Source organism: Rhinolophus sinicus, linkage group LG05, assembly GCF_036562045.2.
Source record: "Rhinolophus sinicus isolate RSC01 linkage group LG05, ASM3656204v1, whole genome shotgun sequence".
NCBI lineage: Eukaryota > Metazoa > Chordata > Mammalia > Chiroptera > Rhinolophidae > Rhinolophus > Rhinolophus sinicus.
In genome coordinates, this window is record NC_133755.1 from 148824314 (window position 1) to 148968492 (window position 144179).

Sequence of the window (144179 nt, forward strand, 5' to 3'; positions counted from 1 at the left end):
TTACATTTTATAGCCATCAAAGTAATATGCACTTTTATAAAATTCGCAATGATATAAATATATAATTTGGAAGGCAACTATGCTATATAATCCATTCCACAAAACAACTTTTGGTAAAATTTACTGCATATTCCTCTAAATTTTCCTAGTCTCTGCATATTTATATTGCTACAGATAATTCTTTTTTTGTTTAAGGATTTTGTTACTTTTGTGCAACTTATTTTTTCCAGATGTCTGCAACTGATTTACTTTATATTTTAAAATAGCTATCTCGTATTCTGTTGTGTAGATTGAATAAGCAGTCCGAGTAATGCTGCATTGAGTAACTTTTACAGTGAAGAAAATTAGGCTTATAGGTAAAAATAGGCTGAGAGTAAAATTTTCAAGGGCAAATGGCTAATAAGTGCTGGAAACAGGACTCAAAATAGAGAAAGGAAATAAATATCAGATCATGGAAGCCTAAAGATGACTGGATAACATGACAAGAAAGATGGGCATGTTAGTAGTAAAATGCTACAGAGATTAAGTAATATTTAGCAAGAATGTGTTAGTGACAACCACTAATGCGTGATGAGTATAACTTTAATGGAGCAAGCCAGAGCGCATGGTCGAGGGTGAATGGAGAGTGACTAAGAGGAGATGGTGATTCTATGTATTTACTTATTTTTACAGTTTTTATTTTTTAAATTAAAAAATAATTTATTTTCCACTTACAGTTGACATACAATATTATATTAGTCTCAGGTATACAACATAGTGATAAGACATTTATATAACTTAGGAAGTGATCGCCTGGATAAATCTCGTACCCATCTAGCACCATACATAGTTATTACAATATTATTGACTATATTCCGTATGCTATACATCCCCATGACTATTTTGTAGCAACCAATTTGTAGCTAAGTTAATTTTCATGTAAACCAGACAGTCTGAGCATTATAGTAAAAGATAAAGCTTATGCGAAAAGCTGAAGCTTTTGCTTTGACTGATGCTCCTAATTTCATGACATTTCCTATTCTCATGGTATCTAACATAATATTTTATGCTCAAAGTTATTTTTTTTTCTGGGTTAAGCACTAGTCTTTCTTGTGAATTAATGCAGTTCATTTAGTGGAAAGTATGTGCTGTTTATAAAAGTGAGTCTCGCAGAAGTCTAAGTGAAGGCACTGGGCTAGTGATATGAGATGAGAGGAGGATAAGATGGGACATTACTCTGGAGGTACATGACCAGATGCTAATCAAGTCATTGTTCCTCCACATGGTACTCCTCATCGATCCCATAATATAATCATGGTCACGTTAAAATCACTCTATCACTGGAGTATAGCTAGCCATGTCCTGTAGACAGGAGCGTTTGGTCTTTCACAGAGATCATTTTTAGTGTTTCAACAAAGTGAAATATTTCAACTTTATATTAATAAGGAGATGCAATTATTTTTACCAGATTACTTTTTCCCTCTTTTTAAAATATCTCACGTACATTTTGATTTATTGATCATTTCTGAAACAATGTATAGTTCTTGATGTTCTGAAAGGCCCATTTTTTTTTTTTTGGAGAAAAATAATTTTTAGTCTCATAATCACAAAACATCAAATCAGCATAAACCTCCACAGCAGCTCCTTTGAGACAGGCTTGCATCTGGTATTGGGAAGTCAATATAAATCAGATTTAGTCCTTTTCTTTGAGAAGCCCAAGGATGTCTTTGTGGATGCAAGCAGTCAGTCATGCCTCCTGTTTCTGGGTCCTTTAAACCACAGCACACGTCAAATGCTGGGGTTATACTCAAAGACAACTTTACTTCAAACATCCACTGTGTTTCTGAATTGTCAACTCTTGAACCTTTTGGTTCCCTCGCACGAGACAGAGGAATATCCTGGAGCCTCTGCCCTACCTCTGAATGTCAAGGCAATCATGTAAGAGAGACCATATAATCAGATGACCCAGGCTTCCCAGGCTGCAGACACACTTGGTGAGTCCCTAGAAAGTCCTTCCCAAATCCAGTGCTCATATTCCTCAATCATGGCCACCTCATAATCCTGCAGTGCACTCTCCTGCAGACATTTGATCACCTGACCTGACAGGTGTAGTGCCATCACCATGGTCTTACTCCCCAGTTCCTCCCCTTATTTCCTCCCTGCTTCCATTTCTGCTATTGATAAAATAGGTTCTCTCTCTCTCTCTTTTTTTACCATTTCCTTCTGTAGGGAAAGACTTTTCAAGTAGGCATTCCAGATGAAATATAGGATGTCCAGTTAGATTTGAATTTAATTAAAACAAAATTGTAGTGTGTCCTAAGTATTTCATGGGACATATTCATGCTACAAAATTTTTATTTGTTGTTTATTTGAAATTCAAATTTATCGGAGCATCTTTTTTTTTTTTTTTCCTTCCTAAATCAGGAAACCCTACTTTCAACTTGCATTAGGTAATCCAGACCCCAAGTGACCAGGGCAGTTTTGGCACTTGAATGTTAAAGCTCTAGCAAGTTTGTAGCGCCCTCTGTTGGGAAGTCTGTCCACACCTTTGACGAGCTCCACTCTGAGTCTCCAAGCCCTGAATAATGGGTGGCACTGGAAGAAAATGTATGATTATAGGCGACAGCGAGTAAATCCATTTGCATGAAGCAGGGTGTATTTTGAAGATTTGGGCTGGAAATTGTTTTTTGTCCCCGTTATTGTATATTTTAGAAATTCGTACAGCCTTACAAAGTCTCTTATTCTTTGATTTGAAATCATAATACCAGTATTTTATTTCTTCTGCTCTGTACTGAATATATATCAAACTCTTTTCATATTTTTTTGTAACTTGGTTCCCAGAAAACCTGCAGCTATTTTTTAGAGTCCTGTTTTGTAGCTTCTAGAGAATTACAGGATCAGAAGATGGAAGTAGGATATTATTTTCAGTGATTAGTGTTCTAGTAATAGACAATTTGAAAACTCTAGTGGGAGAAAATTGCTACTAATGTTTTTTCTTATTATGATATTATATTCTTATGTTTTCCCTCATAGTGAAAGTTGTTCTACTATTTTTCCATAGTAACTTAGGCGTATGCTACAAAGTTGCTGAGGTGTGGGAAAGTATTTATAGTAAATATGTCTCTTAGGCTTTGAAACCAAGTAGTGTGAAAATGGACAGCTAACAGTTTGGCCAAGTCAAAAGCCATGTCTGCAGGGCAGAGTATCCTGGTCTATATATTCTGGATGGCTTTCCATCTGGTGGTCAATACCAAGTTCTGTATCATTCTTAAAATATGAGGAGAAACTTAATCCAGTGAGTGGCAACCTGAAGGCCTGTTCTGGCTTCTTCAAGGTATATTTTCCCTTAAATTGTAATTTTGATGGACTCAGAAACATTGTTTGTTGAATAAAGGAAGAAAGAGACAGAAAATCTACTCTCTGAGATGTTGCTGGGTTCTGGGCACTGGGGGTGGCTTATGTCTTTTTCCACACAGTATCAGAGGAGAGACGTGCTCTTGACCATGATTCTGGAAGCAGTAGGTAGGTTCTGAGGCCTGGATGCATGTTCAGGTAGTTAAGGTACAGCCCCTAGTCCTTAAACTGGCGAGAGAACATTCAGAAGTTAGAGAATTCATGGTCAACTTCTGGAAAAATTGTCCATTGAGGACTCGTGCCTGGTTTGAAATACAAAGTGGTGTTCTAGCCACAAGGAGAATACCCCAAATCAGCAAAGCAGAATTCCAGATGGCTGGTAAGTATCTAAGGTCTTGGACAGGCTCCGTAGGTCAGTCCCGTGCACTGGGTCCAGTTGAGGGCCAGATATAAGGGAGTTCTGAGATACTGACCTGGGGAGTGCACAAGGCTGCCTAAGGCCAGCTGCCGGGGCACCATGTCCCAGCGAGGATGGCAGCCTAAGTGACTGAGGTTGTGGGCAGCACAGCTTGAGCACCGAGAAGCTGCAGTGATCCACAGAATCTCAGGTTTGCACATGAGAGAGGGATAGCTTAGCAGAACGTAGTGGTTAACGTCAAGGGTTCCACCCTGCTAGCCCAGCAGGTATTTTGGTGGCTTGCACAGTACGTAAAGAAGTCAGTATGTCTGGAAGCTGAGTATGGTTTCAAGTGTGCCACAGTTATCATCACTCCCTGTGGGTTACACAAGCTCCTTCGCATTGTAAGATACCATGCTGCTGGATTCCTAATGACATTTGAATAGGGAACCTCTGGTTGGCACCTTAATTTTGTTGTGATTCATCCAGGAAGCTGAGAAGGGCCAGAATGTTCAGAAGCAGGCAGCACTGGACTCAGCTGTGAGGAGCTGGGTCAGTCAGAGGCAGAGAAGGTAAGGTAGCTGCTGGCATTGCTAAAGAGAAATCTGTCACCAAAAGTACTGTTATCAAAGACATCTAATTATTCAGACACAGAAACTAGCTAAGCTTCACTTCAGTTGATGATGCCCACGCTGGGAGCTCTTAATTACAGGGAGCTAGCAGACACCAGACACACTTTGTAATAATCAGGTGTGAGCTGTATTACATCACATTGCTACCACTAGGACTTCAAGTACTGACATTTGGATATTGTTTACCTTCACACATATAACTGAAAGTAGGATTCCAGGTTGCATTCTTATAACTCATTCTTCCTTTCTGATAGTCTTTGTTAAATGGAAGAATATTGGATAAAGTAAGTTTTCCAGGGATTGCACAAAACCCAAAGGTCTATGTTACCTGTGGGTTCGTGGGATGGTATCTAAAACAGATTGACAAACCTATTTGAAGTGGCTCAGCAGCTCAAAACTGAGCTGCTCCTAAAAGTATGCTAAAAGAATACATTTTTGGTTATAGCATCAATGTGAAAAGCCACAGTATCACTAGTGTCTGTTATTATTCTGATGAATTCTTTTTGAATTTATAGCTCTGTTTCCATCTTACAGAAAACATGACCTTGGTAATATAACTCTAAAAATGAGGCTTTTGCAAAATAAGTGTAATAGTTCAGATCATTTATCTGTAGCATATTCCGCAGTCGTGAGCTGAAAACGAAGCAGAGAGGAGAGTTGGCTAGCACAGGGCCTATATCAAATTGGTTTTGAATAAATATTTGGTGATAGAACAAATGGCTTAGTAAAGGACTGATACTCCATTTGCATCTTTAAACAGCATTTGCTTCAAACTCACATGAATATCAATCTATGACTTACTGGAATGGTTTTTGTAAAGCACTTTCTGTGTCACTAAGAACGCCATCTTATTAATCCATCAACACATATCCAGCTGGACAGTTTCAAGGCTTTCTTTAGTAAGTCAGAAGATAAACAGTGTGGGAAAGGCACAAGCACGTCTAACTGTAGCCTGAGAGGAAGTGAACCATTTAAAATCTAAAGGAAACACATTCAAAGGATAATTTAGCAGAATTGGGCAAGAAATCATGGAAAATCAATTTATAATATATTGAGTCAAATGCCAAAGATAACTGCTTTCAAGAATCTAAAATATTTTACTTGTATATTATGTGGATTATTTCCACTTAAAAATATTGGGCCTATAGATGGAACACGTCAGGTTTTGTTTTTTTTTAACTCCACAAGTTATACTCTTCTTCCACTTGTTTTCACTAGTGGCCTTTTTTAGTGTTTAATATGTGCTGAGCCTGGGAACTATAAGGCAGGGCAAACATTCATATGGTTTTCATGTGCTTGCTGTAGAAAATTTACTTCTAACTATTGTGAAGTTTATCTAATTATATTACATTAAAACAAACCCAGGTCTTATTAGATGATTATTAATAGACACGATGCAATAACAAGACTGTGAATATTTTTGAGAACAAAGTCATTCTTTAGAAAATGAAAGATTCAAGTTTGAGCGGTTGGTATGAAAATGTGTTAACAACTGAAATAACATGCCTCACAACAAGAGCAATGAGGCAGAACTGAATTTGTTCTGATCTACTGACGAGACATCACCAACAGGGTGACATTTAGTCACAGGCATGTTTACAGCCATCGACAAGCCTGGATACAACTGTATTTATTTAAGAAATGACAATTCTGGGGAATTCAGGAATATAGTAATTTTTCAAATATTTATATATTGAAGTATCTTCAACCTGATAGACTCTTTACTATAAGAAATTGGGGGATTTATTCCAGGGGAGGTTAGTGTTGTTTATACCAAACTGCTGCCCAAGGACTATATAGTTGCTGATTGTGTCACACATAATTGAGGCTCATATCCATCCATCCAGACCTTCATAATTCCTTTTACCTACCACACACACACATACACACACACACACACACACACACACACACACACACACGCACACACACGCACGCCTCAAACCTTTTATGTAGTGTTTTTCCTTATGGTGGCTGTTGATGATTATTTTAATCCTTTCACCTGTACAACTATACCTCAACTACTGATATAGCTAGGTAAGTTATGTCCTTTTAGGAAATAATTTTAGCCTTTATTAAAAGTATAGTGTAACTTTGAAAAATAAAGTAAAATAAAGCAAATAAACTTAATATAGATCTGTGACATCAAATAATATTAAAACAGTCATATATAATATGTATTATAATTTTAAATAAAACTTGTCAGACTAATAAGATTTAATATAATCACCTCCTTGATTGAATTTGCTTTTCAGAAAGAAAGGAGAACAATGCAGTCACCTCCACTACATCTAATAGGGTCTCTGGGAAGCATTTGTATCATCAGGGGAATAGCTGAATCAATTTTCTATTACTGGTTTCTGTGAAGGTGTGATATCATTGGTAACACAACACTAAGATGAAATGAGAATTTGTCAACCACAGCTGCAACACCTAGTGTATGCAATGCTTTTAAAGGTAATACCCTAGTTTTAATTTTTAACTTATCTGTAATACTACCTAGATATGCAAATTAAAAAAGGAGAATAAAAACAAAATAAACCTCTGGAAGAAAGAATTTTGCCTATTAGCTACCACAATGGAAATTGTGAGCTATTATTGTGACAACGGAGATTGTCAAGATATTATTTCAATGTTCTCTTAATGCTGGCATGTGTTGAGACTACTGGTTATCCATCACCTAATTGCAGAAGAAAGAAAACACTACAGTCTTCAGTGATTTTAGATATAGTAAGGGTACTGTTTTTTGTCTTTGTTTGAGGGTTATGTAGAACTTATAGAAATGGGTGTGGCTAAAAAAAGGGAAACATAAAGGATTCTTGTGGTGTTTGAAATGTTCTCTTGACTGTATCACTGTCAATATTCTGATTGTGATGTTACCAGTGGAAGAAACTGAGCTAAGTGTGTATTAGATATCTCTGTATTATTTTATAAAACTTCATATGAATCTCAAATTATCTCAAAATTTAAAAGATTAAATAAAAATTCCCAATTTTAAATTTTAACTTAATTAATTTAAACCTATAAATGTTTTCCTATACTTTGGGATCAGCTGTTGTTTGTCAGTGAAACTTAAAGATGATGAAATACATAAACACTTGAGAAATAAATACTACGTAGGGAAATTTAGAAATATATTCTAATTCTTAGGTAAATTTTTGCTTTTTTGTGACCGTGTACTCTTAGTAGTGATTTAATAATGTAGACACAGTTCCTGCTGATAAAATAGTTTCATATATATTTTAATTATATATTATAGATATAGATATAAAATTATGATCTTCATCATTAAAATTTGTCTATTAGTAATAAGAATATTTAGAAATTGGTTTGAATTATTTTGCAGTCTCTTTAGAAAAAAAGACTCAGTTTAGGAGATAAATACACCTACTGAGGACATCCAGGAGTAACAATAAACAAAAGCAAATGCTACCTAAGTATACCAGAGAGCCAATAATATAGAATTAAAGGAAAGTAAGAGGATGTAAGCCCAGTATTTGGGGCCGTGTTTTCTCTTAGAAGTATTTTATAATTGAGAGGAACGTAGAGTCAGAGAGGCTGACCAGTATTTTTGACTACTTTGGAAGTCTATAGGAGAGGTATTAAAATCCAGGACCCACCAAAATAGTTAGACACTCAAGCACATAATACAATATAAATGAAAACCAGCATAAACAATAGATAAAATAGTAGATAATAGAGCAGATCAACCAGGAACCCAGACATTGGAGTTATCAAATACTTTGAAATTGCTTTGTTTATTATGTTCAAGAAGATAAAAAACTGATATTGATAATCATAGCATAACTGATGGGTGTGTGTGTATTAAGTAGAAATTCTAGAAATAGACAATACAAATGTAATAATTCAATGAAGAGACAGTCGAGAGACAGAACAGCAGATTACTCTTAGTTGAACAGTGATTTAATGAATTGCAACAGGTGAGACAGAAAATATTCAAAATAAAAGATGGAGAGAAAAACAGTGATGAAAAATTTAAAACATACATTAAGAGATATAGAGAAAACAGTAAGGAGATATAACTCCTATATAAGTGGAATTCCAGAATCAGACGAAAAAGAAAAGGGAGCAGAAGCAATATTTGGAGATACTGTACTGTGACTTGGATCATTCCAAAACAAATGAGAGCCATCACAATAAAGTCAAGAATCCCACAACAGGATTTTAAAATATGTATAAAGTAATACAAAGAAAAAAGAGTGGTAAGATAAAAAAGTGATATGATAAAAAGAGTAAAGTAATATTGCTGAAAATGAAAGACAGGGAGAAAAAAAAGTCAGCTAGAAAAAAATAGAGAATACTGTCTAAGGAATAATAAAAAGATTGGTAGCTAACTTTATAACAGAAATAATGTAAGTCAGAAAATAATGGATTAAAATATTCAAAGTTCTGAGAGAAATTAGCTGCTAAATAGAATCTAACCCCTCCTTAATGATATGCCACAACTAGACACATCAACATGACTAATTACCATCATCTCCATGATCCTCACCCTATTTATCATAATCCAGTTAAAAATCTCAATCTTATACCTAGCAAAAATATTTTTTTCTTTATAAGTTTGTTTCTGTTTTGTTTGTTTATTTTGTTCTTTAGATTGCACGTGTAAGCAAAATCACGCTGAGTATGTCTTTGTCTGATACTCCACTCAGCACAATACCCTCCAGTTCCACCCATGCCACTGCAGAGGCAAGAACCTATTCCCTTCCCTGGCCAGGCAATATTCCATTGTATATATGTAATACCTACCCTTATGTATTTATCCATCAGTGGACACCCAGGCTACCTTCACATCTTGTAAACGATGCTACAATGAACATGTGGATGCACACATCCCCTTGAAGTACCATTTTGGGTTTCTTTGGATAAATACCCTGAAGTGGGATTACTGGATCCTTCTTTGTCTCTTGTTATAACTTTGTTTTAAAGTCTCTTTGTCTGGTATTAGTATTGCTACTCCAGATTTTTGGTTTGTTTCCATTTTCATGAAATATCTTTTCCCCATCTCTACTTTTCCATCTGTATGAGTCTTTCAATCGGAAGTGAGTTACTTGTAGGTAGCATATGTAAGGGTCTTGCTTTCTTATCCATTTAGCCCATCCCTATCTTTTGATTGGAGCATTTAATCAATTTATATTTAAAATAATTGTTGATGGATATGTATTTTTTGCCATTATGCCTAGGAAGCGCTATATCTGTCCTTTGATTGTAAGTGATAGCTTTGCTTGGTAGAATAATCTTGGTTGTAGGTCATTTCTTTTTCATCACTTTGAATATTTCCTGCCAGTCCCTTCTGGCCTGTAAAGTTTCTGTTGAGAAATCAGCTCATGGTCTTATGGGAGCTCCTTTGTACATAATTAACTGCTTTTCTCCTGCTGCTTTTAAGATTCTTTGTCTTTCATCTTTGGCATTTTAAGTATGATATGTTTTGGTATGGGTATCTTTGGGTTCATCTTGTCTGGGACTCTCTGCACTTCCTGGGCTTCTATATTTATTTCCTTTCCCATGTTAGGGGAGTTTTCTGTCATTATTTCTTCAAATAGGTTTTCAATTCCTTGCTCTTTTTCTTTTCTCCTTCTGGTACCCTTGTGATGCAAATGTTGGTACACTTCATGTTGTCCCAGTGGCCTTTTAAGCTAGCCTCATTTATTTTGGATTCTATTATTTTCTTTTTGTTGTTCTGTTTGGGTGTTTTATACTACCTTATCTTCTAAATCATAGGTTTGATCCTCTGCTTCATCTAATCTACTGTTGACTACCTCTAATGTATTCTTCATTTCAGTTATTGTATTCTTTATTTCTGACTGGTTCTTTATTATGTTTTCAATCTCCATTTTTATGTTTCTTATTTCTTTGCTGAAGTTTTCCCTGAGATCATTGAACATCATAATAACCAATATTTTGAACTCTGTGTCTGATAGATTGCTTGTCTCCATTTTGTTTAGTTCTTTTTCTCAAGCTTAGTTCTGATCTTTCATTTGGGACATGTTTCTTTGTTTCCCCATTTTGGCTGTCTCCCTGTGTTTGTTTCTATGTTAGGTAGAGCCACTATGTCTCCTGGGCTTAGTAGCATGGCTTTATTTAGTAGGTGCGTTGTGCAGCTCAGTGGCACAATTTTCCTTGTCACCTGAGCCACGTACTCCAGGTTTGTCCTTAGTGTGGGTTGTGTGTGCCCTCCTGTTGTAGTTGATCCTTGGTTACTGTTTGCACATCAATGGGAGGGATTGATCCTTGGGCTGGTTAGTTGTGAGGACTAGCTATAACTACAGTGGAGGAGCTGTTGTGCTGGGGCTCAGCCTAAGGAACAAGATTCACTTTAGTAGGGCTCTGGTGCCTTCCCACTGTACACTTGGAGTGTGTCATCCTCAGAAGCAACTGAGTGATTTCCCAGCCAGGTCCAAAGCAGGCCAATGGGCATGCCAGACCTGGGGCCTCTTGAGAGTGGACCTGCTGCAGGCCAAGTGCAGCCACAGCCTGTGTCCTTCCAGGGAGCCACCAAGCAATCTACAAATGGCCACCACTCATGCTGTGTTTGGAGGTGCCTCAAGAGGCCAAGCCACAAACCAAGGCTGGCTGTTTCTAGTGCTGGGCTTAGGGCTGCTCAGCCAGAGGTGCAGGACATGCTGAAGGCAGACACTACTTGTTTGTGTTTGGTGAAACTTCGGAAGATTTTAGGAAAATCTACAGCTAAGGCAGGCAATTTATATAGAAAAGCCACTGGAAGTGGCTTGGGTGGTCTCAATTATTTACGTGGGGCAGGGTTTCAGGGAATCAGGGTAAATAAATGGTGTTAGCCATGTTGATGAAGACTCAGATATTGAGACTGCCTGCATCTACACACCAGGATGTGGGGAGTGCTCAAGAAAGAAACAATGGCTTCTACCAGCACTCTGTCTGGGAGAAAGCTGCCCCTCCAGCTCTTGCCCTGAAGTCAGACAATTCAGTTTCCCTCCCCCCCCCCATATGTCTCTGGTGCCTTTTGAGCTACTTCCCCAGTGCTGGAGCTCAGAGTGAGTGAGTCTGTTAGCAAGTAAGGCCATGCATGGGCCCTTTAAGAGGGTGACCTGGGACTGCAGTCACCCTCTGGCTCACTTAGTCACAATCTCCTCTGGTTTTCACAGCCAAAAGTTATGGGGACTTTTCTTCCCAGCACTGAAACTCTGGGCTGGGAAGCCTGATGTGGGGCTGGGACACCTCACTCCTCCGGGTGTCACCCTTGCAACTAAGACATCTCTCTAGATTTTTAATGGCCACATGTAGCTGTGGGACCACCCCATTCTGTGTTTGTACCGCTCCTACCAGTCTGGAGTTGGCTACTTCTGTATATCCTTAGTTTTAGGAGTTCTGTACAGCTAGACTTCAGGTAATTGTCAATGATGGTTGTTCTGTAGTTCAGTTGTAATTTTGATGTGGTCATAAGAGGAAGTAAGCACAGCATTTACTTACTCCACCATCTTTGCTGGATTCTAGCAAAAATACTATTCTTGAAGATTAAAAGTAACGTAAAGTGACTTTCAGGCAAACAAACAAAAAGTTATTTATAATCCTTAGATCTGTACTGAAGGACAGATTAAAGGGGTTTTCTTTAGGTTAAAGGAAAATTATTCTATATGGAAACACAGAGATACAATAAGGGATGAAGAACAATGAAAAGGATAAATATGTGCAATGATTCTCAAACATTAGTGTAAATTAGAATTGCCTGAAATGCTGACCAGAAAACATTGTGAAGTAGGTCTCCCCTAAGATTTCTGATTCAGTATGTCAGTGGTGGGAATTCATATTTCTAACAAGTTCCCAGATGATGCCAAGGCTGGGAACCACACTCTGAGAACCGCTGAAGAATATTAGTTGTATACAACAAAGATGTCTTGTGGGATTTAAAATTCTTATTGAATTAAATCCATGGATTTATGGACAATTATTTTGTGGCAATGGTAGATCTTCTGTTTAGCAGGAAAAAAGACAGTCTTTTTAATAACTAGTCTCTACAAATGGTGCTGAGTCAACTGGATATTCATATAGAAAAACAAAACAAAACAAAACGATTCTTGATCCCTTTCTCACATCGTGCATTAAACTCAGTCACAGGTGGATTGCAGGTCTAAACATGAAAGATAAAAACAATAAAAGTTCTAGATGGTAATATCAGAGTGACCCATTTAAACAGATTCAAAAAGCAATATTCAAAGGGAAAAAAATGTACTACATTAAAATTTAAAATTATATTAATCAAGAGACACTTTTGAGAGAGTGAAAAGGCAAGCCACAGAAAATATTTGCAATACTTGGAACTGACAAAGAGTTTATATTAAAAATCTATTAAGGACTTTTAGAAATCATAATTAAACAATAAACAACCCACTATTAATATGGGCAGAACTCTTGAAATGACACTTCACACAAAAAGTTATACAAATGCCTAAAAAATATGAGATCTTGCTCAATCTCATTAGTAATCATGGCAGGGAATACGAAAACTACTTTTCAATATCCCTGTTCAAAATCGGAACTGATAAAGTTATAATGAAAGACAATAATAAGAACTTGTGAGACTATGGCACAGTAAGACATCTCATACACTGCAGTGGGGATGGTGAAATCGCACAATCATTTGGAAAATACTTTGGCATTATTTACTAAATTTTGAGATACACATCCCATACAACCTAGCAATTTCATTCCTAGGTATGTCCATGTGCACTAAAAGATATGTCCCCGAATGCTCATATATCATGATTTATAATAGCCCCAAATAGAAAAACAACTCAAATTTTCATCAGCAGTAGAATGGATCAGTATATTGTTTATAAAAGAAAATTCTATGCATCATCATTGAATATGGATGAACTATGTGCAATGACATCAATGAATCTCACAAAATTAGTATTGAATGAGAGTAGCAACAATCACAAAATTACATATGAATGATTACATTCAAGTTTAAAAAAACAAGAACATCTAAGTTGTAGTGCATAGTGATGTAGTTTGTAAATTTTAAAAGAAAAACGTTGTTTTATTATCTTAAAAATGAAGTTAGAGTGGCTTCCTTTGTTGGGAAGGAGAGGCCCGTAGTTAGGAGAGGAAGAGAGTAGGACTTTTTGGGCTGGTGTTCTATTCCTTAACCTGGGTAAGTGTTCACACAGGTGTTTGCTTTGTAATATATATTGAACTATATATCATTACTTTTGACTCTCTCTCTCTCTCTCTGTGTATATATATATATGTGTATATGTATATATACACATATATATATATACACACACATATATATAACCCCCGTATAACACGGTTATTAGGTTCATAAAATGCCATGTTATGTGAATCTGTGTTATACAAAACAAAGAACTAGTACAAAAAAGGGGGCTAGTTTCCAAAAATTAAAAAAACCCCACATACTATTATATTTTTATACGTAAAAGAAAAATCTTTATTAAAGCAATTTGCACCAAAAGATAACATTGATATGTATTAAATAATGTTTTATTCATTATCAATTCTAAGCTCTTATTATGTTCCGTGTTGTTCAGGGATTTTACTAATTTCGAATGAGATATCTTTTGCTCTTAAAAGCTCTTATTACGCTCTGTGTTGTTTGGGGATTTCTCTAACTCACAAACCATGTTAGAGCGAAACTGTGTTATAGAAGTGCCATGTTATATGGGGGCTACCTATATACATAATTTAATAAATGGGATACAACGTTTTAAAACATAAATTACTTACTCTACTCATTTTAAATACAGCAGTAAACCAAACTATTATTTAGGTTGCTTAAAAACACCTGAAGTCCTTGATTTAATTATTTTCCCAATAATGCTTCAATTAATCCTTTTTTGTTTAATTTATTCTCACATTCTCCTTCCTACATTACTTTGCATTAATTTGGCAAAATAAACTAATATTGAATGAGAATCAAATACTGTGACATCATGTGGGGACAGAGCCCCAGAGAGCAGTTTCCAGGCTCTTGGCCTCATGTGGAAAGGTGCTGATTCAGGTAGTAGATGGCCGTCAGCTGTGGCCCTTGAGTCATTGGCCACTAATATAACTGCCGAGGCTGCGTTAAGGAGGGAAGTCGAGGAGAGAGTTGGTTACTTGGCAGAAAGCGGACAGCAGGTCCCACGTCGTGTGAATCCAGCCTCCAGAGAGACTATAGCGGTATGACTCCCCTACCTATGGCTCCGTGGTTGTTCCCTTTTGGCCTAGCCATATCCTGCGTTCTTATGTGGGGAGCGAGACCAGAGGTCCCGCAGGCCGCCCCACATGACACATCATCTGGATAAACAGCTTGTTAAATTCTTAGATTGCTTGGGTATTCATTTTGGTTTTAGAACTGACTTCGAAATATAAATATAGAGAGAATGATAGTACAATCATTGGGAGAAGGACTTAAAAGTTTGTAATTATAATTGTCATGCATGGAGTCATGCAGGGTCTCTGGTCCAGCTCCCTGCACAGGAACACAGGAAATGGTGAGGCCAAAAAGGAACATCCACGGAGCCATAGATAGGAGAGTCATACCACTATATTCTCGCTGGTGGCTGGGTTGGAGACACAGGAAGCAGGAGCCACACGATCTGCAACCTGCTGTCCACTTCTCTCTGCCAACCAACCTCACTTGCTAGCTGTAATCCACCGTGCTAACTGCAATCTGCTCTTGTTAGCACAGCCACCATCTGCTTGCTAGCCCCCATTTGCTGCTAGGGTAGCCACGGCAGTTATATTAGTGGCTGATGGCTCATTGGTTACAGCTGACAGCCAACTAGCCACAGCTGATGGCCATTAGATCACAGTTGATGGCCATTTACTATCTGAGTGAGCACCTTTCCACTTGAGGGCGAGAGCCTGGAAACTGCACTCCTAGCTCTGTCCCCACAATAATTGAAAAAATATTTTTACATGTATTTAACCGACCTACTCTAACAACCCTACTACATATCATATTGAGATATTAAAATGAACCTTTTTGAAGCAATTCTATTGATAAAAATAAGAACATCATTACTAAATATAGGTACCACCATATAATGGACCAGCAAATTTTATTTAATTTTGTAAGTTTCTTTCTAAAAATATAGTCTACTATTTCCATCTGAGAGAACAAAAATAAGCAATTGGTTTTTAAGCACCTTGAAAAATGTGAGATTTAAGCCTACTTGCAAGCTAACAAGTTAGCTGGCCACAGTACATGGATGCTGGTAGAAGATGCAAAACTCCTGGGTTAGAAATAAAAGGCTGTGGTTCAGGTGTAGAAAGTAGTAGGCGCATCAGCATATTTTGTTCTGGTTTCCTGAGCTCCAATTCCCACAAGCCTAAGAGAAGAATGTCAGGTAATATTAGGTTGGTGCAAAAGTAATTGCGGTTTTTGCAATTATTTTTAACCTTTTTAACCACAATTACTTTTGTACCAACCTAATATTTGCACACAGTGGGTGGTGTTATAGGAGAGTAGCTATGAGTTGAGGGAAATCAAATAAGCCTGCCTACCCCTTGCTCAGGAGAGAGACACTATCTCTGTCTTCCAAAGCCCTAAACAAGTCTACCCTTTGTTCAGATGGAAATACTATCTTTAGTTTCCAAAGCTTTTCAAAGGCTGTTCACTATAAACACAGCTTGAAAAGGTAGTCTGGAATAAAGGGCAGTTAGTGCCTTGCTCATAAGACATACAGAAATGTAAGAGATCCATGAAGAACTGTCTCTCAATGTTGGTTGATAGCTAAAACCCTTTATACAGTTGATGTGAGTCAAATTTTCTTCAATTTCTGGAATACTGGCCTGAAATGAATTTAAAAACTTGAAATGGGAACCAAATTATTTGACAGTTCATATTGCATTCAGAATGTTTGGGATAGTTATAATCACATTGTAGGACTTTAAATATACCATATATAGTGCATATATATATATATATATATATATATATATATATAATACACACACATACCCATATGGCTAATTTTCTGCCTCCTCAATTAAAATGTAAATTCCTTGAGAATAATGACTATGTATGTTGTGCATATATGTGATTTAGTCTCTTCTTGTGATTCTTACATTACTTTGCATTAATTTAACTAATAACATGGTTAAAATTCTTTTTCTTTCTCTTTCTTTCTTTCTTTTTTTGTCAACTCCATTGGCATAAGAACAATAAAAAAATGTTTGTGTAATCTGAGGGTTCTAATAGTCATCAAAGATGACAACATTTTCTTATTTTCAAGAGCATCTATCCATAGACTCGGGCAATGCCCCACACGTAGTGGAAAGTCAGTGAACATTCTTGCATTGAGGGGCTTGAACTCAGGACCCCCTTCTACAGTTGGTGAGCCAGTAGTTGTTCTTAGTGATGTGTTCAGTAACACATGCTGTGCTTTGAAAATAGAAAACATTCCTTTTCGTTAAACCTGTAGAGAGTCACCTTAAGTTTAATGACTCCTGTTCATTTATGGTAATTCTAGCGTACAGATGTATAGAACTGAGTGAGCAATCATATGTGTGTCTCCAGGAATATTTGCCTTAGTATGAGATAAGAAATAAGTCAAGGAGTACCTATTTTTCCTTCCTTCAAGAACTGTCCCTTGCCCCCCCCCCCCCCCCATTTTAATCCTTTTCAATAGGAATTGCGCAGCCAGAGTTTATGGTTGACATACGATTCACATAAGTTCCTCCGGAGGCTTAATCATCAAAACAATGCTTGGGAAACACTCTGGTCTTCTTTTCTATATTAAACATTTCTGTTAACAACAAATGCGGAAAGTACAAGATGTTTCCGTACTCCTTCCACATCAAAATTACCTCCCACAAGAACTAGAAAATGTGTGTCAATGTGAATTACCGTCCAGAAGGTTACTCGCCCGGCCGCTCCGGGGTCTTGCACACAAAGGGTGAGGCCCCGCCCGCCCAGGCGCTCTCTGCAGGAGTAGGGTGCTGGGGAGTGGGGCGAGGAGCAGGCTAAACTTGGGGCTCGGGATATTTGCATGCCACCGAAATTGCTGTCCTCCCCAAACGAGTCAGGGAGAGGGGCGAGGAGTGCCTGCACGAGCAGAGCGAGTGCTTACGTAGCAGCGAGATCCGCGCTGGGATAATTAGAGAGGAGTTGGGCTGAGCCGAGCCCTCTTTTAGTACCGGCAGCTGCGGCGGCATTAGCGCCTGACTCCCGCCGCCCGGGCGCGCACAGCAAGAGGCCCGCGCCCACCGCCCCGGCGGCTCCGGGTTCACAAAGGCGGCGGCCGCCCGTGTGGCCTTCTCCATCCAGACATTCGATTCTCCTTCCCTTCTCTCCTGAAGGCGAGAATGGCAGGGATGGGTGAGGATCCGGGACAGCGGTGGCCCTAGCTCTGCACCCCCCACCCCTCCTGCTGGGAGTGGCAGCCGGCTGCTCGCGGACGATGTGGCCACGGCTGCTCCCCAGTGCGTCTACGGCCGGTGTCCCCGCTACTGCCCCTCTTCTCTGCTGGATCCATCCCACCGAGAGGAGTTGACGTGGCTGTCGCCGCCGCCGCTGCCGAAGCCGCGGCTGACGGAGGCCAGGGAGTGCCGCAGAGCTTAGCGTCCGCACCTCCGGGTTTGCTGGTAGGAGCCGTCTGCTGCTGCTTCTCGCTTGCTCTGGGGTTTTATAGAAAAGGCAGAGACATTTTGATTGTATTCACCACTCTTATTCTCCACCCTCACCCCACCCCGCATGTGTGATGTACGTTCCCAGAAAGATCCCTTAGGCCTCCCTCAGCAATTCCGTTGACATAAAGGGCTAGAGGAAGGCAGAAGTTGGGGGTGGGGTTGGGGGAGCCCACACTGGTGCCAATGCCACCAAAAACCCTTCTAGTGTCTTATGAGATCACGGTGTGCCTAAGAGGGGAGGAGGGAAGGTGTGCTATCTGCAGAGTCTCCACCTAATTGGTTTAGAATAATTGTAAGTGAAATCCCACAAACGTCTTTTAAAAATAGAATCTTTAATAAGCAGAAGGAGAAATAAGCTCGTTTGCCCCTCTTTCTCTCTTTTTCTTTCCGGCAAAGATGCACTCTCCCCGCCTCAGCGCTGAAGAGCCACCTTATTATTAATCAGGATTCCCATCGTTATCCCTACCAGGAGCATCCTTCGGTAGGGACCGCAGAAGCATCACAGTGCTGGGGCTGAGATGTGCGTGGTGTTTGTTTTTCTTACATCTTGGGAGAGAAGAGGACAGTACCCAGATCAGCACCACCCGTGCTGGGTGCGATAGGGGTGTTTTGTTAGGAGAGTGAAAGAAGGAGAAGAGGCGCGCTGGGACCGCCAGAGGTCCACATCTTTTTACAGGAGAGGGAAGAGGGAAACAAAGTGGGGGCGTTGTTTTTAGGGGGTGGGGAAATAAGTTTATAGTCTACATAGAAAAGCTGTTGGAAAGCAGGAGCAACAGGGTACTTGATTGGACACCACGACAAATCATTTCCTGTAAAGAAGAGGAAGCAGGCAGCATCCAGTTCTGGAGGTCAGAGTGTAGTGGTGACAAGAACCAGGTTTGTTGCGGGACAGTCATTAAGAAGAAGGGAAGGCTTGGGAAAAAGTAGAACAATGACTCATTTACAAGCTGGGCTCTCTCCTGAGACCCTGGAGAAAGCGCGCCTGGAGCTCAACGAGAACCCAGACACACTGCACCAGGACATCCAGGAGGTGAGGGATATGGTCATCACCAGACCGGACATTGGCTTTCTGCGCACGGATGATGCCTTCATCTTACGCTTCTTGCGGGCCAGGAAGTTTCATCACTTTGAGGCCTTCCGCCTCCTGGCCCAGTACTTTGAGTACCGGCAGCAGAACCTGGATATGTTTAAAAGCTTCAAGGCCACTGACCCTGGCATCAAGCAGGCACTGAAGGATGGCTTCCCTGGGGGCCTGGCCAATCTGGACCACTACGGCAGGAAGATTCTAGTCCTTTTCGCTGCCAACTGGGATCAGAGCAGGTAAATACTAAATCCCAACTGGTACTGAGATTCCTTTACTCTCCCATTTTCCAGAATTTATCCTCAGTAGTGTCATAGCTTTACAGCTTTGATGTCTATGTTTATTTGACTGGGAAAAAAGAGAAACTGAAACTGAAAAATGAGTTTTTGGGGGTTGCCTTGTGGGGGTGTGTGTGAGAGGAGAGCTTTTGTTTTATTTTTTTTCCTTTGAAACTCGTACTTCACCAGCACCCAGTTTCTACTGCAGTTTTAAGTGCTTCCTGAACCACATTATTGTGCTGCAATCTAAGTCATTTCACTTCTAAATAAAGCTGCTCCATTTTTCACTTCCTGAATAAGTTTACTGTTCTGTGGAGAAATTATATGAGAATGGAGAGAACTTTTCCCCTTCCTTCTAAAGAAGTTCTTAAACTAGATTCATCATCGTCATCATCATTATCACCATCACCATCATCACCATCATCACCATCATCACCATCATCACTATCTCTCTCTTTAGTACTGAGATTTTATTTTTTAAGAATAGTCTGACGTTCAACCAAGATCAAGTAGTTTTATTGCTTGGGACCTTTTCTGCTTGGTGATGTATAGATGACGGAATAATACAATGTGTGTCACTTCAGTGAGAGGGAAGAGTTGTATCCTCTGTCACTGAGCATGCCAACTGAAATAAAGGCTGACTGGTGTGCTTGTTCTACACCTGCCATTAATCTAAAGAATATGTTTCCTGTCTGATGTGATTTTCATCTTTGGAAGGAGCAGAAAATGTTCAGATATGTCACTTGGTAGACTTTTGGAGCGCTCTTGCTTTTTAATGGAGGAGACAAAATAGTCTTATTTAATCTGCATTATGATAGAAAAAGGCAGAGTGACTCTTCTACTAACTTCCTCAATCAGAATTAATTATTCAGACTGAAAAATATAAGAAATTATAAAGGCTCTAGTATAAGGTAGTTTCAATTAAGTTCAAAGTTAATATATTTCATGGATCTTGAAAATGTTATCAGAACTATGAATCATAAGAAGCTGGTTGTTGAAACATTGGTGTATTTTTAGTTCTGTGAATGGTGACTTTTGATGCATCTGGTTAGTTTAAACTGTCTCTGGAAATTGTAAAAGACTTTTCAGTGACTGAGAAATGTTGTAACTCTGTAGATAGGCTTCTCAGAGTCTTGGGATCTTAAAATGTAAATTAACATTTTTGACCAGATTTTTACCCTTTAATTTTTCACATTTTGTCTGTATTTCTAGTTTGAGAAATACCCTGATTATTTTTTTTAGGTAAATATATAAAGACAAACTACTACCCAAAGAATCATGAAATTATTAAGCTAAGAAACACATAGAGAGAGTTAGCTATTGAGGGGGAATGGAGTTCCATTACTTACTTGGGTTAGTTATGTAGAGATCTCACTGTACTTTTTATCAGGTAGTCAAGTTTAAAGGACCATGAAATGTCATGCTTTGACCACATTTTCTTTAAAAAGTTGTTTTTTTCATCTGAGAAGTACATTGTAGGGTCATGCAAACTAATGATTGTGTGTATCAGAATTGAAAACTTTTACTCAAGAAAGAACCTAATATCCATTTGTCAGACTGGAACTTCATTATTAAGCTACAGTGAAATGGGAGTGGTAGAAATTTTATATTTAAATATCTCAAAGTCTGCTAAAGATAACATTAGGGAGGCAGATTGCATTTAAGGAGACATGAATTTACATTAGACCGATTATTATTTATTTTTGTAAGTGAACTAATATTCATACTGATTTGCAAACCTAATTAAGATGAAAATCACTTATCGTTCTCATGTATATGGGAAGTTGATTATTGCAGATTACTAAAGCAAATATGTTTTTGTTGTCATGTTGATCTCATGCTTTCTTACAAAGGATAGATTACTAGTAATCAAAATCTAGCCCCCTGGATATCTGCAGTGGGAGGGAATTTATGAATTGGTATGTAGAACTATTTTTATTAAATCTACAGAAAATCTTAAATATTAAAATTTTGCAGATGTGAAATGAAAAATGAGAAGCTGTGTTCTGTAAAAATATCCTATCAGGATGTATAGGCTAATAATTGTAAATCTGATTTCTATGGTTGGAAATAAATAAACATAATCAAGAAGATATAGTACATCAAAGTCAAAAGATATAAAAGTTATTTAGAGCTTGTCTAAAATTCAGTTGTTTCCTCCTCCTATATTCTTAAAAAAAATAAAAGAGTCACTCCCTCTTTGTCCCTGCCTGTCTCCCATTCCGGATCTACATATACCCAATAACAAGAACTAGTGGATAAATAGGATTGTCCTCTTGCCATCCTCTGTAAACCTTTATCATTGGGATATGTGTATAAGAACTGCCCTGAAACCTGCAGGACAGCGGCCTTTCTGGCAGTACCCAGATGTCACCAGCCTTTCTCCTACCTTTGGCCTGAATCCCCTTTGTTCTTCCACTCTGAAGCCTCAAGTCTTATCTGTCTGGATGCCTACAGAAATTTCTAGCATTTTTCCTAGGTGTTTACCTCACTATTACTTCATTAATTGGTATGCCCCATGCCAAATCCTGTCACTCCTCCCCTGTTCTGTGAGTCAGATGTTCTCATCTCCCTTCTCTGATCCTGCCACCCATGTAACTTGGGTCTCTTGAGAAGACAGCTCATCTGAACACCTTATTTTTGAGTTGTCAATGAATTACCTGGCTTTCAACAACTTTAAAAAAACTAGCATTGTTTTAAAGAAGTAAAATAGCATTGTTTTAAGGAAACAATAGGTGGGAATGTCCACTACTACAGGGAAGTTCCAGATATGAGGTAGAAGATAATGCCCCACCTCCTTTATTTGGAAAATAAATTATTTCCAACTTCCCAAAGGGAAAAGGAAGATTTTAAAAATAAATTCTGCAGGACTTTGTGAAGAATTTTGAAACAATTGATCTGTATAACAAAAAAAACTAAGCCTAATGTTATTATCTTTATAACAGCACCCGAATTAGAGTTAATCCTCAATAAATATTTGTTGAGTTGAATTGAGTTATGCATTTAAAAAAATAATTCTAAGCAGGAAGTCATCTGATATATTCTTTCTCCTATATTAAACTTGTAGGAAAGCTTTTTGTCCTCCTCAGGAGACCGGAAATAGTAAATGTGTGTGAGATGGTGACTATAAATAAAACAGTGTCTCTACTGCAATGTAATGCAGGTCAGTTTCAGGTTATTGAATTGGACCATTTCCAAAGCTTTTACAAGACACATGGAATCTTCAGGAAGACAAGGTAAAATAATATTTATAGTGTACCTACCTTCTAATAAATCTGAAAAAATTGAAATACTGAAATGTCAAAATGAATTTCAGTGTGTTCTGTGGTTATTTTTAAAAAAGCATAGAACAGGCTCAGATGACTTATTATATTTATTGAGCAGGCTATCCTTGGGAAAAAAAATCATAGAATTATTTTATCCTCTTTCTTTCAGTCTAACATAATTTCTGCAAAAAACAAAAATAAATTCCACAAAATAAAAAATAAAAAAATTGGAATGTTTCAGCGCATCCCTCGGATGTAGTAGCCCGCTGTGCGTTCATTACATGCTGTATTTCTTTCATCAGTGATAGTGCCCTGCTTAGGACTCAGCAGATTCCTTCAAATTTCCAACTAATTTCAACAACAGAATGTGAGGATAATGTCCCATGAAGCTAGAAGAGATTATACTACCTTAAGTAAAGGAAGTTTGGAATAAAAATAGATCATGGACTAGACCCTAGGCATGAAAGCAGGTATCTGAGAAATAAAAATTTACTGGTGTATAATTATGGGGAATATTCATGAGTAAATTGCATCACTTGAACTATAATGTTGACATCTATTCTGACAATTGCCTGTAATTTTTCAGTTAACCTGCAAGTAGTATTTTATCTCATTAAACGTATAAAGTAGTTCTCTAGATTTCAGTATTGTAAAGAACCGTTTATCAGGAATCTGGTTAAGAACTGTTAAAAAACAATTAAATGCAGCTAAACTGAAATGATTCTTAATACAGTGGCAATTCAGAAGCACTGACTGTCTTGCAACACTCTTTGGCTTGTCATAATGGACATTGACTATCGCTTAGAATATTGAAGCTCTGAAAGGGATAGAGGCTGACTGGTCAGGCATTGCTATGATCCTGAAGCTTAACCCAGAATTTGCTAAAACAACCATTATTGTCACTTTGTTTATTTTGTGTCGCTTTTTCATAAAAATGAAAATATCATACAATGGTCAACCATTTGCAGCTTCATTATGCTCCCATTTATTAAAATAATGCGACCAATCTCCAAACTGAAAGAAGGTTTATGATAATGATAGATTAAAATTTTCAAAATAACCATAGACTATACAGATTTGCTGTAATCTCAGCCACAAACATGGGGAGATATACTAAAATAAAATAAAGTAAAATAAAATAAAATATAAAATAAAAATGACTAGGAATAGATTAAAACAGTCAAGCACAATTAACTAAATAATTAGGGAGAAACACTCTGACTTGGTAATCTTAAAAACAAAAACCAACCAATCAAAAAAAGGTATACATTTTTTTCGCCTGAGTTTTCAAGACTTCTTGGCTCAGTTTATCAAAATATTTAAATATTTCTCAACTTATTATTTCATGGTGGTATATATCGTGAAGAGTCAGGAATTTTTACCTTTAAAATCCTGGAGGCATTGTTGTGCTGTGTTATGGGCAGATTTTGATATTAGGTCAAAACTAGAAATTGCAGTTGTGGACTCCATGGGGTTTCTGTCCCAACAGAGCTTCCTTATTGCTTTTTTTTATACTGATGCTCTTTTAACAAATATTCTGGAAACTATGGCTTATTGCAAACTATACCCTTGGTTCATACCATGCAAAATGGGAGAGGGAAAAAAAAATGTCCTGAGAAACATTAGTTGCTTCAAATTGGAAGAAATCTCTGAGAAAAATAGGACAGTCTCTAAAAACTGGGGCAATTCTGAAGTAATTAGTGAAGTAATTCTGAAACAACAACAAAGACCAAGAGTGCTAACTTTCAGTAGGACTGATTGGGTCCAAACCAGGTTATTTTCATGTTTCAAATATGCAACTTTCAACAAACTTGAAGAGGAGAATAGAATTTGAGGTTAATACAGCATACTGAAAGAATACCTCAAAGAAATATTTAAATATGTTTTAAAACATGAGTCAAGTTAGTAAATTAATAAATCATCCTTAGTAAATTAATATATGTCTACTACTCTGGTAGAATTATTGAGCTCTTTTATGTCACTGAGGGCAGGTACGTGCATTTTGTTAACATAGTAAGAGCACTATTGACATGAGGGAAAGAATGTCCCTGCATGTGGGGTCCTTATAACAGCAAATAAACTGAGTGACTAGTCCTCATATCAATTCAATTTTTGAAAAAAAGCACACTTTAGTCAAGCATTTGCTACATACATAGAAATTTAGAAAGTGCTAGGAGACAATAAAGACACAAATAACACGTTCTTTGTACCATCAGGGGACATATAACCTCTCTGGGAAGAAAAAAACTTGGAAAGTTAAGTACCAGAAAGGTAGTGAATGCTTAGTGAAGGTACCCTTTGCCATTGCTGGAAGTTCAGGGTTGAGGGGCAGCTGGGGCTACTCAGTGCTGTGCAGAGAGAACAGCCTACTGTTCTTTTATTATTTCATTTTAATTAATTAATTAACTCATTCATTTTAGAATACCCTCATAGCATGTGTCAGGCACTCTTCTAAGCACTTAACAAACATTAACTCATGAAATCCTCGTTACAATCATACGAGGTATGTCCTGTTAATATCCACATTTTGCAGATGAGAAAACTGAGGCACAGAGCAGTTAAGTATTTCACCCATTACTAGTGAATTGGTCAAACTATTTTTGTGTGTATAGACAGCAACATAAATCCGGAAAAAAAATACAATTAAAAATAATTATATCAAAAAGTAAGCTCTGATCATTAAAACATAACATATAGTTTAGAAAACCTTCATTAAACATCAGAATATAGACAATTATGCACAGAAAGTTAAGTTGATAGAATCAACCTTTTGAAGCAAAGACTGGACTAAGTGGCACTTGCTTAGAATATTTTTCTCTGAAAAGAAGAGTTGACTTTCTGATGTATTTGTTTTTCCAGCACAATTTTGTTTTGTTTTATTTTGTTTTGGTGGCAGTAGGTACACAGTTTTTAAATTTTTTTCAAAGACAGACATTTTTCCTCTAGACATTTTATTCCCAATGATTCTCTTGTTTTCACTCACCTATATTCCCATAGCAAGGCTCAGACAAATAATCTGTGCTTAGTGATATAAACCAGACACATGAATATTTCAGAATTTTATTTTCTCCAGGGTTTGTAGACTTATCCTTTTCCCAACCCAACTCTTCTGTTTGTCTGTTGCTCTTTCTCCACGAAAGCCCCATGCTAAGGCCAGGCTGGAATGTGCCCTGGTACCTGGCACAGAACCATGCTGGTATCGACTTCCTGATCTAGCTTCTGACACACATTATGCCACTGAGACATGAAAAAGCAGAACAGCTATTCATCAAACTCTGTTCTAGGTATGAGACACCATAGGGAGTAGAGAGAACTATGGTGTCAGAAAGACCTGGTTTCTCATCTAGGCTCCTGTTTTACTCCCATGGTGATTCTGGCAAATTGTTTAAATTCTGTGAGACCTCGTATCTTCATCTCTAAAATTCTCTGAGACCTCATCTGTGTCCTCATCTTCAAGATAATAGGAACAAAGCCAGCACTGAAACTTGGGGTTTGTTTTCAGACTAAGATAATGCATTGGAAATTCCTTTGGAAATGTTAAATGATAGCACAAGTCGGAGTATTATTATTATTACCCCTCAGTAATATAAAACACATAGATGGGATCATCAACTCTAGCACTAATGATGCCTCGAGACATTAACAAGGGTAATTCTTCTTCTGTGTCTCTCCCATAGAACCTTTCTAACAGGAAGTGCTTCAGACCTGGCTTAATGAAAACCGAGCTGCGGGCGCAGCCTTAATGAAGAATTTAATAATGGCTGATTGATTTAGTAACAAAGGGAAATTGCTTGGTGTTGTGCTACTCAATGTGATGCCAAGATACCAGTTTTTCCCTGTCAGACTGAAAGAAAGGATTGGAGAGTAGGAAGGAAATAACCTGCCTGTGATTTAGGTTGCTCTTTGCACTGATTGTAAGCTGTGGATACAACTCTTTGCACTGATTGTAAGCTGAGGATACAACTCTGTGAAACCCAGAGAGAAACATAGGCCACATAGCCCCCAAAAACCTTGCATGGCCAGAAGTAGCAGTAAAAGCTTCCCTGCTCTTCATTGCACAGGCACTAGTAAGTAAGAGAATTGAATGTCAAAGTCTTCTCCATCTAGTTTTGACATATTATAGCAGTTTTGATCTCTTTCAACAGCAATGGTTTACATAGGCTGGTGTCTCAGTTGTAAAATATTTTACTGGTGTCCTTACTTCCTCATACTATGTGCTGGCATCATCCTTTCCAAGTCAATTTCAGATTCAGGTTTCAGTTAATGCTATTTTGGGAAGCACAACCAAGAGTCAAGAGCTGCATTGGTTTGTTGTTTATGGCTTTCTTCCAACACATAAGGGGAGAATAGATGGTGGAGTGCCTATGATTGGGGTGAAAACCCCAAACATGAACATGTGGAATACTTATTGTGCTGACAATTGATAAATTGTAAGAATTAAAAATAATTTCAAAGAGAAGAATGATGGTGGGATTCCTGAAGAGAGAAAATTCATAAAGTGCTCCATTTCTTTGGAAGATATTTTACAGACTTTGGCAAGTTCTCGTTTAGTAATGTTCTGCTTCGGATTAGCCTGCTGAGCTGCTAATGGTAGTGATGTGACATGTTTGACAACAGGGCTGCAGTGTCAAGAGTGGTGGTGACCTGTCCTATGAATGCAATTAGCTAGGGCGTTTTTATGTTTCTTTTCTTAAACTTATACATCGATAGGATTTATGTATGTAAAGATCATTTGATTCTCTTTTTGGAGCAAGATATTAGAATTTAGAACTAGGTTAGATTTACTCTTGAAAACTTTGCAAACCTGCTTTTCTTCGTTGCTGATCCTGAGATTTGCCTTATTTCAGTTTCTTTGGAATGACAATGTGTACATAAATTTGTCTCTTGATTTTGACACAGTTTTGTAAAACCATACTTAAAGTGTGTTACTTAAAACAATTTGCCTCGTGTTTTCAGCCTGACCTGGTGCCATGATTTATTCTTGCTACACACAATGCACCATCCTTCCAAAGCTGATTTCAGATTCAAGTTTTACTTAATCCTATCTTAGTAGTAATACTATTTGGTATTCTTATAGGTAACAAGAAGGATCATGAGGGAAAAGTTCTGAATTGGACTTTTCTAATTTTTAGTTTTCTTTATCATGATATTATAATAAACTTCGGAAATTAAAAACGAGTATTTTTTAAGAGGAAGGTCTACATTTTAACCAGAAATATAGCTTGCTCGAACTTTCCAGTTTGTATAGGTTTATAAGCTTTTGGTCATAACACTGTGTTAAGCTATTATATTTAAAAAGGAGATAGGCCAGCAGTACATATTTCACTGATTTGAAGACAAACAAGTAATAGAGTTCTACAAAAGTTTTATTTTCTTGTGTATTCAGGAAGTATTTTGGGTTGTCATGTCCTTAGGATTGTAAACAGCCTGTATACTATCCAGAGATTTAAAAATAATCCCTTGATCTTGCCTTTTATAATAGTAATATGCTATCTAAAGATCATCATTCAGGTTTCAAGTAAAAGATAAAAACAAATATTCTTCAGTTCTGATGATACCCTGCCCTGTACACTATATCTGTGGTTAACATTACAAAAAAAAAATACACTGTGTGTATTCCAATCAGCCAACATGTATTACATCTGTTGTACACCTAGCATTGTGCGAAAGCTTTCCCCTGGATCATGCCTTTGACTTCCTTCCTGCCCCCATCGCCCACCCCCCACCACTGCCAGTGAGATGAGCACAGGTGCTTCCGCTTTCTCAGCTAAGGGAACTGAGCCTCAGAATTATAAATCAATGACATGCCCAGGGCCACATAGCAAATGAGGGGTAGAGAAGACACCATACCCTATGCTTGGTTAATGCTGGTCCAAGAGAGATCCTATTCCAGCAGAGAAGGAAATGAGGCTCAGAGAATGTGAGAAGTCACCTGAAGTATCACTGATAATTTATTCCTTCCTTTCTGAACTTCTATGTTTTTTCCATTAGCCTCCAACTGTTTCTGGAAGTAAAAACATTATTACTATTCTCTCTTATGTATTCACTGTCTCATACTGTCTTCCTGGTGAGGCCATCACTTCCACGAAATGCCAGTAATTTCTATTCCCAATCCACCACCCTCACTCCCCAACTATTCCTGAGTTCAAGATTTCTTTCTCAAGCTTTTCCTGGACATCTCTACCTGAATGTCTGAGGAGAAAACAACTTGAAATGTGGTGTGCTCAAAAATTGAAATGGTTGACCTACTCCATACATTTGCCGATTCCTTTTAAAATGCTGAAATTCCCTTAGAATAATTATCTCATTTTTCTCTCAACTCTGACTGTGTTACTTCCTTCGCTTCCCTGAATTTAGGATGTGTATACTTTTGATTCCAGAATTTTCAACCTGGAGCTCTTCCTTAGTTTAGGATCTACTTTTTTTTAGATGTTTAGTTGACACTAATTGGTTGTACTACATGTTCCCCAAGTCCAACAGGTCCTATCCCAAACTGCATTCTCAGCCACCCCCAAATGTATCCTCTTTTTTGCATTATTGATTTAGATTACAGATGTTACCATTTATTCAGGCTCTGAAGCTAGCATCTGTGTCATCCTTTGTTTTTCCCTCAATCTTAGTCCCTACATCTAATTGTCAAATTTTAACAAGTTTACTTCTGAAATATTTCTAAAATTTGGCTTCTTGTCGCCATTCTTACCTCCACTGCCTTTGTCGAGGCAGTGTCTTAATCTACTGTTAATGTTGCTGCACTTTAGTCCATTTTACAAGAATATAAGGAGCATTTATTGGATTTCTACAATGTGCCAGGTGCTGTGTTAAGGTGTAAGACAGAAAAGATAAACACTTGACCCATAAATTCCGATGGCCTGTGTTAAATAGACAGGTGATTTTCCCTTTTGCTCTCATTGATCTTCCTTTCTTTTTCTCTGTACACCTTCCCTTCTTTCTTTTCTTTCATCTTTATGATACAAACTCAATACAAGTAATTAAAATCTGTTGGCACTTTTAACCATAGCTGTTCACATATCTACTGTTTTTGTTTCTAGAAGAGCCTCCTCAAATCTCATTCTCAAATTTTCAAATATGTGGATATGAACTTCCGGTATTGCTGAGAACATTCTTGAGTTATTTAAAAGTACCATGCTTAATTTTTAGGAGTTTTTAGTGCGCTAATCCTTTCTATAGTTTCTACAAAAGTGGTTGTCAGATTTAACGCTGTGCTTTTCTGTTGCTGTTAGGTACACACTGGTGGATATTTTGCGTGCAATCTTACTGTCATTAGAAGCCATGATTGAAGATCCTGAGCTTCAAGTGAATGGGTTTGTTTTGATCATAGACTGGAGTAACTTCACCTTCAAGCAGGCCTCTAAACTTACACCCAGCATGCTGCGATTGGCTATTGAAGGCCTTCAGGTAAAGGTTTACAAATTACCCACTTTCTTGGTCTCCTATGTGTGTGTGTGTTAGAACACCTAATGTGTTAGGATAGTAAAATGTCTTACTTAAAGAATAAAAACAATTTTTTTTTTGCATAGTGTTCAAGCACAAACGTTCAAACACTAATGGGGCAAAAGATTTTGGATGAAACGCTGAAGAATGTGCCCCTTTCCACAGAGGAGAGATACTTGGCATATCTCTCACTGAGCCTAAACATAAATATGGATGATAATCTGAGATGGTTTATCTTGATAATTAGAACAAGCAACATCTTTTGGATTTTAATTGTTAGCACTAAAGGTAGACAAGGCCTATAGCTGCCTGAAGGACTGGAGATCTCATGTTATTTCTAAAAAATTAAAAAAAACCACTTTAAGGATAGACTCAGTGACTTGCTACTTGCCAACTTACATACCATATGGAGATGTTTAGTAGTAATGTGAGAAGTTATTGCAGGAGAAAAAACTGACAATTCAGACATGTTTGGGAGCTTCTCCATTAGCCATGGCCACTATCAGAACTTCTTTGAATGCTATAGTCAGATTTAACTACTGTACTTGTGTTAGAGAAAAAAATGGTGCCCCCACCCTGCAGGGACCTGTACTGGCTGGACACAAGGAACTATCTTATCTCTATTCCCCATAAATGTCTCAATCTCTTTTACTTTCTCCCAGGACCCAGACTGAATAAGCAGGGTTGATTCTTCCTGGCTGCCAGTTAGGAAGTCACTTAAAGGAGATTTTCCTGCCAATAAATTTGACATGTTCTTTACCTTTAAACTCAGTGTTTTCTCTAGTTCAAATTGATTTTTTAAAACACTCTATATCTATGTCTATATCTGTATCTCTGTCTATATCTGTATATCTAAAAACAATGGTTATTTTGAATAGGATTACAAAATGTGCTAAAAACATTCCATTGTAACATGCATGATTTCATATTTAGTTTTAGATTGAAGTTACATTTTCTGACTTATCTAATTAAGTCTTTTTTTTTTTGCATTTGTTATGTGAGTAATATTATTGTGTATTGATATGTTTCATTCAGAGAATGAATAAACTTATATTTGAGATTGACATAAGACCATAAAATGTTTGAATTAAACCTGTATTCACAATTTTAGGTCACTGAACACAACTATCACCATCAGCAAGACAACCAACACACCACAATAATAAACACCTTCAATTGACCCAGCCAGGGAAATTAAGAGATGAGGACATTTTTAATAACTCAGTGATGATTTATATCATGTCATACTTCTGCTATAATATGTTACTTTTATTTAGGCAAACATAAGAAATATTCTAGGAAGTCAAACCAAAAATAAGCAAGGCTACCAATGGGCCTAGTGCCAGAGAGGAACCTTAATGGTGTGTATTATTAATGGGATGTAACTGTGTTTTGAAGAAGCCTCATCTCTTCCTCTTGGAATGACTGCATAACCTCTCTATGTGTACACACCAGAACCCTTTTTCCTGAAACAAGGAGTATTTTGACTCGACTAGAGATAGCACCTGATATCTTGAATAAAGACACATAGACCATTGCTAGAAGATCCACCCATGATCATAGCACAAGGCCAATAGAAAGACAGTGTGGAAGGGCAGAAATACAATGGGCTTTAAAGGCAGACAGAGCTGGGTTTGGATGACAACCCTATCATATATCAAATACTTGGCAAATTCCTGTGCTTGTTTAAATCTGTCTATTCATTTATACCTATTTTAAAGTATTATATTAGAAATGATACATCTTGCACCTAGCAGGTGATATCAATGCTGAGAGTAATTGATGTGTATGAGCTCCTTTTTCAGGTGGTGTATTTCTCTGCATGTGTGCTGGTTTTCTCATAATTTAGTGACTACCGAGACTGTGAATAGCTCTTAATTTAGTGACTGCCTACCTAGTTGATTGATTTTGGGAATCTGAATAATGTACTCGTATTGTGCTTTTAGTGCTCAGATTGTAGATACACAGATTGCATTCTTTAAAAATCACTTCACTGTGTGGTTAAACAGCATCTAGATATTTTCATGTTAGATGTCAGTAAAATGTTCTTTCATGTTGGAAGTCAAGCAAAAATTGAGATCATTTCACCTGGTAAAAATTACTCTTTGTTTCTTTTGGGAGAAGCTCCAGGTACAGTTGGAAAAGTGGTAATTGTGGAGATATCCTTGACCTTGAGGGTTGAGCAAGAGTTTGCCAAGTGGACAAGAACAGGAAGAGCATTTTGGGCAGGGGAACTTTGGGGAGGTGCTTTGAACAAACATACAGCTTTAAGAGGTTGAAAGTATGTGATAAATCTGTTTTGATAGGTTAGAGTGAGACATGAATTGAGATGAATGACCAGAGATTACCCAGGAAAAGCAGGCTGAGCCCTGGCTTGATGGGATGAAGGCCAGCATGCTACTACTTTTGTGGTGTGGCCTATGTTCTCCAGACATGGGGGAGTTTCGGGCAGGAAAGTGACCTGGTCACTCCTCTGCTTTGGGAAGATCTCTCAGGGAAAAGAATGGACTTGGATCAAAGGAGGGAGGGGTTAGAGCTAGAGAACCCCAAAGCTACCTTGTAGATGATTGTATTGATCCCATTTTGTAGGACAGGAAGTAAAACTTTAGGGAGTTTGAAACCCCAATTTTCTTCACCTCTGTCCAGTGTTGAGTCCAGATTGGCTGACTCCAAACACCAACGTCTTTCCTGAATCTGTTGCTTCTATTGTTTCCACAGCTGTGACTAAGAAATAGTGAGTAGGTTCCTTTTAGGGTGACTTCCCTCCCTTATGCCAAATCCTCACATTTTAATACAGGTGAAATTTGTTTATTGGGGTAAACAAAACAAAGCTAAGTAAAGAAGTCACAAATGGCGGGCTTGTGGCCTTGTTCTTTTTTTTGACACCGATTGGCACAATCATTTTCTTCTTTACTGCCAGACACCCAGTTCCCTGTGACTGAGGTCAAGGGAAAAGTGCTTTTACGATAGCTGGAGAGAACTTATATCAATACAACCCCAAATTTGTAAGCCACTCGTTGGTTTGAGGCAATCCTGTGTGCTTTCTCTGTGTGTGGAATATTCAAACTTTTTTGTTGTTGTTTGTTTTGTTTTAATGAAAAGCATCAAACATTTTTACCAATACAATGTAGTACTTAGATAGATAAGAGGCAACATCAGATATTTTTGTAGAAATAAAGTATTCAGGTTTCATTGGAAAGGAAAAAAAAGAGAAAATTGTTCTTTTACCTACAAGAAGTTAATTGATTAGTGTAGTTATAGTAACAGGAAGCATCTTAGAAAATCAATACTGGATTAAGTGGATGTGATTTGTAGACTCTAAGATATCTGCTTGGGAAGTCAACTAAAACATGAAATGTTTGGAAATACCTGGAACAGCTTAGATTGAATTTATAGTGAAGTGATGTGGTTTTAATATTTTTTCGTTGTAGTTGCTATATTTTTATTTTTATCTTGTAATATATTACTGTTTTTAAAACCTCTTTAATAATGAAAAGCTCAAACTCTCTAGGAACCCAGAATCTCTTGTGAATTAAGAAAGAAAAATAATCCTCACTCTGCCTGTGTTGTTCTTTGCCCTTTGGATATATTTATCTGTTATTCCCCCTAGCTCTGTCCTGCCATGTGTGTGCTTTTGCTTTCACAATTTCACAGGAATCCCCAAACTCCATCTGCTGAAAAGTACATAATGTAGTCAAGATGTGGCTCTGTTGGCAAGGGGTTGGCTGTAACAAAGAATTGAATAGCTCTTTGAATTGCTACATTAAGACTCAGATGTAGGGCCATCCCAAAGTGCCTAAATCAGTGCCAGATATTGTGAGAGCCCTTAATAACCAAGGCTTGTGAAAGAATAAAGAATGTGTAATTAATTCACTACTTAATGCTGGCCCTTTCTTTTGACTCAAGGGTCCAGTGTTCTGAACAGCACCCGGTCTGCTGAAGCTCTGGTCACTCATGTGGAAGGCAGAAAGTGCTGCTGCTATAAATCCTGGCTCTGACTATTTGGAAGCTCAGTCTTACCTAGGGGTTTTTGCCAAACACAGAGAACATGCTAATGACTTGGAACATCACTGTCCAAGGCTAGCGGGTGAGAAGCTCCATTAACGTGTCTAGCTTTAGCTTATTGAGTCCTCCAAATCCTACCCACAATTTCTGGCAGCTCTGAAATTGCACGTGTGTGTGTGTGTGTGTGTGTGTGTGTGTGTGTGTGTGTAGGATGGTTTAGGGAGAATATTAAAAAGGAATTCTGTGAGATATTGAGTAAATTAGGGATTCAGAATAAAACAATAGCACTCTGTTGTTACTGTGCAACAGTGATCTTTACAATGGTCCTTAGCCTGCCAATACTTTCCAGGCTTCTAATGCTCAGCACAATACATACTAGAAACCTTTTGCATATAAGCTACCCAGTAAACTTAAGGCAGCGTTATGGTACATTGATGGGAGGGGACTGAAACAATGCCTATCTTTTTGAAAATGAACACAGAGGCTCATGAACCTTATTCATTCATACAGCCTGGAGTCGGGAGCATTTATTTCCATGTTTTGTATATGCAGACAGAACCATACTGAAAAACAGTGACAAGGGCGGCATGTAAAAAACGTGACATTTTGTTCATCACATGCATAGCTGTCTGAGCTAAGTGTGCTACCTTTCAGTTGTTACTTAACCTAAGACAAAATGAGTGAAAACTTGAAAGTTGCTTTTTTTCATAGTGTGAAAATGTGGTGGTTTGGCTGAGAGGTTTAGTACCCAGAACTAGGGCATTGGAAGTGTTTTTAAAAGCTGACAATAGGCATGCAAAAGCTATATATAATATTTAGTTCAACAAGCAGGCTAAAGATATATAACCTTTACACATACATGTACATATATACATATACAGAGGGAGCCAAAAAAATGTATACACCTTTTAAGAAAGGAAAAAACTGTTAAAATTGTAATACTCAATATATACCAATAAAAAAAAGGTGAATGTAAGTCACGTTTGACTTCTGCAATTATAAGAGATGCTCAAAGTGGTTACCATCAGCATCCAGACACTTTTGATTACAGCGAACTGCTGCTTGAGAAACATTGACCAAAGTGTCCACTTGTATACATTTTTGGCACCCCAGTATATGTGTACATATCAGTGTTTTTCTTGTATTAAATTGCTGTTTATTTCTTTTGAATAGCAGCTAATCTGTTTAAAATGTCTAGTTATAGAAAGTTGGTGTCAACCATGAGAAAATTGAAGAGAAGAATGTTCTAGAGTTATTAACATATACTTACAAGACAGTGTCAGTAATTAGCAATGAAATTTAATAACTGTATACTTTCAACTACTGAAAAAGAGACTGGTTATCATTTAGCTTCCAATAGCCCAATAATTGAAGCAACAAAAGGGAAAGAAGCGAATAACAATCTTTTGGTCTGAGTCATTGAGATAATGATAAATGGATAGAAAGTAATTATCTATAATAAAAAAACTGAATGAATAATATGAGCTAATCTGCATTTAATTGTATTGGCTATGTTGAGACATGTCCTTAACTAGAGGGAAAAAAAAAGAGATGAGTAACTGCAAGTTCCCTTTTACTCTTTTTAGTAGCAACTTAAATACATCTTGACATACTGTTCTATCCCAGAGGAACATCATTTTTCACTCTCTTCAAATCAAAACTGCTAAATGTGAACATCTACTTATACTTTAAAAAATTAGTATAGATGTAATGAAATACTATTCATTCGAATAGTGTATAATGGAATACTATTCAATGGAAATCCTGCCTTTTGCAACAATATGGATGAACCAGGAAGACATTATGCTAGGTGAAATAAGCCAGGCACAGAAGACAAATAATGCATGATCTCAATTAAACGTGGAATATAAAAAATTGAACTCATGGTAACAGGTGTAGAATGGTGGGGAAAATGGGGAGATGCTTGTAAAAGGGTACAAACTTTCAGTTAGAAGATGAATAAGTTCTGGAGACCTAATGTACAGCATGGTGAATATAGTTAATAATAATGTATTGTATACTTGAAATTTGCCAAGAGAGTAGATCTTAAGTGTTTGTATCACATCACATAAAGCTAATTATATGAGGTGATAAATATGTTAATTAGCTTGATTGTGGCAATTATATTGCAATGTACATGCATAGCAAAATGTCATGCTATACACCTTAAGTATATACAATTTCTATTTGTCAATCAGACCTGAAAAAAGCCAGAAAAATAAATTACTTTAGGATCCTACTGCCATCAGATTTTCCTATAGATGTTGATAAAGTTGACATGTCTGTCTTTCAAATGTTTAGTCATTTCACCTTCATAAATTTAACCTCATGGGCATCTAAACCAAAATCTTTTGAAATCTCAAATTGAGGTGTCATTTTTGGTTTCTTAAAATTTAAAGTTCTGGTACTATATTCCCAGAACCTTGGAGGTGAGTGATTCTTCTGTCTCATCTCTTGTTATATTCTCTTAAATTTTATCTGAAAACTAGAATACTCCTTTATTATAATTATTCCGAAGGTCTGTTTTTAATGGATTTAATTTCCTTCATATTTGCAATTAGAGAAGCCACGGTAAACTCATAAGAGGAATGCCTCCTTGAATTTATCCTGGGATATTATTTGATGCAGTTAATAACTGTTTCTATGGTTTAAAGTCAACTGAATTTTGAAAGGCTGCAATCAGTTAGAATTTTAAGATGTGGGTGAGTGTGGGGTAGTTATATAAGGTATGATAGCTGCTGCAACAAACCAAAATGTGTACATTGGCTCAGCCATCTGGCTGCAAAGTCCAGTCAGGTGCTTTTGATCAATGTATGGTGATTCTCCTAGTGAGTCAGTGACCCACCTTCCTTCCACCTCATGGCCTTGCCATTTTCTTTGTGTGGCTTCCAAGGTCCTTTTGCTCAATTCCGTTCCGTTTCCCTTTAAGGTGATAAAGCATGGAGGATCACATATATTTCTATGGGCCAGATCTGAAAACAGAGTATACTGCTTCCTTTTTAATTATATTGGCTAGAAAAATCATTTGAGCAAACACTCATAACTACAGAGTATATGAAGAAATGTAGTCTAACTGTGATCTTAGGAAGGAGGGGGATGGTGTATATCTTGTGCTGTCTTTCACAATGCTGATTCCTTAAATATTAGGTTGGTGCAAAAGTAATTGCGGTTTAAAAGTTTAGAAATAATTGCAAGAACTGCAATTACTTTTGCACCAACCTAATAACAGTGATGAGTCTTCAACCATCTCTACATACCATGTTTGCATATGTTCTCTAAAAGGAAGAGGTGATAATTAGTGTTTCAAGGAAGTTTAATTCCTATATACACTCACAAAGCAATAAATCTCTCTTTCCTGCAATTCATTGTATGTACTGACTGCAATCTCTATAACTGATGAGTTTTGCCTAGATAGGGGGCTGACAGTTCTATGTAGCTAGGTCACTGTAACTATATTCCTATAACTAAGGTAACACAGCTGTGATTCAATCAGTTCAACTCTCCTAGGATGAGTATTTCCAACCATCCTGAATTTAAAAGGAGAATAAGGTAAATCATTCCTCTACAGTCTTATCACTCTGTCCAAGAAAACTATAGTGATGCTTTTGTAGCTTTTCCTTGAAGGTAGACATCCTCTGAATTTGAAATTTAATTTTCATAAAATGACAGTACATGTTTTTTGTTTGTTTGCTTGTTTTTTTGTATGAGATGACCTATGTGGAGAAACTCCCAGAAAAGAATATTAGATGCTAACACACAGAAAGGATGTCACTCATAACTCTTGTTGCATGGACTTAGAGAATGGAACCACTGTCAAACTTTAGGATGTAGAGTCCATCAGCATTCATTCTTTTGTCGATATTTATCAAGTGGTTTAAAGACCAGTTGTAGTTATACTTATTGTTTAGTCCTATCATGAAAATAAAAAGTCAATATAATTTTAGTCAGTACAGAAACTAATAAATAAATAAATTAATTAAAAGTTACATTATTAGGACTTAGTTTTTCAATCATATTATATACTGTAAAGAATCTACTTTCCTTTTGAAGGTATTCTAGGAGCTCTTTATTTCATGTTATGATTTTTATCTCTTGTTTTTTAGGTCGATATTAGTTCTATATTAGGTTTATGTTTAGGTCTATATTAGACCTGTCATCCTAGAACATTTTTAAATTTCACTCTTGTATTATATTAGCTGCTTCTTGGATGTTATTTCCTTAAATCCTTGAATCCTTTTCTCTTTTCATATTTTTTTTATTCACCTGAAAAGTACCGGAGAGGTAAAATTGTAGGGAGTATTTGCATTCTTTAAAATATGTTTATTCTGCTTTCACATTGATTGATAGTTTTTCTAGATATAGAAATATGGATTCAAAATAAGTTTCCCTTAGTACTTTAAAATCATTAATTCATAGATGTTAGGCATCCATTATTTCTGATAAGAAGCTTCATTTCAAATTTCTGTTACTTTGTAGGTACCTGTACTTTATATGTAAAAGATGTTAAGTTCTTTCTTTGTCTTTGGTGTTTACAAGCATGCATCTCAGAGCAGATCTTTTTATGTGTCCACCAGACCTTAACGTGTCCTTCAGTTAGTAAAAGAAACATTTTTATTATTCTTTCCTTTCAATTTTTCTCTGATCCCTTTTATTGTACTCCTATAACATGGTATTCGTATCTGTGATCTTCTCTGTGTATCATAAAGTTTCATGACCACATCTATTTTTTATTAAGCTTTTCTTTCTCATTTTCAGATCATTGTAGATTCATGTGCAGTTGTAACAAATAGAACACAGAGATCTTATATGTTCCCCTTAATGGTAACATCTTGCAAAAATATTACACAATCTCACAACTAGGATATTAACATTGATGAAACAGGAATGAAAGTCCTGGCTGCTCACTCACTGGTGGGTGACACTGCACTGCTGGAGGGTGGGGCCCCTCATTACAACTTGGTGAAGGTGCAACTCTAGGCTCACTTCTTCCTCTTTGCTGGTGTGGGTGGGAGTGAGGTCACATTTTTTTTTTCCTGTGGTATTTGGTTGTAGTAGAGTAGTTATGGCCTAAAAATCTGTACGTTAGTATACTCATTTTCTGGTCCTTTGTCCACTGAAAGCAGCTATTATAAGGTTTTTTTTTTTGTTTGTTTTGTTTTCTTTCTGCTGATTGGGGTTTCCAGTTACCAGTTTCCTGAGTTTTAAATCTGGGATATATGTGGCAAAATCAAACTCAAGCAATTTACCATCATGTCATTCTTTGGGTCCCAATATCCCTACTTGGTCTGCCTTCCTCCATTCATCCTTGATAGTCTTCTCATGTTTGTTTTATACATAATGCCCATGTTTTTTAGTTATACTGAATGGGAAGAATAGGAAAAGTATGACTATCTCATCTTGCTGGAAGTAGAAGTCAGAACTGCATGTATTTTTATCTTCCAAAATTTTATCAAATGTCTGATTTAATAACGTAACTCTGCCTCATTTAGTTTTCAATGCTGTTGTAAATTTATTATAGTTTGTACTGTTTACTATCACTTAATTTGTGGATGGAGGTGAGTAAATTGTACTTATTCAGTTTGCCATATTGATTTGGAAACTCCTTAACACCTTAAAGCCAGTCATTATCTAGTATATGATCACAGGATGATAGAAATGAAGTCATAAGCCACCATTTACCTTACATGAGGCTCTGGGAGAGAAATTATTTTGCTCCTATATGGTAGTAGTTTTTGTTGTTGTTATCATTATGCTGTTTAAATCCTTAGAGATATTTTTCTGGAGTGAAATATGGAAATTTTTTGTTTCCAGAAATAAAAATTCTAAGGAATAAACTCATAATTCTTTGCAAATCAGTATAAGCAGACCTAACCTAAGACTATAAAGCTTAGAACACCAGGTTTATTTGCAAATGGGTAGTCATTCAGTCAACTTTGTCATCTGGTTTCAAAAGAAGACTTCAAAGAGATACTTCTGGTCAGCCCATTATCTCTTCTAAAATGGCTAAGAAGATTATATTTTATTCCATGCAGGACAATAATCCGTTGCTACATCTGGGAGACAAACTACATTTAGTGGTAACTGAAGCCTGCTGTTTTAGCATAGGGTAGATGATCAGCGTCATAGTGGGTTATTGCTATAAGCTGAACTTAGAGATGTAATTTAGTAAGTGAAAGGAGAGTGGAAACACTCTGCTGCAAATCATAAGAGACTTTTTTTTTCGTTTGTTTATTTGTTTTCAGTTTCATAAGTATTTAGAACTGGAAAAGACCTTAACTCAAAGAATAGCTAACATGACTCCAATGCTGCATAGAAACCATTAAAGGAGACTTAGGCTGAATTGAGCAGCACCATGGAGAGCTCCCAGAAATGCCTTTGCTTTGGTTTGTATTTTCTCCTTTGCAGTTCTGGTTTTCTTTAGACATCGCTGCTTCCAAGGTAAGCCCCTCTACTTCTTAGAATAGGTCACAGTCCCTGCAGAAGTAGAGAGTTTCTTCATCATCCCTTAGTGTCATAATTTATGTGTTTGAGTGAAGGCTACATTTCTCTTGTGGCTCAAGTTTCTCCTTTTAAGACTTCTTTTTTCTTTATTGTTAGCTCCTGTTTTTGGAATTATTTACTGGAAGCTCAGGTGTTAACATTGGAATTAAAACTATCCCCACTCTTTCATTTTCTCTTGGAGGCTTCCCATAATGTTACTAATAACCTAATTTTAAAACCACAAAACATTCTTACGTTGGATCTAGGGTGAGAGAAGTGACACTGATTTGTATTTCATCTTGAGGCCATGTAATGAAGAAAGGAGTCATCTTCTTTCACCCAAGCTAACCACTGAGAAAGTAGTGTTTTGATCGCCTGCTTTCCTCATAAAGAGTTGTTTGGAGAACAACTATATAGGATATAGTTGAAAGCAATATTGTCTTTCCTCTTGACAATTGCTAGAATAGGTCAAACTTTAGAATCAAGAATTCCTGGGCTTAAATCTTCCCTTTGTCACATCCAGATTCAATTTCAGATAGACTACTTAACTGGTCCTAGTCTTTGTTATCACATCTGAAAACTGAGATTAATACCTTCCACCTGCTGGTATTATGAGGATTAAACAAGATAACATATATGAAAGAGATTGGCATGATACCTAGTCAGAGAAGGCACTTGACTAAAGTCAGTCCTGCCCAGGTGCTTATTCCCTGCCCTGTGCTTAAGAAGAGAAACTAAGTAAACTTATACAAGAAGATTATTCCTTTAGACCAAAATACAATTATTATATAATGTAATCAATCAGCCTATCTTGGCAGATCATATAAAACTGACCAACTGAAGTTAGGTGGGATGAAAACTTTCCCCCACATTTTCTATAAATTATTAACCTTTTAAGAGACTACAGGTAATTTTCAAAGTTTATAGTTCCTGCTTTTGTTCTCCCAGGTTGTAAGATAATGGTTAAATACAATTATAACAAGTACTGGTGCTTTATAACATGTGGCACTCATTGGTTTATTCCTAGGATTTAAGACTCTTGGATTTTCACTCTTGGGAAAAGCACAAATATTTTCTGTTGAAACCACAGGAAGAGACTTGTATAAACATGGTTAATTTACATGTATCTCCTCACCGTTCTCAACTAGATAATGAGCTCCTTAATGGCAAGAACAACATTCAATTCAGCTAAAATAACACATAAACTGGCTGACAAAGAGGATCCTATCTCTGGTTCTGGGTGTACTATAGAAATATTGTAGAACTAGGATTCTTAAAACTTTCACCTGTGGTAAAATAGGATGAGATACTCTTGGGAAAGCATACACAGGAGGGTGCAATATCTCAGGCATTTGAGAAATTCAGGGGATGTAGTAATCAAATGGACTTTGAGGAAGAGAGCTGATACATTAGAGAAAGTCAGTGAAAGGATTTCCTGAGCAATGGGCATGATACAATTCAGAAATCATATTGGCCAGGTGATGGCATTTAAGCATAAGAAATATGTTGGATGCAATCATTATAGTGAGTGGCAAGATTGGATTGGTACCCATAAGGGCATGGCATTCAGGGAGCTATGGATATGGTGACTAAACATGGTGTTCCTATATGAGAGATGGATGGGGAGACAATAAGTACTGTTTAAAATATTCAGCCCAAAATGAAAAGGAATAAAGTCAGCTATCCCGATATGAAGTTAGACTACTGTGCTTAGTTTTCTGTCCGGAGACACTCCTAAGACTCAGAACCCATGAGCTGAAGGAGAACACAGAGTCCCATGAAGAAAGACCTGCAACACTAAGTTGTTTCTATCAGGGACGATCTTTCAATTGTTGAGAAATAATGTTTGCAAGGAATTTGCAATAATGTGGGCAATGGTTATGTATAATGTTACATGAAATGTGTATGATTAAATAATGTAATATATGACCACATTTATGTTGATAATATGCTAAAAAAAGAGGAGAAGAAAATGCATTGGAATTTAAGCAATGCTTATATGAGAGCAGTAGGACTATGGTGAAATTTTCTGTTTTGTACTTTCTGCATTTTACACATTTTACCATTGTGAACATGGTATTTTATCATAAAGTACTTTATTTCAAACATTCATAATATATAGTAGAAAATAAAGCAAATTTTTTAACATGTAAATATACAATGTGCCCTTATAAAAAGGTTAACTTCTATTTTAAATAATATTAACATGGTTTGATGAGTAAATTAATAGACTCAGGCAGCTGCAGCTCCTCATCTTAAGAAAATTATGCAGTGCTAATACATATAGCTGTGATGGGTCACATTTTGGGACCACAAAATAAATTTATAACAAGACCCAGGGAAAGCAGAGTGAGTGGAAATGTAAATATGCTTTGGAAAAAAAATTAGCTATGCTTAAAAAAGCATCTTTTATGAAGCTACCAGGATGATTTATAATCCAAAATATTATGCTAATATACACAGCATGTACTAACCAGTTTTTGGTAGAAGGAAGTTGAATTCAGTCAAAGCCACCAATAAGCCCTATTTAAAAATATTTTAATGCAAATATGAATAAGATAGCAATAGGTGAATTCAGTAAAAGACAAAAAGTGGACATAAATTACACCTTATGAAGACAATCAAGCTTTTAAACAATACATGTTATTTCTGTCTGCTCATTATATTCTCATATTATTAAAATCAATTCAATAAATGACAAAATAACTTTTGGAGACAGAAATTGTTTAATACTTCAGAGGAAGGTATTATTGTATAAGGACTAAAATGATATAAGGGTTTTATGGAATTATTGTAAATTGAGCTAGATCTTGAAGGATGGCATAATATAAGTATGTAGAGAGACATAGGGAGGGGAACAGTAGAGCTAAGGTATAGAGGTAAAAATTCATATATTGCATTTTGGATATGTAAAAAGTCTAGGCAGTCTGATGTGAAGGGTTGAGATAAAATGGGTAACAAGGAAGCTGAAGAAATCTATTAGATTGGGGTCAAAGTGGAATGGACTTTCAATTTGAACTATATCTTATGAGGAATGGAGAATCAATGAGTATTTTGATGAGGAGAACAAATCATGAAAAATGGCTGATAGAAAAATTTATTTGACATTATTTGTTTGTTCATGATTTCAACCTACAAATGCATGTCGAGTGTGATAATTTTAAAGAAAGAAGTTAGAAAAGTGGGAATTTGTAGTAATCCAGCCAATAGATGCTGGAAGTCCACACTAGTGGCAGGCTAACTGGTAAAGAAAAAGAAGAGGAGGGTATGTTTTGTCTATGTCTTTTCTTAGCCACATTTTTGTCTATCCTCATTTAAATTTTTGTTAACTCTCACCTTGGTAATCCCAAAAGACAAATCAGTGGCCTTGCCTCCAGCTGGCCCCTGTCCAATCCCTTTTCAACATGGTAATCATAGTTGTCTGTCTAAAACATTATCTTGTCACCAGACACCCTGTCCCATCCCATGTCTTTGCTCACGTCGTTCCCTCTGCACAGATAAGAAATAAAGGCTCTGTCATGCCATGTAGACTAGAGCTCATTAGGCTTACTTTAAATAAAACAAACCAGAAGTTTTGTCAAGGCAACAATTTGGGACATAAGTTAAAATACCTTTTTTTTTGTTTTTTTGCCTTTTAAAGATCGTCTTGAAAAAAACTAAATTGTTATGCATGGTAAAGTCTCCTGGAAAAGGTATTCTTGAAAAGGTTTACATTTGTCTTTCTCAAGATCTAATGATAAACTGTATTTATGATATTAATGTACTGTGCATTTACAGAGAAGTACATTCTGTTTTATATAAATTTTTAATGAAATCAGTTTTCTTCTAGAACCTGATCAAATGTTGGCAGCGATAAACAACTATTTGTATACTGTAAATATTTAAGGATTACAGATTCATCATTGGGTTCTTCTTTTTCCTGTAGACTTTCTAGACTAATAACTAAATGTAAGTGAATAGAAAACTGTGTATTAAACTATTGGAGAGCATCCTAATGTAATCTTTCTCATCTAATAGGGAGGCTATTTTTTGGCATTCTATGTGATTCTCTATTGGGCTGTTGGCCATTCTATACAGATCTAAATCAGTTTTAGCAGCTGCACAAACATGCTATGTCAGATGCTGTAATGAAAAGCTTAACATAGACATGTCTAGAATCTTAGAAGCACAGCATTTGAAGGAAACTTAGAAGTCACACAAGTCATTTTATGTAAGAATTACTTGAATGGTAGTCTTAGGAGATGATTATGCAGCTTCTGTTTGTATATAACCAGTCTGCTAGTGCACTGCCTCACAGGGCAGCCCTTTTTACCTTTTAGAGTTTGGCCACAAAATTCTTTTCTAAATTCAGCTTTGACTGCTGCAGCCATTGATTCTTATAGCAACTCTTGAACACAGGATTAATGCCCCTCCACCAAATACACTGTCTTTTAAATAACAACATTTTAAAAACATTGAATGTCTGTTCCTTTGAACATTTGAAACTGATGTTTTTCATTTTATTATTTTTTTTCTCCAAAGACCTATGGACTGTCCCTCCATCCCTTTCTCTCATGACATAGTTTCTAAATAGTATATCATTCTAGTTGCTTTCTTCTACATTCAAAACATTTTGTAGGTTTACCCCAGATAATAATAATAATAACAATAATCATACGTAATAACAATAATAATAACAATAACAACAATAATTAGTCCATATGTGTTTTGATCAGTGTAGCTAATATTTTCCATTATTACAAAATGGTATTATTAAATAGCCAAAGGTGATGTTAATTTAAAATCGCAAATACTCTATAAAAGTGCAAATAACATACCAAAGGAAAAGAAAGAAAATGGCAATTATATCTTAGTTAGGGAAAGGATTAAGAAAAAAGATATCCACAGAGGTCCCTAGAAGGATTTTGAAAGAAGGAAAACGCATTGTTAAAAGCATTATTGGATGAAGAACAGTTGGGGAAAAATAGAGATGAATATGTACATGATGCATTTGGGGATTGGCAAGTAGTTTCATTTATTTGTGTCTTAGCACTCATGAAGAAGTAAAATAGGAAATAAAGTTGCAAAAGTTAGTTGATACCTAATAGTAAAAGGTCATGAATATCACTCTAAAGCAATCAATTTTTCGACTTGACAGGAGAAGTGTATTTTAATAGATAAATCTAGGGGTCCTGTGATAAAGGATGGATTAAACAGAGAGAAACATGATAACAGTCCTAACATGCTTTTGATTCCCATTAAGCATGCCTCAACCATATTTCTAACAAATACTCCCTGATGATGGAATTCATAGGTAGCAAGGAAGCTATGTATTAGAACACAGATTGATGGGGCAATTTTGTCAAAATCACTCTGAAAATAGTTCTCGTGAATCATCTTACATGGAGAATGCTGTTAGACTTGACGATGCATTACTCTCCCTTAGTGAAATGCTCATAACCTCTGCACATTGGACATTTAGCAAGCCATACAGAGAGCAGACTCAAAACTCAGTCAAAGTTCTGCAAATACCAACTTTCATAAAAAGCAGGAAGTTATAGTTTATTACCATCACAGTGTCGTCTTATCCCAAAGTCTCCTTTTATATCATTTCTTTCTTCTTTGAATTGAGCTTTTAAATAGGCCATTAATAAAAGTGTGTACATTTAGTTCATTTCTTGTTCAATTCTATCTGTGCCTGATCTTTGATCTTATTTCTGATCCTATGGAGCTATATTATAAGAGGCAGATAAGAGACTGGATTCTTGAATTCATTGTGTAATGTTTAATCGTTAGTGGAGTTGCAGTTATCCAAGAACCTTATCTCACATTCTGTTTTATATAATGTTCTCCGTACTCTAGCAGTAAGAAGCAGGAATGAGTCATTTTGAAGTCAAGCTTTCTGCAAATTAAAAGTATGTGTTGATGAGACTCATTTATGAATGCTTGGAGAATTGCTCACTTGCTGCTGGTGAAGCATAAAGGTCAGCCCTGTCTTCTGTAACATTTTATCTAGATCTGCTTCCCTTTGTCTCTTTTCATAGCTCCAAACTGGACTCGGCTGTCCAGGTGGAACCAAGCTGTGCAGGTCCAAATGACAGTGCATACTTTCTTCTTCATGTGAACATCTGAGACAAAAACTTGCTTCACTAAACTACCTGGAGTAATTTCTAGGGCCTTAAAATGCTACTGTACTTGCTATGCTTTAGGATGGCGTCAAAATAATTTTGTAAGAAGAATCTTAATCTTTCCAGAAAGGCTATTATTTAGTTCATCACAAAGCAGAGGAAAGATGAATTTCTATTGTGTTAGGAGTCTCGGTTAGGCCACCTCTGTTTTCACAAGCAAATGACAGTTCCAACTACAGCTCGTGTATCTGCTCAAGAATCTGATGAACTTTTAAATGGCTATTTCCAGAAGAGTGTCTGAGGTTACAACTTCAAATTCTGCTGCTAAAATGCCCAGGGATATATTTGTAGTCTACTGACAGTACATTTTTTATTGCATTGATATCATTATTGAGTCTCTTGGTCTTATTTTTCTTTATTTTATACTTAATTCCATTTAGAAATATTATATCAAAGAAGATATTTACTTCTCATAAAAATAAAAGAGCTTATAATTAAAACTAAAAAACTTTTTCCCACTACTTACTGCCGATATCTTTTAGTTATCTTTTTCTAGTATTTACTTAAGAAATTCTTTCTATTAAAAAAAAGTTATTCTTTTTTAGCCCAGTCACTTCTTCTTGCAATTTGCCTAACTGCTTTCTAGTTTTGCAGCATGGTTATCATCCTGGATTGTTTTTCACCGAACTTTTGGTTTAAATCTATAGTTTCTTATATAATATCCTTACTTCTTTTCCCTGGTTTCCACACTACATTGCCTCTGTCTTATCAACTAGACTTTTATCTCCTCCTATTGTAAAAATATATGGAAAAAATTCATGTGATGGTATCTTTCTTTCCTTCCTTCCTTCTCTCCCTCCCTCCCTCCCTCCCTCCCTCCCTCCCTCTCTCTCTCTCTCTCTCTCTCTCTCTCTCTCTCTCTCTCTTTCTTTCTTTTTCCACTTCTCACACTATTGATATCTCATTTACTTTAAAAATATTAATTTCCCATCATTTTTAATGAAGCCTCAGGGGTAAGGGAAACAAATACATATGCTCAATCTGCCATTTTAAATCAGAAAATACTCATCTACTTTTAAATAATTTTATGTATTATGCAAGCCACCGAAATGCTCTCTGGTAAAACACAGAGTATAAAAATTTTTCAACCAACTGGCAAAATCCAGGTGTGGCAGAGATGGTGTTTCAGTTACCATCATAAGAGGGTGGCAAAAAAACAACGGGGCTTAACACATTACTTAAATAAATGTATTATCAATAAATGTGATTTTCTTCTTGTCTAAACTAAGAAAATAATAAAGGTGGATTTTAGTTTTATAGTGATTGAAGCAGTGTCACTGCTGTAGGAGTATATGCAGTATTTTCTTAGTATGATATTAGCTCTAGTGTACTACTCAAAATTTGATCTTTTTTCACTTTCTAATGAATTAAAAAATTACACCAAAGTGGACTAAGAAGTAGAATTGAAACTAGAGTAGATTTGAAACTAATAGTTATTTGATTGATAACAGCTTGAATTTTTTAAGTCAGTTTTAATCTTTTAAATCATTAAATTTTGTGTTTCAGTTTTCTCAGTTATAAAATTAAAATCATGCAATGACAGACTTGTCCAAGAGATTATAGGCATTCTGTAAATTATAAACACCAAAAGTCTGTTTTTTGTATATTGTTACATATTTTGACAGAGTTTTTTGTTTGTTTGTTTGTTTTTAGTTAATTCTTAATTGTATTGTTTCCAAATTTTTATCAATTTTTAGGTATGTATTTTTGACTCAGGAATTTTTTTTTAATCTTTTTCATGTTTGCTTGTTAATCTTTCGTTTTAAAAGAAACATTTTAAACTAACACTATGTGGCTCATGAAACTGAATGATTTAAAATACCAGTTAATTTTTCTTTTTTTTTTTTTCTGGGGAAGGAATTGCTGCCTTAAAAAAAAAAAATCAACTTTTATTTATCTTTCAAAGAACAACATAGGGTTATATTTGGAAAATATTTTACAATAATTTACATTCTTAAAAGAAATAGATTTTGGTTTTGTTGTGTCAAATCTATATAGAAACAATAATATTAGAGAGATAAATATTAGAATGTTGACCAAATGACAGACACATAGATCAATGGAAAAGAATATAGAACCCAGAAATTGATTTACACAAATATTTCCAACTGATTTTTAACAAAGTGCAAAAGCAAGTTAATGGAGGAAGTATAGTTTTTCAACACAGACAAAAAAAACAATAAATGAACCTTGACTTAAACCTCAAACCTTATATAGATTATGGAACTAAAGGTAAAACACAAAACTATAAAACTTTTAGGAAAAAAATAGATGAACATCTTTAGGATCTAAGGCTAAGCAAAAGTTTCTTAGAATTGATGCTGAATGCTCAATCTATAAAAGAATAAACAATAATAAATAAATTGAACTTTGTCAAAATTGTGACACCACCCCCTTAAAAGGATGAAAAGACATGCTACAAACTGGGAGAAAATATTTGCTAACCACATATCTGGGAAATAACTTTTATTTAGGAAATATAAACAAACTCTTAAAAACTCAACACTAAAAAAATCCAATAACGAAATGAGTAAAATACATGCATAGATATTTCACTGAGGAGGATCTACAGATGACAAACACACACATGAAAGATGTTCAACATCACTGCCATTAGGGAAATGCAAATGTTGATACATGCAACAATTTTGAGGTCGACGAGTATCAAGGGTATTATGCTAAATGAGAAAAGCCAGTCTCAAGAGGTTGTATAATATATGATTATACTTATATAAAATTCTCAAAACAACAAAATTATAGAGATGGAGAACAGATTTATGGTTACCAGAGGTTAGCGATTGGGGTTAGATCAAAGGGGTAATGTGAGGGAGTCCTGTGGTAATAGAACATTTGTGTATCTTGGTGGTGAAGGTTACAAAAAGCCACAAAGATGATAAAATTGCATTGAAGTACATACAAACACACTCACAAATTAGTACTCGTAAAACTAGTGTTATCTGAATAGGCTTTGTGGATTGTAGAAAAATCAATTTCGTGGTTTTGATGGTTCATTCTAGTATAACATCTCATTGTGGGAGGGCAGGGGAAGACAGCATGGGATTTCCCTGTTCAGTTTGGTTGCATCCTGTGAGTCTATAATTATTTCAAAATTTACAAATCATTGGGTTAATAGATAGGTACAGGTACCTTCTGAATGGTGAAAAAATTGAAAATGTCAGTCTAGATCCCACCACCAGCATCACGCCCATATATAGTAGACACAATAAATACTTATTGAATGAGAAAAAAATAATTGTGTTAATCTCTTGGAGAACACCAAAAGACAATATTCAGAAAAACATTTTTATTTTGCATCTTTAAAAAAAGTAGGATTTTTTTGCTGTTTTGTTTTGGTTTTGACCATATCTATATGACAGAATATTAGAGAGATAAAAGCAAAACTCTTCAAAGTAAAATCCACCTCTTTGTTAACACTCTCATGTAAGAGAATTCCTTTATGACTTTATCTAAATGTGCAGATTAGTTTTTGAGAGTTAATATATGAACCTTCAAATGGAATATCCATCTACACACAAATACTGTGTTTCCCTGAAAATAAGACTTACCCTGAAAATAAGACCCAGTTAAGATCTCAGCCCGATGGACCCATTTAGTACATTATGACGATGTTCCAGAAGATGACATGACTGTATTTGAATAAATGTAGTTTGTTGTACATGAGATAAGATATCCCCTAAAAATAACCCCTAATGGAGCAAAAATTAATATAAAACCAGGTCTTATTTTCGGGGAAACACGGTATATCTATCAGGGATATATATGTGTATAGATAGATAGATAGATAGATAGATAGATAGATAGATAGATAGATAGATAGATAGATAAATAAAACCCATGATGAAGGAAAGGGAAGTGGATGATACAAAAAAAGGAATATCAACAAGACCTGATCCAGTGATAAACTACATGGATGGAGTGGGGCGAGCCAAGATAAAGATGTTGGATAAAAGCTGTAGCTCTCTGTGTTTTATCTCCAAAATCTCTAGAAACCACCTAAATTCTAAATCACAGTTGAGCCACAGTGTAAAGAGTAGAGAGTGAGTTTTTAAAAATTACATAAATCAAAAGAGCCTAAATACTTCACATACTTCAACATTTAAAATGGTATGCATTGCCCCAGTCAGATTCACAAGTTATGTAAAACCTCTATATACCAGTTTTATCACTAGTTCAGAACTGTTCACATCACTTAAGTTTCAAGGGTGGGAGAAAGGCAAAGAATGGAATCTCCTCTTCTACTCATGAATTGCAAGGAAGAGATTGAAGCTAGATTGCTCTCTGAATCACACAAACACACATCCATACACATATTAATAGTTGGAAACAATATTTCTTTATTCAGAAAAGTCTGTGCTTCCTTGAGTTTATGCAAATTCATGTGTCTGGGTTGGAAACTTTTTTCTATTTATTTTGTTTATATGCCATGACTGAGATTATGGAAAGACTGCAGATGTGTGTGGTTACCCTGATGTGAATGCTTAGACAAATAGAAATGCATATCTTGTTCGTTTAAATCCACAGACCAAAGACTAATATGAACTCTCCAATTCCATTGCGAGACTCAAGAGTGAATAGAGATCTTGAGTTCACAGCAAAGCTATGAGGACATAATAAGTGCTAACTACTGACATCTGCACTCTTGGGAAGTGCACCATAGTCCAAAAACTTGTTGACTATTCCTCCTAAGGAGTTTTATTTGTAGGAGGACTTTGCAGCAATGTGAAGGAAAACTGCTAGGGAATAGCTGTGGATGATTATTTCTTGCTAATAAAGTCACAGGGGATAAAACAAGAGGAAGAAGAATCCTATGCAGGCAACATGAATTTCCTGGTGGTTTTATTAGAATTTTCTCAAGTTAACCAAAATTAATAAGTATCTGTAAGATTTTGTACTAAGCACAAGAAAAGCATAGTAAAATCTATGGCGTATTGAATTAGAAGTTCTTTTTTTGTATTTAGTGGTACATTTATGACATGTTTTTAAATTTTGGAGAGGGAGTAATGATGCCAACTGAACGCTTGCTTCCTTCCAGTTGTAAAACTAACAGGCAAGAGAAAGTAAATATTCCCAGATTAGCTAAACTGAGGAATCATCCTCCTTAACCCCAGCCTTGCAGGAAACATTCAGACTGAATAAGAGTCACTCATTAGCAATGTCGGGGGAGGAGGCAGTCTAAGCCGTGAGCCTCAGTCGTGCTGTTGTTCATGTGTGTTTCTTTGCAAAACATGTGCTTGCACATCTTTAGATCTTCTCAAGCTATCTTTACAGCCCACTGCCTCACAACCCATATGGACACCACACAGTCTTGGAAGGAGTTGGTAGAGCTAAAAGTGTTCTGGCAAATGACTGGAAAACATCACTCTAGCTTCAGTGATCTTTTCTCTCCAATTCCTTACTGAAGCCAGCTATACGATTGGTCAAGATATTGGTTAACTAAAATTAGGGAGAAAAATGTATATTATTGTGAAAGATACAGATTACTATAGCATTTTAAAGTACCTTTCGACATATTTGTAAATCTTAATTTTTTTGCTCTGTTTCTGCTTTTATACATCTCTACCCCAGTCTACATTATTTGAACTTGGGAACATCTCCCCATGGCCTACTGACACTTGAAATTTGACATATCACACTTCCCCTCACCTTCCTATTTCAATTTCTAGTACAATTATTGTCTCTCCACTAACCTGCTTTCCCCCATTTTCTCATATGTTTCCTCTGCATCCAATCTTTGTTAAGTTGTATAGCCTCTATCTTCCTCATGTTTCTAACATGTGTACTTGTTTTTCTTTTATAGTCAACTCCTTGCTATGACTCAAATTCAGGCTCTAATTACCTGCATTGTGCTAACAGCTTTGACCCCATTTCTCCATTTAACTTTCTCCCTATTTGAAATCAAGTAAAGTAGGACATTTTCCAAGGCTTCATCAAACAAGTGGGCTGGTCAAAACATAAAAATCACTGTTTTTTATTCAAGAAATGTGCACCAAAGACACCCATGACCTTAATGCCATCTTTATCTCTATTAGTTTTCAAGTATTACTTCAGTCCTGTCCCATTCTTAACACTCACAGCCTCATCACTGCTGGCCAGTAGGGTGACCATGATGGGGGGACCTGGTGGATGGAGGTCTCTGTCATACATTACTTTGTCATTTAAAAAAAGAAAGAAAGGAGGGAAGGAAGGAAGGAAGGAAGGAAGGAAGGAAGGAAGGAAGGAAGGAAGGAAGGAAGAAAGGGAGAAAACTAAAGTAAAACTCTAGTAACTTTTTATTTTTTAATGTAAGATAGATGTTTCCACATTAAAGTGATTCCACTAAATTGATCCATTTTAATCAATATTAAAATGTCAAGTTTCCATAACAAACTACATACACCTGCTAGATTAATGACACTATGCCAATGCTTCCCAAGAAGGTCCAATGCTAAGATAAACACAAACTCTTTTGTGAGACAACTTGGACGGTCCAGGTAGACTCTAAAACCATCTTCTCAGTCATACTACCAACAATGCCTCACACTTACCTTCAACTCCAGGCAAAGAGTTCTGGAAATTGTATCCCAAAGGTGGCCCGATCTTCCCATCTCTGGTCCTACTGCTCTTTCTCCCGGGGACACTCTCTTCTACTCACTCCATTCCCTCATCCACAACGACCAGATTCTCGTTGACACCCCAAGATCTTTTCCAAATGCTACCTCTTTTGGGAGTTCTTTCCTCATCATTACCAACCTTTCTCTTCAATCTTTTATTCTTTCTCTCCTTTAAACCTCAGAACATCTTTGGAAATTATCTTTCCTTGTTTTATGTTACTTATTCTCTTTATTGGATTATAAATTCTTTCAAGGTAAGGAATTTATTCACACTGCTTTATTCACTTTCTCCTTCCATTTAACAGGCTTGAGTAGCTTTCAGTAAATGATTCTTAAACTTTGTCAATGCTTAGAATACTATATTATTATCTTTGAGTTGTCTTTTTAAAACTATATTTATAAGGGTGTGTGTGTGTGTGCGTGCGCGCGTGTGTGTGTGTGTGGTACTTGGCACTTCAGATCACTTGAAAAATAGAAAATAAACACAGAATAAAGTAAAAGTCATCTATTATTCTATTACATAGAGTTAACCAGGCTAATATTTTGATGTGTTTTTCAAAGTCTTTTTTTTTTCTATTCTTTTCTTAAATAATAAATTTAAAAATTTGTCCGATTTGTTAACCAAATTTGTTACTTTGGATTTTCTCCTGTTGACATGTTTGATTGAAATTGGTCCTTCATGGATTGTGACAAGGTGTGCGAATGGCTTTGTGTCCTGTTCTCCATGTGCCTGGTACATGTTCTCATCCCCACATGTACCAGGCACACACCAGCAGTGATTAACTTAAATTTAACCTCGTGTCTTCAGGTTAAGGCTCTGTGGCCATGATTTGCTCAATCTGTTTTCAACCTTCTCTAGCAGAAAATGTAGCTGGGGAGAATACCACACTTGTTTTGCTCACGAAAGAGATGTCTTTTTGCTCATTCAATCACATGATGACGAAACATGTTACACATTAGTTTTTAGTATTTGTTTTACTTCAAGAAATATTTTTAGCTAAGTAGAGCTCTTTTGAAGAGGAATATTTAATGTAATATCCATCTTTTAGTTGTCTGCAGTTTACTGTATTCATGACCCAAACATTCTCCTCCATGTGCCAAGTTGATGCCACCCAGTCATTGATGAAATTGAGAGATTTATTCAGGTACAAGGATTTCCCCATACTAATACACCAACATCATGTTTTTGGGTCCTTCACAGGATGGGAGCATGTTATTTGAAGCAAAGTTAGCCAGTACCAAGTGATCATTTGTAGGCACAAAAAACAATGATAAAATAATGATTTGTCTGGCATTAGAGTATACCTGAGATTTTTAGATTGGTCAATTCTCACCACAAATTTCCCAGACCCTGATCATATAGTCATAGTAGTAGGCATGCTCTCTATAATAATCCCTCTGGTCTGTTTAGTAATTCTGTGTATGTGACTGGGAGGGAAGGAAAGAGACACTTTTCCTGACAGAGACACATTTATCTAATAGGTAAGTGGATTTATCACTGGAACCTAGCAGCCAAGAGTGTTATGGATTACTTTAATAACTGTGTCCAATACATAACAGGAAAAGAAAAAAAGAATAATGTGTATGTGTGTGTTTAATGGAATCATAATATAACCATTATTTAGAAGTGATAAGTTACTAGTGAAAGAGGAAATGAGATTATTTTTTGTAGATTTAAGCAAGCCAACTACACTGTTATTTAAGATTTTAAAAACAATTAAAAATTTGGAAATGATGGTCTACATTAAGATTACAACAATGATGAGAACATCACAAAACTCTAATTTTCAGGTGAACAGATGATGTTCATGTGCCATTTTGGATGAGGGTGAGGTAACTTTTTGCCTTTCTCTGGGCCTATAGCTTCATACACTGGAGCAGCCCTTGGCTACCACTGTGTTCTGAATGGTGGAAGAAGACCCCTCCTAGTCCTTTTGAGTGGATGTTGAAAGACTCTCAGTCCAAATAATAAATGCTGATTGTAGAATCACCAAAGCAATGCAGGCAAAACACTTGGCCTTCAAAATGTCGGTGTGGGTCTTGCTCTCACAATTTAAAGGACATGATCATTTAACACCTTAATTTCCAAGTAATTTGCATTGATAAGATTTCCAAGTAATTTACTAGCTTCTACTAAGCCCCTGTAAGATTTCTTTGTTGTACCCTATAACGGAGAATATCAGGCAATACCATTGTACTTGGGCACCATTTCTAATTAACTTAAAAAAATAAAACTAGAGGACACCCTCAGATGAAAGTGAAAAAGAGCAAAGTAAGCACATCTCTATAATGGAAACTGAATTACATAAAAAGGAGAGTGACAGGGTAAAAGAGAGATCTAATCGCAGTCACAGTGTTTTGAAGTCTTCTTTAGCCAAATACTGACTCATATAAAATGGGGAAAACTGGCTATTTTAAAAATAGAAATAACAGAAATGATGTTTATTTGCCTATGGGTAGAGCATATTCTATTGACCTTTAAAAGAAATACACATTCACACACTTGTATTCACCATAGACAATTTAAACAATAGCTGACATTTTGCTGAAGGTTTTAAACAGATACTATAAAATATGCAAATACAAATTTAAGAACATCAATTTTCAAATTTAAAAATTCAACATAAAAATTGTATTTTAGTTCATATTTAGATTTAAGACTTTAACTTTTGGAAAGGCAAAATTATTTTGAAATATATTTATATCTCAAACATTGAATTTCTGAAAAGAATTTTACCTACAGTGCCACATGTTAGTAGGAAATTAATGTATCCTGTTAATCACTCTTTTAAATGGTCCGTCATGGTTAATCCATGATTCTTAAAACCCTTTAAAATTAAGACATTGTTTTCTGAGAAATCATGAAAATTTAATCTGTAATTTACATGCATTTTGTTTCAGAGATTGCTCATCAAATAGAAAGCTTTGCTAAATTCATATTTTGAAATGCAATGTGATATGTCTTTGAAGTTTGACTTGTTTCCTGTAACAGAAATTGACTTTATTTTTTTAACCATTCAATTATTTTTTTTCTGTTTTTTCTAATAACAAACTCCTGAGTGTTAAACAAGCTGGTTGTAGAAAATGTTAATCATTATTGTTCCCGTGTATATCAGAGCAATTACTTTTTTTGGTGAAATATTGCTGCTATACAATTCTTTGCATCTAACCAAGTTAATTTATTGTGTGCCTACCTGGGTAGCATGACATTTTAATGGGCAGTTAGAAGTTAAAAGAGGATGGAAGTGAAGCATTTCCCCGAGTGTGTACAATCCCAATTTGAACTCTTAGCTCTGTAACAGGGACAAATCCTTTGTTTTCAATTTAGTATTTGCATTTATTTACATATGGCTTATTACCAATTATGAGACAGGAACAGAAAAAGCATTCCAATTAGCTGGTAATTAAATAGTTTTCTGACTGTCTCCTCTCAATTTGGCAGAAGACACCAGTTAGAAAATGTTTTAATAAAAGTCTTTGTTTCCCTCGTGAAAGCAATTAAATACCTTTCCTGGATCTGTCTGTTCACTATTGATAAGACTAAATATATAGGATCACAATTATAGTTCCATTCTTTTCAGTTCCAGACACTGCACAGGGTGCTAGTGGTAGGGAATAGGAACAAGGCTTTGGAACCAGGATAAACACAACTTTCTTTAAGAATCTCAGCCTTCTAGAAAATGGGTAGGATGTGTATACAAATAGCTAATACAACATTCTAAAAGATGGATATGAGGTATACAACTAATATATCATCTAGAACGTATACCCCCAAAAGATATGTTTAGGAAAACACGTATCAAAACATGTATCAAAGCAGATCAATCTTAAGTTTAAACATATCTGAAGGAAACTACCGTGTTTCCACGAAAATAAGACCTAAATGGAAAATAAGCCCTAGCATGATTTTTCAGGATGACATCCCCTGAGCATGTGCCCTACTGTGTCTTTTGGAGCAAAAATTACGACCCGGCCTTATTTTCAGGGAAACACGGTAATATCTTACTTAAGGAACCAGTAGTATCAACTATTGGAATAATCGCCTTCTACTTTATATACCTAGGCACAATTTTAGAGTGATATTATATCAGTTGTACACCTGTGAGTCATAAAAAACTATTATCATAATTCCAGACTGTTAGAGTTTCATGTCATGTATATAAATTTAACTGAAAAAATTTGGAAGCCTACCCCGAGAGCTTAGAATATTGCTTTTGTCTCTGTTTGATAAGGTTATGAGTGACTTTTTAAAAATTATACCTTATTTGTTTCAAAATTTCTATAATAAGCATGTTTGATATTTATACTAAAAGTATCATAAAAGAATGGCACCATATTTTTGATCCTAGTATTTAGTGATAGAGTTATGGAATTAAAGGTTGTGATTTCCACAATTACAGTTTATCATTATGTGCACTTTTCTGTAGTGCATATAGTAATTGAAACTAAGTGCTTCAAAAAAAGTGCAAGAAAGGGAGAAGTGAAAAACAAGCATTTCAAAAAGCTAAATAGATTTAATTCTGAATGGGTGAGTTACATGTACAATATCTGCCAACGTCCACACTGAGGACACTTCTTAACACGGTTGATAGGTTTAGGAACCATAGGCAGTCTTGTGAAACAAGAACAAAATTATGTATTTACTTTTCACAGAATACTTCATTTTGCTCAAATTTATGAATGTAAACTGTACCCTGATTGCACAAGAAATTATATCGATTTATTCTCAAATCTGACAATTTTAATAGTATTATCTTAGCACACAATTTTTATATTTCATCAAAATCAATTAAAGAATTTGAATAATGTTTTAATAATTTAGATCCTCCAATTTTTCTTCTTGAATAACTAGACATTTGAGGTAAACATATTTTTGCTATAAATATATGAATAATTCACTTACATATATATGATACAGGTAAATACACTTATACACATGATAAGATTACCTTCATGATCTTTTCCACATGTGTAAAGTGGGGGTTGATAGCTAATATCAGTACCTTGAAGGTGTGGTCAGTGACTAACAGCTCTGATTAGCTATTAGTAGTCCCTTAAATGTTCCCATTTTACAGATAAGGAAATTGTGTCTCAGAGATGATAAATAGTTTACTGAAATAGCAAATATCAGAATCTATTCCATTCAATAAACATTCCTCTAGGTGCATTCTAGGACACATACACAGATACGCACATACACACACACTTTTTGAAATGCTGGGAATATACATATGAATCAGGTGCAGTCTGGCTCAGAGTTCAGTGCACAAAAAGAAATCTCTCTAGATGGCTCAAGTAAAAATGGATTTAGTACAGAGAGTTTGTGCTTAAAGCCTCATTGGGAGAGCTGGCGGAATGAAAGTTAGGAGAGGACTGTGAGTGCTCTCTTGGTTTTGAGGTCACGACCCTGCATATGTGATCCAGAGGTCAAGAAACTGCTGTCTTCACTCTGTACTGCTGCTATTCCTGAAGCCTCCCACACTCCAAAGTGGCACCTAGAAAATGGGAGGTGTGGCCCAGACCCTGATGCAAACAACTGCCCCTCTACAGTGTGCTTAGCAGCTGTCGTTGCAGCAGGAAGGTGACTACTGCCTCCCTTTGGTCCTTTATATCTTGCTCAAGTGCATCTTGTTGAAAGACTTCTCTTATTCAGAATCCCAGCTGGAAGATTCATATGTTTTGTCTTTCATCTCCTGCCCTATTGAGTGGGATATGAAATAGGTAGACATAGATGCCAGGCTTAGCACTAGTAAACCACGTAGAACACACAACCTCTACCCTCAGACAGTTCAATAGTTTAAAAGTGGAGGCAGACGAAGAGACACTTTTGGGGTAATATGGCCAGTGAAGTGATGGACTTAGGTACTGTGCTGGTGATGGCAGGTGATGGGAGAGGACGTGGGGGCATAAATATTGCAGGGCTTGGAGCATGATCAGAAATAAGGGGGTTCGACTCCCAGTTTTCGGTTCCACTTATAAGAAACTTGGAAGTTGCCACTCTGTCCTAACAAGTAAAAAAAAAAAAAAAAAAAAAAGGAACAAACTGAAAATCAACAACTCTTCCTAGATCCATAAGAGAGGTGAGAACATGGGGCAAACCACTACCACCAAGATTGGAGAGATAGACAGGTGAATACAGGTGAATACAGGGAGTCACCACTTACTGGAGAGAGGAAACCAGTGCAGGCACCAGTGCTGGTGCAGGACACTCTGAACTGCAGTTGACACATTGCTAAAGGCTCATTGTGAACAAAACTGAGAGTTAAAAACTCCAGGGGTGCCAGTCAGAGTGGAGCCCTCCACACTTATGAGATTTATCTCTAGGAGCTCAATCATATTCTGACAGTTAATATTGGGGGGGGGGATCCCCTTGTGTTTCTGTCAAGGGAAGAGCCAAAGGAACCATTTTGAAATATGCTTAAAGCACTGTTTTCTTAGCAAGGCTTGCTCTTAGGAGAAACTGGTTAACCTGCTGAGGTGTTATTAGAGCCTAACTGATCTGGAGGTGGGGAAATAACAAACTCCAGCCTTCCACATCAGAGAAGGGAAATACTGGACTCCAGGCTACCTGTCCCACCTAAGGGGAAAGAAAAAAACTGAGAAACACTTGTGAGTTCAGTGTCCAGAGGCCCAGGCTCACTAAAAGACTGAGACCTAATCTTAGGACTATATTATAACATGCTTTCCCCTCCCCTCACAACTTATCAACACATTACTAAAGATCTATTTATGACAGTTCATATTTACCTGGTACATCATGTCAGGCTATCAAGAAAAAAATAATTACAAGGCATACTAAAAATCAAGCAAAATAACACAATTTGAAAGACCTCTTTCTTTCATCAGAACCAGACATGGCAAGGATATTGGATTTATTGGACCAGGAATTTAAAACAACTTTGATTAATATGCTATGCTAAGGACTCCAATGGATAGACAGCATGCAAGAACAAATGGACACTGTAAGCAAAGATGGAAATCCTATGGGCTGAAAACAACGTAACAGAAATGAAAACTGCCTTTGATGGCCTTATGAATAGACTGGACATAGGTGAGGAAAGAATCTCTGAACTTGAGCATATATCAACAGAAATCACCCATACTGAAAAGCAAAGAGAGCGAAGACTAAAAAAACCAAAACAAAACAAACCCAGAAGAGAGTATCCAAGGACTGTGGGATAACTACAAACGGTGCAATATACGTGTATGGTAATACCACAAGAAGAAAGAGAGAAAAGAAATGAGGGTTATCACAGTGAGGGAAAGGAAAGAATCAAGGATAATGTCCTTGTTTTGGACTTGGATGCCTGCAAGACAGAGATGGCATGAAGTCAGAATTTTAAAATAGATCTACTGGACTGCCAAGTCAGTGCTTTCCCTTCCTCTTCTCCCTTTCTCAACTGTGATTTGATACTGATCACACCATTCTATATCTAAAGATAAATACAAGACATCTCATGACATCTTGTGTCGGTTATGTGTCTATGAGTGCATCTCTGTTGTTCAGGATAGAAGTAGCATGGCCTCCACGAGATTCTCAAAGCTTAAAAATCACCGAGCTAAGACTTTTGGCTTAATAACTTGATAGTTGCTGTTCATTCAGTTTTGTTCTAGAAAGCATATGCTCATTCAGAATTTTATTTTCAAAGCCTACTAAGTAGTTGTGCTTCAGGTAGTGCAGGAGGAAAATTAAATGAAAGCCAAACCAGGTTGACAGCACCTAGTAGGACCTGATGCAGATCTTGTCTGGAGAAAGGCAGACAAGAATTCTCAAACTTGCTCCTTCAGGATTCCCAATGATTAATATTAGCCAACAATGAGTTCCATGAATAAGATCGGTAGAGACAGCAAACAAATTCAGTCCCTCAAGGACTCAGAAACAAAATGCCTATGTGTAAAGTCGTTATGTTTTCAAACAGTGTTGTTAATGATAGAATTGAACAAAATGAGTAAGACTAAGCAACTTGCAAACTAGTCTCATGAGAATCTATTTTATGCACTAGACTGGTAAAAATTAGAAAGGTTGACAATGCCAAGTGTTGTATGTGCAACAGTTGGAACTTCCTGGGGAAAGGAGGCGTATAAATTGGTAAAATTGCTCCTACCGAATTCATCAAGTTGAAGTACTCATATATATACTCTAGGATTCATCAGCGACATGTTTATGTAAATTCCCTACATGTGCACTTGAATATGCGCAAGAGATATGTTTAAGAATTAAATCTGCAGAGCATCGATGCTGGTAATGGCAAAACAAACCAAAAATTTGAAAAATAATGTGCATGGACAGAAGAAAGTAAACTAATTGTGGTGTACCATAAAATGTTATACTACATAATCGTGACAAGGAACTATAGCTATACATAACATGTACTTGTATAAACCTCCAATACAGTGGACATCAAAAACAATGTTATGTGACAACAGAAGATTATGTTCCCTGTGATGACATTTTTTATAGTTTAAGTACTTAAAATAGAATATATTTTAGGGGTACATACATATAAAGCAAAAAAAAATATAAAATATAAACAGAAATAAAATAAAATAGATACTAGATGTATTTATTGTATTTGTAAAATAAAACATAAAATATAAGCAATGGAAATTTTCATATTTGAAATATAACATGAAATTTTTAAATGTGGGGGAGGGTGAAAATAATATGAATAACAGTGTACTTCAAGGTTACCAACCGTTTTCTATTTCTCAGGCTGAGTGGAGGGTACCTGGGGGTTTATCTTAGCATTCTCTGTTTTACATTACCTTCTTTTTAGATATAAAAATGTCATAACTTCAAAACATACTTGTTTGCATTTCTACCTGATTTGTTTCTATTATTGTACTAACCTCTTGATGAATGAAACTATAATATATATGTATGAAAGAAGTAAAGACATTGACATAAAAGGAGACACATTTTACCTTCAGCTGTTCTAATTTATTAATTTTCTGAAGTACTGTGAGGTGTTTTTTTTTAATAGTGTTTGTTCTCAGAGATAGAAATTACTTTGCAAAAATGCTCATTGGCTTTGAAAATCAGTATATAAAACAGCTTTAATGAGTAATTCTCATAAGTGTCCCCCAAAACAAAATATTTTAATGGGGTATGTCAGGCATATTTTTTAATCTTTTGAATCTTGTTCAAGAGAACATTTAAATAAAAAAATACATGTACAATTATTTCATTTTCCTTTTCTTTTGTTTCTGTTCATGCTCCAAGTAGAATCTAGAAGAATGCAAATAATTATGATGCCACTTGAGAGACACTTCTAGTCGTATAGTTTTTTTTGAAGATTTGTGTAGTCAATTCAGTGTGGAACTCTGACCTAGCAGCGGTAATCAGGTCATTTATGTGGAATCCATAGCACCGTTAAATGTTACAATTCATTTGACTTAAGGATTTCTTTTGTATTGTGAAGTGGGCTTGGGATGTGCATATTTAGTCATGGAGAGAGAGAAAACACCTCTCTACATCTTTTCAGATGCAAACGTTACACAGGTAAGTTCTTGCCAAAGGCTGGTGTTATGATAACCCCATTTTTCTCCTGTGAGGTAAACTCAGAGGGTTTTGACTTTCATATAATCTGGCAAAATGCATGTCCAAATTTCTTACACTACAACTCTAGATTTTTATTTTGCTTAAGCACATTACCTTTTGTTTCCATTAGGCTGAAATAAGGAAAGGAGAATGTTTATAGTAAAGCTGATAATAAGAGAAAGAGAATAAAGTAAGTTTTGATATCTGACAATGCTCACATTATAGGTGACCACAGTGGAACTTAAAAAAAGCATTTTAATTAAAATATACTTTAATGTAAATATAAATAATTTAATTAAAACTTATTTATATTATGTTCATTATTTGACAAATTTCTGTCTTTTATGTTTCTTGGCCTATAATGACTATTGGCAGTTTGCAATCTTAAAATATGGCATTCTAAACCTGGCGAAATTCTTATCAGCAATCTATTCTTGAGAAGGATTTGCTTTGTTACATTTTGCTTCAATTTTTGTGTGGAATTTGCGATGTTTAATGCAATAAATTTCTTCTTTCTTCTTCTCTTAACTATACAAATAATCTCATTTAAAAGTATAGAATAACAAATTTGTATACTATGGCCTTCCCTGAACTTCTCAATACATGGAAGCATGTTTTGACTGTTTTTCCCCCCTCCATGTTACTCTAGGACAGTTTCCCTGCACGATTCGGAGGAATTCATTTTGTCAACCAACCATGGTATATCCACGCCCTGTATACTGTGATCCGGCCTTTCCTAAAGGAGAAGACTCGGAAAAGGGTATTTGTTTGTTTCTTTGTTTTTATATGTTTTCTCCTCCTCCATCCAATGAATTATGGTGCATACTGCATGCATGATATTGGCTATGGTGAATGTGCTTCTATATTATATATAAATATTCAATATTTTAAAATTCTTAGACTTGGTGTTAATTCTGAACAGTGTATGTGTGAAAGAAACATTTAAAAGCTAGCTCTCCTACTTTTCCACAAATGGGGAGGACATTTTAGCACATTCATTATATATTAGAGCATCAGTTTAAAATTAAAAAAAAAAGCCATGTTACTGTATTGTTAATGGTACACTAAATTTCAAGTAGGTCTGGACAAAAGCGGTAATTTTATTAGTTAATAAAGTGGTGTTAGTTATTTCCCAATATGTATTGCCTTGAATATAGTGAATTTTGTGATCTCTAATATAACTTGGTAGTGATTGTCATGATCAATCACATTTGAGAAAGAATGTTAATGTGTAGAAATGTTGATATTTCTTTAAATTACACATTACACGTTACTTGAATTCTAAGATTCAGTTTCATCTAACTATGTGGATCATCACAATACTTACAACAAAATAATCACTTTTCTGAGAATAAGATAATTTATATTAAGCATTTAGCACCATGCATGGCACATGGCAAATGCTGATCACGATGTTAATAATATTGATTTTTAGAAATACATTTTGATGCTCGTTTTATCATCCATACAGCTCTGAACGTGAGCTTAGTAAGCATTATGTCCTGGGTCAGAGCAGAGGAAAGTGAATCTTAGAATTGATAAGTAACTTGCTTACTCATGTGTACAACTGTAAGTGGAGCAGCAATATCTGAATTAAAATAGCTCCATATTTGGAGCAACTTTTACCATCGTGCTGTGACCAACTTTCAAGTGAGTCATTCCCCAGGAAAATATACTTCTAAATCTATATGGGAGATAATGTGCCATGTTTGTCAGTGAATGAGAAGGCACTTCAGGTATTTCAGTGCCATAGAAGCCTCATTGTGAATGGGAACGTGAAATAATTGTTAAGTGTGTGTTTCTATCAAACATTAGTGACTGAGAGTTTTCTGTTTATGAATTTGTGGAAAATATTCTGGTAGTTTAGGAGGAAGAACTCTGTCAACAGTTAAAATTTATATTACAAATTCTTTCTACCACTGAGAATCAAATACATTAATTTACTTTTTAGAATTCAGAAAAATGTATTGACATGATTCACAAGTAGCACTTTGAAATTTTGTTTTATGAAGGGATGATCGTGTGATCCAAAATACCTGCAGGGACTTTTAGTCCAAAATATACTAGCAAATGTTTTTGTAGTATTCATTCTTTGCCACATGCTATTCTAAGTACTTTACATTTATTATCTCATTTAATCCTTTAAACAAGGTTTTCCCCCTCTTTTTATAGATGGGAAAATTAGGCATGGTCGGTTAAACAATTTGCTCTAAACCACTGCTAGCAGGTAGTAGAGTTGAACAGTGGATTTACTGGGAAGACTGTTTCAGATAGAGGGAATAGCAAAATAAGAGTTCCTTAGATAGAAATGCTCCAGGTGTATCTGACAAATAGCCAGGAGACCAGAAAAGCTGGATCCGGGTGAGGTATTGGGGAGGGCAGACGAGGACTGGGTAGGAGGGAACAGGGTATGCCAGGTCACGGAGGGCCTTGTTCACCATTGCAAGGTTCTGGGCTTTCAGCAAGAGTGAAATGAGAAGCACTTGCGAGACTCTGAGTATAGGGGCAACTTGTTCTGACGTGATTTTAAAATGATTCTGTTCTGTTGAAAAAGACTGAAGAAGACCTAGTCTAGAAACCAGGAAAGTTCCAGGTTTGGGGGTTATTTGATTGACTTTGACAATTTTGACAATGCTAGAAGAATGCACTGCTACCATGATTCTAGATGGAACTTCAGCATTTTAATTAAAACTATATGACTTGCAACTTTGCATATGAGGAAATAATTACAGTTAAAACACCTTTCATTTTATTTATTTAATCAATGTACAAGACAAAGCTATTATATTTTCTTACTGGCATTCCAAGTAATTCAGCATCATAGTATTACTTAAACACCTTAATACTTCAGATGCTATAACTCTATGTTCTGGGAAACTGGTTAAAAAAACCCTAAGGAGTAATTTTGCATCTTTTTTCACAAAGAATAGTAGGTTCTTTGTTTTCTTAAATTAAATCTAGGTTTGAGTCTCCAACACACCAGACTGATGGGAAGGAATACAAACCTTGGGTGCTATGGGGTTCCCTTCTCAAAATCACACCAATACCTGGAATCATTCATTCTGAGTCTGGGATCTAGAACTTGTGGCTAGGTTTCAATCCACTGTTCCAATGCTCTCTTCAGCTGGTACCTGGCTGTGGTCTTGCCACTCCCCAAAAGCTGGCCGGGAATAGATTTCTCTTTCAGTTTGTACAAATTTCTATCTCTTCCTCGATATAGTGGACTCTCTGCTATTCCTTGATGATTTTTAAAAGTATCCCATCCTCCTCCTTTTCATTCCAGTCACCTAGCTTATTCGTTTTTATGATATAATTTAGGAAAATGGAAGTATTATTCAAGCTGATTTTCAGAATTGTACTAGGAACAAGCAAAGCATATGGACACAGATGCTGGTGGGTGGGTCTCATCTGGTTGCCCTATTTCTTTTTTTCAGTGAAAGAGGAAACAAGGCCAAAACCAAAAGTGATGTTGAGGGAGGAGATAACAGAGTGTTAGCGAAGAGAGAGGAAGTAGTGTATTGGATTACATTTACTTTTCTAAGGATTTATTTCCATAACTCTTGCATGACTTCACAGAGAAGTTTTCTTACATGAAGTAACACATCTGATAAAATAAAGGTTATATACCTAATGAAATAAGGTTTTCAGGTGCTAGAGCTTAGCTTTCCCAGGAAAATACTTTTCATTTCTTATGAAAAGAGCTTAGCAGGGAGGGAGGGAGGGAGGGAGGGAGGGAGGGAGGAAGGGGGGGAGGGAGGGAAGGAGGGAGGGAGGGAGGGAGGAAGGGGGAGAGAGAGCGAGAGAGAGAGACAGAGAGAGAGACAGAGAGAGAGAGACAGAGAGAGAAACAGAGACAGAGAGAGAGACAGAGAGAGAGAGAATTTTTTTCCTGGGCTGTTGCGTCTGCAGATAGAAGTGGGAAAGTGTAAAGTTTGCAATTAACTTGATTAACTTTGGGACAGAAGACATCTCCCACTTCTGTATGTATCACATAATGTATTCCAGACAGCTGTTTTCTCTGCCTATTTTGGCCAGTGATTTGCTCTCGTCTGCTTTTACTATTCCATAATTTGCTGAAATTATTTGTTGATTGGTGACTCCCATCCCTCTCATTTTATTTGATGTTGTAGACTAGTCTTTCTTTGTTTTTCGATATATTTACTTCAGTAGATTCTAAAAGTATGGAAAACAAAGATGAATGTGTTAGCCTGTTCATCTTGAACCTGAAGTATGAAATTATTGCTAAATCACTTATAAACTATAATCTTTAAATAAATATTATATAAATTTATATGAGATAACAACAATGCTTTATCAGAGAAGACTGATCTGCAGTTTTGAGATTGAAATGAAACAAGAGGAAAGAGGTAGCAATTTATGGAGAAACAAATCTTGAGTATGTAACTTGAATAATTTTCCAGTTTAACAAAAAACTATGTAGACAGTAACATCAATAATTAATATATACATAAAGCTTTACATTTTTCAATCCATTATTCCATTTTCTATTTGAACACTAAGCATGGAAATCTCTAGTAGACAAAATGCTAGCAACGCTACAGAACATAAGTCTTTTGGGACATGAAACTTCACTCAACCTTTCATTATGATGATGCTAATCTACTCTTATTTATATCACATACTTTGCATTATAAAGTGGTAATTTAGTGGTTGCAGTATTATTTTTATTGATGATAAAGAGAAAGCCATATTGGTGACAGCTTTTGGTCTTAATAACTTGGATGAGCTCTGTAGTTGATGAGTCCCTTATGAGAAGAATCTGTTTCAACAGCATTCATTAGCTTTGCACAGCTAACATCGGGATGGTATACAGATCAACATGCCCATCAGATTCTGCTTATGTCTCTGACTATGAAGCAGGAAAGCAAATATCTGGTTTCAGCGTTTTAATGCAATAGCTATCGGAACTTCTAGGAGCTACTTAAAATCCCTGAGCTTCAGGATTTTTATATGAAATATTAGGATGACAGTAACAGCCTGTCTGTTTCTCAGAATGAATGAGAGGCTTAAATATTTTAACGAACATGGAACACTCTTATTTTTGGTAATCCTATCTTCACTCCCTCCCCTCAGCATTTGGATTGTATTTATTCTCCTCTCTGTGTTTTCCCTTACCCCTCTTCTTGCATTTGTAGATATTTTTGCATGGTAACAACCTGAACAGTCTACACCAACTAATTCACCCCGAGATCCTACCCTCTGAGTTTGGAGGAATGCTGCCCCCTTATGACATGGGAACATGGGCAAGAACACTGCTAGACCATGAGTATGATGATGACAGTGAATATAACGTGGACTCCTACAGCATGCCAGTGAAAGAAGTAGAAAAGGAACTCTCCCCCAAGTCCATGAAGAGGTATGTTGGTGGGTAGCTTGGAAGTGGGCGGGGCCAGGTTCAAGGCATCCCAAGTTTAACTCCAGGTTTTATATTTTTCTGAAGTAGATACTTGGTGGGGATTTTAAAGCCTTTCCTGCATCCCCAATTGTATATCTAGGTATTTTGACTCTAAGTCATTAAAGGTAATCTCAACTTGGTGTTGTTCCAAATTCACAGGCAGTCTAGCAGGGCCGTTAGAAGTCACCAAATCCAGTGGTTTCTCAAGCTGTACTTCAGGGTTCTGGTGTAGTGCCTCAGGCAAAGCAGGTGACGTGGAGACAGTGCCCATCTCCACTGCAATAAAAATGACTCTCCTCCTATCTGAGCAATTTATTAGACTTCTGTGTAAGATTTCCTTTAAAGAAAGGGATACATACAGTGTGTGTGTGCACATGTACATACACACACACACTTCAAACACTAACATTCAAAGCTTATGTTCTCTTTATGGTATCTCTGCCAAGTTTCTGTTTAATGATTTAGCCATTCCTGCGGCAAAACATTCTATTTCCCTACACCTTTAATCTTTATAAAGTTCACTGTTGAGTCAGAGTCTGACTCCCTGCTTTGGTTCTCATGGTATTTTTATACCTGATTTCTTTCAATCAACGCATATTTAATCATTGCCCTGTAATGGACACTTTCCTAGGTGTTTTGGATCCAATGTGGATAAAATGTACATCCAGCCATTATCTAGTGATGTTGGAGGGCAGGGTAGTGGCCAGACATGCACAGATGCGTAATTGCCTCAGATTTTGCATTCTGTAGCAAACTGGAAGACGTCTTATTCCAAGGTTTCCCCAGGACATACCAGCTCAGGGTTCATTTGGATAATGTAACAAATATTATTTATCAGTTCATTTCCCATCACAGAAATGTAAAAACCACAGCTCCTGCAAATCTGTCCTCACCTAGCTCAGGAAGGACCCTGGAGCATCTCATATGCCATCCTAAACACTGTCTTGCATCCCTCTCTGATGAAAGCCTTGTGGTCCTTTTGTCATTGCTCTGTCCCAGGCAGTGGCACTCCAGTCCTTAAAATTAGCCTCCTTTTTTGTTGCTGCTGCTGCTACTACTGTTGGTGTGTATGTGATGTTTTCCTCTTCCCAGACTGCTCTACTATTCCTTGGAGAGAATGAAAAGGCCAGTGACATCTCCAGCTTTAATTTCTCCACTAATCATCAAGCTTATATGCGAACCAAGTTCAGGCTTCTCAACTCCCTTCTCTTAAAACAAGGCTTCTTAATTTGAGTTCTGTGTTCTCTAACGAAAGAGGTTTATGGATGGACTCTTTTTAAGTGCTTAAAGTTGTATTCAAAATTGCGTGTGTGTGTGTGTGTGTGTGTGTGTGTGTGTGTGTGTGTATAGAGAAGGTGCCAAAAATATGTATACACTTTTTAATAAAGGGAAAAGCTGTATTAAAATTATGCTGATAGTAACCACTTTGAGCACCTCTTGTAATTGCAGAAATCAAACTTGACTTGTATTCATCTTTTGTTATCAGTATATATTATTACAATTTTAATACAGTTTTTTTCCTTTCTTAAAATGTGTATATATATTTTTTGGCACCTTCTGAATGTGTGTGTGTGTGTATGTGTGTGTGTGTGTAGTGCATTTTCTGGAGAGAAGGCATATATTTCATTAAATTCTCAAAAAAGTTTTCTAAAACAAAATTGGTTAAAAACTATTGCCTCAAAACAAGTTCCTTCTAATACAAATAATAATTCTAATGATGATAGTTGTTATAATCTACTATTAGGTTGGTGCAAAAGTAATTGCAGTTTTTGCAATTTTTTTTTTTAAAATTAGAGTTTATTGAGATGACAATTATTGGTCAAGTTACATAGATTTCAGGTATAAAATTCTGTAATACATCATCTATATCTCACACCATGTGTTCGACACCCAGAGTCTGTTCTCCTTCCATCACCATATAATTGACCCCGTTTACCCTCTCCTGGAATCCCCCTTCCCTCTTACCCTCTGGTAACCACTAAACTATTGTCTGTATCTATGAGTTTTTGTTTCTTCATTTGTTTGTCTTGATCTTTTGTTGTTTTGTTTTATATGTCACACATCAGTGAAATCATATGGTTCTCTACTTTTTCTGTCTGACTTATTTTGCTTAGCATTATAATCTCAAGATTCTTCCATGTTGTCTCAAATGGTACTATTTTATCTTTTCTTCTGGCTGAATAGTATTCCTTTGTGTATATACACCACAACTTCTTTATCCATTCATTGGAGGACACTTTGGTTGTTTCCATGTCTTGGCCACTGTAAAGAAAGCTGCAATGAACATTGGAGCACTTATTTCTTTATGGATAAATGTTTTCAAATGTTTTTGGTAGATATCCAGGAGACGGATTGCTGGATCATATGGTAATTCTACCATGTTTCCCAGAAAATAAGACCTAGCCGGACAGTCAGCTCTAATGTGTCTTATGGAGCAAAAATTAATATAAAACCTGGTCTTCTTTTACTATAATATAAGACTGGGTCTATAATATAATATAATATAATATAATGTAATGTAATATAATATAATACAATATAATATACTTAATATAAGACTGGGTCTTATATTAATTTTTTCTCCAAAAGACACATTAGAACTGATAGTCTGGCTAGGTCTTATTTTCGGGGAAACACGGTACTCTTAATTTTTTGAGGAACCTCCACACTGCCTTCCATAGCAGCTGCACCAATCTGCATTCCCACCAACAGTGTATGAGGGTTCCTTTTTCTCCACAGCCTCTCCAACACTTGTTACTATTTGTCTTGTTGATGATAGCCATTCTAACTGGCCTGAGGTGATATCTCATTGTGGTTTTTATTTGCCTTTCTCTGATGATTAGTGATAAGCATTTTTTCATGTCTATTTGCCATTTGTATGTCCTCTTTGGAGAAATGTCTCTTCAGGTCCTCCACCCATTTTTTAATGGGATTGTTTTGTTGTTGTTGTTGTTGTTGTTACATTGTATGAATTCCTTATATATTTTAAACATGGACAGATAATTTTTGACAAAGAAGCTATAGACATACAATGGCAAAAAGACAGCCTCTTCAATAAATGGTGCTGGGATAATTGGAAAGCCACTTGCAAAAGAATGAAACTAGACTTCTATCTGTCACCATGTACCAAAGTTAATTCAAAATGGATCAAAGACTTAAGCATATGACATGAAACAATAAACTGCATAGAAGAAAACATACGTACTAAACTTATGGATCTTGGGTTCAAAGAACATTTGATGCATTTGACTCCAAAGGCAAGGGAAGTAAAAGCTAAAATAAATGAATGGGACCATACATATCAAACTTAAAAGCTTGTGCACAGCAAAAGAAACCATCGACAAAATAAAGAGGCAACCAACTGAATGGGAGATTTTTGCAATTGTTTTTAATGTTTTAAACTGCAATCACTTTTGCACCAACCTAATATTTACTGTATACTTCCTATGAGTTAGGCCCTTACTACAAAGTGTCTTTTTTGGTAACGTTAATTTATTTAATCATCACAGCAACCCTGTTCAACAGATATTTCCAAAGTCATATTATCTTAGTGTGGTGAAAACAGGGTTCTGATCAGGCATAAGGTATAGAGGCTTCCATGTAGTTGACATAAACATTGTCTACCCCCCCCCCCCCACCATGACAGCATAACAGAGTGTCCTCACTCTAGAGCTGAGCTGTGTACGGATTTGGAGACAGCTGTCATAGGTGTTCCCTAGTCTTTTCCTTGGCCAACTAACAATGCTCATTTCCTTCAGCCGCTCCTTCTGTGCCTTGTTAACTAACATGGTCCCCTCCTCTGAGCACACTTCTCTCCATTTACTCTACGACCTTGGCAGCACCCCATCACCTGCATTCTGCTCACCTGCGCTACCTCCCAAACTTCCTACCTGCTGTCTTTGCCTCCTATCCTGCTCCCCTACCCTCCATTTACTATCCACGTAGCAATCGAAAATGTATTTTTTTAAATGTAAATCAGATCAGTTCACTTCTCTGCTTTAAAATTTTAAATGATTGCTGATTATACAATATAAAATCAACTACATCTCATGGGTTAGTGTGCTACATGATCTGATTCTGCCTTCCCCTCTTCTCTAAGTCTATTTACCTTTCCTCTCGTCCCCTACCTTTCAGACACAACATCCTCCTTTATTCTCCTGCAGCCTCTCCAGCTTGTTTCCATCTAAGGGTCTTTCATGTCACCACTGGCTGGAATGCTCTTTTCCTACATTGTCCAATGGCTTGCCCTAGTCAAAGGCCATCTCCTCAAGAGGATCTTTGGGTCTTTCTAAGTCACCAGGTCTTAATCAGGTCTACGTCCTCCTCATTCTAGTCACCCCCTAGCAATCATTTCCTTTATTCTCTTCTAGCATGTGTCAGTCTGTGAAGTGACTGATTTTGTTTAATTTTACACCGCCTCCCCTCACTCCCAAACCCCCAATGTAAGCTTCAGGGAGACTTTAGTGCCTTTGTTTGTCTTGTTCTCTTCTGACTCCCCAGTACCTGGAATAGGGCCTGGCAAAAAGAAGGGCGTAGTCGGTACAAGCTGAATACATAAAGGCATCCTCTGCTGTTGGTGGCCCCTTTTAAGTGCCATTTTTAGAACTGGATAGGTGATCGCTAATGTTATTGCTACTCACATTGAAGTTCCAGAATCCTGCCTTTTCTGTGCAGACTTCATTGGCTGTCTTTCACTGTTGTTATTGTTGTCACTGTCATTCAGGCAGCCAAAGCACATTGCTGCCTCATGTTGTGAGCTCCCTAAAACTAGCAAGGCTCTTTATTTTTAGATCCATGTCCTCAGAATGCTCTATTTCTATGGTTAGTTTTCTCCTCCAGAACATTATTTTAATTGATTAACTCCATCTTGTTAGATTTGGCTCAGTCTATCTACCTTTTGAAGTCTTTCTGGATCCTGATTTTCTTTTTCAATTCTTTAGGCCACTTTGTCTCCTGCAGACTTGGCTCACAACATATTGACCTCCCCAACCCTGAGTTTCTTGCTGCTGATGTGGGCTAATTAGAATTTCAGACATCCCCCTTTGTTTGATGTAGGCTTTGTACCATATACAGCTCTTATTGTTCTATTTGACAACTTCTGAAAAAATGAGATTAAGCAAGTTGTTTCACTTGGTTCTCATCTTGTCTCTGTCAGGGAGTGGCAGTTCCCCATCAAGGATGGGAGAAAATTGTTTCTAGGTTCCACTCTGCCCTCCTCTCCTTTATGTGCTTTTCCAGTTTTATGTCATCCTTAGATTGAGGGAGAAAAACAAATCATTTCTTCACCAAGGAGTTGTAGATAATTCTTCCTTTAGGTGAGTTTAACTAGATGTGTAGGGAGAAAACTTTGTGTAAATTTGTGGAGGGATAGTACAGTGAATAAAAATATACAAAATTCTGTAGATTGTGGGTGCCTTAAACTGGGGGAATGTCTTCCATCTGACGTGTGTAGTTCCTAGGATAGTGCGTGGCACACAACAGTCATAGTGAGTCACAATACTAACACCATTTTGGTAATATGACCTCCATTTTTATTGAATACTATTCAATATCTGTTGCTACTACATGCCAAACCCTATCAAATGCTTTGTATATATTGAATCCTTTGCTTCTCTAAACAACTAATAAGGTAGTGGTATCCCCATCTTATTAATGAGGAGACCCAATACAAAGAAGGTAACTTCCACATGTCACATAACTACGAAGTAGCAATGCTAATCTTTGAACACAGACAATAGAATTATTTTAACTGCCTACCATTTTCTATCTGCCAGAACTTGTGCTGGGATTTATGCATGCATTATTTGATCCTCAGTACATCTGTATGATGTAGGTGTTATGGTCCCCATTTTACAGATAGGGGAACAAAATCTTAGGGAGTTAAAATAGCCTTCACAGAGCTATTAAATAGCAGAACTGGAATTGGAATCCATTTCTGTCCAAACTCTATCCTCTTAAACACTAAGGTATAGCACAACATTGTAGATGCATAATAAGAGAATAAATGATACCTGGATAATTAAATTTAAGTGATTGGTTTTCATGAAAAAAGTAAGTTATTTGTGCAAGACATTCGAGGCCATGTGGAGACGGCTCATATGTACTATGACTTAATGATGGACAGTTCCTTCTGTTGCAGCTGAAACAGACCAATTTATTAACAGTCATGATCCTGCACGAATAACCTTGTTGTTTTGTGCAAGAGAACAATAAAACAAATTTAAAATGACTAAAATAACAATTAAACACCAAACATTTCTTAGTCATCTTAATCAGAAATTGTTTCTGCCTGGCTTGTTTTATCAAGGAGTTGTTCTACCTATGGAGCCAATGTTCATCATCCAGCAATCCAACAATTCTTGTATCTGTAGTGCATGCCAACAGCAAACTAGAAACCTAATCCCAAGTTGAATAGCCCACTGTGATTTAAAATATTTCGTTGAAGTCACCATATTAGATGCGTGATGTGTGTTTTAATAGAACACTATGGCAAATGCTTACATTGTGTACTTTGCATGGTCTGAAGAGCTTTTGTGTATACTCATTGAATATTATTAGGATAGACCTCAACATTTATACAATCGATTTAACTTTATGAGAATTTAAAAATACACTTTCTGTTAAGAATTTCTTTCTCCATAGTATAATTGCTGTATCTTCATTAGTCTTCATTTTGAACACTTAATACAGAATTATCCCTGGATAGAAGTTAGGACATTAAGATCCTACTGTGTAACAGACTCTGATATACGTTGTGTTTGCAGTAAGGAGAAAAACTGATAAGGTCCTTGCTCATGGAGTTTACAGCCTAATGGGTACCAGTTATCAAGTTAACATTTTAGTGCAGGGCAGTAAATGGACCTCTGTATGTTTTAGCATGGATTTATCTTGGGAAACCAATTTTTTAGTTGAGTCTGAGAAAACTGATGTTAAAAGTCTAATTACTAAGTGTTTTGTGCAGTTGTTCACTGTGTTAAAATGTATTTTATTCATGTACTTTTTCTAAATAAATTATTATAGCTTCCCTCTCTCCCTCCCTCTTTTGTGTGCGCACACACACACTCACACACATTCAACTTTTGTCAATCTCCTCTTTGATATCGGCATCTGATACCTGTTACTGAGATAAAATAGTGAAAATGACTTAGGAAATAAAATCTCCCTGTTTTAGTATTCTCACCTTCCTTTCATTCCCTCTTTAGAAAGGAATTTAAGTTTATTTAAATGGACTCAATTTATCAATTAATCCTGTAATTATTTTTGCTTTGATAATTAGTTCCGTTGCTGTTCTTTTTCATTAGCATATGCAGTTGTAGTTTAGCTTATAGTCTTTCTGTTTGAAAGTTAATGAGGTCTGCTAAGAGGCACAGCAATAGCCAATTGGCTGGAATGCAGCAGCAGGGGAAAAATTCATTACCAAGGAGAATTTTAAAAGGGCAGCTGCTTCCTTAATGCCATAGCTATTAAGATGGCAGCTTCCTGCCACAACAGCAGCATGTTTCATTAACTTTCCTCCTCCCCCGTTTTATGTTGTTTCCGAATATGTAATTCCCACCTGCTATCGAAGGCATGTGCAAAGGGTTTTCAAATTATTTGCTTTTCTAGTCATAAAGTGCTGCTGCCTAAGGAAGAGGGCTTTTAAGTTTTTAATTAAAATTTTTTTTTCCAATTAGTTGACATTTAATATTATATTAGTTTCAGGTGTACAGCATAGCAGTTAGACATTTATATAACTTACAAATTGACCCCCCCAGAAGTCTTGCACCCACCTGACACCAAGTGTAAATATTTATTACAATATTATTAACTATACTCTCTAAGCTGTTCTTTACATCCCTGTGACTATTTTGTAACTGCCAATTTGCAATTCTTAATCCCTTTAATTTTTTCACCTCAGGTTTTTAACTTTTTTAAAGTCTTAAAACATTTTACGAAATTTTCAAGAGTTAAGATTGATTTTATGCTAATGTTCTAGTGGGAAATTGAACAAAACTCACATTCAAATTTTGACGTTTTTTCCTAGTGTGATTATAAAAAAAAGAAAAGATCATTAAAAATGTATATTTACGTTAAATTTGTTTCATAGAGCCCTTTAAGATAAGAATCAAAGCTCCTATCATTTCTGTTTCATGTCTCAACAATAATTTCACTGCAATAATTCCCCATTTGAAGATGTTCTATTGGAATTCTTCTGTCCTATACTAGAATTTCTCAATTTCAAAGAAAAGATTCTTGCTTGATTGGGAAGAGGAGATCTTAAGCCTACTATTTTGCATGCAGAATCCTTTGCTGTTCATTATTCCATTTAGAGGCCAGAGGGGATTGTTTCCTCTGATGAAAAACACCTACAGTAAGTGTGTCTCTCTCTGAATGTGCAGCATTCTCAGTTCATAAATTCCTTGATGTAGGGGGAGATAATTCACTTCAATGCACGAAGTAATAATGGAGAAAAGACAGAAATGAATGTGATCATTTGTTAATAACTCACTGGCATTGCTTTTATCATTTTCAGATCTCAATCAGTAGTGGATCCTACAGTACTGAAACGCATGGATAAAAATGAGGAAGAAAACATGCAACCTTTGCTGTCTCTGGACTGATAACTTCTCTACACTCCCCATGGATTAGAAATGGAAGGTACTTGTTTTCAGCAACAGGGACTGCACTGTGGAAGAATTCCCAGCTGGAAACATTTATTCTTGTTAATGTCGCATAACATATAATAAGGCATCGGGCTTTCCCATTTGCCTGAACCATGGGTTCCCTGGTTCAGTTAAAAAAAAAAAAAGTCAATAATTTATTCTGTAAGTGCCAAGTCCTTTGTAAATACAATGTAATCTTTATGTCAAGTTTGTAAATTTTGTTAATAACTAAAATTGGGAAAGTTTGGCTCATGAGTTCATGCCAGTGATATGAACTATAACAAAACCCAGAAAAGACACATAAACAATCAAAGATAATTAAATGTCGCCCTGTTTCCTATGAAGCCATATTTCAGCTCTCGTAGTGATTGTTTCATTGTTTTTCTCTGAAACTCTGTCATATTCAAATATACTTTTAATGGGCACAGGGAACTAGGGAATTCTAGGAAATTATTATGATAAATGTGTCTCCTGTAATTTTCATTTCACAGAAAATGTGTTCTAGTGACTATCACTGGCCTTGCATTTTGGAGACAAGGAATGACAAATGATCTGGTAAACTGAACACTTGAACTCTTCTTTGTTGTTTAATTCCTGGAGACTTGTGAAAGATGTTTCCCAAATTAAGGTGTAGAATTCTGAAAGAGAGTAGATTTTTTTAAAACTGCTGTCTTCGCAATGTATCTTTTATTCAAGATGCCATTGAATCCCTGTCTGATGTAATTTAAGAACATTTCCCTCGCAAAACTTTGACCAAGAGAAAGAGAACTCAGACTGAATAGCGTTCTGACAGCTAATTTTGAATATAAAAGTTGCTGCATTCAGATAAGGGGCTAATTTCTGATTATTGTGCACTGGTTGAAGAAACATATTCACACACATATATATTTTTACTGAGCACTAATAAATCTTTGATGTGACAGGCTAATATAATAAATCATACATATTCAATGCTCTTAGAGATGTTACAGATTATTACATGAGATGCCAACTCTGGAAAACTACTTACACGAAAGTTAATGAAAGTGAGGTACAGTGAAACAGACTTTTAGTGAAGTTATTCAAGATAATTCTAACTTAATTTGTAATGCCATCTGAATCTATACCATTTTAGTGAAATACATTTTTACCTCAAAGAAATAACAGGTCTCAACATAGTGTAAGCAGAGTCAGGTCACCAAGAGTCGTAATACAGTTTTTCTAAAATTCAAGTTAATTATCCTAATGATCCAATAACTACATTTTCTTTACAGAAAAGATTGAAAGAACATATTGCATCCAGGTGATGTAATGAAAGCATCTGAGGGCATCTAAGACAGCATATTATAGTTTAAATACAGATTTAGAATGCTCATGTTATTGAAAGTTTTTATTTCATAAAAATTCTGCAGTTATAGCACATTTTAAAAATCTTACTTTAAATTTCAAATTCCAGTGTGAAAATGCAAAAATTTTACCCCTTTTTCAGAGTGGTAATTTTTGAGATTGAGAATTTATCATGCAAATATTCTTTTGAAAGAGAAATATCTCAAGGAATTCTTAGAAACCAACAGAAATAAAGGCGTATAGCCGCCTTTACATACTTTCTGGCTAAAAGCTTACATTTTTTCAGTAATAATTCTACAGCCAAAAATCTTAAAATCAAGATCAGTACACCAATTTGCAATATCGCCAATGGACCGTCTAATATTTGTAAAAATACATAAATAATATAAATGAAAAAATACCTTAAGAATGCCAACCTCCAGTCAAGTGAGAAAGAATAAGGACTGTCAGGTATTCTGTTCTACCTATAAATATTATACGGTAGAGATGGGAATGAATTGGGGATAAAAAGCCACAGCAACTCTTATCTTTGTAATAACCCTGATCATTTTTGTTCTTACCTTTTTGCCTACCTGACATACATTTCACAGCCTTGGACTTTATAGATTATATAAGCAAGTGTTAGGCAATATGATGCATTGGAATAAAACACAAAGGAAGTAAGTACAGATGGGCAGTGAATTTTTCATTCTCACTAATTTCTCTTGGAATGCACCATTTATTGCCAGTTTTCAGAATTCTACCAGCTTCAGATGTCAACCAGCATAGCCAGCTTCTTTCTGCTGTCATAAGACTGATGTCATGTATAAAAATAACTATGAAGGCATATTTTTATGTGTATACCTATCTAATTATAAGTATCATTCACACTATCTCCCTGCCCCACATTTGGAAACTGCGTCAGCATGGTGGCTCGTCTGCTTTTCTTCAAATGAGCAGTTGAAAATTGGCTGGATTGTGTAAACTATTTTGAAGTGAACGAACAAATTACAACAACGTTGCCTTTTAAAATTGCTCTATCTAGTTCAGTCTGAGTAAACTCATCTTCCAGGAGTGTTTTTGAAGCTGCTTAGTCAAGGGATATTTGGTTAACACTATAAATTTTCCACTTGGAATCAGCTAACTAGCATTATTTAGGAGTTTTTTCACCCTCATGTGATTTTCTGTGTCTTGTAGCTGTCTGTTGTTACATAACTTTGCAAATAAGCATATTTTAATTTAATTTAGACTCCCACTCACACACACACACACAAACACAAAATTGTTTGCCCTAATGAATTTGCTTCTCAATTTTGAGAGCTATACGTTGGTTTTTTAGTTGTCTTCTTACTGAAAATATGTAGACATCAAAAAATTATCACATTTGATTTGGAATAGTCCAGTAGTTCATTTACGTCTCTCACCCCATGTGATCTACCTTCTATCCTTGTATCTTTTCTTCTTTCCATTGTTTTAGGGATTCTGCTGCCAAAGCTGCTTTAAAAATAAATAACTTCTCTTATGTTGTCAGTGATATTTGCACACATTTTTGACTGATATTTTAAAAGGAAGAGATTATCACAAAATATTCTTTAACAACTATGAAGAGTGCCTTCTTAAAAATGGAATAAAGCAATGGTACTAGATTATGGATTCTATTTGTACTCTCTTCTGAAAAGTAAATACATACATCTATACTCTAAGGGTGGACTATAGATATCATTTGAATAAGTATATTTGAGACCTTGCTGTGAGCATTCCCATACAGTTTTAAGTTTTTGTTGTGTAAATTCAATAGAGTAATTCGAACACGTTATTGACAAACTTGGCACTATGCTCAAATAATATACAAATATTAAATAGAGTTTGCAAGCAAGTTTTTGAAGTGGGCATGCATGATTTCTTTCATTTCAATAATAGTTTGCATAAGTGTAGGCAGAGACATTCCTGAAGTCTTTTCATATAAAATGCTTGCTTACAGTACTGAATGTTCATACATTCAGAAGCAGGAAAGCCAAACAGTTAGGTTCTTTTTAATACTGCTAACTAGGTCACATTGTTAAATTAAACATTTGAAGTGCCTGTAATACTCCTGAGGGGACCAGAGGTCCCTCTAATGCATGAAGAAAATGGAAAGTTGTTTTAGACATTGGGGAACATATTTATCACTCTTCACAAAAAGAAGTCCTTAGACCCAAGGCAGTGTGACATCATGAACAGACTTTCTTTCCTAAAAACAACCTAAAGGTTCATGGACATGTCTATAGTCCTTTAGAGAAGTTGTTATATCAAGAAAAACCTGCTGAGAGGCTATACTCTGTTGTTTTATCTAAATATCTAATGGGTCTGGTTAGTTAATAATTTATCTCTTTTGCTTCTTATTTTGTGTGTACTAATACTACTTCAAAAATTGCCAACAGCCATGAGGACATTTCAGAATGATTTTCAACACACAAAATAAAATGAGTTGAGCTCTGGCATGGTATTTGAAATTTCAGATATGGTATTTAGACTTTTTACATCAATAAGCTAATAGGCATATACTCCATTTTATATGTGCCAAATAGGTATATAGCTTAAAAAACAGTGATGCATTTTAAACTTATGAGGCCATTAGATCTCAAAAGAATCAACAGGCAATGTAAAATATATTGGGACAAAAGTAGACTATTGGCTAAATATTCAGAATGTGTATCTATCTTCAGTAGTGAAAAGGACTTGTTTTTTGTTTTAATTGCTGCTTTGCAGTATGCTGTTGGAACTATTTAGCACGGCTTACTATTTTAAAAAAGGTAAAAATACAAAAGGAGGCTTAGCCTTGAAACATTATATCATCATCTTAATGGCTTAGATAATATAATTATTTTTCATTAATTTAAGTTTTTATTTTGTAGACATCCATAGGTTAATCCTGTGAAGGTTATTCTGAGCTGAGTGTAAGAATTTATTCTCCTGAACAGTAGGAAAAAAATATAAAATAGCAATTCTGTGGATTGAAAGACCCAAGCTGTGATAATTTTTCAAAGAAGGAAGAGTGTAAATGATACTGTTGAAATAAAATAAAAAAGATAGAAACCAAATAAGTATAGGACTTAAATAAAATAATTGCACTTTTATAGTTCATAGTGGACATTGTTACAATTTAGAAGGTGTTTGGTCGGTATCAATGCAAATATGTTTGTCCTTAATGATAACAATGCAGATATTCTGTCAAAATCATTTCTCGTAGTGAATGAGAGGGACCTAGATGAATAGCAAAGTACATTTTAATAAAACTTTTAAGACTGAACCAATCCTCAACTATTTTGAAAAATTGCAATGACCTATATATATATAATGGGTTTGCAAATAAGAGACATTAAAAGCATTGTCCTGTTTCCAATCCACTTTTTCAGTTTTGATATTTGTTCCAAAGATAAATAAAACTCCAAAAAAATAGCTTTTGTTTTCAAATATTACAGAAAAAATAAGATGTCTAAGAATTCTACAAGTCCTTGATAAGGATACTAACCATACTATTTGGCTCAAATATCTCTGACTTTTTGAGGAACATACTTATTCCAACACAATATCATAAATGGTATAATATAATTTTTGAATAAATACTCATTACTGTTACAAGAAAGCATTAATTTTGCATGTGGTAAATACTGAATTTGGGAGTACTAGATATGTTGCATCTGTGAAATGAAGATTTCCAAAATGTCATCTAAAAATGGACAAAATAGCTTTGTTATGAGAGAAATTGTAGTTAGATATTTAGATGAGGATTCGTGAAATTTTCTGATATTTGAGTGTTTGGGGCTTAAAGGGGAAAGCACATAATTCATTTCATCAAAATTATATTTTCAGTATTCTAAACTTCTTGACAAGCTTTCAAAGATAGTTTGAATTAAGAAGTAAATTAATTTTTAAGTTACATATAGCAATGGAAATAATTAGTAAATACAATAAAATTTTCACATTTTTTATAAAGTCATTGGATTAGACAAGTGACTAAATTCAGAAATTTGAATTGCAAAAACCATTGATTTAAATAAATCCTATTAAAAATAATTCCAGTCCAAAATATTAAGTAAAATAAAAATATTCAGCCTGATTTGAAAATAATGCTTGCTCAATAAATATTAATTTTTGTCATCTGCGAGTTTCTACCATTTATGTTACCTGTGGATGAAAGATCATCTAATGAGGGAAAAGAGACATTTACCTAGAACTCTCTATGATAGACTTTACTTTCTTTGGCTCAAACACGGATGATTTTCCTATACCCAGCTTTTGAGGTTATCAAGTCATTATTGCCACCTCTTCCTAAAGCGATGTCAGGATTAGCCCAAGTTTCTAGCAGTGACTGCAGACACATCCTGAGTGGGAATAAACCCAGGGCAACCAGAGAATGCATGAAAAGCCATAAATAGGGTCTCCACTTCTTTCACTACAAAGTGTGTTAAAATATATTATTAATTATAAATACAGAAAACTATTTCAAAATGCCAAGGGTTTCTGATATCAAAAGTTAAATACTTGTCCAATGACAGGAGGCCGTGGGGACATGATGGTCAAGGTTCTGATGTGTAGCCTGTTTTCACAAGCAACATCAAAAATCTTTCTCTCTGAGTATCACTTCTCTCTAAGAATAAAAATAAATATGCCCTTTTTTCCTAACTGAAACCATAAAAGTATCAGTTAGACAGAGACTATAAACATTTTGTTGCCTTTTAAGAAAAAAACGTTGATTTTATATATATATATATATATATATATATATATATATATATATATATATATATATACCTTTATATTTCACTCAGTTGAATAGTACTGAAATATTTGCATGCTGATTTATAAATTCTTACCTAAAAATTTAAAAATATGTGATAGGATTTTAATGCTAGAAAGTATGTTCTTTGTATCTGGGATTCATGGTGAAAACTGGTCATATCCTTTCATTTGAATTCATATATCTAAACATTTTTACTTGGATATCTAATGGACATCTCACATTTAACATTTACAAAACCAAACTTCTCTTCCTCCACCCTGAACCTGCCTCCCCTTTAGCCTTCCCATCTCACTGTCAGCTCCAACTTTCCAATGTCTAGGTCTTAAATTGTGGCATCATCTCTTTCTCTCCAAGCTTTCTCTCCAGATCATATCCAATCAACTAGCTCATACTGTTGGTTCCCTCCCCCACTCTCTCTCTCTCTCTCTCTCTCTCTCCCCCTCCCTCCCTCCCCACAAACGCGAGCAGGCACACAAACACACTCACGCACACACACAGTGCCAAAAAAGTATACATATTTTAAGAAAGGAAAAAACTATTAAAATGGTAATACTCTATATATACCGATAACAAAAGGTAAATACAAGTCACATTTGACTCCTGCAATTACGAGAGATACTCAAAGTAGTTACCATCAGCGTCCAGACACTTCTGATTATGCTTGAGCAACGTTGACCATCTCTTAAAATGTGTATACTTTTTTTTGGCACCCCGGTATCTATCTATCTATCTATCTATCTATCTATCTATCTATCTATCTATCTATCTATCTATCTATCTATTTATCTATCTATCTATAGTTATAGATCTATAGTTATAGATCTATAGTTATATAGATATATCCACACTCTGACCATAATAATCTGAAAACTATTCTCATTCTTCTGGCCCTTGGCCCCTAGAGTCAAGTTACAACACATTAGCAAGAGTGACTTCAGATCATTTTATTGTCAAAACTTGCTGCAAGAGTACCAACCAAAGTTCTTCTAATAGAGTATGAGAAGGGCTGGTATGAAGTTAGCAAACACCAGTACAGCAGAATAACATATTTTCTGAATAGGTTGGCATTTTTGCTTGCACATTATAAAAGTAATTATTCAATACTTTAATGCATTTCAAGTCCTACACATTATGCCCTTTCACCCTGATCTTGATTCTTCTTAGATCATCTCTTAAGAATGTTTTCTATACTCTTTAATTTCTTGTCAAACTGTCATCTTTGTTCCCAGAACTTGCCAAGCATTCCTCACCTCAGAACTTTTGCTCTTCTGTTCTTTCTGCCTCTTTCCCCCAGATATCAACATGACTTATTTCTTCATCTCCTTCAGATGTTTGCTCAAATGTTACCTCTTAAAACTCTCGAGGTTTCCCAATTTAAAATTTCATGTCTCTGTTTTTTCATATTTTCCTTTTCTGCTCTATTTCTTCTCCATAGCTTTCCTTTTATCACCTTCCAATATACTATATAGCTTATTTATTTTATTTATTTAAAATTTTCCCCTAATAGAATATGAACTCCGCACAGGCAGGAATTATGACTGTTTTGGTTACTACTGTGTTATTGGTGCCCTGGGCAGTTCCTGGAATTTAGTAGCAAATCCAAAAAGATTGCATAGAGATCTTAATTTTTCAACGAGAGTATTTATTTCTTAATAAGAAACATCTTTTTGTTATTCATCATCAATAGGAGAATTTTTCTCTCTTATGATGATGGAATCATGAACCAAGAATTATATCCCCCTCTCCGAAGTTTTCTGTCAGTACTTGAGCTTTATCTTCGGAATTATTCTAACATCATTGGACCCTATATCACACAAATGACTTTCACTTATTCTTGAAGAAACAGCAAGATACCTCAGATGAAAAGTCATTTTGAGCTTGAAACTATAATAAATTGTTTTTCAATGAAAAAAAATTCCTAGTCAATTCCAATTTAAAATATTGAAGGAAGTTAAAAGACCATTATTTCTCCAACATCGGAAGCCAGATTAAGAGAAAATGCCTATCTGGTTACTTTTACTAGAAAGGAGAAGGAAAAGAAGAGGGGAAGAATTTATGATCATACTTCCTCTAAAACAATTATAAGATAAATAAGGAAGTTTTTCGGTGTTTCTAAGATCTCCCCATGATGTACAAATCTATACATTATGACCATTTAGTCTATGAACTCACTTAACAGAAGTCTTATATCAATTAGGTTTTATATTTGATATCTTTACCTGTTTTTTATTTTGAAAATTTATAGTTGCATCACCATATGACAGCATTGCTCATGCTCATGTATCTTAACTGGCTTTCCAACTTTCTCATTCTTCTCCATATTTTAATTGCAGCTACCATTTTCCGAACCTTATAATCATATTTGTTATCCTCAAATATCCTTATGCTTTTATTTCCTACTATTTGGACTGACTTCTCCATTACTTTAGTAACCGAATATCTTAGATATTGGTTCTTGATGTGATGCGTTTCTGATTTTTATCCTTTGCAGTTTATCTTTTAATTTTTACCAAACCTATGTTATTCCCTTTTATCCACTACACTGTGGTGCCTTTCTCTACATTGTAATAATTCAAGCCTTCAGTTTTATAATCTCCTATCAGGCCTTCTATTATGAAGACCCTAAAAAGAAAGGATTGGCAGATGGTATTGTAGAAGGAACTATAACTTAAAGAATAAGGACAGATGTTTGAAAATGTTTCCAGAAGACAACCAGTCTTTTAGTGGCTTTGAAATAGGTACTATGTAAAATATTGGTAATCAGTATAGACCATGTTTCTTGTCAATTACATCAATATATGGCAATGAGGATTAATGAATAATTTGGAAAATCTATAGAGAAAAAACTAAATTGCTCTTGCTCAGGAAAAAAGTCAGAATTTTCTTATGTTTCTTACCATTTAATCTTTGACTGTCTATACAGTGGAAGCCATTTGCCGCTGTGCCATCCTTTTTTGCCAGTCTTCAAGCATGTGTTTAGCACCCCTTCCAAAATAAAGTGTTCAAGCTCAAGTATACACAATACAAGGAAGATACTGTAGTTTATGTTCTCTTCTACTAAGTTTTGTTTCTTTTCAGAATTTATTTTTATGATTGATTCCTAGTAATACCATTCTTGGTAAATTTTCTTAATTATCTCCTCATTTTTAATGGATATAGTAATTTTACAGATCACTGTTATGTTCTTAAAACCATAGTATGAATGCTTCAGTTAATGTCTAGATTATTTCATGTCTTTTTTTGATTTCTGAGAATGAATGGAGTTCTGTTAAATAAAATGGCACTAAATGAAATTTCAGATTCAGAAATGTGAATGTGCACATATGCCCTTTAAATTTTTTAACATAAGCCAAATTTAGAAAACATGTCAAAGAGCTATTAATAAATTTATCATTAAAATATGGAGACATACGAAATTGATGTTAGTATTTGGAAGTACAAAATGCTTTTAAATGTATGGCCATATTGCACTGTTATTTTGAATTTATTGTTGATTCAGTTAAATGTATTTGATAAAATTGGTATATGCCCCAAATTATTAGAAAGTTGCTTCTTGACTTCTAGAATGATAGAATGGAGATGGAAGTTATAAAGTCTTCCCTTGAAGTAGTGGAGTGGTTTGGATGATGTTTTCAGTTTATCTCATTTTTAACATTGACAAATATTTATTGAGCACTTACTCTGCCCCACACACTTTTCTATGTTCCAGGGTTATTGTAATAAACAAAACAAAGCTCCTGCCCTTCTGAAAGTCACATTTTAGAGGAGAAGGCATACAAAAAGCATGCAAACAATTATATATTGTTTTAAGTGAGAACAATATATTTAAGTGAGAATGAAGTCTTTACTAGTTTAATTTGTGTGACCTCTGGTACTGTTTCCTCATCTGTGAAATGGAGCAATAATTGTATCTATAATATGAGCTAGATATTGATAATCGGACCCCTTTATTTTCATGGGAAAATGCAATATAATCTCATAACAATACTGTTTTGGAGATGGCTGTTAGGGTTCTTTGGTCCTTTCCTTTCTGCTCAGCCCTGGAGGTGGTTACTAGGGCTTTAACTGCTCAGGGGAAATGCATCTCATAATCTGCCTTTCAGGGTCATCCAGAGGTGCCAGTTCCTGCCCAATTTTGTCCCTTTTAAGGTAAATTCTGTACTGCTTTAATTCATTGTAACTGAAAAATAAACATTGATTTTCATCGGAAAATACAAAAAAAGGACCAAAGATAAGCAAATTCTGATAAAGTGCACAATTTAAACTTGTCATTTAATCTGTTATTTCGCTTATCCATAGAGACAACAACAAACCAGGTTTTCCTCGATAGGTTTGGGTATATTTTATGTACCACAGTTAAGGGAGTTCTGATCATTGTGGTTCCAGAGGTGCCAATTTAGGTAGTATTAAAAGGATTACTTCCTGTTAGTATGTGAATTTAATAAGCTTTGTTTTTTTAGAAAGTGGTCATATTATAAAGAACCTTGAGAAGCTCATCTTGGGAAAGTCTCAAAATATTGGCAGAGTAGAGGACACCATGAATATTAATTATAACTCCTCTAGGAGGAGCCATGAGTAAATAAATATTTGTTTTTTATGAAATAAAGAAAAAAACAGGAAGCAACTCCATCTAAAGGAAACAGGCAGCTTCCTTAGTTCTTTTTTTTCTTTTTCTTTTTCTATTTTATTGGGGAACAGTGTTTTTCCAGGAACCATTAGCTCCAAGTCAAGTAGTTGCTTTTTGTTTTGTATTTCAATCTAGTTATGGAGGGCACAGCTCACTGGCCCATGTTGGAATCGCACTGCTGACTTTGGTGTTATGAACACTGCACTCTAACCAACTGAGCCAACCAGCCGCCCCAGCTTCCTTGTTTCTAGTCATACAGACAATCACTAAAGGAGAATATCTGTTAGGGCAGACTGTATGCCATGCTAATTAAAGAACAGAAAATCGAGTCTAATTTCACATACTGACTTTAACAAAAGAATATTTCAGATCATCAACAATTCATTATATTTGTGAAGAACAATACCAGATAATCTATTATGATCGTAATAAAGTATCTTGTTTCTGGTTGTAGGAAAATATAGACACCCTTCAGATTGCCTAGTTTTGAATTATTTGTTCGTGAAGTTTTTATAAATTTATTTTCCTTGTTTATTATATACTGAAAATTTTAGCCAGTATCTAGAAAAAAGTTGTGGTTTTTACACAATATATTTACTAACAGGTATTTGAAAGCATTTTTCTAGTAGCAAAGGACTTTCAACCCTATTTTGCCACAGTTGCTCTTTTGTCATTTAAAGATGGCTTAACAAAATTTACTCAAGAATAGTAAAACAAACTATAGATATAATTTAAGAGTTTCAAAAACTAGAAATGTCTAAGCGTATTTTTAACTTGGAATAATTATGAGGATATTTGTTAATTATTCAACATATTAGTTTAAAGAAATTGACAAAAAGATAATTATTAACACCTAAGTAAAAAAACCTAAAGAAGTTTTTTATCCCTCAGGCATGGCCCCCTCACCGTAACCAAAAACTACCTCTCGTTTTGCTTTCCTTGAGAATAATAGATGCTACTTGTAGAAAATTGTTTAGAGATTAAGTAATCTAAATTGCTTATTTTATTACTGTATAAATGGAGACCTATAAAGTTTGTCTTGCTAGAAGTCACACAACTAATTAAGAAAAATGCTTGTAGTGGGACCAAGTCTCAACCAGTCTGGAGATATTGTTGTTGCTTTGAATAACTTCTCCCTTGCTCTCCAACCCTTTTAAACTCTGTTCTGCCTGCCTATGATCCCATTTCATTTTCTCCATTTCTCTCCATGCCATTTACTGTGTTTGGAATTCTCCACCAGTATCATATTAGGTAAACATCTGCCAACACAAAGAGGCAATACTCAGGGATATTCAAATTAGAAACAGATTGTACATATCTGCTATTCCCAGCCTTTTAGGATCTTAGCAATCAATAGATGTGGGTGAGCCCAGTCATGGAGAAAGATGAAACTTTTTCAGGCCTATGTCTAAGTGAAATGGTTGTCACTCATTGAAGTTGGCTTGCTTGTGTTGAGAAACATGTGTTCCTTGATTTTAAGAAAATATGATGGGGTGCAGCTCAATACAGCTACTCAACTTAGCTCTTGACTATCTTCTCTACGTTTGTCAACGATTTAAGGCAAGTAGAAGGCCAGGATGTTGGAGACTTTTGTTATCATGTGGCTGCCAAACAGTCATGCGGTATATAGGAGGGCTGTGGTACCGTTTGGGAGAGAGCTTCCCAGCATTTTCCCTGCTATATTATCTATGATGTGCTTTTCTCATAGAATATACTATAGGAATTTAATGGACTGGAATCTTTAAAAGACTGTATTTTCTCAAATCTTAAAAAAAATTGGAGAGAAGTGTGGATCTTAACTGGTTAATCTAAGCATACAAAAGTATTTAATTCAGTTCATAAGAAGAGAATAAAAAGACTGCATCAAATTTTACCTGAGGTTATCTCAGCATTTGTGTTGTTGAGTTTGGAAAAGGTGGCTTTGCAGTTATTTGGCTACTCTCATTATACATGACTTCTTTTTCATGACTTTTAAATTAATGTGTGAAAACACTGCATTAGAACCATACTGAGAATATAAATGTTACAGCGAATCATACTCTCTTAAAATAGCACATTAAAAAACATAGTATTTATGACACTGTTGTATTCTAAGTTGAGAGTAATCTATTTTAAATATTATTTCTCTTTGGTAAAATAAATTATGATTAAAAACAGCATAGCTCTATATATCATACCTTATACTATGATAAATTTCAAATGCATTACAAATTGTCAAATAAAAATCAGGAAGCCGTAGATGTGTCAGTAGAAAGCATGAAAGAATGCCTTGATAATCTTGGAGTAGAGGCCTTTTATCCCTATAATTCAAACTCCAAAAAGAAAAAAAAGGATACATTTGACTAACTAAAATTCAAAGAACTTCTGCATGGAAAATAATTATAAGCAGAGTCAAAAGCAAATGACAAACTAGGAAAAATTTTTAACTCATGTCATAGACTTAGAACCAAGTTCTCTAATATGTTAAAAGGTTTCTAGGAAGTGACAGGAAAAGGAAAAAAAACAATAGAAAAATGGCAGATGATATAAACAGATGGTTTTCACAAAAGAAAATATAGTGTCTCTAAAAATATGAAAAGATGCTATCCCATACTCCAAATGAGAGAAGTAGAAATTCATTTGAATTGCGGAGTGTGTTGGTAATGCACTCTCTCTCTCCAAGGCTGTGGGGAAATAAGCTCTCCTTTATATTGGTCTTAGGATATATGAAAATTTGGCAATATCTATCAAAACTGAAATAAAGAAGTGGACTTTGACCTAGCCACTCCACTTTGGGGAATTTATCCTTCAAACATAGTCTCTCACATGAGAAATATTTCATAGGATATATTCAAATATATTTCTAAGGATAGTCATAGGATAATTGCAAAAACAAAAAATTGGAAACAAATGTTAAAAAACATGACATATTCATGGAAAAGATACTATACAGATTTGACATAATCTGCTAAAATAAACCATGATACCATTCAAATCTAAAAAAATAAGAGAACACTTTATGTATTAAAATAAAAAGATTTCTAAGACATGTTCAGAAAGAACAGCAAACTATAAAATAGTGTACAGAATATGTCATGTTTAATGTAAAAAAGTGAGGAGGGGAATAAAAAATATTCATATGAACTTGTATATTAAGGAAATACAGAAAAATATACAGGGATTAATGACATTGATTGTTTATTGGGGGAATTGGAAATTGGGCGGATTGAGACAAGGGTGGGAAGGAAATTTTCACTTTCCACCTTTCCACGTTTTTTAAATCTTTGATCTTTGTGAATGTGTTATTTATTGAAAAATCAAATAAAAAATCTTGAAAACTTTTTATTGTCTTAAACCATTTTGACATTGCTAATAGTGAAAAAGTTTGTAGTATATATACAGAATAACAGGAGTACGCATGTATCCACCACTAAGCCTAAGACATAAAGGATTTAAAGTCATTACCAGTAGTTTTAAATCCTCTTTCATGTCTCTACTTATGCCCTCTGATTTCTGCTTAAAGGTAACTATCCAAAACTATGTTGATTATTAATTTTATTTTCTCTATAGCTTTACCACTTATGTGTATATTTCTTAAAAATACAGCTTTGCAAAGAGTTCACGTAAGATTGTTCATTTCTTCTTTGAATGTTTGGTAGAACTCAGTTAAAATTATCTGGACTGGTATTTTCCTTATGTAAATATTTAAACTCTAACTTCATAACCTCAATGATCTGAGGACTATCACAATTTTCAGTTTCTAGTTGAATCAGTTTTGTATTTCTTTTTCTAGGAATTTAACCATTTTCAATGATGTTTTCAAATTTATTTGCCTACATTTTGTTATAATCTCCACTTTTAAAAATACGTATGCTACATTTATATTCATCTTCCCTTTCTACTCCTCATTATTAATATATATCTTTTTATTAGAATTGCCATAGTGAAACAAGATCAGCAAAAAATCCTACTTCCATGGCTGTCATCAATATTTGATAGCCTTCCTTGGATTCTCACACTTGTGTTTATTATCTGAGGATTTCTTTTATTTTCTTGCCAGTTTAGCATTAGTTTTGTTTTGTTGTTGTTTTTGTTAATATAGCATTTCTACATGTTTTGTAGAGGGAAGTATTGTCAGAGTTTTTATATATCAATAGTACAAGAAGTCTTTTAAATTTATTGCCAATATAGGAACTTTCAACTCAAACAGAAAAAAGCATCGGAATCATAAGTCTAATTTAGTTTTTAGGGAATGTATATTTTAGGAACTTTGCTATTCCCTTTGTGATGTGTTTTTTATCACCAACACTTTGACATATGCCTCAATGCAATGTGTTTCAATATAGTAAATTAAAAGAAAAAAAAGAAAATCTTTTGGGTGTAGGAAACTAAATACCTACTGATTTAAGAATAAATGTTCTAGACATAATTGATGCACATTAAGGGATTTTATATTGGTTGAAATAGACAGTGAGTTTTCTTGGAATCACAATTGCTTGGTCATTTATTTTTCTCTTGCAGTTAATTTATATATTGGTCTAAGCAAAAAGCTCTCAGATTTCACTTGCCGCCTATAATACTCTTCTATAATACTAGGCAGATTTTCCTAAGGTCATGGATACACAGAGTGTTCAACAAGGAGGCTGTCATTTCTTCCTGGGTTCCTTTGCTTTAAATAATCAGGTAGCAGAAATGAAATCCTTGTAGGATTAAAGGAGGCAATGTTATGGTAACCAAATTACTCAAATGGGATTCTTTCGTGTGTGTGTGTGTGTGTGTGTGTGTGTGTGTGTGTGTGTTTAGAACCTCCAGGTTGTCTCTATAACAGTTTCTTAACACAGTTATTTTATACCTTTTAGAATGGGTGGTCTAGAATCAGGGACAGTCTCTTACAAGATTTATCATTTGTGGACCAACACAAAACCTATCACAAGTTACTTAGACCCTAAGGTGACTTTTAGATTCTTAAATAGCTCTCTACTATTATCTGGATACAAAGGTCCAAATGAGTAGTAATAATGTAGGTAGATTAAAACATCTCATATGCATTTAAAAATCAGGGACAAATGGAAATCACCATGTAAACCACAATACTCTAGATTGGTGATTAGCACCATAGCCTCTCAGGTCAGACTCTTGAGTTTAAGTCCTTTGTATTAGTTTGCTAATGCTACCTTAACAAAATACCACAGATTGGGTGGCTTAAAGAACAGAAATTTATATTCTTACCATTCTGGAAGCTAGAAGTCCAAGATTAAACTGTTGGCATGTTTGGTTTCCCTTGAGGCCTCTCTCCTTGACTTGCAGATGGCTGCCTTCTTGCTCTGCCTTCACAGGATCCTTTCTCTGTGCTCCCATAGTGGTTTATAGTGTTCATGTGTTCTCTTTTCTTGTTGATCTTCTGTCTGGTTGTTCCATTCATTATTGAAAATGGAAGATTGATGTCTCCAACTATTATTGTTGAATTACCTATTTCTTCCTCCATTGTCAGTTTTTATCTCATGCATTTTGGAACTCTACTCATATATATCCATTTACTGATTATAAACCTATATATATATAAAGGTTTATAGTCAGTATGTCTTATTGATGGATTTTTATCATTATAAACTTATATTAGTGTAAAGGAGAACATCTATAACAGGAAGTCATAAATTTGGTGCCACTTTTGTTCCAAATGCCTTCATCTTTTATTTTTATATTGATAGTAGCCCCTTCCCAGGTTTTGGAACCCCATTTGAAGAAAGAGAAAACTACTACAATGCTTTTGACCAACGTCTTATAGACCATCCATTCCTATATGCTCTTACCGCTAAGCAACTCATGCTCCGTCAGTGGAGGATGCCGCGGACCAAGGGCAAATGGGGAGCTGGAAAATAGCAGCAGTGTCATGAAACTGAACTAGAAGCCAGAGAAGACCAAGGCTTTTCAGTTTGAGATGAGTGTTATTAAGCAAGATTGAAAATAATGACCAAGAAAAGTCTCAAAATATTGATGAATGTTGAAATGTTCACTATCAATATTGTCGCTAAAGACCCTGAATTATATTACTTTACCTTACTTATTTAATATATACCTTATCCTACTTTTTAAATGTTCTTAATAAACATGGAAGAAGAGAGAATCTATTATGTGCCAAGTACTTTTTATCTTACAAAAGGTATTTTTAACTCATATGTCACTTTGATGAAAGTAAAGATTTTGTGAAGATGATTTCAGAGTAATAAGTGGAAGAAGCAGGATTTTAAAATATGGTTATCTTATACTAAAGTTATTTTTACTACAACTTTCTGCTCTTTAAAGATATCTTGACATTACTAGAAATTATTTAATGATGACATTCTGCTTTTGAAAGAATCCTAATAAGTAGAAATTTTGTAACATAATGTGTGTTATAATGTGCAGCAAATTAGGCATGTCATATCTAACATACATTGTACAATCAAAACAATCAGATTAATTGATTAACTGCTATTGAAATTGATATGTTATTTTATAGTAATAAAAACCCCTCTCTGTTATGTTTATTTAGTGCAATGTGATTTTCACCATTGACACATTTGCAACATGTTTCAATAAAAAGAAGATCTAAGACATACAGATCCATCTTATAAAACAATGCTATCTGCATATGTTACATATTTTTAATTCAATATAGTGACTGATGTGTCTGGTAAAGAAATGAGTTTGTTTAAGATACCTATTATCTCCATTGAATGGAGAATGGGGACACTGGAAGGGTCTCTTTCTTTCACAGGACAGGTTTGTTGAGTGAAAAGAATGGCATAACATGAGAAGCACTTACATGCTTACTCTCATCTTTGTCTTCTTTTATTTTAGAAAATCTCTTACACTGACTCTATTTGATTCTGCCATATTACTTATTCTTTGAGATGACATAGCAAAAAAAAAAAGATGTTAAACAGATTTCTGGGAACACTAACAACTGAAGCCTACTTTTCCTTGGTTTATTATATTAACCATATGGCATCTACCAGTTTTTCAAGATCAAATGAAAGCAGGGGTTTTAAAAAGAAAAAGAAGCAAAAATAGAGATATGAGATATGTGAAATAAAACTTTTCCTGGATGTTCTATCTGGAATGAGATGAAATTACATAGATATTACATAGGCTGAATCATTTAATTCTGTCTATAGCTAGACAAGTGATATTAGGTGTAGATGAGCTGGGAAACTGCCTACAGACATGGTCTGTATGAGACACCAAAACATTATTGACATACTTTGGAAAGATTTAAATTGTTTCTGCTCACACTCCCACGTGGTAGAGATCAGAAACATTTCTAGTTAATATACTATCTCAGTTTTTTTATTATTATTTTTGCAATTTACAATACAGTAGAAATTTGGCAGCCAGTCAGTCAGTTGAAATTCTGAAAATAAATAATTCATGATGCAGTGCTGTTTATGGGAAATTAATGTGAATTTTAAACCATTTGCTATACCTCCCAAGTGATTTCTGAATAGAAAAAAAAGTGCTGAAAATAGAAACTATGGAACAAAGTTATTTATTAATATATTTTAGAATATAAATCCTGCTTTGCCCAATTAAAGTGAATCAGTAAATTGTGGTTCTATTTGATATATAATATTTATAATGTAAACAGAAAATCAAGACATTCATTTATAGCAATATTTATAAACAACAAAATGAATAGAATGATAACACTATTTTTAATCATTTTATATGCATAACTGAGTGAGCAAGAAAATAAGGGGAAATATTTAAAATAAGAGTGTAAAAGTTTTAAAGTACTTGCATTATCCTGGATGGTGGGTTTGTGGAATGGAGGGGTGGGAAGTGGGTAGAGGAAGTTGTTATTCTACCCTCCTTGGGTATTAAAAGTTTAATGAAGATTTGATCCAGGAAAGGAATCTAAATTGAAAATAAGATCCTGCACTAAGCTAGGCTCCGCCAAATGCTATTCTCTTATTAAAAGAGTAGAACAACTACTCCATCAGGGAAGCCTACCCTTATAAGAAATATTATAGGTATTAATCTGGATCCTGGTGGGAAACAATAACTGTCCCCTGACAATTCATAACCAGGTGGACTTGGGGTTCCATTTTACACTATGTTAAGTGATCTAAAAAACCATCATCAGAAATAACATTTTAAAAGAAATCTTAGAGAATGGTTTCCCTGCAGTGTCTGACAGAACCAGAAGCACAACCCTTCTGGAGGACATGCCAAACCCGCATTTCCCAGGACTTCCACATACAAATAAATCCTGAATATAAGTTGATAATAAAAATGTATAATCCAGGAGGAACAAATTTACCATGAGGAAGAATCATCAGATACAAGAAACAGTAGAAAGAGTAGTTTTCCTCTTAAAAGTTTGGATATTAGAACTATCATATGAAGATTATAAAATAAGTAAAAGATGTCTAAAAATTAGTAAATTTACTCACCTTTTTTGTATTCAATGAATTAATAACTTGAATGTGAAAATACAACTTTACAATTTCAGAAGAAAATATAGATGCCAGGATAGGGAAGAATTTCTTAAGTCCGTCCCCCAAAAATTGTAAAAGAAAAGAGAGATACATTTGATTATAGTAAAATTCTCTGTATAACAAAAGATAAACTTATTTAACCATAAACCAATTTATTTATGATGAACTACAGACTAGCAAAACCTAGTTGCAAGAAATATATTCATCAAAGAATTTGAATATAGGGTATATAAATCAGTCCTGACAATCAATAAGGAAAGGTAGATAATGACATAGAAAAATGAGCAAATGGTTTGAAAGAGAAGAAACCTGAATTGCTAATAAACACATAAAAGATGCTCTCCAGAGATGAGGGAAATTGAGTTAAAATAACATGATTCTAACATCACACACCCATGAATTGAGAAAACTGAAAATATTTTGCAATACCAAGTTTTGGTGAAGTTGTTGGGGAAATATATTAAGTGCCATCGTTTGAGGGCAATTTGACAATATCTCAATTAAGTTGGAGATAAGAAATCTCTTCACTTTTAGGTGTGTATTCTTTTTTTTTTAACTTTTTAAAATTTTATTGGGGAATATTGGGGAACAGTGTGTTTCTCCAGGGCCCATCAGCTCCAAGTCATTGTTCTTCAGTCCAGTTTTGGAGGGTACAGCTCAGCTCCAAGTCCAGTCACCGTTTTCAATCTTTAGTTGCAGGGGGTGCAGCCCACCATCCCATGCAGGAATTGAACCGGCAACCTCGTTGTTGAGAGCTCTAACCAACTGAGCCATCTGGCCGCCCATAGGTGCATATTCTTGATGGGGTTAGGACACACTACTCCAAAATATGGTACCTTGGTATCTTGACTGTTTTCAACTGAAGGAGTTTGAGAAAACAGCAGCAGCAGGAAGGTCAGTCTGAACCCTCATGCAAGAGGTGCTCTTTCTATACTCCTAAGACAAAAAAAAAAAAAAAAATGCAGAGAAAAATCAGAACAAACAGGCCTTGCTAGGTTTTCCCCAGTTTACTGCAATTACCTCACATTCCTTGACGTATCATATTTTCCCTCAACTATCCACTCTTTATTAAACCTAGTATTAAAACACTCAAATTTAACCATTTCTTCAGGTCTTCACTTCCTTATGAAGGCTCCTGTGTCACATAAAATTTATATTAAACAAATGTGTGTGATTTTCTCTTGTTAATCTGTCTCCATCAGTTTAATTCTCAGACCCAGCCAGGGACCCTAAGAGGGTAAATAAAAATGTTTTCCTCCCCTATAGTCTCTAAAGAAACTTTTGATCATGCACATAATCATCCTCCCCGCAGTGTTGTTTGTAACAGCCAACAAACTGAAAACAATGTAAAGGCCATCACGAGAAGAATGAATGTCTACCTTGGGATGCTATACAACAATTAAAATAAAATAACTGGAGCATTATGTTTCAAAGGAAATTTGGGTTTGATAGCTATATTATGATGCCACTTATATAAAATTTAATAATTAAAAAATAGTCTATTCATAGTAAATAAAAGTATAAAAACATCATAGCTGGAGGTGAAAAACACCAAATTCAAAATAATGATTGCCTGCGGGGAAGGAAGGAAATGTGATCAAGCAGCAATTCACAAGTTTCAAATATATGCATAATGTGCTCCTTTTTAAAAAGCTATATATTTTTAAATGATGTTCTGAAAAGAATTTTAAGCTTAAGTTGGATAAATATATAAATATTCATTCTATTATTCTTAAAATTGTACGTTTGAAATATCTCACTATGAAAAACAACAAAAAAAGTGTTTTTAATCCCACTGACTAAATATGTATTGGCCTGATCATTAAATAATTTTGGTGGAAAAGTGGCATTTTATTAACCTGCCCAAAGGGCCAACATGTCTCAGTGTTTTCCAGGCCCGGTATAATATGATTACATTAGGCACAGACCCTTGTCCTTGGGGTGGACATCATACGCCTTGGACAGTGCTGGTAGAATAACGTTCAGCTATCCCAGTGTTCCAATAAACAGGGCCAAGGATGTTTAGTCTGCAAGGCTGTTATGGACCGAATTGTGTACCCCAAATTTCCTATGTTGAAGACCTAAACTTCAATGTAGCTGTATTTGGAGATCGGGAGTTTAAAGCAGTGGTTAAGGTTAATAAATGAAGGCATAAGCATGCAGCACTGGCCTAGTAGGACTGTTGACCTTGCAAGAAGAGGAAAGGATGCCATTGAGGACACAGTGAAAAGGAGGGTGTTGGCAAGCCAAGGAGAGAGGCCTTATGAGAAGCCAAACCTACCAACACTTGGACTTCCAGCCGCCAGAACTGTGAGAAAATAAATGTCTGGTGTTTAAGTCACTCAACCTGTAGTATTTTGTTATGGTAGCCCTAGCAAATTAATACAGCTGTTATAACCTTGGAAGATATGAGATTGGAAGCCCAGAGGTAGCTCAAAGACCAGATGTAGAAAAATTATCCTCAGAGGACTCCATAATCAGATTTGGGAGGTCTGGGAGGAGGCCAGACTTTTTATTCAACAGGAGTGGGCAGAGATACAGATGTAAATAACAGAGAAAGAAAGTCTGCTGTGGCAGTGGAAAATAACTATGTAGCCTTGGATTGTCGATTTAGCATAAATGCTGCAATGATTCATTTCTGAGTTGATAAACATGTTTTTCAAAGTGAAAGGCAGACAGACAGGATGAAGTTTCCAGCTAGAAGGGCTTCGTTACTGAAAGGTTTATAAAGAAAAGCCACTCAGCTCATGCCTCCACAATGCAGGAAATAAACTGGTGCTGGGGGCATAGTTTTTAGTTTTGATGAAACACAGACAAGGGGGAACTCTAGCAGTTTGTTTATTTTTATTTTATTTTTCAATTACAGTTGGCATTCAATATTATTTTATATTAGTTTCAGGTGTACAGTGCAATGGTTAGACATTTATATAATTTATGTAGTGATACCCCTGATCAGTCTAGTACCCACCGGGCACTACATGCAGTTATTTCAATATCATTGACGATATTCCCTGTGCTGTACTTTACATCCTTTCTTTTCTTTTGTTAATAGCTCCCTTGCTCCACCCTTCTTCCCATAAAAACCTTCCATTTTGTACAACCCCTCCAAGTGCCCTTCTAGTTGCTAGATGCAATGGTGCCTGATTCATGAATCGCTTAATAAAGCCAATTAGATCTTCAAATGTACTTGTGTCATGTGGGAGCACTTGGTTGAATTTTTTAAACAACACTTAAAGAATAAAGGAAAATTAAAATATATAGATGACTTGGATCTGAGCCCTACAAAATTCCAATATTTAAAGGTCTGGAAATAGAGAAGTAGTTGGCAAATGTCACTATAAGGGATTGCCTGAGAAGGGGAAAACTAGGGGAATAATGTTTTTAAAGAAAAAAAAAAGGGCATGTTTCAAGAACAGAAAGTTGGTGGTCAGCTTGTTGAATTTGGCTGAAAAATCAAACAAGTTTTCCTATGATTTAACCATTTGGTGGTAGTGGGTTTTTGTTAGAGTGGCAGAGCTGGAAGCCAGATTAAACTGGAGAGTGAGGTGAAAGGGCAAAACTAAAGAAGAAAAACAAAATAAAACTCTAGAAAGCTCTTTTAAGAGACAGCTTATAGTTAGTTTTATCTAGAGCTGTGATTTTTCTCATTTGGGTGTGATAATAAAGGAAAGGGCTGGGGAATTAATTGCACCTGTAACAGGTTAACAGAGAGGAATATGGAACTGAAGCTGTGTAGGGAAAGATGTTAAGACACAAGATATAGCATAAATGGTAGTGTTACCAGAGAGGGGGGCTTTTCTTGGGGAGATGTCTGGGCTTGGCTCTCACATCAGGGGTAGAACCCGGTCCTCAGGGAGGAGAACTGGGAAACTTAGCTGCTACGTTCCCAGAAGTTGGGCCTTTGTGGGGACAGGGTCCCAGAGAGCAGTTTCCAGGCTCTGAGCCTTACGTGGAAAGGTGCTGGCTCAGGTAGTAGATGACCATCAGCTGTGACTAGTTGGCCATCAGCTGTAACCAGTTAGCTATTAGCCACTAATATAACTGCCGTGGCTAAGCTAGCAAGCGTGGCTTGCAGTTAGCAAGGGGTTGGTTTGTTGGCAGAGACGCGGAGGGCAGGTTGTGGCTCCTGCTTCCTGTGTCTCCAACCCAGCCTCCAGCGAGAATATGGTGGTATGACTCCCCTACCTATGGCTCCGTGGGTGTTCCTTTTTGGCCTCACCATGTCCTGCGTTCTTGTGCGGGGAGCGGGACCACAGACCCTGCATGACAGCCCTCCTTGGCGCGGTGTCCAGCTTCTTGGCATCTCGAGCAAAGATTGAATGAGACACAGAGGTAAAGTGGTAAAAAAAAGTTTATTTGAAGAGATAGTACACTCCAAAGAATTAGGAGCGGACGGAGCACAAAGAAAAGCGGCTCAAGTCTAGGGGCTCAGGGTGGCATTATTAGGAGAAAAAGTGCACTACAGAGAGTTGGGAGCCAGCCCCGAGAAAAGGCAAGGCTCAAAGCTCGATGCTCAAGAGGATACCGCTCACAGGAGCCTGGAGGTTTTATCTTTTTTTCTCTGGGATGGACTGTAAACCTCTGGGAGCAGGACCGCTTGATTGACACCTGTGATTGATAAGGGGCTATTACTTCACACTCTTAGACTGCGCACGTCCCTTCCCAGAGTTCAGTTATAATGATATTAATGAACGTCTGGGCATATGTAGGACATTACAATGATGGTATAAGGAGGCTAGGGTGAGATGGAGGTCGTGGTGACCCTCTACTGCACAGGACTGGTCCAATTTGTTGTCTTTTAATCTCCTCACAGTGGCTAATGGTTAGGGCAGACAAGGGAAGCATTGGAGAGGTCTCCAGGTGATGCTCCCCATAGATTGTGTTGGACAGGCAGGAATGCAGAGAACCAATGACATTTCTAACTACCTGCCTTGTTTTCCCTGAGAGACATGGTCCCCATAAATCTCTGTGGGGAGTTGAGGGACAGGTAGTCTCTTCTGTATCTGCTTCAAGCTGAGAAGGGAGGTAGAGCTTTCCTTAGCTCCTGAGGATTCACCAACCTCTCACCCTGTCTGATCTTAAATAAAAAGGGGGTCTCTTCTTCCTTGATCAGGGTGCACTGGGAGCCTCGATGGGATATAACTCGTATCCTGACGGCCCCCAGATGAGGAGAAACAGGCGTTAGTTAATAAGTTAAAAGTGCTGGCTCCAGTAATAGGACTTGAAGCCCAATTATCTTGATTTCACCCAGGGGTTAGGTATGGACTGGCCTGGAGGAGTGTTAAAACCCGTTTGGTCTCTGGGATAGCGGTTATTTATCCAAGAGTTAGTTAGGTCTGTAATAGCTTGGGGGAATGTTGGGCTACAATGATTACAGCTCACAGGCTTTTAAGTGCTAGTTATTAAGCAGGGGTGAGAGAGAAACTGTGATTTAGGCTAGGACCAATCTTTAGTTTAGGGTTAAGAAACTGATTAGAAGAGTGATTAAGACCAGGGCCTAAGGAGCTAAGAAACTAGGGAAAAGGAGACTTAAAATTTCTATAGTGAGGGGCTCTCCCGTATCAGTAGGGTTAACTGCTTGGTGATCTCTGAGTTATATGAATAACTGGTTCAGGAGATAGGGAGAGGTGCTTGGCAATTGACTGGAAGAATGGCGCACTGCATATGGCATTATAATAAAATTGATTCCTTGCTGATACATATCAAATTTCTGAAAATAATTTGTCACAATTTAAATGATTTGGTCCATGAGAAATGAAAAAGACAAAAGCAGTGCCTCAGCTATTCAAAGGTCTGAACTCAGTAAACATTTATTAAATGAAAAAATCGTTTTTTAGCAATAATTGAATCATTATTTTTTCCCTTTAATTGTAAATATGCGTAACGTTTTTTTTAAAGTTATTTTATACAAATCTTGGGGAAATTACAATACTAACTACAAACAAACCAAACCAATCTAGGTAACTTGCACTTTCACTGTCGCTCCTGCTTCTGTAAAATAACAAGATTACTGCAGCGATAGATTCCTTTGGTCTTCTTTGCGATTCTTACAAATTGTTGCATGATTGTTTCCCTGAAGGTTATCAAAATACGTAAAATAGGCGGGCATGGGAACACAATTTGTGTTTCCTCTATCACAAAGTTTCATTTCAATTCAGCAAGTATGTATTGGGCATCCAATATTTGGTGTGGCCCATCTAGTTGCCTGGATAGGAATATGAATAAAAAGCAGGTCTTACCCTTGAGGCCCTTACAACCCAGTAAGAGATTACGATGCAAAAATACAACTGAGTGTCATGCAGCATGAAAAGTGGTAGAGTTATAAAGTAAAGTGGGGAGACTGATGAGGAAGCAATTTTTTTCTGAATAAGATTAGAAAGTTGAGAGTAAAAACAGACAGTTGCATATACGAAGTAATGTTGGTGCTAGTTCTTGAAGGCCGAGAATACAATTTTCTAGGAAGACTAGTAGAGAAAGATATTCTAGGCCTAGGGAAAAGCATGGGTAACGTCATGAACAGACGTTAGGCCAGTGTGTGATATATTTTAGTGATAGTGACCCACGAGGAATGGGTATAGAGTGAAGTTTGGTGGGGAAAGTGTGGAGGCAAGACTGGAAACCAAACTGTGACCAGGTTGTGGGGTGAGGGTTAAGTGGGGCAGGTAGTGGGTGGGGGTCGGGAGATGGGAAGTAATGGTGCTGACTTTCATGGTGTGGAAGGTGGGAAGCAAACAGACTTTTAAACCAGATGCTGATAGGATCTGCGTTCAGATGGTTTATTCTTCCTTTCATTAAATTATTTTGTACTTTCCTCTTTTCAATCAGAAGAGCATTTATCTAGCAGCAGTCTCAAAGTAAAAGAATAAATATGGAAGAATGGAAAATCAGGAGAGTAATTTATATTACCAAGAATTAAAATGAACATTGAAAAGTCATTGTTCTGCTATCTGACCTTTTAGAACTGCAAATCTAGGCACAGAGTCAGAATTGATACTTATTTTAGCCTTAATGATAATATCTAGAATCTTTCACTGCATGCAATGCCCCTCATCATGTGGGTCCTGCTTATCAGATAAATGTCATCCTTTGGCCCTCCTGTATGTGGATCCTTTCCTTGAGTCTTTCATAATGAATTATAAGACTTGGAATTCACTATGCTTTTTTACTGCTATGTCTTTTCATATTTTGATTGCTATTTAAAGTAATTTTTCCTCTAGTGTTTTTTGTTTCCTGGGTAGTTCCAATTTATTGTTCAAGAATCAGCTCAGATATGATCTACTCCAGGAAGCCTGTATATTTTGAATCTGGGTTAGGCCTCCACTTTCGTGTCCCAGTGCCATCCTGTACATATCTTGATATAACCATTGTTCCGATTGTAGGCCACTTGCTGAATGTTTTCCCACGTGAAACTGCAGGTTTTGTGTATGTAGGTACTGTGTCCTACCTCCATATTCTTGATGCCATATACTTATAAGATCCCCAAACATTTATCAAATCTAATGAAACAGAATGGAATGGAAAAAAACAGATTTATTGAAAAGTCAGACAAAGCACCCCTCTATAGTCAAGGCCTGGATGGTTCTGTAACCAGAGAGTGGGCCCTTCTTGGCGCAGTGTCCAGGTTCTTGGTATCTCAAGCAAAGAATTGAACAAGACACAGAATAAAGTGGTGAAAAAGTAGTTTATTAGAAGAGATAGTACACTCCAAAAAGTTTGGAGCAGACATGAGCAAAAGAAGAGGCTCAAAAGATGCTGACTGGCGAGGACTTGGAGTTTTTATCCCTTTTTTTCCCTCTAGAATAGGCTGTTCCTTTCTGGGCATGGAATCTCTTGATTGACACCTGTGACTGACAAGAGACTATTACCTCATCTTTTTAGACTGCACATGTTTCTTCCCAGAATTCAGTCTGTCATAATAATATTAATGAACTTCCAGGCATATGTATGCTATTATAATGCTGGTATAATAAGGCCCAGGTGAAATGAAGGTCATTGTGACCTTTACTGCACAGGTGTGAGTGGCCAGCTTAATCTAGTTGGGTATTTTGTACCCATTTGTTTCCTCATAGGGGTAGATAATTATAATGAAAAGGGGAAGTTTTGGGCAGAGAAAGGAGGTCTTTTGGTCGCATTTTATGGGTTCTGATAGACGTGCAAGAATGTAGAGACCCAATGTCTATCTATAACTGCCTGCCTTGTTTTCCCCTTGAGAGACGTGATCCCCATAAAATCTCTATGGGAAATTGAGGGACAGGATGTCTTTTCTTCTACATCTGCTTCCTGCTGGGCAGGGATGTAGAGCTGTCCCTACCTATTAGGGGATTCACAGAACTTGCACCCTATCTGATTTCAGATGAGAGGAAGGGGTCTTGAGATTCGCCTGGAAGACCATGTTGGCTTCTTTGGTTCGGACTGGCAATCTTGCTAGGGCATCATCCGTATCCCCAAGGCTCCTAAATGAGGAAAAATAGATTTTGGTTAATAAATTTAGAAGTGTTGGCTTAAAGAGCAGAGCTCAAAGCTATTAATGTGAGGTGGCTACGTGATGTAAAATCTACCTGCTCTATGGAGCCTGTGGCCACTTAATTGGCTATTCGGTTGTCGTTAATTGTCCAGGAGTTAGGCCCAGAATGGGTAGGAGAGAATATTAGGCTTCAATGATTACAATCAACAAGCATAAATTACAAGTTTCAGGGCAATTATTTAAAGCAGGGGATAGGAGATTTCTATGATTCAGGTTAAAAACAATCTATTATTTATGATTAAGAAACTAATGGAGTTAAAACTCTAAAGAAAGAAAACTTAGAGTTTCTGTAATGAGAAGACGTTCAATTTGGCCTGTATCAGTTCTAAGCTAGAAATACTGGTGGAGCATAATGAAAGCAGATTTCCCAGGCAGTAGCAGATTCAAATATACTGAAGTGCACATACATAAAATGTAAGTATGTATATCTCTATATATATATATATATATATATATATATATATATATATATATATATATATATATTCTAATCATTTAAAAATGAATGTGTCCCATTCGGAATAGAATCGATTTTTTCCCTCAAAATTCAGAAACAGGAAGGATGGATAGCTTTATAGCTTTTCCTAAGATACTGATTTAAATGAATCAACTAATATTAGTCTGGGTATAATGAACTACAGAACCCAGGACCTTTAGGCCATAAATCTACCACACTGAAAGCTTCTAAAAGCTAGAAACCCAGCTTTATATGTTTTTTATCTAGTACCACGTCTAGGTTATAACATATACCAAATAACTGCCCAGAAAGGAGAGTATAAGGATAGTTCAAGTACTGCTTTCTGGTTCTCAGCTTCATGACAAGTCACATCAACATAGACCTTTCTTTCTAATATATGCGTATTACTTGGAGTTTATCTAGATAATGTGTGTCAAAAAAGTTGATTTTCTTTCTCTTAATCAGTTTGGAGTCATTGGTAACTTAAATCTCAGTCCAAAAATAATTAGTGACATTTTATGAAATAAATGTAAGCTTAGTCATTTTAGGGACTGTATAACTTAATGTTCCTTCAGGAAAAACACTTGAATATACATTTATTTCTTCACCAAATGTTCTCATATTAAAAATATTATTACTCTTCATCCCAGATCATAGGATGAAACTATAATTTAGTATTTACTTGTAAACTAATTTGTAAGTAAATATAAGATATTGAAATGAAGTTTTGTTGTTTTTAAAGTACAGTAAGATTTTTTTTTCTTGAAATTCTAAGAGACAATAACTTCAGGGAATTATTCATTGAATTGCTTTTCCTTATTAATTCGTATTAGCTATACTATTGCTTTGATGGTCTATTAAATTTGAGGTAGGTATTATTATTTTGATTAAAAAATCCAGGGAACTAAGTAACATCTCATCATAATCCATAAGCAACAAAGTTCCTCCAAGTTTTTCTCAGGATATGTATGTCAAATCACTTGAAGCTTTAATCAATTATAGTTTGAGGCCAGGCTCTGTCTGTCATTCAACAAATATTTATGTGGGCATAGGCAAAGCTCTAGGTACAGGGAATAAAGGCAAAGTCCCTGCTCCCATGACACATTTTTAATATGAGAAGACTGTCTGTAATCATGTAAGCAAGTAAATGGGATAACTTTGAGGGGTAAGTACTGTAGAGAAAACAAAACAGTGGAGACAATGGCAGAGAGTGACTCCGTGAAGGGAAGGCCCACTTCAATTAGCATGATTTGACAAGAACTATTTGGAAAGGTGACAACTGAACTAATTAAAGAAGGGCCAAACATTTGAAAATCTGTGGAAAGAGAGGAGTGGGGAGAGTAGTAGTTAGAGGGATGGTGAATAGTACATGATGAAATCAGAGAATGTCAAGATTTGGATTTTAGGCTGGATGCAATTGGATGTCATTAAAGGGTGTTGAAACTACACTAAAAAAGATGTAAGGAGTTTGGTCTGTGGGCCATTAGAGTAGAATTAAAGAGATCTCTTAGAGGCTACTAAAGAGGTTCGGTGAGAGATAGCCATAGCTACATTAACAAGTAGCAGTAGAGATGATGACAAATGGTTGGCAGGATTTGGGATATATTTTGGATGTATAGTCAATGAGGATTCTTACTGTTCAATTGAGAATGGGGTGAAAATCATCATAGTTGGTCCTAGGTTGGGATCTTACCAGATGGCAGTGCCATAACTAAAGATGGGAAAGAATGGAAGAAAATCACTTTGGAAATGATACAGAATCAATAGTCCTCTTTTGACATCTTGAGTTTCTGGTGGCTATTAGACATCTAAGCAGGAGTAGGCAGGCAGGTAGAAGGAAGATCATGGGAGAAACCAGGGCATGAAGACAAAAAGTTTGGAAATGGTGGGATATATACTATTTTAAAGCCATGGAACTTAGATGAAATCCCCTAGAGAGGGAATGTAGATGGAAAAGAGGAGAGTTAAGACAGGAGTTACTATGCAAGAATTCCATTTTGGGCTGAGGTAAAATAGTTTGTACATTGGTATGTTAGCTGAAGTAGAAAGGATGTGGGAGGAATATGTCAGAGTCAAAGTTCTTGACAAGTTTTTGTGTGTTTAGTTGTTGTTCTGAGCATTTGAGGAAGGCTACATTTGTCTTCTCTGATTGGTTCTTTCAAATTGGCAATTTTACCTACCAAGTTATGTGACTCTTTGAAGGAAACAAACTGTAGGTGACTTACCTACCAAATCTGAAGACGTGGAAGTTTCTGAGGCACCAAGCACTCAGGTTATGCTGTGTACCACCAGCCTTTCCACCTAAGGTCCTGCTCATGCTATGCCTACCATTCCCAGGGACTTGCAATTTCACTCCCTGGAGTTTGTTTTTCTGCTACACATATATCTTATTATATGAATGTCTCCTTAGTATCATCATTGAGTTCATCTTTTGACTCTTTTTGAATGTTTGATTCTAAACTCTAATCAAATCTCAATCCAGACAATCTCATTGCTTTATTTTATGAACCAGCAATTTTAACTTCTGAGGGGAAAGGTTACTTCTCCACAGACACCACAAGATTCTGAGCTACTCTCTATCTTTTTGTTGCTGTGGTAATGGCAGTTTCCTTTCATCATCGTGGAATTTGAAGTTAAATAGTTGAATAGTGGAACAGGCAAATAACGGAGTAAACTACAATAAACCAATAACACATGACAGCATTTCCTTGTGTTTGAAAAAGGCTGATGTGTTTTGACTAAGGGAAGAGAAATGGACAAGTATATTTCATGGGTCCTTGGCAGTGAGGGCAGAGAGCAGGAAAGGTATTTATTTTGTCACAAGGAAAATGAGGGCAGAAAGATATATACAAACCACCTTCTCTGCTTCCCACACAAAAGGGATGGAAAAGGAGATATTCCCTGTTAGCAATAATATTTTAAAAGGAAATGAAACCCAATTTGTTCCTAAGTGTTTTATTCCACAAATGCTAACAGGAAAGGAAATTCCTATTAGGCATGGTGGATTAATTAAATTCTGGATTTTAGTATTGTGTCTTTTCCAGAAATAATTATAAGCGGACAATTATAGATATCTTATAATTCATTATTAAGGGATGATAAGATAGAGGTGTAAAATAGAAAATGTATGTCCCCTTTTTAAATAATAAATGCTTTAGTTAAAAGAATTAGATAAATCCACATTAGCAAAAAAGAAAAGCCACAAGAAGAAGTCCTGCAGAAAGATTATTCCAGCATTTCATAAATATCCAGTGTTGTCCTTATTTTAAGCCTCTGTTGCATCTATAATGAAAGCTATTTTATTCTGTTGTACATCAGAAGGAGATGAGAATGTACTTAAGGGAATTTGATCCAATTAGTGTTACATTGCTGACCTTTAGTAAAGACACCAAATGATTCAAGGGTAAGATTGAAATAGATGGGTTATGCATTGCATATATTCTAATGGTTCAAAAGTGTAAAATAATTTACCTTGGGATTACAAGCAAGTGCATTTTAAGATTTTATAATCTGAATTGTGCATAGCTGTAGGGCATCATTTCAATAAACTATTCTTAGAGGAGAAATACAGTCAAATGAAACTGAACCATGTAACAAAATTAACAATATGCATCTGGTAAATTACTTCCTTCTAAATATATTAATACTATCAAGACTGATCTCTACTACCTGCTGAAGCAGTAAAATCTAGACGAATAAATTATTTCCACAGTTGTCAATTTATGTTAAACAAACCTTGTGAAATTGGTTTACAAATCACTTCATAAGACATTATCTTTATAGTCATTAAAGTTGTTACGTTGCTATCTTGTGTTACTCTATTTTTTTAAGATTTTATTGGGGAATGGAAACAGGATTTTATAGGGGAACAGTGTGTATTTCCAGGATTTTTTTTTAAATTGGGGAACAGTGTGTTTTTCCCAGGACCCATCAGCTCCATCCAAGTCAAGTTGTTGTCCTTTCAGTCTTAGTTGTGGAGGGTGCAGTTCAGCTCCAAGTCCAGTTCCATTGTTAGTGGCAGGGGGCGTAGCCCATCATCCCTTGCAGCAGTCAAACTGGCAACCTTGTTGTTGAGAGCACACACTCCAACCAACTGAGCCATCCGGCTGCCCTGGGGTTCAGTGGCAGCTCAGGTGCAGCTCATTGTCTTCATTTTAGTTGCAGAGGGCACAGCTTGTTGGCCCATGTGGGAATCGAACTGGCAGCCCTGTTGCCCAGAGCTCACCCTCTAACCAACTGAGCCACCGTCTGCCCTGGTGTTACTTTTTGAAAATGAAATTTTAAGCGTTGAAGTAAGCAAAAAACCCCCAAAAACAAACAAAAAAAAAACTTCAGCAGCAAAACAGAACCAAATAAATTTCTGCTTTTTATTTTTCTCAGGATCATGACAATTCAAGTCTTACCCCTTGGGAGTACCGCCCTAGAACTAAGCCAAGAAGAATAATATTTAATACATAAAAATGCAGCAGATTTGGAATCATGAGATGCAGAGTTTAACACAGGTAAACCTTATTTTCCATGGTAAATGGGTTTCCAAAATTATATACTCACATGAACTGAGTAGGGAGTGATTTATGCATACAGTATAAGTGGTAGCTGAACTTTTCTAAGTGAATGATATTGCCCAGGGAATATTTGTATTCGTCCTAGCTCCAACTAAGATGTCCAAATTTATCCCTTAGTCAATGTAAGAAGGTGTATCTACAGTGGCTCTGCTTCACTCACACGGGGGCTTAGAAAATAGAGTTGTCTGCTCTAAACTATGCATTACTTTGGAATCAAACTCGGTAAGTCTCTGAAACTATTTCTGTGAGGTGGCCTGTCTTACACTCCCTTCTACTTCAGTGGCTTGAAAACCTAACCTATTTTATGTTTGTTTCTTTTTTATCTGTTTCACTCTGCTAAAACATAATCTCTAAAACAGCATTGACTCTGTTTTGTTTACTGTAGCATTCCAGAGACTAGAAGACTGTAGTGTACATAGGAGATACATATACATGTTTATGGATTGAATGAATGACCACAAGGTTAGTCTTGCTTGATGACCCAATCAACCAGTAAGGATCTTTTAAGTACCACATAAACTGCAAATCAGCTCATGAGGTTATATCAGAATGTACTTTTTAAATGCTTTTCTCAGCCAAATAGAATTTGGTAGCCCTATGTTAGCCCTCTATTTTAAAAGAGTCATGAATGGCTTATGAAATGAAATTCTCGAGACACGAGTGTGGACTATGCCCTGTCACTGCAGTCTTGTCATTCCTATTTCCCTTTCCACAACTCTAAATTAGAACCACATTCTTTCCTGTCTGAACTAGTATAAGATCCTCTTGACCAGTTGTAAGCTTCTATCTTTTCTTACTCAAATTCACCCTTCCCTGTATTAAAATATGTGTGTGTGTGTGTGTGTGTGTGTGTGGTTGAAGGTTAACTCATTGTTTTTCATTTTTCTTTTTTTTATTTAAAGTTTATTGGGGTGACAATTTTAAACAAAGTTACATAGATTTAAGGTATACAATTCTGTATTACATCATCTATAAATCACGTTGTGTGTTCACCACCCAGACTCAGATTCTCCTTCCATCACCATATATTTGATCCCCCTTACCTTCATCCACTACCCCCTCCCCTTAACCTCTGGTAACCACTAAACTATTGTCTGTGTCTTTGAGTTTTTGTCTCTCATTTGCTTGTCTTGTTCTTTTGTTGTTTTTGGTTTATATGCAACATATCAGTGAAATCATATGGTTCTCTGCTTTTTCTGTCTGACTTACTTCGCTTAGCATTATAATCTCAAGATCCATCCATGTTGTCACAAATGGTCCTATTTCATCTTTTCTTACCACTGAATAGTATTCCATTGTGTTATATATCACATCATCTATCAAAAGACACTTTGGTTGTTTCCATGTCTTCGCCACCATAAATAAAGCTGCAATGAATATTGGAGCACACTTGTTTTTATTTTATTGGTTTCACAAGCCAGGCCCATGCATGGTCGGAAGGGACTACACAAGGACATAAATACTGCAAGGCAAGAATCACTGGGGACTGCATGGGAGACAGGCTGTCACATCTGATCAGCCCTACCATTGTGCATTCATCTCAACTATTCCTTCAAGTTGGAAATATCTCAAAGACAGCTTCATCATAATTCTGTTCTTGATATTCTTTTTCACTTTTGTACTTTTTCATTCTGAAGTCACTATTTTTTTAAATTAAAGTTAATTGGGGTGACAATTGTTAGTAAAGTTACATAGATTTCAGGTGTACAATTTTGTATTACATCATCTATAAATCACATTGTGTGTTCACCACCCAGAGTCATTCCTCCTTCCATCACCATGTATTTGATCGCTTTTACCCTCATGTACCACCTCCCTCCCTTTTTACCCTCTGGTAACCACTAAATTATTGTCTGTGTCTATGAGTTTTTGTTTCTCAATTGTTTGTCTTGTGCTTTTTTTGTTTTTGGTTTATATACCACATATCAGTGAAATCATATAGTTCTCTGCCTTTTCTGTCTGACTTATTTCGCTCAGCATTATAATCTCAAGATCCATCCATGTTGTCACAAATGATCCTATTTCATCTTTTCTTACTGCTGAATAGTATTCCATGGTGTATATATACCACAACTTCTTTATCCATTCATCTATCGAAGGACATTTTGGTTGTTTCCATGTCTTGGCCACTGTAAATAAAGCTGCAATGAACATTGGAGCACACTTGTCTTTATAGATAAATGTTTTCAGATTTTTTGGGTAGATACCCGGGAGAGGGATTGCTGGGTCATATGGAAATTCTATTCATGATTTTTTGAGGAACCTCCACACTGCCTTCCATAACAGCTGCACCAGTCTGCATTCCCACCAACAGTGTATGAGGGTTCCTTTTTCTCCACAGCCTCTCCAACACTTGTTACTATTTGTCTTTTTGATGATAGCCATTCTGACTGGGGTGAGGTGATATCTCGTTGTGATTTGTATTTGCATTTCTCTGATGATTAGTGATGTTGAGCATTTTTTCATATGTCTATTTGCCATTTGTATGTCCTCTTTGGAGAAATGTCTCTTCAGGTCCTCTGCCCGTTTTTCAATTGGGTTGTTTCTTTGTTGTTGAGTTGCATGAGTTCCTTCTATATTTTTCATATTAGCCCCTCATCAGAGGCACTGTTTGCAAAAATCTTCTCCCATTCAGTTGGTTGCCTCTTTATTTTGTCGATGGTTTCTTTTGCTGTGCTAAGTTTTTAAGTTTGATATAGTCTCATTCGTTTATTTTAGCATTTACTTCCCTTTCCTTTGGAGTCAAATTCATAAAATGCTCTTTGAACCCAAGGTCCATAAGTTTAGTACCTATGTTTTCTTCTATGCAGTTTATTGTTTCAGTTCATATGCTTAAGTCTTTGATCCATTTTGAATTAATTTTGGTACATGATGACAGATAGCAGTCCAGTTTCATTCTTTTGCATGTGGCTTTACAATTCTGCCAGCACCATTTATTGAAGAGGCTGTCTTTTCTCCATTGCATGTTTTTTTGGTTCTTTGTCAAAAATTATCTGTCCATATTTATGTGGTTTGATTTCCGGGTTCTCAATTCTATTCCATTGGTCTATGTGTCTGTTTTTCTGCCAATACCATTCTGTTTTGATTCTTGTTGCCCTTTTGTACAAGCTAAAGTCATGGAATGTGATACCTCCAGCATTGTTCTTTTTTCTTAGGATTGCTTTCACTATTCGGGGTCTTTTGTGGTTCCATAAAAATCTGATGATTTTTTAATTCTATTTCTTTAAAAAACGCCAGTGGGATTTTAATGGGGATTGCATTAAATCTGTATATTGCTTTGGGTAATATGGCCATTTTAACTTTGTTGATTCATCTAATCCATGAGCAAGGAATGTCTTTCCATTTCTTTGTGTCTTCTTCAATTTCTTTTAAAAATGTCTTATAGTTTTCAGCATATAGGTCTTTCACATCCTTGGTTAAGTTTATTCCTAGGTATTTCATTCTTTTTGTTGCAATTGCAAAAGGAATTGTTTGTTTGTTTGTTTGTTTTTATTTCTTTTTTTGAGATTTCATTGGTAGTATAATGCAATGGACTTTTGTACATTGATTTTGTAGCCAGCAACTTTACTGTATTCGTTGATTGTTTCTAATAGCTTTTTGGTGGAGTCTTTAGGGTTTTTCTATATAGCATCAGGTCACCTGCAAAGAGTGACAATTTAACTTCTTCATTCCCAGTTCAGAGGCCTTTTATTGCTTTGTCTTGCCTGATTGCTCTGGAGAGGACTTCCAACACTGTTGAAAAGCAGAGGTGATAGGGGACAGCCCTCTTGTGTTGCTGAACGTAGAGCAAAGGCCTTCAGTTTTTCACCGTTAATTATATTAGCTGAGGTTTTGTTATATATGGCCTTTATTATTTAAGGTATTTTCCTTCTATACCTATTTTATTAAGTGTTTAATTATAATTGGATATTGTATCTTGTCAAATGCTTTTTCTGCATCTTGTCAAATACTTTTTCTGATATAATCGTGTGATTTTTGTCCTTTATTTTGTTTATGTGATTTATCACATTGATGGATTTGCATATGTTGAACCATCCTTGTGCTCCTGGGATGAACCCCACTTGGTCATGATGAATAATCTTTTTAATATATTGTTGCATTCGATATGCTCGAATTTTGTTTAGGATTTTTGCATCAGTATTCATCAGAGATATTGGTCTGTAGTTTTCTTTTCTGTGTTATCCTTACCAGGTTTTGGTATCAGGGTAATGTTGGCCTCATAAAATGAATTAAGGAGTTTGTCTCTTCAATTTTTTGGAAGAGTTTGAGTAGGGCAGGTATTAGATCCTCTTTGAATGTTTGGTAGAATTCACTAGTGAAGCCATCTGGTCCTGGACTTTTGCTTTTGGGAAGGTTTTGGATGACTGATTCAATTTCCTTACTGGTGATCGGTCTATTTAGATTTTCCAGTTCTTCATGGTTCAGCCTAGGAAGGCAAAATGTTTCTAAGAACTTGTCCATTTCTTCTAGGTCATTGAATTTGGTGGCATAAAGTCCTTCATGGTATTCTTGGATGATCCTTTGTATTTCTGTGGCATCCGTGATAACTTCCCCTTTTTCATTTCTGCTTTTGTTTATTAGTGTCTTTTTTTTATCTTAGTGAGTCTAGCCAAGGGTTTGTCAATTTTATTCATCTTTCCAAAGAACCAGTTCTTTGTCACATTAATTTTTTTCTATTGTCTTTTTGTTCTCTATTTCATTTAGTTCTGCTCTGATTTTTATTATTTCCTTTCGTCTGGTGACCTTGGGTTTCATTTGTTCTTCTTTTTCTAGTTCTTTAAGGTGTAATGTGAAGTTACTTATTTGGGATTTTTCTTGTTTCTTGAGATAGGCTTGTAATGATATAAATTTCCCTCTTAAAATGCTTTCACTGTATCCCCCAAATTTTGGTAGGATGTATTTTCATTCTCATTTGTTTCTATGTATCTTTTGATCTCTCCTCTTATTTCTTCTTTGACTCGGTTGTTCTTTAAAAGATTGTTGTTCAATCTCCACGTATTTGTGGTTTTACCTACTTTCTTTTTGCAGTTGATATCCAATTTCAAAGCCTTGTGATCAGAGAATGTGCTGGGTATGATTTCAAACTTCTTAAATTTGCTGAGGCTAGTTTTATGTCCCAAAATATGGTCTATGCTTGAGAATGTTTCATGTACACTAGAAAAAAAAAAAGTATAGTCTGATGTTTTAGGATAAAGTGCTCTATAAATGTCTATTTTGTCCATTTCATCTAATGTGTCATTTAGGGCTGCTATTTCTTTATTTTCTGTTTGGATGATCTATCCATAGCTATCAATGGTATATTTAGGTCCCCTACTATAATTGTGTTTTGGTCAATTTCTCCCTTTAGTTCCGTTAGTAGTTGCTTGGTATATTTTGGTGCTCCCTGATTGGGAGCATAACTATTGATGACTGTTATGTCGTCTTGTTGCATAGTCCCCTTTACCATTATGAAATGTCCATCTTTGTCTCTTGTTACGTTTTTTTCCCTAAAGTCTGTTTCGTCTGATATCAGTATGGCTACACTTGATTTTGTCTGGATACCATTTGCTTGGAGTGTCAATTTCTACCCTTTCACTTTGAGTCTATGTTTGTCCTTGTAGCTGAGCTGTGTCTCTTGGAGACAGCATATGGTTGGGTTTAGTTTTTTCATCCCATCTGCTTTTCTGTGCCTTTTTATTGGTGAGTTCAGTGCATTTACATTTAGGGTTATTATTGATATGTGCATTGCTTTTCAAAGTAAAGAAATTTTTCTGTTTTTGATAATTATGTAATTGACAACATGAGTTCAAATGATTTTTCCAGTTACAGTTTTAACTAATTCTTCATACCGATTCTAAGTTTCAGCCGTTGAGCAATTTTGTGTTATCTAGTAAGTCCTTGTTTCTTGAACTCCATGCCTTCACCTGTCCTGTTCTCGCTAAGTGAAATGGTGGAATTCCTCCCTCACTCACAACGCCCCATCCTTTGATATTCTACTCAATGTTTGAGGTTCATCTTGAATTGCTTTCACCCGTATAAAACCCTCCCTATAGCATTGAGAAATAATTGCCCCATTCCTTTGAATGCTGTAGAGCTCTATTATTAACTCCTTTATTTTCTTATTTTCCTCTGTCAGGTATCAGAATTATATAATTGTCTTTTCCCTCCTCTTTGATTTGTCTTTTTCTCTTAAGGAAGATCATTGATTTTTTTCTTTTTTAATATATTTTTAAACACTTGCCTGTATATTTGGACTTTACATAACCAAATATAATGTGTATTTTCAATAGCATTACAAGTTCTCTACAGTCTACAACTGTATCAGATGTTTGTGCATTATATAAAATATGTTTCCAATACTGTCCTTTCTAGATCCATAGTAAAAGCTCAATAACTAATTGTTGATAATATTTCAACTAAAAGCTTTTAAAATTATGATTTAAATAATGTTATAAATATATGTATTTCTATTTATGATGAAGTAAATTTGAACTTTATTGTTGAAGAAAATATATAAAATACATGAATTTGCTGTTTTTTGTTTCTGAAAACAGTTTAAATTTGCATTGTTATTTGGATGGTACTAGTTTATCTTTTAACTCAGCTAAACAAATCTTTTTTTTCTTTAATTTATTGGGGTGACAATTGTTAGTGAAATTACATAGATTTCAGGTGTACAATTCTGTATTACATCATCTATAAATCCCATTGTGTGTTCACCACCCAGAGTCAGTTCTCCTTCCATCACCATATATTTGATCGCCTTCACCCTCGTGTACCACCCCGCTCCCCTCTTACCCTCTGGTAACCACTAAACTATTGTCTGTGTCTATGAGTTTTTGTTTCTCATTTGTTTGTCTTGTTCTTTTGCTGTTTTTGGTTTATATACCACATATCAGTGAAATCATATGGTTCTCTGCTTTTTCTGTCTGACTCATTTTGCTTAGCATCATAATCTCAAGATCCGTCCATGTTGTCACAAATGGTCCTATTTCATCTTTTCTTACTGCCGAATAGTATTCCATGGTGTATATGTACCACAACGCCTTTATCCAATCATCTATCGTAGGACATTTTGGTTGTTTCCATGTCTTGGCCACCGTAAATAAAGCTGCAATGAACATTGCAGCACACGTGTCTTTATGTATAAATGTTTTCAGATTTTTTGGGTAGATACCCAGGAGAGGGATTGCTGGGTCATATGGAAATTCTATTCATGATTTTTTGAGGAACCTCCACACTGCCTTCCATAACGGCTGCACCAGTCTGCATTCCCACCAACAGTGTATGAGGGTTCCTTTTTCTCCACAGCTTCTCCAACACTTGCTAATATTTGTCTTTTTGATGATAGCCATTCTGACTGGGGTGAGGTAATAACTCGTTGTTTTTATTTGCATTTCTCTGATGATTAGTGATGTTGAACATTTTTTCATATGTCTATTTGCCATTTGTATGTCCTCTTTGGAGAAATGTCTCTTCAGTTCCTCCGCCCATTTTTCAATTGGGTTGTTTGTTTTTTTGTTGTTGAGTTTCATGAGTTCCTTGTATATTTTGGATATTAGCCCCTCATCAGAGGCACTGTTTGCAAAAATCTTCTCCCATTCAGTTGGTTGCCTCTTTATTTTGTCGATGGTTTTTTTTGCTGTGCAGAAGTTTTTAAGTTTCATATAGTGCCATTCGTTTATTTTAGCCTTTACTTCCATTGCCTTTGGAGTCAAATTCATAAAATGCTTTTTGAATCCGAGGTCCATAAGTTTAGTACCTATGTTTTTTTCTATACAGTTTATTGTTTCAGGTCTTATGCTTAAGTCTTTGATCCATTTTGAATTAATTTTGGTACATGGTAACAGATAGCAGTCCAGTTTCATTCTTTTGCACGTGGCTATCCAATTCTCCCAGCACCATTTATTGAAGAGGCTCTCTTTCATCCATTGTGTGTTTTCAGTTTCTTTGTCAAAAATTATCTGTCCATACTTATGTGGTTTTATTTCTGGGTTCTCAATTCTATTCCATTGGTCTTGTGTCTCTTTTTCTGCCAATACCATGCTGTTTTGATTATTGTAGTCCTATAGTACAAGCTAAAGTCAGGGAGTGTGATACCTCCAGTATTGTTCTTTTTTCTTAAGATTGCTTTGGCTATTTGGGGTCTTTTGTGGTTCCAAACAAATCTGATGATTTTTTGTTCTATTTCTTTAAAGAATGCCATTGGGATTTTGATGGGGATTGTATTAAATCTGTATATTGCTTTGGGTAATATGGCCATTTTAACTCTGTTGATTCTTCTTGAACTCAAAAGTTACCATTATCCTTATGAACTGAATATATTTCATCTTTCTGATATCTCCCATTCTTTCTCCCTGTTGGGGTAACTTCTCTGTGTTTTTAAAAACAATTCAAAATATTTCCTGCAGGAAACAGGAAGCAGGAAGCAAATATTTCCTGACCTTCTTAATGTAATTCTGATAGGAGACTCGCTGTATCTATATTAAAATAATCCTAAGACACTATTTTTTTTATTCTACCTTTGTTCAGATCATCTCTGAATTTTTTATATATTAGCTAACAAAGTTAACATTTATAAAACCTTTATCAAGTTACTGCTTAAATATATTGTGTTTATGTTTTAAAAAAAATAAAACTATAAGCTATGAAAATGTGTGTAGATTTCCTGTTCAAAAATGGACTAATCCTCACACTAGGCGTAGTGTCTCATCCTTACCTGAGGGGTCTGGTTCCTATACACATATTCTTATTTCTATGTCATCAATCTTTCTTCTTTCTAAATATTCCCTTAAGAATATAAATATGTTTAGTCTTCCTCTGTCTAAAGAGCACACCACTCCTATATACAATTGCCTTATAATCATCTAATTCCAGCTTGTTCTCCCCATCCTTTCATAGCCAACTTTCTGAAAGAATAGTTAAAACTTTCTGTTCCACTCCCCCAATACTCCTCAAACCAAAGCATATGTCGTTGGTCCCTGTAATGGTTAATTTTATTTGTCAATTTGGCTAGGCCATTGTATCTAGATATGTGATCAAATATTGTTCTAGATGTTTGCTGTGAAGGTATTTTTTTAGATGAGAGTAACATTTAAATCAGTAAACTCTGAGTAAAGCAAATTACCTTTCATAATGTGGGTGGGCCTCATCTAATCAATTGAAGGCCTTAATATAAAAAAGACCGACCTCTAGGGAAAGAAAAGGAATTCTGCTAGCAGACTGCCTTCACACTCACCTGGAACTCTCCCTTGGGTCTCCAGCCTGCCAACCTACTCTTGTCGCCTTCCTTCACAAATACATTAGCCAATTCCTTAAAATCACACACACCCACGCACGCACGCACACACACGCCTTGCTATTGGGTCTGTTTCCCTTGAGAACCCTGATTAGTACAGTCCTTACCTTGCTCCTCAAATTGCTCCACTATTGCCATCAGTGACATCCTCTCTACCTACTCCTTTCAGATGACTTTAAATTTCTTCTACCCTTTATTTCTTTCTAGACCCTGTTATCCTTTGACTTTACATGTTTGTTATCAAGTTCATGACGTCAGTTGCCATGGACATATAGACAGTTCTAAGATCCATCTTATATCTCTTTCCTCAAAGACATATATCTGTTTATATGCTTTGGTATCAAAAATTAAGCTCTTCATTTCCCTCTACTTTTTGTGTTTTCTACTTTAAGAAACGCTTTCATCATCCACTCCAAAATTGAGGTTGGAAACCTGTTAGACATCTACAACTCTACATTAACTTCCATCTCCGAACAGATACTAAATTCACTCAGTTTTATCAGTTTGTGTGTGTATTATTAGAATTCTAGATTTGTAGTTATTTTCTCACTGTAAAGAAAGGATACCATTCCATTATTTTCTGGCTTCCGTTACTTCTGTTTAGAGGACAACTGATTCATATTATTTCTTTTAAAAATATTCAGTAATTCTTAGGATACTCTGAAGATATTTTTTTTCTTTCCCTTTGATTTTAAACAGTTTTACTGATTCCTTTAAGTATAGGGACTTCAAAAAAAATACTCTTTGTTTTGGGAGATGTTAGGTCAATGCCTCTTTAACTTATTAATCTCCATTCTCTTTCTCTTCCTATAACCCATCAACTGTATCTTTGACATTTTCATGAAATCCTCTGTGTCTCGTAAGCTCTTTTGTATATATTTTTGTTAGTTCCTTTCCATGCTTCAATTTGAATATTTTCTATTTGTTTTCCAATTTAGTATTCCATGACTAATAATCTTATTAAACCCATCTACTAAATCCTTAATTTGTATGTATGTATATATTTTTTTGTTTGTTTTAGAATTTTATTGCATCTTCTTTATAAATTTCTGGTTTCTGATGAAATTTTCCGTTTTATAAATTTCTGGTTTCTGATGAAATTTTCCGTTTTATCCTCTAGTTACTTGAATATATCAATTGCATTTATTTCAAAGTTTGTGCCTGATAACTAAATATTTATCACTTTTGGCCCTCGTGGTACTTGTGTCCCCCTATTTACCTTAACTTGGGTTTCTTTGTCAATTTTATTGATTGCTTGTGATTGTGAAAAATTAGAATCTCCGGATGATGTACAGATGACTTGAAACTGGCAGAATTGAGGTTAGATCCCATTAACCCTGTCTTGGATCAAAATGATTAGATTTTAGGGTTTTTGTTTTTGTGTAGATTGATCTATTTTCAGTTTTCTCTTGCTCTTTAGTGCATCCTTTTAGCTGACCCTACTGATAGTTCAAGTTTTATATTTTTTTCCCTCAGAAAGAACTCATTAATTTTTTTTAACAGCGTAGAAGAGTGGTAGTAGAAGATGGTTTTCAGAGTAAGTTGAGATGGGCTGTAATGACTATGAATGCCTTCTTTGAAGAAGACAACAGTGAGTGCAAAGAGTAGTGTTTGCTAAAGAATCAGGAAAAGACACTAAATCAAAAGATTTTTATTTTCTCCTGTGGGTAAGTAAGATTATGGGGTGTTGTTAACAGAAGGGGAAAGACTCAGAGGAGAAGCTTTGATGAAAAATTTAAGTGCAAGTTAGAGATGAAGATGATAACCTTTAAATCTAAAATTGGACTATCACTGTATCTTTCTGGGATATCAAGAAAAGAAAACCTGAGTTCTTTTCTTCCTTTAATTACCAGAACAGTCCCAGAAAAACAAATCTCCTACATTAAATAATTTCAGAAGCAGTACAGACTTACCTCTCTGGGCCTTGTCGAGCAAGTGGCAACTTCTTTATAGGGTATTTCTTCACTAGGCATGAGCTGTTACTCTGTTTTTCTTCACAAAATTGTGTGTGTGTGGGGGGGGAAGGGACGGGGGCGGTGATCTGCTCAGGGTGGAAAGCAAGCTAAATGTATGAAAAATGGTAGTATTAGACTTGGCTTTAACAGTGTATAATATCTATGTTGCAGAATTTCAGTGATACTAAGAAAGTTTCTCGACCCAAAATATAAATGTAAGAACTCATTATAATGCTAACCTGTACTTCTAGAAATGTTTTTCTTTAGGAATTGAAGATTATTTTGGTCAGCAATGATCTATATAATACTTCTGGGAGATGTTATTATTGGCCAGTTGACATTTTAAGGGGAATTATTGTGCTTTCTTAATTAGTGACAGTTAATAGCCTGCTCTACCGGGACTAGAAAGAAATATGTCTCAAGTGGAGCATGGAATTTTTAAGGAGGGGAAAAGTGGCAAAGATAACTTGATTTATTTCACAATTTTGCTTAGAGCTGGTCTGAAGAATGATCTGTCATTGACACAATGTAATTCTTCAACATTAAACTACAGTTTTAGAGAGAAAACCATCATACATCTAAGAAGGCACCACTCCTGTGTTTACATAGCAGAGATACAAGGCAAGTCCTGTCCTTTCTTCTGCAATGGGTTAGAGCTCATTTTCTCCAAACCCTTGACTTTCATATTCCCCACACTTCTCACAATAGCGATTGATACCTGGTAAAGACTAGGTTGCTAAGAATCTTGCCATAATTTCTATATATTTTGTGTAAGAAAGGGGGATAAATACTAAACTGCCTGAAGCAGTGAACACTCTCCCTGAATTCAGTAAATACAACTTGTAATTTACTTAATATTTTTTTCTCTGATTTGATCTTAAATTGACTCCTTTTTTTGCCTTTAAATTAAAGTCTATTGGGGCGACAATTGTTAGTAAAGGTATATAGATTTCAGGTGTAAAAGTCTGTAATACATTATCTATGTCTCACATTATGCCTTCACCACCTACAGTCAGTTCTCTTTCCATCACCATATATTAGACCCCGTTTACCCTCTTCTAGAGCCCCGCTTCCCTGTCTTCCCTTACCCACTGGTAACCCCTAAACTATTGTCTATGACTTTTGTTCTTTCAGTTGTTTGTCTTGTTCTTTTGTTTTCGGTTTATATACCACATACCAGGGAAATCATATGGTTCTTTACTTTTTCTGTCTGACTTATTTTGCTCAGCATTATAATCTCAAGATCGATCCATGTTGTCACAAATGATCTTATTTCATCTTTTGTTACTGCTGAATAGCATTCCCTTGTGTATATATACCACAAATTCTTTATCTATTCATCTATCGAAGGACATTTTGGTTGTTTCCATGTCTTGACTACCATAAATAAAGCTGCAATGAACATTGGAGCACACTTGTCTTTATAGGTAAATGTTTTCAGATTTTTTGGGTAACTACCCAGGAAAGGGATTGCTGGGTAACATGGTAAGTCTATTCATGATTTTTTGAGGAACCTCCACACTGCCTTCCATAGCGTCTACACCAATCTGCATTCCCAACAACAGTGTATAAGATTTCCTTTTTTTCCACAGCCTCTCCAACACTTGTTACTATTTGTCTTGTTGATGATAGACATTCTAACTGGGGTGAGGTGATATCTCATTGTAGTTTTTATTTCCATTTCTCTAATGATTAGTGATGTTGAGGATTTTTTTCATATGTCTATTTGCCATTTGTATGTCCTCTTTGGAGAAATGTCTCTTCAGGTCCTCTGCACATTTATCAATTGGGTTTTTTGGTTTTTTGTTGTTGAGTTGTATGCGTTCCTTTTATATTTTGGATATTAGCCCCTTATCAGAGGCACTGTTTTCAAAAATCTCCCATTCAGTTGGTTGTTTCTTTATTTTGTTGATATTTTCTTTTACTCTGAAGAAGCTTTTAAGTTTGATATAGTCCCATTCATTTATTTTAGCTTTTAGCACTCTTGCCTTTGGAGTCAAATTCATAAAATGCTCTTTGAAACCAAGCTCCATAAGTTTAGTACCTATATTTTCTTCTATGCAGTTTATTGTTTCAGGTCTTATGCTTAAGTCTTTGATCCATTTTGTATTATTTTTGTTCATGGTGACAGATAATCCAGTTTCATTCTTTGCATGTGACTTTCCACTTCTGCCAGCACCATTTATCGAAGAGGCTGTCTTTTCTCCATTGTAAGTTTTTTGCTTCTTTGTCAAAAATTATCTGTCCATATTTATGTGGGTTTATTTCTGGGTTCTCAATTCTATTCCATTGGTCTATGTGTCTGCTTTTCTGTCAATACCATGTTGTTTTGATTATTGTTGCCCTGTAGTACAAGCTAAAGTCAGGGAGTGCGATACCTCCATCATTGTTCTTATTTCTTAGGATTACTTTGGCTATTCAGGGTTTTTTGTGGTTCCAAACAAATCTGATGATTTTTTGTTCTATTTCTTAAAAAATGCAATTGGGATTTTGTTGGGGATTACATTAAATATGTATATTGCTTTGGGTAATACGGCCATCTTAACTATGTTGATTCTTCTAATCCATCAGCACAGAATGTCTTTCCATTTCTTTGTGTCTCCTTCAATTTATTTTAAAAATGTCCTATAGTTTCTTCATATAGGTCTTTCACATCCTTGGTTAAATTTATTCTTGGGTATTTTATTCTCTTTTCTTGCTATTGAAAAAGGAATTTTTTTTTTAATTTCTTTTTCTGAGATTTCATTGTTAGTATAGGAATGCAATGGACTTTTATACATTGTTTTTGTAGCTGGTAACTTTACTGTATTCGTTTATTATTTCTAATAGCTTTTGGTGGAGTCTTTAGGGTTTTCTCTATATAGCATCAGGTCACCTGCAACTTCTTCATTCCCAATTTGGATGCCTTTTATTTCTTTGTCTTGCCTGATTGCTCTGGCTAGGACTTCCAACACTGAAAAGCAGAAGTGATAGGGGACAGCCCTGTTGTGTTCCTGAACGTAGAGCAAAGGGCTTCAGTTTTTCACTGTTAATTATATTAACTGAGGGTTTGTCATATATGGCCTTTATTATGTTCAGGTATTTGCCTTCTATACCTATTTTATTAAGTGTTTTAATCATAGATGGATGTTATATCTAGTTGAACACTTTTTCTGCATCAATTGATATAATCATGTGATTTTTGTCCTTTATTTTGTTCATGTGATGAATCACATCAACGGTTTGCCTATGTTGAACCATCCTTGTGCCTCTGTGATGAACCCCAATTGATCGTGATGAATAATCTTTTTAATGTATTGTTGCATTCAATTTGCTAGAATTGTGTTTAGGATTTTTGCATCTCTATTCATCAGACGTATTGGTCTGTAGTTTTCCTTCGTTCTGTTATCCTTACCAGGTTTTAGTATAAGGGTAATGTTAGCCTCATAAAATGTGTTAGGGAGTATTGTTTCTTCTTCAATTTTTGGAAGAGTTTGAGTAGGACAGGTATTAGATCCTCTTTGAAGGTTTGGTAGATTTCACTAGTGAAGCCATATTGTCCCGGACTTTGCTTTTGGGAAGGTTTCAAATGACTGATTGAGTTTCCTTACTGGTGATCGGTCTATTTAAACTTTCTAATTCTTCACGATGAATCCTAGGAAGGCTATATATTTCTAAGAACTTGTCCATTTCTTCTAGGTTATTGATTTTGGTACCATATAGTCCTTCATAGTATTCTTGGATGATCTCTGTATTTCTGTGGCACCCGTGATAACTTCCCCTCTTCCATTTCTGATTTTGTTTATTAGTGTATTTTCTCTCTTTATCTTAGTCTAGCCAAGGGTTTGTGAATTTTATTAATCTTTTCAAAGAACCAGCTTTTTGTGGCGTTAATTTTTTCTATTTTCTTTTTGTTCTCTGTTTTATTTAGTTCTGCTCTGATTTTTATTATTTCCTTTCTTCGGCTAACATTGGGTTTCATTTGTTCTCCTTTTTCTAGTTTTTTTAAGTTGTAATGTGAGGTCATGTATTCGGTATTTTTCTTCTTTCTTGAGATAGGCCTGTAATGATGTGAATTTCTCTCTTAAACCGCTTTCACTGCATCCCTAAAGTTTTGGTAGCATGTGTTTTCATCCTCATTTGTTTCTATGTATCTTTTATTATTATTAGTTTCAGGTGTACGAAGCAATATAATAGTTAGACATTTATCATTTATATACCTAACACAGTGATAACCCTCCTCCCCCAATCTATACCCCTCTGACTTCACAAACAGCTATTACATTTCCACTGTCTCTATTCCTAATGCTATACTCTACTTCGTGTGTGTGTGTGTGTGTGTGTGTGTGTGTGTGTGTATAATTATAGTTGACATTCATTATTGTTCAGTTTCAGCTTCAGCTGTACAGTGATCAGTCATCTACATCATCCCTGAGGTGGTCTCCCTAATGAGACAAGTATCGATTGGTTACCCTACAAAATCTTTACAACATTATTGATTACTTTCCCCAAATTGACTTTCATATCCTCGTTGCAATCTTGTGGTTACTGATTGTGTTTTCTAATCTCTTCACTGTCCCCTTTATCCCCAACCCCCTCTCCCATCTAGCAACCCTCAGTGTTTCATCTTTGTCTCTGAGACTGTTTCTGATTAGTTCATTAATTTATTCTTTTCTTTAGATTCCACATATAAGTGAGATCATATGGTATTTGTCTTTCTCTGTCTGACTTATTTCACTTAACATAATGTTCTCTAGGTCCATCCATATTGTTGCAAATGGTAAGATTTCATTCTTCTTTATGACTGCGTAATATTCATTGTCTAAATATACCACAGTTTCTTAATCCAGTCGTCTACCAATGGGTATTTTGGTTGTTTCCATGTCTTGGCTATTGTGCATAGTAGTACAATAAACATGGGGATGCCTAATGTTTTTTTTCTAATTAAAGTTTTGGATTTTTCCTCATAGATACATAGGAGTGGAATTGCTGGGTCATACGGTAGTTCCATTTTCAGTTTTTTGAGATACCTCCATACTCTTTTCCATAGTGGCTGCACCAATCTGCAATCCCACCAACAGTGCTCAAGAGTTCCCTTTTCTCCACATCCTCACCAACACTTGTTGTTTGTTGATTTATTGATGATAGCCATTTTGACAGGTGTGAGGTGATATCTCATTGTGGCTTTTATTTGCATTTCTTTAATGATTAGTGAGGTTGAGCATTTTTTCATATGTCTGTTTGCCATCTGTATGTCCTCTTTAGAAAAATGTCTCTTAATGTCCTCTGCCCATTTTTAATTGGGTTGTTTGTTTTTCTGGAGTTGAGTTGAGTGAGTTTTTTATAAATTTTGGATATTAACCCCTTATTGGATATATCATTGGCAAATATCTTCTCCCATTCAGTAGGATCTTTTTGTTTCCTTGATGGTTTCCTTTGCTGTGAAAAAACTTGTTAATTTATTGTAATCTCACATGTTTATTTTTTTCTCTTACTTCCCTTGCCCAAGGGGATATAGCAGTAAAAATCTTACTCTGGGTAATGTCTGTAAAGTTTCTTCCTAAATTTTCTTCTAGGAATTTTATGGTTTCAGATCTTAAATTTAAGTCTTTAATCCATTTTGAATCTATTCTTGTATATGGTGTGAGGAGGTGGTCCAGCTTCATTTTTTTTTCATGTGTCTGTCCAAGTTTCCCAGCACCATTTACTGAATAGACTGTCTTTACCCCACCGTAAATTCTTGCTTCCACTGTTGTAGATTAAATGACCATATAGGCATTTAATTATTTCTGGGCTGTGTATTCTGTTCCATTGACCTATGTGTCTGTTTTTATGCCAGTACCATGCTGTTTTGATTACTATAGGCTTGTAGTATAATTTCATGTCAGGTCTCCTTATACTTCCCACTTTGTTCTTATTTCTCAATATTGTTGAAGCTATCCGGGGTATTTTATGGTTCCATATAAATTTTAGAATTATATGTTCCATTTCTGTGAAAAATGTCCTTTGTAGTTTGATAGGAATTGCGTTGAATCTGTATATTGCCTTAGGCAGTATGGGCATTTTAACGATATTGATTCTTCCTATCCATAAGCATGGTATCTGTTTCCATCTATTTGTATCTTCTTTGATTTCTCTCCTCAATGTCTTAGAATTTTCTGAGTACAGATCTTTCACTTCTTTGGTTAAATTTATTCCCAGGTATTTTATAAACTTTGAAGCAATTGTAAATGTTTTCTTAATTTCTGCTTTTGATATTTTATTATTGGTATATACAAATGCAACTGATTTCTGAATATTAATTTTGAATCCTGTTACTTTACTAAATTTATTCATCAGTTCTAATAGTTTTTCTGTGGACTCTTTAGGCTTCTCTCTATATAGTGTCATGTCATCTGCATATGATGACAATTTTACTTCCTCCTTACCAATTTGGATGCCTTTTATTTCTTTTTCTTGTCTGATTGCTGTGGCTAGAACTTCCAGTAGTATGTTGAGTAGAAGTGAAGAAAATGGGCAACCTTGCCTTGTTCCTGATTTAAGGGGAATGGTTTTAGCTTTTCCCTACTAAGTATGATGCTAGCTGTGGGTTTATCATATATGACCTTTATTGTGTTGAGATGTGGTCACTCTATTCCCACTTGCTTAAGAGTTTTTATCATAAATGGCGGCTGGATTTTGTCAAATGATTTTTCTGCATCTATTGATATGATCATATGATTTTTATTTTTCATTTTGTTAATGTGGTGTATCACATTAACTGAATTGCAGATGTTGAACCACCCTTGCATGCCAGGAATGAATCCCACCTGACCATGGTGAATGATCTTTTTAATGTATTGTTGAATTCTGTTTGCTAATATTATGTTGAGGATTTTTGCATCTATGTTGATTAGGGATATCGGCCTGTAGTTTTCTTTTTTTATAATGTCTTTGATTTTGGGATCAGGATGGTGTGGCCTTGTGAAAAGAGTTTGGGACCATTCCCTCCTTCTCAATTTTTTGGAATAGTTTGAGGAGAATAGGTGATAATTCTTTTTTAAATGTTTTCTAAAATTCACCTATAAAGCCATCTGGTCCAGGGTTTTTGTTTGTTGGGAGCCTGTTGATTACTGATTCAATTTCCCTGGTGGTAATCAGTCTATTCAGGTTTTCCATTTCTTTTTGAGTTAGCCTTGGAAGGTTGTATGTGTCTAGAAAATTGTCCATTTCTTCCAGATTGTCAAATTTGTTGGCATATAGATGCTCATAGTAATTTCTTAATTTTTTTTTTGTATTTCTGTGGTGTCTGTTGTTACTTCTCCTCTTTCATTTCTGCTTTTATAAATTTCAGTCCTCTCTCTCTCTCTCTCTCTCTCTTTGATGAGTCTGGCTAAAGGTTTGTCAATTTTATCTTCTCTAAAAACCAACTCTTGGATTCATTGATCTTTTGTATTGTTTTTAGGTCTCTATTTCATTTATTTCCACTCTGATCTTTATTATCTCTTTCCTTATACTCCCTTTGGGCTTATTTTTCTGTTCTTTTTCCAGATCCCTTAAGTGTAAAGATAAACAGTTGATTAGTGATTTTTCTTGTCTCTTTAGGTAGGCCTACATTGCTAGGAATTTCCCTCTTAGGACTGCTTTTGCTGCATCCCATAGATTTTGGGTTGTTGTGTTTTCATTTTCGTTTGTCTCGAGATATCTTTTGATTTCTTCCTTGATCTCATTGTTGACTCATTCATTATTTAGTAACATGTTATTCAGCCTCCATGTATTTGTGTGTTTTCCAGTTTTTTTCCTGTAGTTGATTTCTAATTCCATAGCACTGTGGTCAGAAAAGACAATTGGTATGATTTCAGTTTTCTTAAATGTATCAAGACTTGTTTTGTGGCCTAACATGTGGTCTATCTTGGAAAATGTCCCATGTGCACTTGAGAAGAACGTGTATTCTGCAGCTTTGGAGTGAAATGCTCTGAAAATATTGATTAAATCCAACTGGTCCCATGTGTGATTTAAGGCCGTTGTTTCCATATAGATTTTCTGTCTGGAAGACCTGTCCCTTGTTGTCAGGTGTGTTGAAGTCCCCTACTATGGCAGTGTTACTGTTGATCTCTGTCTTTATGTCAGTCAACATCTGTTGTATATATTTAGGTGTTCCTATGTTGGGTGCATAGATGTTTACTAGGGTTAGGTGTTCTTGTCAGATCGATCCCTTTATTATTCTGTAGTGCCCATCTTTGTCTTTTAATATATTCTTCATTTCAAAGTCTATTTTGTCAGATATAAGGATTGCGACTCCAGCTGTTTTCTTATTTCCATTTTCTTGAAATATCCTACTCCAACCCATCACTTTCAGCCTGTGTGTGTCTTTTGATCTGAGGTGAGTCTCTTGTATAAAGCATATGCAAGGGTCTTGCTTTCTTATTGACTCAGCCACTCTATGTCTTTTGATTGGAGCATTTAATCCATTTACATTTAAAGTGATTATTAACAGGTACATAGTTAGTACCATTTATTTTATTTGTAGTTAGATTGTTTTCATCTTTCTTCTGCCTACAGAAGCCCTTTTAATATTTCCTACAATGATGGCTTGATAGTAATAAATTCCTTTAGTTTATTCTTTTCTGGGAAGTTCTTTATCTTTCCTTCAATTTTAAATGATAGCCGTGTTGGATAAGCAATCTAGGTTGTAGGCCTTTGTTTTTCATCACTTTGAATACCTCTGGCCACTCCCTCTGGCCTGCAAAGTTTCTGTAGAAAAGTCATTTGATAGTCTTATAGGAGTTCCCTTGTATGTAACCCACTGTCTTTCTCTTGCTGCTTTTAGGATTTTCTCTTTTTCATTAACCTTCGCAATTTTAACTATAATGTGTCTTGTGTGGACCTGTTTGGGTTTATCCTGGTTGGAACTCTCTGCACTTCCTGGGCTTGTATGTTGGTTTCTTTCACCAGGTTAAAGGAGATTTCGGTCATTATTCAAATATGTTCTCGATCACTTGCTCCCTCTCTTCACTTTCTGGTATTCCTATAATGCTCATGTTATTGTGCTTGATGTTATCCCAGAAGTCCCTTAAACTATTTTCATTGTTTTTTATTCTTTTTTTCTTTTTGTTGTTCCATTTGGATGATCTCTGCTAACTTGTCTTCTAAGTCGCTGATTTGATCCTTTGCCTCATCTAACCTGCTGGTAATTCTTTCAAGTGTGTTCTTTATTACGATTATGTATTCTTCTTTTTTTTTAAATTAAGATTTATTGGGGTGACAATCATTAGTAAAGATACATAGATTTCAGTTATACAACTCTGTATTACATCATATATAAATCCCACTGTGTGTTCACCCAGAGTCAGTTCTCCTTCCATCACCATATAGTTGATCCCCATTGCCCTCATCTACCTCCCGCTTACCCCATTACACTCTGGTAACCACTAAATTATTATCTGTGTCTATGAGTTTCTGTTTCTCATTTGTTTGTCTTGTTCTTTTGTTGTTTTTTGTTTATATACCACAAATCACTGAAATCACATGGTTCTCTACTTTTTCTGTCTGACTTATTTCGCTTAGCGTTATAATCTCAAGATCCACCCATGTTGTCACAAATAGTCCTATTTCATCTTTTCTTACTGCCGAATAGTATTGCATTTTGTATATATACCACAACTTCTTTATCCGTTCATCTATTGAAGTATATTTTGGTTGTTTCCATGTCTTGGCCACAATAAATAAAGCTGCAGTGAACATGGGAGTACACTTGTCTTTATGTATAAATGTTTTCAGATTTTTTGGGTAGATACCCAGAAGAGGGATTGCTGGGACATAAGGTAAGTCTATTTATAATTTTTTGAGGAACCTCCACACTGCCTTTCATACCGGCTGTACCAATCTGCATTCCCACCAAGAGTGTATGAGGGTTCCTTTTTCTCCACAGCCTCTCCAACACTTGTTACTGTTCGTCTTGTTGATGATAGCCATTCTAACTGTGGTGAGGTGATATCTCATTGTGGTTTTTATATCCATTTCTCTGATGATTAGTGATGTTGAACATTTCTTATATGTCTATTTGCCATTTGTATGTCCTCTTTGGAGAAATATCTCTTCAGGTCCTTTACCAATTTTTCAATTGGGTTGTTTGTTTCTTTGTTGTTGAGTTGTATGAGTTCCTTGTATTTTTTGGATATTAGCCCCTTATCGGAGACACTGTTTGCAAAAATCTTCTCCCATTCAGTTGGTTGCCTCTTTATTTTGTTGATGTTTTCTTTTACTCTGCAGAAGCTTTTAAGTTTGATGTAGTCCCATTCATTTATTTTAGCTTTTACCACTCTTGCCTTTGGAGTCAAATTCATAAAATGCTCTTTGAACCCGAGGTCCATAAGTTTAGTACCTGTGTTTTCTTCTATGCAATTTATTGTTTCAGGTCTCATGCTTAAGTCTTTGATCCATTTTTAATTAGTTTTGCTACATGATGACAGATAGTAGTCCAGTTTCATTCTTTTGAACATGGCTTTCCAATTCTGCTAGCACCATTTATCAAAGTGGCTGTCTTTTCTACATGTATGTTTTTTGCTTCTTTGTGAAAAATTATCTGTCTATACTTATGTGGGTTTATTTCTGGGTTCTCAATTCTATTCCATTGGTTTATGTGTTTGTTTTTCTGCCAATGCCATGCTGTTTTGATTATTGTTGTCCTGTAGTACAAGCTAAAGTCAAGGAGTGTGATACCTCCAGCATTGTTCTTTTTTCCCGGATTGCTTTTGCTAGTTGGGGTCTTTTGTGGTTCTATACAAATCTGATGATTTTTGTTTTATTTCTTTAAAAAATGCCAGTGGGATTTTGATGGGGATTGTACTAAAGATTGCTTTGGGTGATATGGCCATTTTAACTATGTTGATTCTTCCCATCCATGAGCACAGAATGTCTTTCCATTTCTTGGTGTTGTTTTCAATTTCTTTTAAAAATGTCTTATAGTTTTCAGCATATAGGTCTTTCACATCCTTGGTTAAGTTTATTCCTAGATGTTTTTTTCTTTTTGTTGCAATTGCAAAAGGAATTTTTTTTTATTATTTCTTTTTCTGAGATTTCATTGTTAGTATATGGGAATGCAATGGACTTTTGTACGTCGATTTTGTAACTGGAAACTTTACTGTATTTGTATTGTTTCTAATAGCTTTTTGGTGGTGTCTTTAGGGTTTTCTATATATAGCATCATGTCATCTGCAAAGAGTGACAATTTAACTTCTTCATTCTTAATTTGGATGCCTTTTGTTTCTTTTTCTTTCATGGTGGTTCTGGTGAGGACTTCCAACACTATGTTGAAAAGCAGAGGTGATAGGGGATAGCCCTGTTATGTTCCTGAATGTAGAGCAAAGAGCTTCAGTTTTTCATCATTCATTATGTGATTAGCTTGGGGTTTGTCATATATGGCCTTTATTGTGTTCAGGTATTTTCCTTCTATACCTATTAAGTGTTTTAATCATAAATCGATGTTGTATCTAGTCAAAACCTTTTTTCTGCATCAATTGATATAAACATATGATTACTGTTATTTATTTTGTTTATGTGATGTATCACATTGTTTGATTTGCGTGTGTTGAACCATCCTTGTGCTCCTGGGATGAACCCCCTTTGGTCGTGATGAATAATCTTTTTAATATATTGTTGCATTTGATTTGCTAGTATTTTGTTTAGGATTTTTTATCGATATTCCTCAGAGATATTGGTCTGTAGTTTTGTGTTTTTGTGTTATCCTTACCAGGTTTTTGTATGAGGGTAATGTTTGCCTCATAAAATGAGTTAGGGAGTATTGTTTCTTATTCTGTTTTTGGAAGAATTTAAGTAGGACAGGTATTAGATCCTCTTTGAAGGTTTGGTAGAATTCACTAGTGAAGCCATTTGGTCCCAGACTTTTGCTTTTGTGAAGGTTTTGGATGACTGACTCAATTTCCTTACTGGTGATTGGTCTATTTAGATTTTCCAGTTCTTCATGATTCAACCTTAGAAGGTTATGTGTTTCTTAGAACTTGTCCATTTCTTCTAGGTTATTGAAATTGGTGGCATATAATCCACATAGTATTCTTGGATGATCCTTTGTATTTCTGTGGCATCCGTGACAACTTCCCCTCTTTCATTTCTGATTTTGTTTATTAGTATCTTTTCTCTTTTTATCTTAGTGAGTCTAGCCAAGGGTTTGTCAATTTTATTAATCTTTTCAAAGAACCAGCTCTTTGTCACATTAATTTTTTCTATTGTCTTTTCTCTATTTCATTTAGTTCTGCCCCAATTTTTATTATTTCCTTTCTTCTTTGCTGAATTTGTGTTTCATTTGTTCTTCTTTTTCTAGTTCTTTAAGGTGTAATGTGAGGTTATTTATTTTGGATTTTTCTTGTTTCTTGAGATAGGCTTGTTATGATAAATTTCCCTTTTAAAACTGCTTTCGCTGCATCCCCAAAATTTTGGTGGGATGTGTTTTCATTCTTATTTGTTTCTATATATCTTTTGACCTCTCCTCTTATTTGTTCTTTGACCTGTTTTTTCTGTATAACTATGTTGTTTAATCTCCACGTATTTGTGGTTTTACCTTCTTTCTTTTTGCCATTGATATCCAATTTCAAAGCCCTGTGATCAGAGAATATGCTTGGTATGATTTCAATCTTCTTAAATTTGGTAGGCTAGTTTTATGTCCCAATATATGGTCTATCCTTGAGAATGTTCCATGTACACTAGAAAAAAAAATCGTATAGTCTGATGTTTTAGGATGAAGTGCTCTGTAAGTGTCTATTTTGTCCATTTCATCTAATGTGTCATTTATGGCTGCTATTTCTTCATTTTCTGTTTGGATGATCTATCCATAGCTGTCAATGGTGTATTTAGGTCCCCTACTATAATTGTGTTTTGGTCAATTTCTCCCTTGAGTTCTGTTAGTAGTTGCTTGGTGTATTTCGGTGCTCCCTGATTGGGAGCATAACTATTGATGACTGTTATGTCGTCTTATTGTATAGTCCCCTTTATCATTATGAAATGTCCATTTTTCTCTTTTGTTACCATTTTTATTCTGAAGTCTGTTTCATCTGATATCAGTATGTCTACACCTGATTTTCTCTCTATACCATTTGCTTGGAGTATCAATTTCCACCCTTTCACTTTGAGTCTGTGTTTGTCCATGTAGCTGAGATGTGTCTCTTGGAGGAAGCATATGATTGGGTTTAGTTTTTTTGACCCAATCTGCTACTCTGTGCCTTTTTATTGGTGAATTCAGCCATTTACATTTAAGGTGATTATTGATTTGTGAGAATTTCCTATCATTCTATCTTTAGTTTTCTGGTGAGGCTGTTTCTCCATTGTTTCTTTGCCAATTTTTGTTGTCTATTATTTCTGTGTGGTGGTATTCTATGATTTTTCCCTCTGTTTCTTCTTTTATTATGTTATATATTTCAGTTCTGAATTTTTATTTTTTGAATCATTACCATTAAGTTTATGTAAAAGAAAGTTTGATATTTGGAGTCCATTTTCTTCAGCATGTTTACTTTCTCCATTCCCATACTCCAGTTCAGGTCTTTACTCTTCCCCTCCGCCCCCTTTTATGTTTTGGTTGCCACAAATTATCCCTGTTGATGCTGGTCGAATATCCTCCTTCAGTATTTCTTGTTGTGTAGGTCATGTGTTAGAAAATTCCCTCATCTTCTGTATATCTAGAAAGGTCTTTATTCCTCTTTCATATCTAAGGGAGATTTTTGCTGGATATATTATTCTTGGCTCATAATTTCTCTCTTTCAATAGTTTGAATATTTGGTTTCACTCCCTCCTGGCTTGTAGAGTTTCTGCTGAGAAATCAGATGATATTCTAATGGGCTTTCCATTGTAGGTTACCATCTTCTTTTCCATGGCTGCCTTGGGGATTCTTTCTTTGTCGTTAATTTTTGACAGCTCGAATACAATATTCCTTGGGGAAGGCCTGTTGGGGTTGAGGTAATTAACTGTTCTATTTGCTTCTTGGATTGGAGGATCCAGTTCTTTCCACAAGTTTGGGAAGTTCTCATTGACCGTTTGTTTGATTATACTCTCTGTTCCCTTCTCTCTTTCTTCTCCTTCTGTTATGCCCATTAATCTTATGTTGCTCTTTCTGATGGAGTCAGAAAGTTCTTGTAGAGTTCTTTCCTTTCTTTTAAGTCTCAAGTCTCTTTCTTCTTCCATCCGTGTCATTTCCAGATTTCTATCTTTGATGTCACTGATTCTTTCCTCCATCTGGTCAACTCTACTACCTAAGCTGGCTATTTCATTCTTCATTTCTTTTATTGAGTTCGTAATCTCCAGAAATTCTATTTGGTTCTTTTTTAAAATTTCAATCTCTTTGGTGAAATGTTCATTTTGTTCTTTGATTGTGTTTCTGAGTTCATTAAACTGCCTGTCTGTTTCCTTGCATCTCGTTGAGTTTTTCAAGAACTGCAGTCTTGACTTCTCTGTTATTTAAGTCACATATTTCCATATCTTTAAGTTTATTTTCTGGAGACTTTTCATTTTCTTTCTGAGCTGTCTTGTTGCTTTGGTTATGCATGGCAATTGATGATTTATTATTTCTCTTCTTAGACATCTACAGGAGTGGGTTCTGCAACAGGTTGATAGAAAGAGGTCCTTCTTTTGTTTTCCAGTAGGTGTTGGTACAATGTTTTATTTTCTCTCCGACTGCAGCCTTGTATTCCCTCTCACTATAGTGTTATGTTTTTTCTGCACTATTCTGGCTTCTTAAACAATGGGGGGATTCCGTGGAAGGTGGGCTTTTCCTCTGTGAATAGTTCGCCTGGGTCATATGGCGCCACCTCTGTTGGGAGATGTGGAGAGCTTCTGAAGTTTCAAAGCTCCTTCTGCACCAGATTCAGAGCCTGTGTGTGTTAACAGCTCTGTTTACTCCTGCAGGGATGCACCCAGTTAGGTGGGGACAGGGGCGGGGTGAGTTATGAGAGGTGGCCCAGAGCAATGGTGGCGACCCCCACCACAGGCAGTCCTGCTTCCACAGCACCCTCACCTTTGCCGGAACTAGTTGGGCTGTGAGTCCATGTCTGCAAACCACAGTTCTCAGAATTGCAAACATTCTGTTCTTTTGATCTGACATTGCTACTGTTCTGCTTCTAGCACTGGGCAGGTGGGTGGGGCGGGGCAAGCTCTGTGAGGGAGGAGGCGGCTAGTGTTAGTGCCTAAGGCTTCCATTCTCTGCTAGGCATGAGGGTTTAAACCACTGTTTTCAGCCTTCTTTTCTCAGTCTTTGCTCCAAGATCTCTGCCGTGAGCATTGGGTTCAGCCATGTTATATGCTGTCCTCTCAGGCCTGTGAGCCTAAAGCAAAGTCCTAGCATTCAAAGGTCTTCCCTCTCCCACAGCTCTGGTAGTTCCAGGATGCTGCGAGCTTGGAGCACCGAGGTAGTTCTGTGTCCTGCACCCACACTACCCTGTCTCCGCAATTCTCCCTTCCCTCCTCCCTGGCTCGTACAATTTGCCCACCTTTAGATGATTTCAGTAGTGCGTCTCTTGATTTTGCCTGTCTGCTGTGCAGGCAGTCCTTTGTGGACTTATAGTTGTTCAATTTGTTATAAATTCCAGGGGAGATTTCAAGAGGCTCACCTCACACCGCCATTTTTTATGACATCACAAACTCCATTTCTTTACATAGTCTCACCCTAAGAATTAACGACTGAGTGATTTATATAAAATCATTAATGTGATAAGCCATCTATAATAATGTATAACTAGAGACAATTAAATACATACGACGTGTAAACTAAGAAATGCTTCTCTGTGAAACCAGAGTATGTCATATTGTCCTTCGGCATATATTATGCCACAATATAAATACATTTTGAAATATTTTTCATACCTTAAACGTTTAGAAGATTAACACTTTTTAAAAAATATGTGTTGCATTTGACTGACATTTATGGGTTATATGCTAAAATTAAATTAGTAGTTGAAGCTGTGCATACAAGCAATCTGAGTTTCTGGATTTAACAAGAGCCTATCTCCACCGCCATTTTCTCCATATTTTATTAGCCCAATGAGCTAGACACTGTGCCACACACTTAAAGTACTTTACTGACATATTTAATCTGTGCAATAATCCTGTGGTATGGATCATATATCACCGATTTTAAAGATGAGAAAGATGAGTTCCAGAGAATTGAAGTAAGTTATGTAAGGCCACACAGATAATCTAAAGCAGATCTGAATTTCTAATGAAGATTTGTCTAACTTCAAAGCTCATGCTTTTAATATTATCTTTTACACTATCTTACTTAAATGAGTATGAAATAATTTCTTTGTTGTTTGTATTGGCAAGGGGTCTGTATTTCATCACACAGAATAATTTCACAATAATATAAAAAGTTTTCTTACACACGATAAAGAGATGAAAATATTCATATATATTTTCATAACCAGACTTTTTGTTGTTTGGAAAAATGAGCTAATAGTCAAGTTTATTCACTTAGGAAAATAAAAGTGGGTGAAGTAGTGAGTAACTTTTTAATGTGATATTTTCACCAGCAAGGGTGGACTCCTTTTCTTCTCTTCAGCACACTTAATTATTGATGCTTAATTTTACTGAAGAAAGTAATTTCATGAATTTAGAACTCTACAATTAATGGCCAATGTTTTTCTCAAGGTGTTAGTTTTCCATTAATGAGCAAGTGTTCTGCTTGATTTACTGTATAAACTGAAGTATACACTCTTAAATTAGGTAAAATCTCTGATTGCAATCCTAGCAGAAGGTAACGCTAGACACCTATTTAAATGATCCATAGTTTTTTTTATTATTATTAAACACAATTATATTGCCTACAAATATGTAGTAGTCATCAAGACTCATAGTATATGTATTTTCTACTCACCAAACAGAATCTTATGGCTCACGGGTCACTTTTTGTTGCTAAGAATTCTCTTTGCCAATTAATAGATTTTTCAATGTGGAGTTTAATGTAATGAGGCTAATTTTCATATATTCTTACATAGTAAAACTATTTAGACAATTTTTTGAAATTATTTCTTCATCATATTCAAGCTTTGGAAAGCATATACCACAACTACAAACATATGTGATATATCAACACACAAAACAAAGGTTAATTTTCTGATGTAATGTTTCCTCCCAGATGGAGCTACTACACTGCCTTTCATCAACATTTCCATTTAGTATGGCGGAAATTAATTGTGACCAATTCAGAATCCTAGAGGTTATAGAAATCTGTTTCATCTTCCAGCTTCTAAACTAAAATATGGTTAATTCTCTCCCATCCCAAGTGTGATGGTGTTCAGTTTTCAAACGGTTTCTTCTTTCCATATAGAAACATGACTAAAGACTGTAATGATAAATTATAGGAACATCCCCTCTTATGCAATGTTGGAATAAAGTCGAGATTGGTACCCAGTATTCTTTTGGGAATATTACCTAATCTGAGCTTCCCCACATGTAGAGGATCTCTGGTGCTTTGCCAGCCTAGCATCAATAATTCCTCTTAAGCTAATATCATATTAATTAACCTGACATCATTTGGGTAGAGTGGACTTGTTTCCATTCCCACCTCTTCCACTTGAGAGGTGAGCATAGACCAAAGCTTAGAAAACAGATTTCTGGCAGACAAGCCCACATTTGGAGAATTCCATGTTTGGAAGATGCCAGAACTCACATCTCTGAGCCTTGTGTACCCCAGGGTCCTAGACTTCAGTTAGTGACATGTCTCTTTTAAGGTATTTCCCACAGCCAAATACTGCCTGTTCTGTCATTTAATTATGTAATACTTTTTTCTAATTTGATTTTGTCAACTAAAATTTTATTTTGAAATCATTTTAAATCCACATACTTTTGTAAGAAATAGTATAGAGACCTTATGTATCCTTTACCCAGTTTTCCTCAATGGTAACGCACTGCAAAACAATAGTGCAATATCACAACCAGGATATTACACTCACACAATCTATCAGTCTTACTTAGATGTCCTAGGGCTTATTTATATGTGTATTTAGTTGTATGTAATTTAATCACACATATAAATTTATATATCCACCACCACAGTCAAAAGAGAGAATATTCCCATTACTGTGAGGATCCTTTGTGTTACCATTTTATAACCACCCCTGCTTTTACCCTGTCTCTAAACTCTGGCAATCACTAATCTGTTCTCCCTTTAATTTCATTATTTTTAAAAAATGCTCTATAAATGGAATCATACTGCAGTCACTTTTCGTAATGAGCTTTTCTTCACTCAGCCTAATTCTGTGGAGATTCCTCCAGGTTGATGTTCATATCAGTATTTCATTCTTCTTTATTGCTGAGTTGTATTCCATGATTTTGATACATTATAGTTTGTTTAACCATTCACCTGTTAAAGGACATGTGTCTTCTTATGAGTTACTTGAATATTTTTCAAGACTTCATTATAATTTATTTATAATGTTTTTGATTGTATCATTTGGTATAATTTTCTTAGTGGTTGCTCTCGATATTATAATATATGCTTGTGATTCATTATAATCTGCTGTCAATGTTTCATAACTTCAAGTGAAGTGTGGAAACCCTATTGCCATTTCCCCCCATTGCCTTAATTACTGTTAACATATTGTTGTCTTTAGTATTAGAAAGTATTATAATTTTTATATTGTCACTTATGATTTAGAAATTTAAAGAGAGTAATTTATTGTATATACTCATATCTGCTCTTTGCATTCTTCATTCTTCATTCCTGATGTTCCAAGTTTTTTTTTTTTCTTTTTTCTTTTATAATTTCTTTTCTATTTAAAGAAACTGTTTTAGACATTCTTTAATGGTAAATCTGCCAGTGACAAATTCCTTAATTTTCTTTTGTCTGAGAATTCCTTTATTTCCCCTTCTTCTTTGAGGGATAGTATCATCAGATGTAGAATTAATAGTTGACAATAGTTATTTTTTAGCACTTGAAAAATGTTGTGACACTTCCTTCTTGCCTCTAACTCTTCAGATGAGGAATTTGCTGTCATTCAAATTAGTGTTCCCCTTTATGTAATGTGTTAGTTTTCTCTGCTTTAATAATTTTTTCTTCGCCTTCCATTTTCAGAAGTTTAATTATGGCATGTATTAGTGTAGCTTTGTTTGAATTTATCTTATTTGGATTCACTTAGCTTCTTGACCCTATAGGTTATGTCTTCTGACAATTTTTTCCTGGAATCTAAGGAGTTTCAGCCTTTCTTTCTTTGACTATTCATTAGCCTCACTCTCTTCTTTCTCTTTTTTTGGGACTTCATTGTTTGTTATTGTGCTACAGGTTCCTGAGGCTCCATTCACATTTTTTTTTCCAGTCTGTTTTTCTCTCTGTTGTTTAAATTGGGTAAATTCTAGTTGTCTCTTCTTAAGTTCTCTGAACCTACCATCTACCATCTCCACTCTACTGATAAATCCTTTAGAGCGTTTCTTATTTTAGTTATTGTACTTTTCGGTTCTATAATTTCCTTTTGATTATTTTTACAGCTTCTATTTCTTTGCTGAGATTCATTTATTTCATTTGTGTCAAGAAAATGCTTGTGGAAGTATATTTATGATGATTGATTTGTCAAATAATTCCAACATCGGATTTGTCTTGGCATCAGTTGATTGTCATTCAAGTTGTGATTGTCCTGGGTCTTGGTGTGATGGGTACCATGTTTCCCTGAAAATAAGACCAGCTCTTATATTAATTTTTGCTCCAAAAGACACATTAGGGCTTATGTTTAGGGGATGTCATCCTGAAAAATCATGTTAGGGCTTATTTTCCGGTTAGATCTTATTTTTGAGGAAACACGGTAAGTAAGTGAGAGACGTCTCAGAATCAGTAGGGAAGGAAACCACGTCCCCCGGCTGCTTATTACCGGGGTGCTCCTGATTAATTCCCCCTTACTGGTGCCACTTGTTGGTAGAGGTAGAATTTCTGTTTGAATTGGGGAGAAACATGCATACCTGAAATACCTTCTCTTGGTATTTCGGGAGTCAGAAGACCCTGCAGTACTGGAGTCCAGTTCTAGAGTTCCTAATTAGTAAATACTTTCCCTTCAGTGCTGGAGTTCCTAATTAAAAATCTTTCTCTTTCCACCTTTCAGAGTCCTCATTTGGTTTCTTGTGTTATACCTAGTTATACTTTGTGGGAAGTAGCAGGGAGAAACAAGTCTATGCCATCTTCTCTGGCCCAGAAGTCTCTAATTTTATTTCATGTTGATTCAAATTCTTTCATAGAATCATTTTAAGAGTTAAGGCCTAAGTGATTTCTGTAATTTATGAAATTATCAGTATGATATCACTGATATCGCTATGTATATCCATATTCTTTTCAGCCATGTGAATAATAAGTTCAATTCCCTTAAATTAGATTTGCTTGTTGAAATATGTATCTTGAATATAGTATTCTTGGATGCAAAGCTACAGAGTTCTCTAATGCAAAAGAGCTATATTTTGAGGACTTTATAAATTTGAAGGGAATTTTCTGGAATTTGGGACCTGATATAATCCATTTACCTCAGATTAAAATGATCTTTCCTGGTATTAGGTTGGTGCAAAAGTAATTGCAGTTTCTGCAATTATTTTCAACCTTTTAAATTGTGATTACGTTTGCACTAACCTAGTAAGATCATATTTTCATATGATTACTCAAATATGGGAACAATGGTGCAATGGGGCAGAGGTTAATCAAATTTGATCAATAGTGGGCACTGAAATGTGTATGACGACTTAAACAGACACTGTGAAAATGACTTTAAGGCCAAAAAATTGTTAGTTCCAGGAAAATGCACTGTTGAGGGCTAGATATAATATCAGGAGGGTCAAATCTCTGCAGCACTCTGTAAGTTTACTAAATTCAATAAATCAAAACACTTCCTCCTAACATGATGAGCTGAAAATTAATTTTGTCTTTCCTGCATTCAGTCAACTTCCCAATATCAATATTCCTTGAGATACTTTAGTCTTTTTTTGCACACACAGGAGAATGTTTATGTCTGATTTGCTTGGATGAATTTCAGGTTGTTACTCATACATATAGGCCAAATCCAACTCTAGGGATTTTTTCTCTGCTGTGGGATTCACAATTAATTTGGCTTTAGAACCACTGAAAATGGCTGATTACTACCAATATCCTAGTATATTTTCAGAAAATACTGTACCAAATTCTGTACACAAAGGTGTTGAATTGGGCTTAAGGCATGCCACACTATTGATTTGAGTAAGGATGGATAAGCTCAGATTCAGAAAAATATTCATATGCATATGTGACTTTGCAAGCAAGTATCTACTCTCAAAGTTATTACTGGAATTAAAGGCAAAAAGTTAGCCATCACTGCCTACTTTAGAATTAATATATGGCAGGTTAGCCAGTGAGTGTGACTTTGGTGTTAAATCCCTAACCATAGTCAGTGCCCACGGGACAATGCTCTGTTTCAACAAGTCATCTGCTGAGGGTCAGAAAAGGGAGACTTGGAGATTCATAAGCATTTAAGTTAAAATTATGCCAGGACACTTTTCGGTCATCAAATTATGAGCACTGAGTACATCAGTAGCACTAGTAGGTCCTTAAACTCTTGTTATCAATGAAGATAATCAGAGCTTAGGAAAAAGAGATGATGATATGAGCCATTGGGTAATAGGATCCCATCATAAAGTCCTCAGATGGACTTAGGAAGTGCGATTTGACTCGTGCTTGCCCGCTGAGTAATGGACCCAGGTAAGTGACAGGTGAAGTCCTAGCTAGAAGAGACCCAGGTTGGAAATGTGACTGGAGACTGCCCTCAAAGATTTCTTCCCAGTGTGGCAGAGTCGTGGCATAAATTAACTTTACCACAGAGAGTAAAAGGCTGAGTAAGGAAATGGAGATGATCCCGTGTTTTACTGGTATAACAAACAAAGTTGTCGTGGCTGATACCACTGAAGTCTTGCTTTGGGTGGCAGAAAGGGAGCAGTGGTGAATAGGGTGTGAGTGCCAACAGTGATATCTTTGTTCCCAGGAAAATTTTCCATTTCCCTTTTTGCCACAGAGGATTTGATGTTTGATTATTTAGCTTCATCTTCTTCCCTCCCTTCCCACCCCTGAAGAGGATAATGTTTGCTACTTTAGCTAGATTCTTTGGTTTTTCAATGCTGCAAATTTAAACAGAAATGGGGAAAAGATTCATAACTCTAGAGTAGAGAAAACTGAGAATGAGTTAGGCTTAGCAGTTAAAACAATTTACACAATACTGTGCTGAGAAAGAGCAAAGCAATTAGGAGAAAAAGTGAAAGTCAGACTAACTGGGGGAGCCCAGGAGATTATGACATGAGGAATATAGTGGAGGAGCAACTAAAGAATCTGGGAAATAGTTGGGACAAGAAAGAGAATACATAATTGCAACAAATTGCATTTTCCAAAGATGGCTATGGAGTCTCACATCTCACAGGCTTTTCTGTAATGTGAATTTGACATTTCCCTATCAAGTTGGGGAGTCATTTCCACTCCTCTGGAATCTGGACAGGCTATGACAGCTATTTGACCAGCAGAGTACATTGGAAGGATTTTTTGTGACTTCTGAGTCTAGGTCAGGAAAGACTAGGCAGCTTCCACCTGTTTCTTTTGGAACATTTGCTCAGAACCCAGCTGCTGTCTTTCAGAACCTGGCTTTCATCTTATGAGAAACCCAAGTACATGGAGACATAGCAACTGGGTGCCTCAGTCAACAACCTCAGCTGGACCCAGACTTCGCGTCATTCCAGCCCAGATGTCAGATATGAAAATGAAGAAGTTTCTAGTGCAAAGCCAGCTGATGATCAAGGTTTTGTATAGTAGACACAGCCATCCTTATTTCACCCTGTCTGAATTCCTGACCTACAAATCTGAAGATTAAATGACTGTTTTTCATGCCATTGATCTTGAGGTGGTGTGTTTTACAACAATAGATAACAGGAACTGTAATGCTGTGCATTTGTATTCCTTTAATGAATGTGATGAGATTTAGTAAAAATGGAATTATCTTTAATTATATTTGGCTGTTGAACGATGTTTATTGAAAGTTGTGTAGCTTGGAGCCCATACCACACAGACTGTATATTAATGTAATGAACTTGATTTTTAGTTCAGTTCAACTAGCATTTGTTTAGTGATAAGCATGTAAAGCACTCTAATCTTGATGGCATCATCTATTTAAAGGGCAAGTAGTGTTATTCACATAATAGTCCTTAAAGGGCCACTTTCCAGCTTTAAAATTTTAATTTTTAGGAAAGAAAATGGTTCATGGCCACACAGATATCCTTTTGCTGCAGACATTATCAAAACTTGTGCCTTATTGTTGGTGGAAGAATTATGGTAACTATTTCACAGAAAA

General features: G+C 35.7%; 1 protein-coding gene across 3 annotated transcripts; it reads left to right on the plus strand.

The window, feature by feature from the left end:
- The first annotated feature begins 17243 nt into the window (after positions 1-17243).
- On the plus strand, positions 17244-109596 carry CLVS2 (clavesin 2). Of its 3 annotated transcripts, XM_019740973.2 has the most exons (7): positions 17244-18007; positions 18397-19320; positions 29867-30041; positions 63531-63641; positions 68038-68258; positions 76810-76934; positions 109475-109596. In XM_019740973.2, exons 2-6 carry the CDS (start codon positions 18932-18934, stop codon positions 76895-76897), a joined length of 984 nt encoding a protein of 327 aa, XP_019596532.1. In that variant the 5' UTR covers positions 17244-18007; positions 18397-18931; the 3' UTR covers positions 76898-76934; positions 109475-109596. The 3 variants fall into 3 exon arrangements, with proteins under 3 accessions (XP_019596532.1, XP_019596529.1, XP_019596531.1); XM_019740970.2 differs by lacking the exon at positions 109475-109596 and having other exon boundaries at positions 17259-18007; positions 76810-94252; XM_019740972.2 differs by lacking the exon at positions 109475-109596 and having other exon boundaries at positions 17259-17955; positions 76810-94252.
- The last annotated feature ends 34583 nt before the right edge of the window (positions 109597-144179 follow it).

What these genes read in the sequence shown, in the direction of transcription:
- CLVS2 (XM_019740973.2), top strand. Translation starts at nt 18,932, where the DNA reads ATGACTCATTTACAAGCTGGGCTCTCTCCTGAGACCCTGGAGAAAGCG. An exon ending in GCCAACTGGGATCAGAGCAG is followed by an intron (nt 19,321 to 29,866) that starts GTAAATACTAAA and finishes TGTTGCTGTTAG; the next exon opens with GTACACACTGGTGGATATTT. An exon ending in TCCCCCAAGTCCATGAAGAG is followed by an intron (nt 68,259 to 76,809) that starts GTATGTTGGTGG and finishes TATCATTTTCAG; the next exon opens with ATCTCAATCAGTAGTGGATC.